This window comes from Cibotium barometz, chromosome 12 (genome assembly GCF_041138505.1).
Source record: "Cibotium barometz isolate CiBa-2024 chromosome 12, ASM4113850v1, whole genome shotgun sequence".
Taxonomy (NCBI): domain Eukaryota; kingdom Viridiplantae; phylum Streptophyta; class Polypodiopsida; order Cyatheales; family Cibotiaceae; genus Cibotium; species Cibotium barometz.
Window position 1 is genome coordinate 12,057,454 of NC_141057.1, and position 137,780 is coordinate 12,195,233.

A 137,780-nucleotide genomic window follows, 5' to 3' on the forward strand; every position below is an offset into this window, starting at 1 on the left:
ATGGGAAAGTGCAGCAGAACAACTATGCATCCTCAAGCAGAAACAATGAGGATAATGAAAGGTTGTTTGTTATGCAGCATGTCCAGGGATTTCATTAACGTCTTCACAATTTCGTGATCACGTTAACAAAACCTATTGTTAACATAAAAATTCTTGTGATCACAATGTATATTCACGGGCATTTTTTATGACCTGCAAAAACCTTCTCTGCCAGTAATCCCGCCGGGAAAATGTATTCCTCGGCGGGCCCGCCGGGAAAACCCATTTTCCCGGCGGGCAAATTAAAAAAATAAAAAAATAAAAAAAATAAAAAAAATAAAAAAATAAAAAAATCATGTTCACAGTCATTCTTACCATTTTTGGGCCTTCTGGACTCATTTATGATGTCAAAAGTTCAAAATTATTGGCACAAAAAAAGTTTTGTATAATTTGTTGGCCTTAAGTTCAATTGACACACCAATTAAATCTAACTATACTTACATCAATTGACTCAATTGTCCATGACATCATTGCACTCAATTGAGCCCAATTGGACTCAATTACACTTGATTTACACTCAATTGATATTAATTGGGTGTCAATTGATGTCAATTGTGCCTAATTCGACGCAATTGAGCCCAATTTATACCAAATTTGTAAAAATTGGGTGTAAACTAAGTATCAATTGAGTCGAATTGGACTCAATTGATAATAATTGGATGTTAATTGATATTAATTAAGCCCAATTGACTTCAATTGGGTGTTAATTTATTACAATTAATGTCAATTAAGCTCAATTGAGCTCAGTTGACATCAATTGGTGTCAATTGAGCTCAGTTGACATCAATTGGGTGTCAATTGATATCAATTAAGCTCAATTGAGCTCAGTTGACATCAATTGGGTGTCAATTGATATCAATTGAGCTCAATTGGGCTCAATTGCACTCAATTGACACTCAATTGGGTGTTAATTGCATCCTATTGTGCTCAATTGAGCCCAATAGGATGCAATTAACATCAATCGGGTGTCAATTGATCACAATTGATATCAATTGGGCTCAATTGCACTCAATTGTGTGATTGATTGTATGTCAATTAATGTCAATTGAGCCTAATATGATACAATTGAGCTCAATTCACGCCCAATTGGATGTAAATTGAGTGTCAATTGAGCCGAATTAGACTCAATTGATAGCAATTGGGTGTTAATTGATATCAATTAATATCCAATTAACACAATTGAAGTCAATTAAGTCTAATTGACTTCAATTGGATAATTTGGGTGTCAATTGAGCTCAATTGGACGTAAATGACATCAATTGGGGGTCAATTAACATCAATTGAACCTTATTGACATCAATTGGGTGCCAATTAACATCAATTGGACTCAATTGACATCAGTTAGGTTTCAATTGAGCCAAATTGGATGCAACTGACATCAATTGGGTGTCAATTGATTACAACTGAGCTGAATTGGGCTCAATTGCACTCAATTGATATTAATTGGGTGTCAGTTAAACCTAATTCCATGCAATTGAGCTCAATTGACATCAATTGACATCAATTGCTCTCAATTGATATTAATTGGGTATCAATCGATGTCAATTGAGCCTAATTCGATGCAATTGAGCTCAATTCACATCAGTTCATATCAATTGGGTGTCAATTGATGTCAATTGAGTAAAATTGAGTCTAATTGGGTATCAATTGAGTCAAATTGAGTATAATTGGGTGTCAATTGATATCAATTGAGTCAAATTGAGTATAATTGGGTATCAATTGAGTCAAATTGAGTATAATTGGGTGTCAATTGATATCAATTGAGTCAAATTGAGTCTAATTGAGTCCAATTAGACTTAATTAAGCTAAATTGAGTCTGATTGGGTGTCAATTGATGTCAATTGAGCCAAATTGAGTCTAATTGGGTGTCAATGGAGCCTAATTGACATCAATTGGGTGTCAATTGATGTCAATTGAGCCCAATTGAAGCTAATTGTGTATCAATTGACACACAATTGATGTCAATTGGGCTCAATTGACATCAATTGGATTCAATTGACACACAATTGATGTCACATGGGCTCAATTGACATCAATTAACACCTAATTGATGTCAATTAATATCAATTAGGTGTCAATTGATTATAATTGATGCTAAATTGAATGAATTGAGTCTAATTGACATCAATTAAGTCTAATTGGATATTAATTGATCAATTGGACTCAATTGATATCAATTGACACCTAATTGGACTCAATTGACATCAATTGGACTCAAAAGGGTGTTAACTGATGTTAATTGAGCCCAATTGATATCAATTGGGTGTTAATTGAGCTCAATTGGACACAATTAACAATAATTGGGTATGAATTGAACTCAATTGACATCAATTAGGTGTCAATTGAGCCTAATTGCATCCAATTGAACTCAATTGATATCAATTGGACAAATTGCATCCAATTTAATTCAATTGACATCAATTAAGCTTAATTGCATCCAATTTAACCCAATTAGACTCAATTGAATCCAATTGGACTCAATTGACATCAGTTAGGTGTCAATTGAGCCTAATTGTATCTATTTAGACTTAATTGACATCAATTGGGTGTCAATTAAACCCAATTGGAGTCAATTGATATCAATTGGGTGTTTATTGATATTAATTGAGTTTAATTGATATCAATTGGGTGTTTATTGATGTCAATCGAGTCCAATTAGATGCAATTGGACTCAATTGGGTATGAATTAGACTCAATTAATATCAATTGGGCTCAATTGATATCAATTAGGTGTGAATTGATGTCAATTGAGCCCAATTCGATGCAATTGATATCACTTGGGTGTCAATTAGACTCAATTGGCACCCAATTGATGTCAATTGAGTCCAAGTGGATGTCAATTGATATCAATTGAGCCCAATTGATCAATTGATACCCAATTAGACTTAATTGATATCAATTTGACTCAATTAGGTGTTAATTGATATCAATTAGACTCAATTAGATACTAATTGATATTAATTGAGCTCAATTAGACTCAATTGACATCAATTAGATGCTAATTGAGTGTAATTGATGTCCATTAAGCTCAATTTGGCTTAATTGACATCAATTGGGTATCAATTGACTATAATTGATGTCAATTGAGCTCAATTGACATCAATTGGGTGTTAATTAATGTCAATCGAGTCCAATTAATATCAATTAGGTATCAATTAAGCCAAATTGATATCAATTGGGTGTCAATTGAGCCCAATTGGGTGTAAATTGAACCTAATTGGACTCAATTAACATCAATTAGGTGTGAATTGATGTCAATTGACCCCACTTGGATGCAATTGATATCAATTTGGTATCAATTGGACTCAATTGGCACCCAATTGATGTCAATTGAGTCCACTTGGATGTCAATTGATATCAATTGAGCCCAATTGATCAATTGACACCCAATTAGACTTAATTGATATCAATTTGACTCAATTGGGTATTAATTGATGTCAATTGAACTCAATTGGATGTTAATTGATGTTAATTGAGTCTCAATTGACATCAATTGGGTGCCAATTGAGTACAATTGATGTCAATTAAGCCTAATTGGGTATTAATTGATGTCAATTGAACTCAATTGGGTATTAAGTGGCTCAATTGGATATTAATTGATGTTAATTGAACTCAATTGAATGTTAATTGATGTTAATTGAGTCTCAATTGACATCAATTGGGTACCAATTGAGTACAATTGATGTCAATTAAGCCCAATTTGGCTCAATTAACATCAATTGGGTATCAATTAACTACGATTGATGTCAATTGAGCTGAATTGATATCAATTGGGTGTTAATTGATATTAATTGAGTTTAATTGACATCAATTGGGTGTTAATTGATGTCACTTGAGTCCAATTAGATGTAATTAGACTCAATTGGGTTTGAATTAGACTCAATTGATATCAATTGGGCTGAGTTAATTGGGTGTCAATTGAGCCCAATTGACATCAATTGGGTGTGAATTGAACGTGATTGGACTCAATTGACATTAATTAGGTGTGAATTGATGTCAATTGAGCCCAATTGGATGCAATGGATATCAATTGGGTATCACTTGGACTCAATTGGCACCCAATTGATGTCAATTGAGTCCAATTGGATGTCAATTGGTACCAATTGAGCCCAATTGATCAATTGACATCCAATTAGACTTAATTGATATCAATTTGACTCAATTAGGTATTAATTGATATCAATTAGACTTAATTCGGTGTTAATTGATATTAATTGAGTCTAATCGGACTCAATTGATATCAATTGGGTGCCAATTGAGTGTAATTAATATCAATTAAGCTCAATTCGGCTCAATTGGCATCAATTGGGTGTCAATTGACTACGATTGATGTCAATTGAGCTTAATTGACATCAATTGGGTGTTAATTGATGTCAATTGAGTCTAATTAACATCAATTGGATGTCAATTGAGCCCAATTGGGTGTGAATTGAACTAGATTAGACTCAATTGATATCAATTAGGTGTAAATTGATGTCAATTAAGCCCAATTGGATGCAATTGATATCAATTGGGTGTCACTTGGACTCAATTGGCACCCAATTGATGTCAATTAAGTCCAATTGGATGCAATTGATATCAATTGGGTGTCACTTGGACTCAATTGGCACCCAATTGATGTCAATTGAGTCCAATTGGATATCAATTGATATCAGTTGAGTCGAATTGATTAATTGACACCCAATTATACTTAATTGATATCAATTTGACTCAATTGGGTATTAGTTGATGTCAATTGGACTCAATTGGGTGTTAATTGATGTTAATTGAGGACTCAATTGACATCAATTGGGTACCAATTGAGTGCAATTGGTGTCAATTCGGCTCAATTGGCATCAATTGGATATCAATTGACTAGGATTGATGTCAATTGAGCTCAATTGATATCAATTGGGTGTTAATCGATGTCAATTGAGTCCAATTAAGCCCAGTTGTGTCCAATTGGGTGTCAATTGATTGAATCCAATTAAGTTCAATTAAGCCCAATTGAGTCCAATGGGGTGTCAATTGATGTCAATTGAGCCCAATCGATCAATTGACACCCAATTAGACTTAATTGATACCAATTGGACTCAATTGGATATTAATTGATGTCAATTAGACTCAATTGAAAGTATAATAAGATCTAATTGATGGTAATCGAGCTTAAGGTTATAAATTTAGAGATAACTTTTTTTTTGTACAAAGAATTTTGAACTTTTGACATCATAAATGAGTCCAGAAGGGCCAAAAATGGTAGGAATGACTGTGAACATGAATATATTTTGACCATTTTTTTTAACTTTTTTTCCCACCGGGAAAACAAAAAGCCCGGCGGGCTTCGGCAGGTTACCAGGTCACTGATAACCTGCTATTTTGAGAACATGAAAACATGTGAACATGTTAATAACATGTTCACAAGTGTTATTAACAAAAAAAATCTTGTGATCACGTGAATATAAAATCCCTGAGCATGTCGTGAATGCCATGTCTGAAAATGTTGAAGCAGCACAAAAAGATGATGTAAGGTATGTGGATTCAGGTGCTTCGAACCACATGACAAGTCATGGTGGGGAGTGGTTCAAGGAGATGAAAAACCTTGAAAGACTAGGTTTTGTGGAAACAGGGGATGACACTGCTCATCCAATTACCCATGTTAGAGATGTGCCATTGTCTATGCAGGATGGCAAAGTGAAGTACCTTGCAGATGTACTTCACATTCCAAACATAACAAAGAATCTGGTTTCATTTGGCCAGATGATTGAGCAGGGTTTGCAGGTTCGATTTAACCCTGATGGTTGTTATGTTGAAGACTTTAAAGACAAGTGTAGGTTGGTTGCAAAAGGCAACAGAGTGGGCAGAATGTTTACGTTAAATGTAGACATGCCTAAAGTGAGTGCTACGATGTTTGCGAATGGTTCAGGAATTGTTGCAGACATAGACATTTGGTATAAAAGAATTGGACATGTGAATGCCCAGAGAATGAAGTCTATGCAGAGACTAAAGGAATTGTGACAGGGCTACCAAAATTTAAAGTGGAAAGTATGCAGAGAATATGTGAAGCATGCCAATTTGGAAAGCAAACTAAGCATGTATTTCCACGTAACAGATATGTGAGCAGAAATGCACTAGATGTTGTGCATTCAGATGTATAGGGTCCTACGAAGACCATGTCTATGGGAGGCTGCAGGTATTATGTGACATTCATTGATGACCACACAAGGAAAGTGTGGGTATATTTCATGAAGGAGAAGAGTGAGGTGTTCACTCACTTTCAGAATTTCAGAGTTTTGGTTAAAAAGCAAACAAGGAAATATGTAAAGTGCCTAAGGTCAGATGGAGGGGGAGAGTACTTCTCCAATGAGTTCTCTGAATTTTTGAAGAAGAATGGTATTCGGGACAGTTTACATGTAGATACACTCCGCAGCAAAATGGAGTTGTTGAGCAGAAAAACAGGCACATTGCTGAGATTACGCGAGCATTAATGGAAGAGAAGAATATGCCGCATAGCTATTGGACTGAGGCTGTTTCTACAGCAGTATACATCATGAACAGGACTCCAACTGCAGCCATACATGATGTAACTCTAGAGGAGAGGTTTACTGGCAGAAAACCTGATTTGTCTCATCTGAAAGTCTTTGGATGCATTGCATATGTGCATGTGCTAGATGAGCTGAGAACTAAGCTGGATCCAAAAGCTGAAAAATGTGTGTTTATTGGATATTCCCTTGAGCAAAAGGGATACAGGTGTTATAACCCTGCTACACGTGAGTTGAGGGTAAGCAGGGATGTTGTTTTTGATGAGATGAGCAGTTGGTATGCTGTTGAAAAAGAAGCTATTGGGGCTGATGTGAGTGGAAGTGTGGTTGCACAGAATGCAGGTCAGCAATCACAGTCTTTGAGTGGACCAGGAGAGTCCTCATCTACTAGGTCTGTTGATAGACCATGGAGTGGCAGGCTGCGTCATAATACCAGTCCTACAAATGTGATTAGTACATCATGTAAAGGAAAAGAGAAAGTGGTTAAGCCCCTTGGTATGCCTGACATTTCTGCAGGGCATTCTCATGTTGATGGAGAGTCTAGTGGCTCAGAGATGAGCCTTGATGAGGAGCTTAGGATCCCAGCTATGAGAACACTTGGTGTAAAGAAGGCTATGGAAGCCATGAATGAAAAGCTGCGAAGATCTGGAAGAGTTAAAAACCCTGTGTAGAGGTTTACCTATGATGGTTATGTGGCACATCACTATGCATATATGGCAAAGGTTGTGCAGGTTGTTGAGCCCACATGTATTGATGAGGCTGTTGGAAATGTGTGTTGGGAGAAAGCTATGGATGAGGAGATGAATGCACTATATGGAAATGAAACTTGGGACTTAGTGCAATTGCCTAAAGGCAAGAAAGCCATTGGATGCAAGTGGATGTACAAAGTAAAACATAACAGTGATGGAGCATAAACAGGTATAAGGCTAGGTTGGTAGCCAAAGGATATTCGCAGACATATGGAATTGATTATGAGGAAACTTTCAGCCTAGTTGCCAAGATGGCAACAGTGAGAGTTGTGATAGTAGTGGCTGCGTCAAAGCAATGGTCTTTACATCAAATGGATGTAAAGAATGCATTCTTGCATGTATATGTTGCAGCCACTTGGTTATGAGAATGTGGGTCACCCCGAGCATGTTTGCAGGTTGAAGAAAGCCTTGTATGGCTTAAAACAAGCACCAAGAGCATGGTCTGACAAGATTTCTGAATATCTTGTCACTATTGGCTTTCATGTAGCCAATGCAGATTTCTCGCTGTATGTGAGACATGGTGATAGAGGGGTTGTGCTTATTGTCATCTATGTAGATGACTTGATCATTACGGGGGACCATGATGTAGAGATCTTTGATGTAAAGATCTTGCTTAGACGGAAGTTTGAGATGAAGGATCTAGGGGAGCTCAGATATTTCTTGGGCATTGAGGTGATTAGGTCACCACATGGTATTGGATTACTGTAGAGACAGTATGGCTTGGACATGTTGTCCAAGTATGGTATGACAGGCTATAAGCCTATTTCCGTGCCATTGGATCAAAATGGAAAGTTGAGTGCAGATTCAGGAGAGATTTTGGAGGATCCTACTATGTATAGGCGCATGGTAGGAAGCTTGATCTATATGACAATCACCAGACCAGATTTGAGCTATGCTATTGGGTTGGTGAGTCAGTTCATGCAGGTTCCACGGAAACCGCATTTGGATGCATTGAGATGCATATTGAGGTATGTGAGGTCTACTTTGCATTGTGGACTATTCTATGAGACTGGGACAGAGATATGTGTACATGGGCAGCACATAGGGAGAGGCCCAAGCTTGGAGAAACTAAACGAACAGTGCTCTACAAGCCCTACCCAAGTAGTCCGAATAGTTAATGAGGCAACTAAAGGAACACCCATGTACAGGACCCATGTACAGGACCCATGTACAGGGCGCCCACCCCTCTCACTGGTGACAGAGAGAGGGCACGTCACAAGAGACTATCAAGGGTGGTAATTTATATTGATGATGAGGCCACGCATCGACCAGCGTACAACACACATGTAAGATATCGCAAGTATTCTAGGAGGCCACGGAAAATCAATTTCAAAGAACATGATACAAGAAAAACTTCAAAAAGAACTACAGAAGTCACAGAGGGCAATGTCATTGAACACAAGGTGAATGAAACAATGTGGGCAATCCGAAGGACGTGCATTGGCAGCAAGGTCACATGCAATGGAACGCCTCGTGGGGGTAAGAGGTGTGGGCAGCACATAGTCAGATCTGCTAAGGGTGTGCTTGCACCTTCCTTTTAGGGCTATTGCAAGCAAAAATGGTCTCATTAGACAATGGCCCTGGTTTTTCCCTGAACACATGCTTCATTACTATATAGTGGACAACAACATAGACCCAAATCCCAGTCCACCACCCAAGATATGGCCAGTTGTTGCTATAGGAACGAACCTCACAAACAAGGAGGTATATCATTTTGGGAAGGTGGATACTAGGTGGAGTGCAAGAATGTAGAATGTGTTGTGTCCACCCCATCGTGGCAGCATGTGAGGTAGCTTGGTTGAGAAAGCTACTTGCAGATTTGGGTCTATCAGTGGATAGACAAGTTGTCATTTTTTGTGACAACATTAGCAGTATACAGTTGGCCAGGAACCCAGTTTTTCATGCTCGCACGAAGCATATAGAGGTCCACTACTATTTCGTCAGAGAGAAGGTCTTGGTAGGAGACCTTGACCTTGTTTATGTCAGCATAGAGGATCAGGTAGCTGACATCTTCACCAAAGCATTGGGTACAGAGAAGCTCCGCAGATTCAGGGCTTCGCTTGGTGTACATGAGCTGGAGTTGAGCTCGAGGGTGAGTGTTGAGATATCGAGCTTGTCTAGTGAGGCGGTGGACACTGATGACCCGCCTCCTGGGGGATAGGCCCCACACTTACACCACTGGCATGGTTGGTGAGATCATGGGTGATATGCGGCCAGTGGGATGACAGGCTGTGTGACAGCCATTTTAGAGACTGGCATAGTTATAGCGCCAGCTCATTTAGTTGGGTTCACACTATAGAGAACCCGTGTATGTATTGGTTGAGTACCTTTCCTATTATGTGTACTCTTATCTTGTATGTGGTGTGTGTTGAGTGTTGAGTGAAGAAGAAGAATATTTTCAGCCTCTCACCTTGTGTGTTCTCTATTAGGGTTTTGTGAGTGTGTGGGTGCTTGTTGCAAGAGCTCAAGCTCTCTTCCCCCTTCCATCTTTTCAATATTTCATGTGCATATCAATGCATCAAACTTTGCTATTGGATGCGTACTAGCATAGCCCGATGAGTTCAAATTGGACTATCCAATCTGCTTTGCTAGTCGTCAATTGAATGATGCAGAAATGAATTACACCACCACAGAGTGAGAAGGGTTGGCCATGGTTTATGCAGTCAAGAAGTATTGACATTACCTATTGGCCAACAAATTCATATTCTTCGTGGACCATCAGGCCTTATTATATTTGTTGAACAAGCCTTGCACCACAGGAAGAATCACACGCTGGTTGCTATTACTATTGGAATTCAACTTTACAGTTACGGTAAGAAAGGGGAGACATCATGTAATGGTCAATCATATGTCAAGAATTCCAAATGGGGAACCAACAACTGGTGTTGATGATGACCTCCCTGATGCTTGTTTGTTCAAACTGGACATGGTGCCCGAATGGAGTGAGGAGATATCGGATTATCTAGCTTATGCTTTTCCGCAACAAGAAACACCCTTGAGCAAAGATAAAATGCAGAGGCTTATCAAGCTTACTACACCTTATCGATTAATTGTGGGAGAATTATATAATCTAGGCAATGATAATGTCCTGAGAAGATGTGAGAGAAGATGAGTTCGTCTCATCACTCACGATATTGGATGAAGCTCATTCATCAGGGATAGCCGGAGGGCATTTTGTTGGAGAGATTACGGGTCACAAGGTACTTCAAGCAGGACTATGGTGGCCTATGTTGTTTGGGGACACCATAGAGTTTGTCAAAAGGTACAAGGAATGTCAGGGATTTGCTATCCCCCAACAAAGGGACAGGATGCTGCTATTAGTATATGTTCAATGCCCGCCTCTCAGCATGTATCTCACATTGATGTGTGGTGCACATTTGTACGGACTCCATTATGAGGAGAAGCCATTGGTGCACATATCTTTAGTGGGAACCCTAGCTTAGATGCTGGAAGGGATCATAGTTATGATGACTGTTGATGGTTAGGAGATGATGAGGGGTATGAGCGTTAGCTAGAATATTCCCTCGGGAACTAAGTTCATCATTAGGGGGCAGTGGTGGTCGATAGGGACGCATTATGGATACGCGGGCGGGAAGCCGCGTCAATGCCACATAGCCGCCCACGTCTTGGACGCGTCCATCGCACTACTTGTAGCACTATAAATGGACATAGTTGGCATAAGCAAAGGTATCCAATGCTTGTGAGCATATATTCCCTATATTCTCAGTATGCCCTCCATCTAGAGTGTGTCTAGATCGCCATCTAAGCTCTACACTAGAGTGCACGGTGGACAGCACCATCATATTGTACCTATCTCTTGTTTGGTATAATCAAAATTTTAAAATTCTCTCTATTGCATTATCTAGTGTACTTTCTCTTGCTGTATCTATTTTCGTTGTGCCATATTCTTACACGATATCAGAGCACTAGGTGCTCTTAGCAACAAAAGTACACAAAGTCTAGTCTTTCTTTGCATAGAAGTAGTTTGGAGTGATGTCTACTTCAGGGTCCGGTGATGCTACTACTGCTATTCCAGTGCTACGCATCCATCCACCTGCCTTCACTGAAGGAAAATTAGATGGGACAAATTACACTCTTTGGAAGTTCAAAATCAATGCCATCCTTGATTCCTATGAGCTGTGGAGACCATTTTGGGAACGGACCAAGGACCAATTGGAAACCATTGACCCCAACGATAACACAAGAATGATTCCACCAGATGCTGCTCTTCTTTGGGCATGGAAGCGGCGCAATGCAGATGCACTTTGCACCATTGTTACCAGTGTAAGTGATTCTGTTCTTACTCTGATTCAACACACAACCAAGGCATCCATGGCTTGGACCATACTAAGAAATCAGTATGAGACCCCAAATCAAACTAGGATTCAAAACCTAGAGAATCAGCTTGTTGCTAAAAAGTTTTCTGAAGGAGCTATAGAAGTGTTTATCTGTCGGATCAAAAATCTGCGAGACCAAATGGCTGTTGTGGGAATCATAAAGACTAGCAAGGAGTTAGCTCGGAGATGCATTTGAATTCTACCGCGCTGAAGTATGATAGCTTGGTTACAGAACTAAATACCCAAGTTAGAGTACCGCCTCTTTCTTTTGAAGAATTTAGTGCTATGCTATTTGAGGAGGAGATGCGGTTCAAGACCCGTGATGGTGGTGACACCACATTTACATCCGCATGCAAAATGCAAAGGTGGGGCAACTGCTGAAGACAAGAAGAAAAAGCCCAAGAAGAAGAAGAAGTTTTTTGGTACGTGCTATTACTGTGACAAGAAGGGTCACGCCGTCAAAGACTGCAAACAGAAAGAAGCATGCTGATGAGAAGAATGGCACCATGAAGACTTCATGGAAGGGAAAGGAGTCAGCAAACAACGCTCAAACTGAGTTGGAACTCTAGGTTGCCATAGAAGAGGTATGCTCATCTGCTCAGGCTCCACTTGTTAACTGTTTATGGGTTTTGGATAGTGGGGCATCCCGACATATGACCAGCTAAAAAGGACTGGTATAGTTCCTGGTAGCCTTTACACGAATCCATAATAATGCTAAATGTTCAGCCGAAGGGTCTGGAACCATCTCATTTATGGCAACTATACAGGTGAAGAAAAGAATCTATCTACTGTGCTCTATGTGCCTCAAATAAAGAGAAACCTGCTCTCAGTTGCTACAATAACAGATCGTGGCCTTGAAGTACACTTCAAGAAAATAGGAGAAGAGATTCTAGATACTGAGGGGAAGACAATTTTGGCAAAGCTGTGAGGAAAACAATTTGTACGAGTTGAGTGCTCTTTTAGCTATTGCAGACAAGGGCACAAGCAAACTTTGGCATGAGTGATTTGGTCACATCGGATTTGCTGTGCTAAAGGAGATGCAAAAAATGGGGATGGTGGAAAATTTACCTGCATTTGTAGAATTGCAAGAACCATGTGAGGCTTATATGATGGGCAAGCAACAACGGAAGGCATTTCCACAAGACAACAACAATCGGGCAAAGTTTCCTCTAAAGCTGGTACATGCTGATCTTTGTGGTGGTAAGATGTCTACTATTGCATTGGGAGGATCTTCTTACTTCATGTTGTTAGTCAATGATTACAGTAGGAAGATGTGGGTTTATTTCCTCCGTGATAAGACTGAAGCTTTTGGTAAGTTTAAACAGTGGCTTAAGTTTGTGGAGAATGAGACAGGACATAAGGTGAAGAAGTTCCGAACGGATCGAGGAGGAGAAATCACTTCAAGTGAATTCAATACTGCAAGGAGCATGGCATCAAGCGCCAACTCCACTGCTGCACATAGGCCTCAAAAAAATGGAGTTGTGGAATGCCGCAACCGCACAGTCATGGAAATGGCAAGGTGCATGATGAAAGGGAAAGGGTTACCAGACTCTTTCTGGGCTGAAGTAATCAACACTCTACAGTTTACATTCTCAACAAATCCTACACAAAGACGCTCAAAGGAATCACACCATATGAGGCCTATTCGGGTAAGAAGCCTTCATGTTCTCGTTTTCGAACATTCGGTTGTGAATGTTACATGCATATACCAGATGCAAATAGAACTAAGCTTGCTGCCAAAAGCAAGAAATGTATCTTCCTTGGATATAGTACAGAGTCGAAGGCTTATCGACTATTTGATCCAGAGGCTAAGAAGATAATGGTTAGCCGAGATGTGGTGTTTGTGGAGCATCCACATTCACTCAGTATGGAGAGGATAGGGATCCATCCACTTTATCATCAAATGGAGAAATAATCCACCATGTGCCCAACCCAAGTATCAAAAAACTAAAGGAGGAGGAGTTTTCAGATGATGAAGACTCTCAGAAATCACACCAACCTGCCCCTGCACCTAAAGAACAGCCACTTCCTACCTGAGTAAGGCAGCTCTTTGATGATCGCAACGCCCAACCTAATGTTGTAGAAACTTCAGCATATGGCTTACGCAGATCAAAGAGAACAGAGAAGCAAAGAAGGTCTTTGAACGCATTGTCAATATGGACTTGATGGCTGAGATAACGGATTAAGTGAAGGAGCCCACAAATGTAGAAGAAGCTTTGGCAGATCCAAAGTGGAAGGCAGCAATGCAGTCAGAGTATGACAGCATCATCAAAAATAACACTTGGGAGTTCGTAGCTTGGCCACCAAAAGGAAAGGTAATTGGCCACCAAGTGGGTGTGGAAAGCTAAGTATAAATATGATGGTTCATTAGAGAAATACAAAGCTAGGCTGATTGCACAAGGTTTTGATGTTAGTGAAACCTTTGCCCCACAACAGCTCGAATGACCACTATTCGCATAGTACTTGCCTTGGCTGCTAATAAGAAGTGGCCAGTTTTTCAAATGGATGTAAAATCGTCTTTTTTGAATGGACATCTCAAGGAGGAGGTGTATGTTGCTCAGCCACCAGGGTTTAAGCTGCCCAAATCAAAAAAATAAGGTTTGTAGGGGTTGAAGAAGGCTTTATACGAGGTGAAACAAGCCCCAAGGGCTGGTACCAAACGAATAGATACGTTTTTCAAAAATATTGGGTTTTTTAGAAGTGCATCTGATACTAACTTGTATGTACTTAGAAAGGACGACAAATATGTGATAGTTGTTCTCTATGTGGATGACTTGATTATCACTAGCAGCCACATGAAGACTTGATTCAGCAAACACGAGAAAGTTTTGGCTCTGAGTTTGAGATGACATACTTGGGGCTCTTACATTATTGTTTGGGGATCGAGGTTTGGCAGGAGTCTGACAAGGTCTTCATTTCTCAACAGTAAAAGTATGCAAGAGAGATCTTGAAGGCATTTGGTATGATAGACTACAAGCCAATAAGTACACCAATGGAGGTAAACTTTAGGCTTTCTTCTGAGGACACACCTTTGGTTGAGATCAAGATGTATAGGAAGCTTGTTGGGAGTTTGATTTTCTTGTACAATACTAGACCAGACATTTGCTATGTAGTTGGTGTGTTGAGAAGATTCTCCAACAAACCAAGGGAATGTCATTGGAATGTAGCAATGCGTGTGCTCAGGTACATTAAAGATACTCTTGAATATGGAATTACATACATATCTGGTGACTCCTTAGTGGGATATTGTGACTCCGATTGGGCTGGAGATTGTGACACCAAAAAGTCAGCTTCTGGATATTGCTTCTCACTTGGATCCGGTGTGTTCTCTTGGATTAATAAGAAGCAATCCGCAGTGGCACTTTCTTCAAAATTGAAGCAGAGTACAAGGCCGCTTGTTTTGCTGCTCTTGTGAGGCAGTATGGTTGAGGAGGATTCTAGCAGATATGGGAGTTCCAGTGAGATCAGCCCCCCACGACCTTACGATGCTAGAATCAGAGTTGCATGGCCATTACAAAGAACCTTGTGTTTCATGCTTGCACAAAGCACATTGAGATTCAGTATCATTATGTGCAAGAGTTGATTGAGGATGAGATTGTGGAGTTAGAGTACTATTCTACGAAGTAGAATTGCGCCGACATCTTCACCAAAGCTCTTGGGAAGGACCAGCTCACTTGACATCTTCATGGACTTGGCATTGGGCCAAGAAACCCTTAGTTCATCTTCGGCGGACATTGAGGGGGGGTGTTAGTATATGTTCAATGCCCGCCTCTCAGCATGTATCTCACATTGATGTGTGGTGCACATTTGTACGGCCCCCATTATGTGAGGAGAAGCCATTGGTGCACATATCTTTAGTGGAAACCCCAGCTTAGATGCTGGAAGGGGTCGTAGTTGTGAGCGTTGATGGTTAGGAGATGATGAGGGGTACGAGCATTAGCTGGAATATTTCCTCGGGAACTAAGTTCATCATTAGTAGGTGGTGTTGGTGGGGACACGTTATGAATACACGGACGGTGAGCCGCGTTAATGCAGCGTAGCTGCCCTCGTCTTGCATCACCGCACTACCTCTAACAGCGTAGCTGCCCTTGTCTTGCATCACCGCACTACCTCTAGCACTATAAATGGACATAGTTGGCACAAGCAAAGGTATCCAAGGCTTGTGAGAATATATTCCTATACTCTCAGTACGCCTTCCATCTAGAGTCTGTCTAGATCACCATCTAAGCTCTACACTAGAGCGCACAGGTGGACATCACCATCATATTGTACCTATCTCTTGTTTGGTATAATCAGAATTTTAAAATTCTCTCCATTCTCTCTATTGCATTGTCTAGTGTACTTTCTCTTGTTGTATCTATTTCCGTTGTGCCATATTCTTACAGCCACTCACCCCTTTATTGTAAGACAACACTAAATGAGCACAAGCCACAGCCTAGCAGCGAGCTGATACACGAACAACAGCAAAATTCTTATATGAGCAAATTATCTCAAGATTCGACTCCTCGTTAGAATTAGTTAGTGATCGTGGTTCACATTGCATTAATGAGGTGATTGATCATTTACTTGATGGATTCTTAGTAGTCCACCGAAAATCATCACCTTATTATTCATAGGCTAATGGTCAAGCAGAGAGTACAAACAAAATTTGGAAGCAAGTCGAATGGACTAGGAGCATAAACTAATAGCAGCCTTATGGGCATACCGAACATCATATAAGGTAGCGACGGGGTACACTCCCTTCCGTCTAGCTTATGATGTTGAGGTAGTAATGCCTATGGAATACCTAGTTCTGAGCTTAAGGATTGCAGTGCAAGAACGTCTGATGGAGAATGCATTAGCTAAAAGGCTAATTGATTTAGAGAAGCTTGATGAGACCATACTAATTGCATCGCACGGACTCATGGTCGAAAAACTATGAAGAAAACATTGGTTCGATAAAAACTTTTTTTTTTAAAGAACTGGAAACAGGGGACCTTGTCCTCATGTATGGTGTAGGAAGCACCAGCAAAAAGAAACTCAAGTATAGAGGCCTAGGACCCTTCTGAGTGTCTAAGATCACACCTTAGGGGTCGGTTAGAATTGAGACAATTGAGGGCGTACAAATGGAGGGTTACGTCAATGGGGGCAAACTTAAAAAATATTTTGGACCACTGACCCAAGAGATGCTCTTGCAATAACATCTCTTAAAACAACAAAAACAACTCGCAAAGGAAAAAATCCAGCAAGCTCAAGAAGAGGCTAAGGCAAGGGAGGTCAAAGCCAAGCAGATACTCTAAAAGAGAATGTTGCATGTAAACATGGCTTCACTAACTCTTCTCGACAAGGAGGAACTGAACATTGCGCTAGCACGACTTAGTGAAACTCTCTACGGCATGTAACGAGCATTGCATTGATAAATACGGGATCAAGTCATAACCTGATCTCATATGAGACATGGGTGGCCTTAGATAAACCACACATTGAAACCACCAACACACAAGTACGCAGTGTGCACTTGACAACTACAAAAGCTGAGGGATTTTTAAGTGTTAACATTTCCATTAGAAATAATTCCTTGGTTGGGAAGGTGTTTGTCATGCCTGCAGGTTCCATGGAAGAGGAAATGATCCTAGGATGATCCTAGATTTGTGTCAGCAGCAGCAGCAGCAAATGTAATATCCAATGGGAGAAGAGGACAGCAGTGCTGAACAAGGGAAACAATGTCATATTTGTACCCTTATGGAGCCGAATAAACACAGGGAGGCAGGCCACCATGATTGAAGAGATAGAAACACCAAGCACAGTGACATCAACTCATGAAGCAAAAAAGGCAGCAATTCCACAATCCCTATGCAAACAGCATCCCAAGTCATAGGGTACATAGCATTGGGTGCCTAAGGTTCAACTTCGGAACAGTTACAAGACAATCAAAGATTGGCTTTCTGCTGAAGAATTCAAAGAATCAAAGAAGCTTGGGAAAGGGAGGCTACCACCAGACGTGCACAAGAGGAAGCAACAAGGCACTTCAAGGAGTTGGATGCTGCACGGATGGTCCGAGAAACAGCCATATCAAACCTCCTCAACACCAATGACTCCCGTGTTCAAGAATTGGAACGACAACTGGCCATATAGGACCGAAGTCAAAGACAAGAGCCTATAGATGAAATGCTCCTACTCCTTGAGCGAGCCTCGGAGATAGGTCAGTTCAGTAACTCCTCGAGCCCCTCCTCAAACTCTTACTCTTTTTTTGTCTACACTAACCCTCTCATTCCTTCAATATGATATAAATCTATCAGAGGACCTAAGCCTGGGAGAACTAACCCTCATTAAGCAAAACATTGAGTGTGGTGATGATCCCACGATCATTATGGGAATTTCGCAGGGGGGGATGTAGCATTAACTAATCCACATGATATTTACTTTTATCCATTGCACCCTATTATGCTAAACCTTCGTAATTGGTGTCGGGTACTCCAAAACTCTAAAATCCTGGACAATAATGACGAGAAATCAGACCTGTTTGTTCTAGATGATATTCCCAAAACACTGGCCAACTACGAGGTGGTAGCACAAAGTTATCAATGGATTATAAGCCATGGGACTTATGTGAGTCTTCTTTATATCACTACCCTTTTGGTATTCTAAAACTCTACCATAATATATACATACATTTAGAATCCATGTTAACCAGTGTCCTCTACACTTTTGATAAATCACATATCGAATATCCTAACATAAGTTCTGAGGACATCATTGAGCTCCAAGATTTTATGAAACTCCACAAGCCTAGCCACTTAGCCCCCAGCTCAAGCCATGGTCAGGAAGAGACACCAACTTCATCATCCAACCCTACTTACCCAGTGTAATCTAATGTAGCTAGTAAACTACTTAATCCATATCCTAATGCACCGCCTACTAAGCCGACTGCATTTTTTCTACTCTCCCGTCTCAACATGTAGAATTTCCCACTAACCCTCTCGCCCCCAAAGGAGGTACCGGCTCCTGACTCGTCTCCCCCACAACAAACTCAAGAGGTAAGACATACTCTCCCCCAAGACAATATTGAAGCTTTTACTGATGATATTATGTTGGAGTCATTGTCTGGTGTAGAGTATGAACGCTTCATATACGAGCTGGCAATCCACTACTAAAGTCAAAGCTAAGGTTCAAGGTGTTAATGCAAATAACACCATTTCAGTTATTGCTTCCGCAAGTGGAGGAAAGCTCACCCAGTCCACATAAGTGGGGGCTATGCCACAATCATCACAGATGATGCACACCCCAAGTTGGAAGATTTTGGTATACAGCCAGCAAACTAGAGAAAGGAATTCATAACAATTCCAGAATACAGCCATGTATATATGTGTGCGCCACCAACTCAACGAGTTGATCCCTTGTACATGCCACTAAAGAGGAGATGGACACCTTTGGAACTTCAAGAGGCCAAGCAGCGAGATTCGCATGTCTGTTATAACTTCCCAATCTTCATGCCACCTACATTTACAAACATAAGGGAACAAAGAAAACAGATGCTGACTTGGATATAGGCATGGCGCTATATTCCGGACCCAGTAATAGTGGCCAGTGTTAGATTCTTAAAATTGCTCGTGGTCCTAATCGATCAACCCAAGGAACCATATGATGGGTATGAAGCTGACCAACTGCAATTTGACATGAATCAAGGTCCGTCTAACAAAGGCATGATGATGTACTATCATCGCCTAAGGTGTCTTTCTACCTGCATGCATGTCACATTCGGGGATATGGTAGACACAGGGTTCTGGAGATCACACTCAACATTTCGAAGAACCCTCAAAAAGGTCTTCTGACCTCGGTAACATGTTCTTAGGATAAAACCTACATCAGGTAGGGGGGGATATTAATCCCATTTTGTATTAACAAGTATGCTCCTCCAATTGAGGATAATAAGTGTAATGTAAAGGCACTATAAAAGTTATACATTATGAGATATTGGCCGCCCAAGGCCTTAGTTAAGTAAGTTTTGGATGCCCAAGTAAGAATAAGGGACAAATATATATAACGCATTTTCTCATATAATGAAAGGACACAATCCTCCTTTGTGCTATTGAGAGCTCTTCTTTGTGTCTTGAGAGAGATTGAGAGAGAGCATTCTAGCACTTGTGCCTCTTCTATGCTTGTACGTTTCATGCTTGTGTGGGAGAGTGAGAGAGAGAGAGAGTGATTGCATTATGCGATGGTGCGAGCGACTCTACGGTGACAGCATGGAGGTGGAGCTTGGAGGTTTGGAGCTTAACAAGTGAGTTTGGAGGCCTCAAGGCACTCAAGCTCGAAGCATTAGTAAGTGCCCTATGACAATTGTGTTCTGTACTCTTCCTTTAGGTGAATGCATTGAGTTCCCTCTTGGAGGTGTGGTAGCCCATAACAGCAACTAAAAAATTTGGATACTTACAAAGTAATGTCCAACGAAGGAATAATCATATGATTTGAATGTATGATGATGACAAAGATTGTTATCAACAAATCCTTGCACAAAAAGAAGATATATGTTAGGAGTATTGTCAATTGACATCAATTATAAACAACATACAAAAGTTCAATGCTCTCTTTGTAATGTGTGTGAGAGGAGGAGTATAAAGTGTAATGCTTGCACACAAAAAAAAAAAGATATAAGTTACATGTGTTACTCGCATCAAAGTCGCATGTGGCCAGAAAGTATTAACATCCGTGTGCCAGTGCACAAAAAAATTATTTTTTCAACCCTTAAAATTAAAGGTAATGCTTAGGCTTAACTAGGATTTAGACTTGAAAATCACTAGAAATCATACAAATGCCGAGATTTATAGCTGAAATGTACAAATTTCATCCCTTAAAATTAAAGGCAACATCAAATTCCAACGAGGATTTTTAAATTTCAACCAAAAAAATTAACTACAAACCGAGCATTGTCGTGTGGTATAGCCAACTATGCATCAATGCTTTGTGAAGCTACTAAGCTACAAGTGAGTTAAGGAGAGTTATTGAAAAACTATATAAAAGAGAACTATAGCTTTATAATTAGTTCTAAAAGATCGTTACAAAGTCATCCCAGGTCAATGTGTGCATGCATGATATAGAGAGTATTTAATGTGATACAAAGAGTATTTATATAGAATATTTGCTTGTCAATGAGCAATCTGCTTTAAGCTTCTTCTTTTCCACATCGCGAACATCTGCACTAGTGTCATAAAAAAATCCCGGCTCGAATTGAGAAAAAGCGATTGTAATTTTGCCAAGCCTTGAATTGAAAGACTCAAATTGTTAAAATTCTAGTTTTAACCTATGCGTTGTTTTCAATAGAAACAGGCTGAGCTTCAGGGTCATCCTATTTTTCATTTTTTCACTCTGGTTGAAAAGAAAAAGTTTATTTCTTGCTTTACTTCCCCTATTTTGAGAGCAACAAATATTTGGCAACTGCTACAGGTGACTAGATTGAATAGGGCTAGGCCCTCCTTGAGTTGATTGGGTGGGGTAGTGCCCATGCTGATGTGGTTGTCTTTGCCATGTACATGCATCCTGAAGTGTATTTCAACCAAGACAATTCTTAAATCTATTCGGTTTTTGTTCTCAAAATCTCATCTATATGCCAGCTTTATAACTAAAATATATAAAAAATCATATAAAACTAAAATATATGAAAACTCATTCCTTTTAAATAATGGCTATTTTTATTTTAAAAAAAATCTGACGGGGACAAATACACTAGAATGCAGTGTACTGCCTGTGCCTTTGGTGTCTTTTGGGGGCGCCTCTTTGTTTGAGATCTGAGAGGTTCTATCTCTGTCGTCTACTTCGGGGAGACATAGGTTTCTTGCTTCTCTTTGATTCAACACGATTTCCTCTTTAAGTTCACTATCAAGAATCTCTTTCTGTATTGCAGGCAGGCAGAAGGCTGCTTTGTGATCATGGCCTGCTTCTGGTGTGGTTTCATCTTCTTTGTGTGCTGATCTTTGAGTTCTTCTTTGTCTGATTTGTCATCGGTGTGGCTTCATCTTCATTTCTTTCAGTGTTTTTACTTGCTCTGATGAGGACTTCAAATACAGACACAGAGGACATCGTTGCAACATTTATCTTAAAAGAGAACATTCTCAGACCCAAAACCGCATGTCTAGGAGTTGCACCATGAAACCCAAGCTTTACATGTAGGCCTTCCATGTGATGAAAAGCCCCTTCCTTGAGTCTTTTAGTGGATGGCTCAACCTCTGCTCTCACATAAGTTTTGACTTCAGTTGGAACCCACTAATTGAGCCAACATCTCTCTCCTAATATTTTGTTTTATTAAGATGTAATCTGTTCTGGCAGTCTTAGCTGAGGTGTTACATGTAATGTGTCTTCTCTCTCTCTTTCTCTCTCTCACCGTTGGTCGTATATGCCCTCGTGTTGCATTCTACCAACGTTAATACCTCTCTCTCTCTTTCCCCATCACATGTGGATCGGGGTTTTCTTAGTAGTTGGCGCGGCAGCACACGTAGCTATTTTTATGGTAAGGGATTATGAAAAGACCACTCAATATAACAATATATATTTCATATTCTCTCTATAAAATTGTTGTTGTTTTGAAGTATTTCAAAAATTAGTATTTCATACATGTGTGTGTGTGCAAACGTGTGTGTGTGTGTGTGTGTTTTGAAGAAGATAGCAATTACTAGAGTTGAGAGAGCGTCCATCTTGACATTTGCTCATTTGCATGTAGGGATGCTAGATAAGATAGAGAGTTCGACTTTACGTTTTCAAGCTGCATGTGTATTCTTAAAATATGTATGATATGTTAATTTTTCAGTTTTGAGATCTTCTAACTCTTTTAGGAGATCGCTTGTCAGGTTGGATTGCAAGTAGCATGGGAGCCCGAGTTGAAGGCAAAGGCAGATACAATAGTTAAGAGCTTTTTCTGCAAAAATGCCATAAGCTTCAATGCAGCCCGCACATCATCGTACAGAGATATTGTTGAAGCTATCAAGGCTGTTGGCCCTTCTTACACACCTCCAGGATATAATGCAATCAGAGAAAGACTCTTGACTGAAGAGAAGGCTAATATTGATGCAAGAATGTTGCGTATTTTTGGGGTATCTCTTATGGCATATGGTTGGAGTGATGTACACAAACACTCCATACAAGGCATACTAGGGTATTCACGTGGTAGGATATACTTTGTGAAGGCTATCGACAATTCTGAAGGTGGTAAGTCAGCTGTGAGGTTGTTTTGAGTTGTGGAATAAAGCAGTGCAATTTGCAAGGGAGAAGAATGTTTTACAGCTTGTTTGTAGATGGGGAGGCTTCAAACAAAGGAGTAGGAAAGGTACTTATGAAGAAGTATCCAAGTATTTTTTTTGTTCCATGTGTGGCACACTATATCAATAATTTGCTTAAGAACATAGCAAAGTTGCAATGGGTAGCACCTTTGGTAGCTAAGAAAAAGAGATTTGCCCTTTTATTTTTAATCATCATTATATATTTGCATTGTTTACGAAGCTATGTTTAAAAGAGTTGTTGAAATATTCGGACACAAGATTTGCATTCAACTTTCTTATGCTTCAAAGATTGCATAAGCAAAGCATGCATTGACCCAGTTGGTTCCTTCGGAGGAGTGACAAAATGGCTTCTACATACGTCATTAGGTGTTGAATTTGTTACGAGTCACTTTTTGGTTCAAAAGTTTTGGGTTAAAGTCGACTATAATGTAAAGGTGACAAAACATATGGTGAAGATGATGGGGCTTGTTAATGGGGAAGAGCCTTGCTATGGCAAGGTTTATGAAGGCGTGGACAAGATGTTAGAGAGAGTGATGCAGATGGAAACATTGAAAGAGCATTAAGACATAAAATCATATGGTAAATATATATTTATTACATAATAAAAATAAAAATAATGTGTATATATGTGTGTAGGGATGGGTGTGTGTGTGTATATATACATATGTATGCATATTTAACATAAAAAATTTATATGTTTATGACAAATAAATAAAAATTTATATTAAAGTTTTTAATTATTTTAAAATTTTAAAAACAAATATTTTTACTTATTATATAATAAATCTATAATAAATATATACTTATAAATATATATATTTATAGTATGTAAATAAAAAACTTTTTAAATCAATGTATATAACATCTATTTATTTACATAATAAACATCTATTTACATATTATACATATATATACATATATATATATATATATATATATATATATATATATATAGCAGATTTATAATAAGTATATATAAATATGTATTAAGAATTTGGATTTGGAGGTCTCAAATGATGTGCAAAGCATGGGTCCGTCCACTAGTGAATACAAATTTAACTATTACCATTGTCCATATCTTTAACTATCGAGACGACTAGAGGGGACATATTTGGATTGATTTAAATGTGAATGTGGATAAAAAAATCAGCCATATAGCCACACATCATATACTCTCTTTGAGAACTTCAAGGTGAAAACCAAGTTTTTGCTGCCTTATCAAAGGACACATTCACTCTCTTCTCACTCTCCCCTATCCTCTCATTGTGTGGCACTTGCATTCTTGCCATCTCCTCTCCCCTCTACCTACACCTCTACCCAAACCCAAGGACATTATTATTATAAAAGAAAAGACCTTGTTTGAAGTGATCAACAGAAGAGGCAATAACATTATTGTGGGTTGACCCACTAAGCAACGCATCTTATCCATTGTTTCCGAATCATCCTTAGCCTATGTTAGTACTCAGTTCTTCCAGCAAGGTGTGTTGAAACTTGCACGATGCCTCTTATCATGGGTGTAGTGCAACATAAGCAAATGAAGGCCAGAAGTCTTATGGCAAAGACTCAGAACAAAGGCTGAAAAATATGGTTGAACGCGGAAGCCACTTATGTCACCCAAATGGAGCTGCAAGTCAAAGTGGTGGGTAAAGCTGATTTTGAACTTTTGTCCAATGCAAATGAGGATGCTCATGGTAATAATGGGGCACCAGAAGTTAATGCCATAACTTGAAGTGGTTGGTAGATTCATGCAGAAGTTCAGGAAAGATCTAAGCTCCTTGAGGAAAATCCTTAGCTCAAAAACACACATGGATGTAAGAATTCCAAATTCCAATGTAAGGGTAATCAAGAAGGCTGACTTGATTCCATTCACCATCAAACCACCGGCTAGGACTTTCGGAGGCAGTGCTGTATGGGGAGCTGCAAGAACACACAAGAGTCTGCATTTTATTTTTTCCGAGGAAAAGCCATGCAGGATTCTCTTCTTTGGACTACAAGGAAGCCTCACAAGTGAAAGCAGACACCAAAATGGACAGGTTAATAGGTGACCAAGTTCCATCCAGGATCAAAGCTTACAAAATTTATGTCCAAACGATGAAACATAAGGTTTCCAAACAAAATAGTCATTATTTTGAAAAATCATTGATACCCCAGCAATACAATCTAGGTTGAGACCAAAAGAAAACCCTTGTGGAAAAGGATGGATATGTGTCTACATCATCTGGATTGCATCATTTCCATGGTAGGTACAAAATATTTTCTGCAGGTTTAAAAGGGACGCCGAAGCACTTGGCTTATAATCGCTCTCAGAAAGAATATGCACTAAAATCTGTCTAAAAATGGCAAGAATTCTTTAAATACATGTCGTGGTGGTACATCATCTTTAGATGTTAAACAAGGCTTGTTTGGTCAGCCTTGCTTTCTAGCCTTGAAAACGAATTCCAAGTACAAATTCTTCACAGCTATCAAGAGAGTGATGCTTAAGGGCCCCATGATTGCTCTCTGGAAGAAACACAGAAATGCAAAAAGGGATTCCATTAGCAAGTTGGCAAAAAAGACCTGTTTTCTATTAAGAAAGCCACACATGCAGATTACCTACAATGTGCATAAGGAAAAGACAACGAGAGATAGAGGACCATCCTACCCCACTCATAAACCTTCTAGTTATTCTTGAGGGATTCTCGCGTACACAATTCAGGCATTGATGGCATTTGGGGCCTTGGGCATGAGATGTGAGGCATGTCACCACTCGAAGTGAAATTTAGTTTGGACGTTCTATGTGGCACCATTTTGGGCCCATTCTTGGCCTTTCCCATACTTTTTGTTGACGTATAGGACCCCTATCGAACTACAGTAGTTTGTTCTTCTAAAACATGAATTAGTACTCGAGCAGAAGGAATAATCTCACTGCTCACACCAACTTCATGCACTCTGCTCCAAAAAGGACACTTGCTGAGGCTCCCTAACCACTTCCTTTGATAGCTTTTAAGCCTAACCACACTAGAGAATCATAAATAAACCATTGAGTGACAGGCGTAGCATACCCATTGGGCTAGAAAGCATGCCAATAAGTCATGACTGGGAATGACATCTTGAAGAAAAGACGTATGACTGTGCACGATCAGGAATAAAAGAAGAAAAACAAGCAGCCAACAAGCGTGGAGTCAGATAAGCCATGATGCTGAGGGTTGTGATTGTAACACTAATAAAACATTGGCTATTCGTTTAATGCTGCAAATACACAAATAGACCAGAGAATAGACCCAATCTACTGTATATTGCCAAAACATGAATATATACAATGCTGAACTTGGATCTATATCTGGACTCCTGCATGCTAGGGTTAAGCTACATGCATGAACAAAAGGTTACTGCTGTCCAAAGAGTTGTGCATGGCTGAAATCCGTACATTGGAGCTGCCTTCTTGCTGATCCAAGCACTGCACATGGCTTTGACTTAGCACATCTCACACTGAATCCTTGAATATCTTCATCTGCCCCTGAGCCACCTATTTATATGCATCTGTAGGGCTCGTCAACTGGTGTAGTGTGGTCAGTCCCTGGTCGGCCAGCACACAGCCCAATAAAGGTACTTTCCAACTGGTCAACCACCAATTGTGCCAGCTGGCTCCACACTTGGCATCTGCCTTGGGTACCTTTCTTGCTGCCCAAAAGGCGCCCATTCTCTCTGTGAACCTGCCGTTAATCCTGCTAATTGTTGGGATTGTGTCCACGTGACAATCATGAATGTGATTCGTGTGGCATCCCCTCCTGCTATTCTTCCATCGCACACTCCATCAGAACTACTGCCATGGAAGTGAGTTTGAGGTTCCACACTAGAGGCAAGCCACTCTTGGAGGCTCCATTGGAGCAAATGTGGCCTCTCTAGGGGATAGCCATTATACGCAACTGTTGACCTCGCCTGCGAGCTCCGCTTCTCTCCTCTCCCCTCCCCCCACCCCCCCCCCCCCCCCCCCCCCCCCCGCTGCTTCTCGCCATCGCGCCCCACTCTCCCCCCCGCCAGTCCTCCGCTGTCTCCTCCGCCCTCTCCCCCGCCTTCTTCATCGCGCCCCTGTTCGCCATCTCTCCACCGCCTTCTGACTCGCGTACTCCCCCGCCTTCACTCCCCCGCCTCCCTCCTCTTTTCCGCTTTCTTCCCCCCCGCCTTCTCTTCCTTCGCCACCTTCCTCGCTGCCTTCCCCGCCACTCCCCCCGCCGTTTGCTTCCTTCCCCCATCCTTTTTTCCTCCGCCTCTCTAACCACCTTCGCCTCCCTCTCCCCCGCCTCTCTTCTCTCCCCTGCCACCTCTCCCCCCTCCGCCTTCTCTCTCCTCCCTTCCGTCTCGCCCCTCCGCCCACCGCTAACTCCTCCCCGCCTCAGCTCCCCCCCCCCCCCCCCCCGCCCCCGCGACCCTGTAGCCCTCCGCCTCTCTTTTTTCCTCGCAGGGCTGTGTCCCTCCCGTTGGTGACCCCGGTTTCTGGCTTTTTCCCTCTGGAGGACTCCATGGAAGCCGCTCCGACTAACCCTGCCGATTCCGGTCTCCGTCTGGAGTTCACAGCCGAAGATCTTCAGTTGTTTGTTTCCACAGTTTCCGCTCTTGAAGCCTCCTCCTTGGTCTGCAAGATAGTGGGTAGCCGTCCGATGCGGAGAGAGCTTCGCGACCTTCTGCAAGGCAGCCTTGTTGGCGTGCCCGCCAAGATCATCAGCGTAGATTTTTTGGGACGTGACTACTATCAGGTGGATTTCGAGTCCCCACAGGCAGCTCAGATGGTGCTGGCTCGGAGCCCCATTGCCCTCCGCTCATCCTGGGCGTTCCTGGCGCGATGGACTCATGGTTTCGACCCCGCTTCTGACCCGCTAGCAGGTGCGACAGGTTTCCCCGTCACTATCTGTTTTCCTGGACTCCGTAGGGAGTACTTGCCCCTCTTGTCATCCATTGGCAAGGCGTTCGGGCAGGTGGTGGAGACGCCTCAGACAGCGGCTTCAGTGATTGCCCGGGCAGCAGGACTCCCGGCCATTCGGGTTGTGGTTCCGTCACCGGAGTCCCTCCCGAAGACGATCCTTCTCCCTTGTCTTTCTGGAGGACATATGATACAGCGCGTGGAGTATTCGGGCCTCCCTGGCCAGTGTTACATATGTCGGGAGATGGGCCATCTCGCACGCGCCTGTCCCCGCAAGGGGGCTCATCCTTCACGCTATGCCGCCTCCGGACCCCCTGCAGGAGACCCGAGGGGTGGCCATCCACTTCAGAGACCGGACATCCCTGGCTCGTCACAGCAGGCGCCATCTTCTGACGAGCAGGCCCCGGCGGAGGATGTCGTGCAGTCCCAGGAGGCTGGAGGATGGCAGGAGGTTCGCCGGCGGAAACGCCCGGCCCGCAGGGACCGTCGTCGCAGACGCCAGCAAGCAGCACAGGCTGGCGGACAGGCGACTCCGGCTGGCGTGCAGGCACCTATCCACACTTATGCTGTTGTCAGGGATAGGCGGCCAGCAGGTCCCACCCCGATGGATGAGGATTCAGACTCAGTGCCCGTTGAGGCCGCTGGTGGAGCCTCCCACGTGGAGACCCCGCTCCCACCTCACCCCGCGGGGGGCCCCGCCCCCTCCTTGGAGCAGATTCCTGAGGATCCTGGGCCGCACTCTTCGACCCCCGGCTCCCCTTCCCCTCACCCGGAGAGCACTCCTTCCACCCTCCCCTCTCCCCCCCCAGCCCCCCCCCTCCCGCCTCCCCCGGCGGCCCCCCCTGACACCTATCCTCTGGCAGATGCCTCTCCATCCTCTCCTCGCTCTCCCCCCTCCTCGCCACGAGCCCCCATCCCTCCCTCGGCCTCTCCAGGATACTTCGCCAGACCACCCACTGCCCCGGGGCAGCGCAGCTGGGTAGGCCAGAGCTCAGTCCAGCGGCTGTTCCACCGCCACGCCGGGCCGGTGGAGATGGCGATCCTCGCTTCGCCCGCCACAGAGTTCTCTCCAGCCTCCCCTGGGGGGGCCCCGCGAGTGATGGGGCTACCAGTGGATTACGGTTTTTTCAGGTGCCTCCAGCTGGACGCTGGCCCGTTCGAGACACTGGTCGCGCCCCTGCGAGTTTGCGTGGTGTGCCATCCCTCTCGTTCTCCCTCAGTGGTGAGCAGCATGGTGGCTTTCTCCTTTCCTCTCAGTGTTGCCCCAGACACAGCATGGGATTGCAACTCTGTAGAGGAAGTTTTGCGTGATCAGATACTGGAGTTTTCTCACCACTTCAGTGACTTGGGGCTCACGGACCTACTGCAGACCCGATTACACTCAGCTCGCATGAGCTTGTTTGGTATAGGAGACTGGCAGGCGGATCCGGTCCATACCTCAGTTGAGGCGGTGCTTCTGATTCTCCTCCATGCCGCCCCGAGGGTGCAGCCTACCTTTAGATACATATATGCAGAGGATTGGTCTCACGCCTATGCCCTGGACAGGGCGAAGGCGGAGTGGGGCTGGACACAGAGACAGGTCACCCTCTTTTTGGAGAGACTCCACACCCGGACAGACAGTGATTATTCTCCCTCCAAGCCGGCGCCCAAGACTCACAGAGTGGAGGGCAGATCATCCGGGCCGGCTGAGGGGGGTGAGCCAGTGGAGGCTGCTTGACTTGCCATAGCTCATCCATGAGGATCCTCTCATGGAACATCCAGGGTCTCGGTGGACATGGCTGCTACATTGGTCGGGGCAGACTTCGCCAAGAGATCCAGAGGGCTCTCGTTGGAGGACCCATAGATATCCTTTTCATCCAGGAGCACCACCTTTCTGCCGGGCGTACCCGCACCTGCGGGAAGATCTTGCCAGGCAGGAGTCACACTTTTTGGTCACCGGCATATGGCTCCCAGGGGAACCAGGGTGGACTATGCATCTCAGTCAGCGAGCAGCTTCTATCCGAGGTTGTGGACTCTGGCATTCTGGTCCAGGGTCGTGCGCAGTGGATCATCCTTCGGGTTGGGGAAGACCGCATTGGCTTCCTCAACTTCTACGCCCCAAATGGGGCGACCGGGAGAGCCGAGTTCTGGAGCACCATTAGGCAGTCCCTCCCCTTGGCAGACCACTGGTGCCTCGGAGGGAATTGCAACATGCTGGAGGATGCAGAGGACAGGATGGGGGGCAGCCAGGAGACCATTCATGGGTCGGAGCTCGCTGCCTGGGAGGAACTAGTGCTTCAGGTGAGAGGCCAGGATCCGTGGACTCTCCCGGAGTTTGGCAGGTTGCAGGGGAGTCTATCTTTCTCGCGCTCGGATAGACGGGCCACAGGAGTTAACCTATCCCGCATCGACAGGTTTTACATTGATGAGTGGGCCTGTGATAGAGGTGGCACAGTGGGCATACTTGCAGGCTCCTCGTTTTCAGACCACTATCCAGTGCTTCTCCAGATCGAGGACCCCACGAGAGGAGAGCAGGGCCAGAGCGTCCGGATTCCAGACTGTCTCATAGAGGAGCCCGAGATTGCGATCAGAGTTGAGCAGGTCTGGCAGGAGCTGCAGTTCAGGAGAGGATCGGCAGCCAGCGATCTTGCCAGTGGCTTGCAGGAGATCAGCCAGATGCTCAGACAGGCTGCCTTGGACCGGCTGGAGGCCTTCAGAGAGCAGGAGAGGAGCCTACGGAGGAGTCTAGCGTCCCTCCAGAGACTCCAGGAGAGGGATCCTACGAGCCCTTGGATCTCAGAGCAGATGGAGTCAGCTCGCACGGAGATCAGATCCATCGAGGAGAGGAGGGTGGAGTTCCGATTCCATGCTCGGGCTTCTTTTTGGACACAGGCTGGAGACAGAGTGACTCGAGATTTCTTTGAGGCGACAGGGCCTCGCTTCAGACGAGAGGGTCTCAGGCGTCTTCGGCAGGCTGATGGCCAGGTTGTGGTGGATCCCCCCAGGGTGCGGGCTATAGCCACAGATTTTTACAGGGACCTTCTCTCTGCTGAGCCAGCAGATGACAGGGTGAGAGAGGCTCTGGAGGCAGTTTGGAGCTTCACGAGACCGGTTGTGCCGGCCCATTTGCAGCACTCCCTTCTCTCCCCCTTCTCGGATACGGAACTGGAGGAGGCTCTTCAGGCATTACCTCGGGGCAAATGCCCAGGAGAGGACGGTCTTTCGGTGGCTTTCTTCCAGAGGTACTGGGGCCTCTTACACAGGGGCTTCAGATTGGCATTCCAGGAGATTATGGAGTCAGGAGTCATGCCGGACAGCATGGCAGAGGGGTTGATCCACTTGATCCCCAAAGAGGGAGGAGACAGACTGGAGATTAGACAGTGGAGACCGATCACCTTGCTAGGCACGGCCTACAAGGTCCTAGCTAAGGCGATCAGCAGGCGGCTTCAGCCTCACCTTCCGGACATCATCCACTCCACGCAGACTGGCTTCATCCAGGATAGGAGCATTCTGGATAACATTTTCTCTTTCTGGGAGGCTACGGCTCTTGCTAGATTTCGACAGGAGGATCTGGCAGTGCTCCTTCTCGACTTCGAGAAGGCATATGATCGAGTGGACTGGGCCTTCTTGGAAGGCACTATGGAGAGGATGGGCTTCCCCCCTCAGTGGATCCGTGGGGTCTCTGCACTCTACACATCGGCTCATAGCCAGGTGCTGATACAGGGCGTGCGCGGAGAGAGGTTCCAGCTCTCGCGCTCGGTGCGGCAGGGGTGCCCCTTGACGCCCTTTCTTTTTCTTTTTGTGGCGGAGGCCATGAGCACTTTTTTGATGGCACAAGATACAGGTTTGCGGGGCCTCCAGCTTCCCATCCGCACCTCGGAGGAGCTCCTAGACTCGGAGTTTGCGGATGACACTGCTGTCTATCTTCAGGGAGGTGAGGAGAACCTCCGCCGCTTCGCCTTAGCCATGGACAGGTTTTGCAGATCTTCGGGCGCTTTGATCAACTGGCACGAGTCGTGTGGGCTGTGGGTCAGCTCTATGCCCCCCCCGACTTGGAGGCCAGTTGACGGTTTTCAGTGGCTGCCCCCCGGCACTACAGTGCGTTATTTGGGATGCTATGTGGGCATTGACATATCTCCGGAGCAGCAGATAGCCCCCCTTCTTCTGAGCATTCGGAAGAAGCTTCCGTATTGGAGTACCGCTCGTTTATCTCTGGCTGGCCGAGTAGTTGTGGCCAACCAGGTTCTGCTTGCTACTATGTGGTACATCACTTCTTGCTGGGCCTTCTCTCGGGCATGCATTGGCCAGGTGCAGAGGCTCATCAGGAACTTTCTTTGGTCCGGTGGCGACGGGCGGCCCACCAGGGCCAAGGTGGCATGGGCGGTGATCACTCAGCCGAGGGAGAGAGGCGGCCTAGGCATTGTTGATCCTATCTGCCAAAGCCGAGCATTGCTTGGCAAGTTGGTAGTTCGTGGCCTCCTGCCAGGCGCTGAGCCGTGGAAGGAGTTTCTTGTTTCCAGGATGCTCAGCCGCACCCCTTCTCTTAGCGGCCCCTGGACCCCCAGCATCAGGTGGATCTTTACAGAGCAGCGATCCAGAGGAGTGGGCCTTGGCTTCGAGGAGCGTTTTGCAGCTAGCCTTCTGAGGGCCTGGTCGCATCTGAGGCCGTCACTCTTCCAGACTCCCCCGGGCACCGATGAGGAGCGCCTGAGGCAGCCTTTGATCTGGAACCCCTTGATTCGTCTCCCCAGTGGCCATATGGTTGGATCGCGGTCTCACGTGTCGTGGGGCCCGCTGAGCTCAGGCCCAGCCCAGTCCCTAGACGACTGGATAGGTTTTCAGCAGCTGCCTCTAGAGGCTCAGGAGAGGAGACTCAGTGGGATGAGGGGCAGAGAGTTGATGAGACAGGACATTGAGGCGGCCATCCCCAGGGAGTGGCGGACCCCAGTACAGGACCCTCCACCTCCACAGTGGATGGGTGTCTTTACTCGGCATGAGATCCTTCTAGCGGTCTGCGGCACTGCGGAGAGAGTCGCCCCACTCACTTTTGAGGTGGGAGAGGGTGGCCAGCTTCAGAGGACACGACTAGATTTGGATGGGCTCCAGGGATGTATTCTTCAGAGGGTGCGGGTGGTCGGCTTTCATCAGAGACAGTGGCATGTAGACCCCTCACCGGCCTCGATAGGGGAGGACTGTTCTTGGAGATTATGGGCTTGGGACAGCAGGCCTCTTATTCGCCTTCAGTGGGATCCAGGTGAGTGGTTTTGGCGAGATCCCTACTTGGCCCACACCAGCCCAGGCATCCCCTTTTTTCAGTACACAGCGAGGCTGGGGCGGCGGATTCAGAGACACAGGATAGCGAGCACCCCGGCGGCGGCCGAGGATTGGCGGCGACAGGGGCTCTCCCCTGCCTTTCTTCGGGACTTCTGGCAGCGCCTTTGGGCCAACTTCCGGCCCCGGAAGGTGACGCTGTTTCTCTGGCTCACAGCGCATAGAGGACTGGCTGTGGGGGCTTGGCTAGCTTTCGGCAATCACCCAGCGTCCTGCCCTCGGTGCGGCCATGCACAGGAGTCGCAGCGGCACTGCTTATGGGATTGCCCACAGGCACAGCAGGTCTGGCAGCGCGCTCTCAGGATGGTTTTTGCAGGCTCACCAGGTGAGATGCTGGTGACGTGGGGTGCGGTGGCTTGGGCCACGGACAGCGGCCCGGCCCTTGGATATGAGGACGTCCCTGGCAGTGCGACCATCCAGGTCTCTGACAGGGTGATGGCGGTGGTTCCGACGCCAGACTTCTCTTCGGCAGCCCCTCAGGAGGGGGTCGGGCACAGATGGGAGTTGATCAGCAGCATGACGGCTTGGCACATTTGGAGAGCCCGATGCAGGGAGGCCATTGACCGCCAGGCGACTCCACCGGCGGAGGTCATACAGGCCCTCTGGGTGGACATCATTCACACCTTGAGAGGACACTGGGGGAAACTCCAGGGCGACTCGGATCGCATGAGAGGGCGCCGCAAGGCTTTCCTCCGCACTTGGCAGCCTGGCCCTTTCCTCACCGCGAGGGGCGAGGATGTCACTTGGCACTACAGGCCTCCAGTTTGGCTTTTCTCACCTCCCACATGTACTACTAGGTAGCCCCCCCCAGAGAGCGGCCAGCCACGGGGGTGGAGCTCAGGGGTTCACTGTGTTTTTATCCCTCCTTGCGAGGCGAGCTTTGTAGCCTTATGGCGTTTTCTCATTAACTAATATAAGGATCTTTTTTCCGGGGGGGGGGGAAAAGAACTACTGCCATGGGCCAATGAGGTGATAGCTCAAGTGGTAGAGAAGTTTGTGTAGGACCAAGATTCAAAATCCCACATGGTGCTTCCTCAGCGGCATTGCTTACTGGCGGATAAAAAGAACCTACAAGCAGTGAAAAATGGTAACTACGGGAGGATCTTGGGCAAAAGGCCAGTCAGAAGAAAAAAAAAAGAACTACTGCCATGGCAACCACTATAGAACTCTCCTCATTTCCCAATAAAGTGACCTCAGAAAATAAAAATTGATGAACCTCAACAATTGGTGTTGGCACCAACTCTGAGGTCTGCCAGATCTCAGAAATTGGTTCCAAAACTTGCATCGACCCTACAGAAACTGACGACAACACCTGGACATCTTGAAGCTCTCCATCTTGTGAGGAGACCCCTTCGTGGACAACTTCCACTCTGACTGCTTGGAAACTCACTCTTGCTGAGTTTCAACCATCGGTGAACTTAACAATGTTGCGCTTTTGTCAACTGCATCTGATTTTGCTCACACTTGCATTCTTTTATTTTTTCCATTTGGACCGATATCATCCATACCCTTTGCGGTCAATGAGGGAAGATGCAGGGTGATTTGTATTGCATGTGTAGGCGGCAAGAGGCTTTTCCACACACATGGCGCTCAGTCCCTTTCTCTCTGATCAAGACGGCGAGATCAATTGGCAACACAGGCCGCCTCTGTGTCTTTTCTCCCCCCCCCCCCCCCCCCCCCCCCTTTGTATGAGGTAGTTTCCCTCTGAGAGCGGCCAGGCAACCACCCTCCCCAGTTTTTTACTTGACCTCTTTCAAGGGTTCTGAGCATGTACAAGTAGCTTATGGCTGTTTGTTTTTTTAACTAATAGAAGAATCTCTTCCCACAAAAAAAATAAAAAAGGATGGACTCAGCTTGGGGGGGGAGGGGAGCACGTGAAAGTGCCCTCAATGGCCTCACTGCAATAGGCCCACCATATGTGCCAGCAAGCAATACTACTCATAATCTCCCATCTCTGACTAGTGCCTAAAGACCAGGTCTTTGTGGATAAGTCAGGAGTGGGAACTATCTCTATCCTGCACAACGAAAGTCGGAGAGCTTGCCCCTCTGCAGCCTCCTCATAGAAATGGGCCGTGCCTGCCTCTATCGCCCAGGCTACTGCTCACCATGTGATAATGCACGGAGTAGCCCGCACCAACATGTAAAGGCGGATAATCCAGGCTGAAGGGGTCCCCAAAGTATACATCAAAGATCGGCTTTCCCAAAGCCAGAGCCACCAAGAGCTGTCACGCGGAAAAGGGGAAAAGGGGGAGGGGGGGCGCTTGGCCTTCGTTGTGTCAATGATGATCATGGAAGCCAAGAATCCCCACCCTCTGAAGAGAGCTGCCAGTGAAGTCCTTGGAGGCGAAAAGAGTCAGTCAACCTTGAGGCCAACTGAGAAAATGAGTGTACGCCCCCCATTGGCGCCGAGGACTACAAGGAGGATGTCATGGCAGGTGAAGTCTCTGAGTCATGGTGGGGAGGAAGGATCTTGAAGAGGAGTCTGTGAGTCTAGGGGGGTGGCTACGTCGATGGCAAGAGGAAGCTGCTCTCCACCTCGGATCCCAGCTAGGCCTCTGACCTGCGTCTCTCGGGGGAGCCTCCTAGAGCTGGCCCACTCTCGCGGATCAAGCCGGACCAATGGAGAGGGCTCCCCAAGCAATGTAAAGAGCAAGCGCCCAGGGGGTGGCCACTGGGCATCCTGAAGAGTGGGTTCCAAATCAAGGACTAACACAGTCTCTCCTTACCTGCAATCGGAGGCAGCTGGATGAGTGTTGGCTTGAGATAACCCCAAGCTCTGATCAAACTTGCTGCAAAGTGGCCCTCGAAGGAGGAACTACAGCTGCAAGAACGGGCCTACCTGAAGATCCACTGCACACTAGGGGTCCAAGGGTCACCGAGAGAGGGGGTGCGAATGTGAAGGATCACCTAATACACAAGCATAAACAAGATTAGAGAAACCAAATAAAAGGGGTGCAGGCAAGCTCACCACTGTCACAAATAGCGGAAGACTCGGAACAAGATGACAAAACACCTCTATCTTTCAAACAGGAAAAAAACACAGCAAAAGATGGCACAAACACTATAAATAGACACTGCGCTGAGCCAGAACGGCCGGCCCCCTGTAGGTATTGCTTTTATTCAGAAAGAAGCTTTTCTATTACAAAGCACACCAAGGTGTGGGTGCTTTCACCGGATCTTTCCCACAGAACTTCGGCAAGGGAACTCCAGTCCACGTTCCGCAAGAACTCCCAAAAACTGACCAAGACAGTCCAAAAACAGTCCTCAAAGCTGTCCTCAAAAACTGGCCCAAAACCGCCCTCAAAACTGGCCGGTTAAGTTTCACATGTGTGAGCTGTCCCTGTAGCAGATGCATTGCCAATCCATAATATTTCATAATTTCGGCATTAAAGCCACAAATCCAGATCCATGATCCCAAGTCAAATACGGGCACAAGAAACAAATTGTATCCATATCCTTGACTCAACAACTCTGATAATAACCAAACACAGGCACAAGAGCCAACTGTGTCCCAAATATCCATAAATCCATAAGTAGCTTTAAGTACCAGCAAAAGAAAAGTGAGCAAAATACTAAGGGCACCACCACTATGATCCATACACATGCCCAAGCCAAACGGCCTTTCTTATTGACCCCATTCACTTCAAAGCAACTGGCGGAGGCGGTGATAGCATTACCCAGAGGCAAATGTCCGGGGGCGGATGGGCTTCCTTTTTCTTTCTTTCTTCGCCATTGGGACCTCATGAAAGGTGGCCTTCGTGCTACCTTCAATGAGATTATGCTCACAGGTGCCATGCCAGAGAGGCTCACAGAGGGCTTGATACACTTGATTCCCAAGGAGGGTGGTTCTATCATGGCCCTGTGAAAATGGAACAGCACAAGTGTGGGCATGGTGGTTGCTGAGCAAAAATATTAAAATATTCGCATTTGGGGTGCCCGGACAAATGAGAATGATGTGTGGACACTTCAGATGTGAAAGGGGACAAAAACATTAATGTTTTTAATGTTTTATTGAAGGTTGCCCCTGGGCCTTAGTGGCCCCTAGGGAACTTTAATGATTATTAAAGTTGGGGCCCTAGGATAAGTTTGGAGAGGGGGCAACTCCACTTTTGGAGTGCATGCCTCTCTCACAACACTCTCTCTCTTGCTTTTGGGAGTCGTGTCGGCTCAAGCGTGGAGAAGGAAAGGAGAAGCAACGTCGACTGCTGGTGGTGGATTTTTGCTGCTGTTTTCTGTGCAAACCTGCCCGTACAATCCACATGTACATGTGTACGGCTGCTGCAGGACAGGCGGATGTTTTCTCTGCTGCAGATTCTTCTGCTGGTACAAGCGGCGCTGACAGGCTGAGCAGGTACAGGTGCTGTGAGTTCTGATAGAAGGTGTACAGCAGGTACAATCGTACGGACAGCAGGTACAGGTGGCTGTACGACTGCTGTCAGGCGGCTGTGCTGTAGGTACAGAACTGTACAGCAGGTGCACTCGGGTACAGCAGGCTGGTTTAAGCAACTGCAGTACAATCCGTACAGCTCTGTACGGACAGGTACAGTCAGTCTCTCCTGTGCTGTACGGACAGGTACAGGCCAGCGTTGACCTGTTAGTTCTGGACAGTAAAACGGTGCATCTCCAGCTACACGTGGGATTCTATTAGAGCTTATTTGGGTGCAACAGTCACGTGGTTGCAAGGGAAAGAGTACAGACAGTCGTTGTCAAGTGCAGACTGGTACGAACTGTCCCACGAGTGCAAAACCACGAGCTGATTTGGTAAGTTCTGAACTTGTTCATCTGTCTTTCTTTCCATTGGCTTATGTCTGCTGAGTTGTGCTATTTGGCTCCTTGTGAGAGGAGGGGTATGGCAGATTGAAACGGGTGGAATCAGAGATTGGGACAGTGAATGTATGTTTGTGCTGAGTTGTGGAATCATGTGCATGAGATATGCCAGATGTATGCTCAAGGTTGTCCTGCTGAATGGTCTTGGCTGATCAGAGGGAAGCACAGAGTGTTGCTTTGAGACAGATCTGTGTGTGTGAATCCTCTGTGCTAAGAGGTATTGTGGGCTGCCAGATTGGACATACAGGTGTATTCTCTTGGCTGGTTTTGTTGTACTCAGCCTTTCATATTTTTTAAATTGAATAAAGAAATACCGCAAGGGGCGCCAAGCTTTGGGGCCAACAAGTGTCGTTCTATTTTCAGATTTGGGGCACTCTAGCTCCAATCCTTTTTGTTTTCATATCTAGACTACAAGTGGAAGGGTGACTGCTAGTCTACCGCACTTTGGTTTTTACCAGAGGCCGGTTTCAAGGTTCCGTTGCCGGGACCAATCATCAACTTTCTTAAGGGGGTGAGCTCGTGGTTGACTCGAGGAAAGTCATCGCTGAAAAATTCAGCAACATGTCTGATACAGAGGATGAGTACTTTGATCATGAAGAGGAAGAGCAAGAGACCTCTCCTGAGAGGAATGCATCTGAGGATATTTTTGCAGGAGAACAGGCTGCAGATGATGAGCATTATGAGGATGTAACACAGCCAGAAGATGTGCTTGGTAAAGAGGATGATGATGCTTGGTTTGAAGATCGTTTGGCTGGTGTTATGGATGTGTTTATGCTGCTCACACAAAGTGAGAAGTTTGCTGAATTTATGAGATCCCGTACAGAGCCCGAAAAGAAGAAGAAGAAGGTTCGTTCTAAGAACCTTCCTCAAGGTCATAGTGGTGCCATCCCACAGGATCCATCTTTTGGACAGTTTCTGAATATGCAGCATGCTTATGGTGCTAACTCTCAGAGTTCCTTCTTTGGACAGCCATCTATTCCTCAGCAGACTATGCATCCAGGTCATTTTGGTGGTGGCTCGGTGTTCCAATCTATGACGGGGGGTTATCCTCAGGAAGGCATGGGTATGCCAGGGCCTTTTGGAGCAAATTTTCAGCCTGGTATGCAGGGGAATATGTATGGTGGTATGCAGTCCGGTATGCAAGGAAATATGTTTGGGGGCATGCAACCTGGAATGCAAGCAAATATGTATGGTGGTATGCAGCCAGGTATGCATAATGGTATGTTTGGAAACATGGCTGGAATGTATGGCATGCCAGGTGTGGGAATGGGAAATGTTGACCCTATGATGGGCATGAATGTTGGAGGCAGCAATCTTGCGAAGCCACTTCCATATGATAATCTAACGCCTATGGGAAAGGCGAAGGATTATAAGGAAGGGGGAGCTGCTGTGAAGTTTGATACATTCAGTGGAGCCAAAGATAAATTAAAAGCACTTACCTTTTTACAGCAGTTTGATGCTGCTTTTTCTGGTGGGAATTACACAGAGTCCTCTAAGGTGAGGAAAGCTGCCACTTTTCTCAAAGGCAATGCTTTGCAGTGGTGGTCTACTCTTCTTTTGCAGGGCAGAGCACCCACTACTTGGGTACAATTTAAACAGGTTTTCTCTTCCGTATGGCTCACATCTACATTTGAGGTGGATGTTATGACTGCATGGCACAAGTTGGATGCTTCAAAATGTGAAAATTTGGAAGATTATAACAAGAAGGTTTGGGAAGCTTTACTCCCAGTGACTTCTTACCGTGCAGTGCCTTTGTCTAAGCAGGTAGAGAAGTATTGTTGTGGGCTGCCCAAAGAGGTGCAAGATTATTGTATCAAGGCTCGAGTAACGAACATGTCACAGATGATAGAAAATGCTATGACAGCTAATGCATTACTCACTGGTGGAGGATCATCTGGGTTTAAAGGCAGTAAGAACTTGAGCAAGAAAGCTGAAAAATCTGGGCATGCTTCTCGTGATGCTAAAGGGTCTTCAGAGACGAGGTATAAGAAGTTGCCAATGCCCAAGAGAACTTTTGAGGAAAGACAGGCTTTGAGAGATGCTCGGAAATGTTTTTACTGTACTGAAGAGGGACATATGTCATTCAATTGTCCCAAGAGAAAGTCCCAAAAGGATTCTGACAATAAAGGAGAGCCCAAGTCAAAGAAACTAAAACCTTCTGCAGGGTTAGTTCCTGATCTTGTGGGGGAACAGCCAGGTGGTGAGGAGACAGAGTTGTGCAGGGCATGGGGCAAAGTGAGAGATCAGAATGCCTTGATATTCTTTGACACAGGTGCTAGAGCCAACTTCATTTCACCAGATTTGGCTGGCCGATTGGGGATTCGCGCAGAGGAGATGGGGCCGTTAAATGAGGCTAACATGGCTTGTCCAGGGTATGCAGAACCCGTCACTCCTATCATTGGGAAGCTTAGGCTTCATTTGCAGGGTTATGTGGACAGTGAAGAGTTTTTCATCATGCCTCTTGATGGCTGTGATGTTTTGTTGGGTATGCCATGGTGCCACAGAGTACATGCGGTGGTGGACACATACAATAGGAAGATCACTCTGACTCATAGAGGGAAAGAACATGTATTGGATGTGAAACTTAAAGGGGAATCTGTTCCTATTGTATCCGCTTCGGTAATTTCATCAGTAATGAAAAAGCATCTTTCTGCGTACTTGATTTATGTAAAGGATGCACAAGATGATGAGTCTAAGTCTAATTTGTCTATGTTAGATAAGGACAGGACTGATTTCTTATGTGGGTTCCAAGATTGTTTTTCCAAGTCATTGCCAGGATAACTTCCTCCTGAGAGGCCAGAAGATCATGCCATTGATCTAATTCCTAGTAGTACTCCACCAAATAGACCGCCATACCGTGTTAGTGCAGCCGAACAGGAAGAAATTATGAGTCAGGTGCAGGAGCTTTTGAATAAAGGGTTGATACAGCCTAGCTCATCACCCTTTTGCTCACCTATACTCTTGGTGCAAAAGAAGGATGGTTCTTGGCGCATGTGTATTGATTACAGGGCGCTGAACAAGAACACCATAAAGAATCGATTCCCCATTCCGAGGATCGATGACATTTTGGACCGCTTACAGGGCTCCACAGTCTTTAGTCACATTGATTTGAAAAGCGGGTATCATCAGATATGTATTAGACCCGAGGATGTGCATAAGACAGCATTTCGAACCACGTTTGGGTTGTATGAGTTTTTGGTTATGCCCTTTGGTTTGACAAATGCACCTCCCACATTTAACAGAATGATGGACAGGATTTTCCGGCCTCATAGAGCGTTTGTGGGCACATTCTTTGATGATATGATTGGGCATTCACAAACTGAGGAAGAGCATAGAAGGCATTTGGCCATTGTGTTTGCAGAACTCAGGAACCATAGGCTGGTTGTTAATGGCAAGAAGAGTGAGTTTTTCTTGCAAGAGATACATTTCTTGGGGCATATTGTATCTAAGCATGGAGTCCGTATGGATCCAGCGAAGGTGGAAGCAATTCTTAATTGGCCAAATTTGAGGACCATGCATGATATACGTAGCTTTCTAGGATTGTGTTCCTATTACAGGCGGTACATACGGTATTTTGCTGAAATTGCTTCGCCTCTTCATGCCTTGACAAAGAAGGCAACTCCGTTTAGATGGGCTGATCGAGAAATTACAACATTCAAAAAGCTCAAAGAAAAGCTTACTTTGGATCCAGTATTGGTGTTACCGAACCTCCGAAAGGCTTTTGTTGTCCAATGTGATGCATGCGGAAGTAGCATTGGGGCAGTTCTCATGCAAGAAGGACATGTGATAGCCTATGAGAGTAGAATATTGCAAGATGCCGAGAAGCATTTATAGGTTTATGAGAAAGAGATGTTGGCTGTAATTCACGCTCTTTCTACATGGAAACACTATTTGCTTGGGGCTGATTTCACTGTGCAGACAGATCATCAGACCTTGCGTTATTTCCTCACGCAAACTAAGCTTTCAGAGAAGCATATGCGTTGGGCAAACTTTTTGTCTATGTTTCACTTCCAGATTGTGCATGTGGAAGGCAAAAAGAATGTAGTGGCAGATGCTTTGTCACGCAAGCCACAGGTCTCTGCAGTTTCACTTGCTTATCATCATGAGCTTGATGAAATGAAAGAGCAGTATGCCCATGATGAGGACTTTGAAAGGTTGTATGATGATCTGAGGGTCAGCGGCATGAGCACTGTACTCTCAGAGATGGATTTTTATTGATGCATGGCAGACAGTGTGTTACCATGCCATTGCGGCTCAAGGTTATGATTGAAAGTCATGCTCCACCATATGCAGGTCATAGAGGTATTGACGCCACGGTAAAAGCAGTGGAGACTTTCTTTTATTGGCCAACCTTGAGAAGAGATGTTGATGCCTTTGTGAGGCAATGCATCGTATGTCATAAGGTAAAGTTTGACCGTCAAAAGACACCAGGATTACTACAGCCTTTACCTATTCCAGATAGACCTTGGGAGAGCATTGCCATGGATTTTATATTTGATCTTCCACGGACACAAACGGGCAATGATGGCATTTGGACTATCATATGCAGGTTCAGTAAAAGCAGGCTCATTTCATTCCCGTGCGTAAGACGATCAAAGTGGCTCATATAGTGAAGTTGTTCATGGCGAACATCTTCAAGTATCATGGCTTGCCTACGTCTATCAATGGTGACCGTGATCCACGACTGACGAGTTTGTTCTAGAGAGGGTTGCTTGACAACATGGATACAACTCTCAAGTTTTCATCGTCATTTCATCCACAAACAGATGGTCAGTCAGAAGAGGCTAACTCTACAGTGTTGGATCTTCTTAAGTGTTATGTGTCAGAGCACAAGCAACAATGGGAAAAGTATCTTCCTTTGGTGGAGTTTGCATATAACAACACTGTTCATACCTCGACAGGCAAGGCGCCTTTGAGATTGTGGAAGGATGGAAGAAGGTACCACCCATTTTGCATACAAAGGATAAGATCTTTGAGGCTGATCAGTATGTGGAAAACATGGATGGAGCTTATCGGAGAGTTAAGTTGGCACTCCAGAAAACTCAGCAGAAGCAAAAGAAAGCCGCAGACCGACACAGATGTGCTTTAGAGTTTGCATTGGGTGATTGGGTTCTTTTGCACTTTGAAAAGACTAGACTCAAGAAGATGAAGGGTAAAGAGCGCTAATTTCCTAAGTTGAGCATGCGTTATTATGGGCCTTTTCAGGTATTGGAAAAGATTGGTGAGGTAGCCTATCGTTTGAAGCTACCAGATCACTAGAGGATTCACAATGCTTTTCACGTGAGTCTCCTTAGACCTTTCCGTGGGGATGTGCCTGAGGATGTATTAGATGAGGCTCGGCCGGAAGTTGAGGAACTTGATGAGGTTCTGATTCCAGAGCAGATACTGGCACATAAGGAAAAAAAGGTACGAGGTAAAGTTTCCCGTCGCTATCTTGTGAAGTTCAAGAACTATTCACCGATGGATGCGAAGTGGATGGAGGAAGGTGACTTAACAGATTCACCTCACGTTTTGCAGCTTTATCTCGATGCCTTTGAGGTAGAGCCGACTCTTGTTGTGGCTCATTCAGGTTCAGCAGAGCATGGGTCTGGAGCATTACCTGATGCTCAAGAGGGGGGTAGCACCTCCACTCCCTTGATACAGACAGGCTCAGATGACATCTAGAGATCGCTTGGTGCAGTTTTTATCTCACCCGAAGGTACCGATGGCTGACAATACATCTGTTTATGGGACTTCTATGATATATGTGTACTAGTCACATGGGATATTGTGGTTGTGTATGGTTCACAGTGGTATACAACTTGGACTACTACTACGCCATTGGTTTGCAGTGAATGTTGATACATGTGCATGGCTTAGAGAGATTGGGACGCTGATCTTGCCATATTGTATATTTCACTTTGGATATTTTGCTGTATCATCAGAATGCAATCGAGGACGCTTGCCATTTTTCAAGAGGGGGGTATGTCATGGCCCTGTGAAAACGGAACAGCACAAGTGTGGGCATGGTGGTTGCTGAGTAAAAATATTAAAATATTCGCTTTTGGGGTGCCCGGACAAATGAGAATGATGTGTGGACACTTCAGATGTGAAAGGGGGACAAAAACATTAATGTTTTTAATGTTTTATTGACGGTTGCCCCTAGGCCTTAGTGGCCCCTAGGGAACTTTAATGATTATTAAAGTTGGGGCCCTAGGATAAGTTTGAAGAGGGGGCAACTCCACTTTTGGAGTGCATGCCTCTCTCACAACACTCTCTCTCTTGCTTTTGGGAGTCGTGTAGGCTCAAGCGTGGAGAAGGAAAGGAGAAGCAACGTCGACTGCTGGTGATGGATTTTTGCTGCTGTTTTCTATGCAAACCTGCCCGTACAGTCCACGTGTACATGTGTACGGCTGCTGCAGGACAGGCGGCTGTTTTCTCTGCTGCAGATTCTTCTGCTGGTACAGACGGCGCTGACAAGCTGAGCAGGTACAATTGCTGTGGGTTCTGACAGAAGGTGTACAGCAGGTACAATCGTACGGACAGCAGGTGCAGGTGGCTGTACGACTGCTGTCAGGCGGCTGCGCTGTAGGTACAGAACTGTACAGCAGGTACAGTCGGCTACAGCAGGCTGGTTTAAGCAACTGCAGTACATTCCGTACAGCTCTGTACGGTGGGTCTCCACTGTCGGATCTCCAATCTATCACCACCCTCCTTGGGAATCAAGTGTATCAAGCCCTCTGTGAGCCTCTCTGATCACACCAATCTTGGACTACATTTGAACATCCAATGGAGCCGAGCGGCCATAACTTAGGAAAAAAATCATCTAGCTCCATTGCTGGACCTACACCAAATTTGTTATGTTCTTGATAACTCTTTGATAGTTATCTCAATACCTTCAGACTTTGTTTATCAATGGACTATGTCAATCTATCCTTAAATGCAAAAAGGAGTGGGAGAAGAGCATGTAAGAAGAAATGGACTCATGGAGTCTCAGGACTTTATTCAGCATCACACAGCCAAGTTCTCATTTAGGGAGCCCAAGGTGATATATTCCCCCTTTCTCGCTCAGTTCAATAGGTATCCTCTGGCGCCGTATCTCTTACTATTTGTCACTGAGGCCATGTGTCACGTGCATCGTGCACTTGGATGCCACGTAGACATATCTGTACAGAAGGTGCAGAACCTGGGGTGGAAAACCGGTCCCATGTGAGCCCAGACCGGGACGAGTCGGCCAGGGCCCCACTCCAGTCATCCGAGGTCAGGTGTGCATTGTCATGCACATGTGTCCAAGGTCAGGTGTGCATTGTCCTGCACATGAAACAATGCCAGTCCGCACTCTGAGTCTCCCTCTGGAATGATGTCAGTGGTTATGTGTATCTGGTATGATACTGGATGACAAACCACTATGTAGACAGTTAGGGTTTGCATATAGGAAAGGGGCCAGCCCATAGGGCTACCCCAAGGACAGATATGTGGGCATGGGGGAGGTGTAGAACCACCCCCATAGGGGCCAGGAAGGCCTTGACTGTGCCCACCAGCCATGGAAGGGCTGTAGGCCAGCCCTAGGGCTCCTGGACAGGCAGCCGACAGGGTAACCAGCCCTGAGAGGGCTGTAGGCCAGGTGTGGGGCAGCCCACACAGGCTGCCCAGCAGCCAGAAACTCATGCGCGTGGTGGCCAGCACCTATTTGTGTGATGCGCAAGCTTTTTTAGCATTAAATGCTATTTATTCAGGTCATGAGGTTTATTATAAACAGCCGCCTGGTTTTAGACAGCCGACCAGCACCCTGGAGGGGTATAAATACCCATGGCATATATTCAAGTCATTCATCTTATATTTCAGCAAGTGCTGAAGCTGATCAAAGGGCCAAGACAGCCAAGGATAAGCTAACGAAGAAGGGGTGAAGGATTGAAGGTCAAGGGCAGAGGATTCTCCTCAACGAAGAAGGTTCAGGTTCAGTCTTTTATTTTAGTTTTGCATCATTCTAATAAAAGCAAATACACCATCCGTGGTGGGGGCCCTACAAAGGGTATTCGGGACCCAATACTGTGTCCTCTTCCTCCCTCTCTCTCTCTCTCTCTTTTTGCACATCTACATTCAGTTTTGTGCGTTAATTTCGTCGCGTGCTGATTTCTAAGCATTGAAGTTAACGATCTTCCCCCGAAGCTTCCGCATGTTACAGTGGTATCAGAGCCTACTTTCAGCAAGAAACCAGAAATTTTTTCTCGCTCGTGTGGTTGGTTTTCCGACTCCGGTGGACTACCCCTTTCGGAGTGACTCCTGTCCCTTGAATGATGGTTGGTTTTCAGACTTCGGAAGTCTCCTACACACATAGTCGATGGTCAGATTGCGCTCCGGAAAGAAGGTGCGTTTTCCTACTATGGCGAGCTTCAACGACGAGAGAGACCAAGAGCCTTGGGACCAAAGTGCACCAGGTAGCCCAGCTAGGGCATCACGCATGAGTGTTACAGAGCTGTTCCGACAGATGATGCAAGCAATCCACAGACCACAGTACCAAGTTGGAAGAGCAGAAGGCGCAGATACTGGCTCTGGAAGAGCGCACCCGTTCTCTAGCGCCGCGTTTTCCATCTCCTCCTCCCTCTCCTTCCGTATCCCAGATTCCAAATCCTCTACACAGGGACCCTCTCGACGGGTCACGATCGCAGCCGAGTTCGATGCTTGAGTTGCAGATGCATGCATTGGAGATCCGACAACGCGAAGACGAAGCCATGCGACGCGTGGAACATGAGCGTTACCTTGCGGCTTTGGACGCAAGATTGACACCAGCGGCTTCCTCGAATCATTTTCCCAAGAAAATGAACTTCAATAAGTATAATGGTAAACTCGACCCCACAACTCTTTTTTCATGGTTGCAACAGTTTGAAGTTTACTTTGCCGCAGTTAGAAAGAATGATACTGACAGAGTGATCTTAGCCAGTTGGTACTTGGAAGGTGAGGCCATTCCTTGGTGGACCCAGTGGGCTCATGCCCACACCAAATTAGGTATGGCAGCTTATGTTTGCGATGAGTTTGTCCGCAACCTTAAGCAGCGGTTTCTACCGCCCCATTACCTTGAGCGACTCGAAGACGAGTTCAAGGGAGCGCGTCAGAATGCGCAACCTGTCCTTCAGTTTGCCAATAGAATTTCGAACTTATGTTTGCAATTAGGCTTATCTGATATGGACAAGAAAGGGCAATTTTTGTATGGCCTTGACACGCAAATCCAGTGGGAGGTGCGTATGTTTAGGCCAGTCACCTTCGAACACGCACTCTCACTTGCGCAGAAAGCTGAAATGAAGCACAATGGTGGCAAGCCCAAGACTTCCCAGCCGACTACTCCCAAGGCTACCGCCTCGGGGGAAAAAGGCCAGGACCAAATGGAGTCTTCCCTAGGACAGAGCACGGGCGCCTCTGGCTCCAAGACCTCGAACAATGCGTCCAAGCTTACTCCAGACCAGAAAGCAGAGGCAGGCAAGATAGGTGTTGCTCACTACAAGGAGGAGGGTAGGTGTTTCTTTTGTCATACAAAAGGACACACTTCTCGGGAGTGTCCTAAGAAGACTACCGCTCCAAAGACCGCCGCCTCAGCCTCCACCACTTCCGTGGTGAGCCCAGCTCCCACACAGACCCCAGTGGCTGCCCCTAGTTCTTCAAATCCCAATACTTCGGTTGGAGCGATCATTACCCGGGAGCTCGAAGATAAGCAGAAGGGCGCCCATGACCAGGAGCACGAGCGCAACGAATTGCTCAAGACCTTTGGCTACATAGGTTGCCAGAGAGTCGTTGTCTTGTTTGACAGCGGCAGCACGGAGGACGTGGTCACGGAACAAGCCGCTCAGCGTGCCCGTTTCGTCCTGACTTTGGTGGACAAGCAAGTTGAGGGTTTTAGCACAGGCATGACAACAAGCGTCAAGTATGAAGCTCTAGGTGCTAAATTAGTTATTCAAGGCATAGAATTTGTGCGTGATTTTATGGTTTCCCCTCTTTTAGGAGCAGACATAATTTTGGACATTCAATAGTTTCACAAGTTTCTTCCTGATGTCAAGTGGGACAAACACACTTTCCAGATTAATCGGAATGTGTCAAACGCCCCAGTGACCATTAAGTGTGAGTGAGCCAGGAATTCCGAACTTTCCGCTCATAAGCCACTTGCAGGCTAAACAAGCAATCAGGAAAGGTGCACATTGTGCGATGACATACATCCAAACTGCCCAGACGGTGGCTAGTGCTTCCGAGAAGTATTTGGCTCTTCATGAAAAGTTCCAGAAGATTTTTCTTCGGGACAATCTCCCTCCCCAGCTCCCCCCATCTAGACCGGAGGACCACAAGATCGATCTCCTCCTAGGCTCGGAACCCCCGAGCAAGTTTCCATATCGCCTTTTCAAGGCAATGGAATCAGAGTTGGACCGCCAACTCCAAGAATTGTTGCAATCTGGCTTCATCCGCCCCAACGTGTCGCCATTTGCAGCACCGATCCTGTTTGTCAAGAAGAAAGATGGGTCTTCTCGTTTGTGTCGATTATCGTACACTCAATAAGCTGAACCTCAAGGTGGCTTTATCAAAAGCGTCTTATTTAGCACTTGCCTCGTGGGATGAGCCATCTCAGGTGATCACCGATGCGAGTAACATCCCAATTGGGGTGTATTACAGCAGAATGGTCATCCAGTAGCTTACATGTCTCGTAAGCTACTACCTGCAAAAAAGAATTACTCAGTCTACATTGTGAACTCCTCACAGTTATACATGCCTTGAAACATTGAAAACATTTTCTTTATGGCCATGACTTTGAGGTTCGCATTGACCATCAGGCATTACACTAGATTCAGACAATGCCAAGTGCACACTGGTGTGACCGACAACACCGCTGGAGCTAAATATTCAAGCAATTTGGTGGTATGATTGAGTACCTTCCAGGAAAGGCCAATCCACTGGCTGATGCTTTGAGCAAGAATGGACAAGTAACTTTGATTCAGACCGCTAGACTCAACCTTGTTGGTACGGGACTAGACGACATGAAGCACACGTACGCAGATTCCGAGGAATTTGGTTCACAATGGAAACAAGCATTGGATGCCACAGGACCATGCCACTTCTACAAAGGCCGACTATGTGTCATGAAGTCGTTCAGGGCAACTCTTCTCTATGACGTCCATTACTGGTGGTCATAGGGACATGAATTCGACTTCGGAGAAATTGGAACGCATTATTATTGGCCAAAGATGAGGCGACATGTGTTTTCATATGTACAACACTGTGATATTTGTCAAAAGGTGAAAGCTTCTCGTGGGAAGAAGATAGGGTTGTTACAGCCCTTGCCAATTCCTGAGGGACCTTTCCAAGATATTTCGATGGATTTTGTCACTATCTGCCTCCCAGTCCGGTTAAGCGTAATACTCTATGCTTAACTATAGTGAATAGATTTAGCAAATTTGTTATGCTTATTCCATGCACGGCCAATGTGACCGCCAAGGATGTTGCCCAGTTTTTCATTCGGCATTGGTACCCGACTGGCGGGATTCCTAGAACCATAGTGTCAGACCGAGATGCCAAGTTTACCAGTCATTTTTGGAGGGCATTGTTTAATAACTTTGGTACTAAATTGAATTTTTCCAGTGCATTTCACCCACAGACGGATGGCCAGACAAAAATCTACAACCAGTTGATCTTTGATATGCTGAAGTGTTATGTCCATGATCAGCAAGGTAAGTGGGAATCATATCTGCCTTTAGTGTAAGCTGTTTTGAATGATTCTTTTTCTTCAACTATTGGCAGGACTCCATATAAGGCAGCGTTTGGAAGACCATTCCAGTCGCTATTGACCACGACCTCGTCTTCAATACCTGAAGACGAAGTGAATAGATTGACTGAGTCCTACTAGGAGATTTTGGAGTCACTAAAGGACAGGTTGGCTAAAGCACAAGAGGCCTACACTCGACAGGCCAATAAAAACCAAAGGGATATGAAGTCTTCGGAAGGGGATTGGGTTTTATCTTCGGATTATGAAGCAAAGGTTGAAACAGGTGGGCAAGCGATGCCCAAAGTTCTCTTTCAGGAGCTTCGGACCTTTTTCCCATCCAGAGAAAGATTAACGAGGTTTCAATGAAGTTGAAGCTACCTCCAAGTTGGACTATGCACGATGTGTTCCACATCAGTTGGTTAAAACCATATGCAGGTCCGATCCCTTCAAAAGTAAAAGACGAGGCGGAACCAGATATCATTGATGAAGCTGAAGTTATGGTTCCAAAATAGATCCTTTTGCACTGCTTCAAGCACAGCTCAGGAGAAAGACAAAGACAGTTCCTCACAAAGTTTCAAGACCGAGGGACCCATGAAGCGGTATGGCTTGACAACGAGTTTTTTGACGACTATCCGACGTTAATAACAAATTATTTGGAGGCTATGCAGCTTCCGTCAAGTTAAGCAGAAGGGCATGTCACGTGCATCCCGCACTTGGATGCCACGTAGACATATCTGTACGGAAGGTGCAAGACCTGGGGTGGAAAATTGGTCCCATGTGAGCCCAGTCCGGGACGAGTCAGCCAGGGTCCCACTTCAATCGTCCGAGGTCAGGTGTGCATTGTCCTGCACATGCATCCAAGGTCAGGTGTGCATTATCCTGCACATGAAATAGTGCCAGTCCGTGCTGTGAGTCTCCCTCTGGAATGATGTCAGTGGTTCTGTGCATCTGGTATGATACTGGATGACAGACCACTATGTAGACAGTTAGGGTTTGCATATAGGAAAGGGACCAGCCCATAGGGCTACCCCAAGGACACATATGTGGGCATGGGGGAGGTGTAGAACCACCCCCATAGGGACCGGGAAGGCCTTGACTGTGCCCACCAGCCATGGAAGGGCTGTAGGCCAGTCCGCGCTGTGAGTCTCCCTCTCGAATGATGTCAGTGGTTCTGTGCATCTGGTATGATACTGGATGACAGACCACTATGTAGACAGTTAGGGTTTGCATATAGGAAAGGGGCCAGCCCATAGGGCTACCCCAAGGACAGATATGTGGGCATGGGGGAGGTGTAGAACCACCCCCATAGGGACCGGGAAGGCCTTGACTGTGCCCACCAGCCATGGAAGGGCTGTAGGCCAGCCCTAGGGCTCCTAGACAGGCAGCCGACAGGGTAACCAGCCCTAAGAGGGCTGTGGGCCGACTGTGGGGCAGCCCACACAGGCTTCCCAGCAGCCAGAAACTCATGCGCATGGTGTCCAGCACCTATTTGTGTGATGTGCAAGCTTTTTTAGCATTAAATGCTATTTATTCAGGTCGTGAGGTTTATTATAAACATCCGCTTGGTTTTAGACAGCCGACCAGCACCCTGGAGGTATATAAATACCCATGGGTCATTCATCTCATATTTCACCAAGTGATGAACCTGATCAAAGGGCCTGGACAGCGAAGGATAAGCTAACGCAGAAGGGGTGAAGGATTGAAGGTCAAGGGCAGAAAATTCTCCTCAGCCAAGAAGGTTCAGGTTCAGTCTTTTATTTCAATTTTGCATCATTCTAATAAAAGCAAATACACCATCCGTGGTGGGGGCCCTACAGAGGGTATTCGGGACCCAATACTATGTCCTCTTCTCCCTCTCTCTCTCTCTATTTTTCTCCACATCTACATTCAGTTTTGTGCGTGAATTTCGTCGCGACAAGTGTGCTGATTTCTAAGCATTGAAGTTACCGATCTCCCCCGAAGCTTCCGCATGTTACACTATCAGTGTTAGAATTTGTGCATCTCTGTGTTTTGGGGCTTTACCATTTATTTGGTTACTGGTATTTTACACATTTTCTCCTATTTATTTGTCCAAGGCCATTCAGCCAGCCCTAGAGGCAGTCGGCCAAGTCCCTATAGCACTATATAAGGAGTTCCCCATTATTCACTTATTCATCCACTTCCCTTGCACATAGTTCAACACTCAATTGCTAGCTATTGCCATTGTAAAGCTTTACTGCTGTTATAAAAGGTGATCTTGTCCAACTCTCTCAATCTCCTTTGCAATCTTTCATATGTTTACTGTTTATGCTTCCGCCTGTGCTATTTCCTTCATTGTCATGTGCATGAAAGATGCCATGGACATTCTCAGATGCTAGTCCAGAAGAGGCAGCCAGATAAAGAGTACGAGAACCAAGTAGAACCACGATGATGGAGCACAAATAAAGAGTATGAGAACCAGGTAGAACCAGGATGATGGAGCACAGAGCACTTTTGGCAGTATGGACTTGGAGATTGGTGGAAGGATGCCCTGTCAGTTGCGTTGGATTGAAGGCGGGACACTCGGCTGCAGATTGTTGTCGGTTGTACCAGATTAGAGGTTTGTTGGTGGTGTTCCACAAAGCCAAAGGGGATGGCAGTTCTGTGAGCCAGATAGGTTCTCCCGCAACGGTCCCAAGGGAGGTTTATCCTCCAAGGGTGATGTGAGAGTGCCAAACTCATTTCTCAAGAATGAAGACCAAGACAGTGTTCAGAGTCAGGGCAGGAATGGATTGTGGACAAGATGGAACAGATGCATAGATCTTATTCTGAGACAGAGTGGTTTTGGAGAATGGGTCGGGCTTTTAGAGAAAAGGGTTTGCCAGGGATGGATGGATGACAGAGGAACTTTGGGTAAAGATTGGGATGACGACAGTCATCCAAGAACAGGTTAGAATCCCGTCATCGAGTTTAGAAGCGGGGATGTCATGTGCATGAAAGATGCCATGGACTTTCTCAAATGCTGGTCCAGAAGAGGCGGCCAAATAAAGAGTATGAGAACCAAGTAGAACCAAGATGATGGAGCACAGAGCACTTTTGGCAGTATGGACTTGGAGATAGGTGGAAGGATGCCCTGTCAGTTGCGTTGGATTGAAGGCGGGACAGTCGGCTGCAGATTGTTGTCGGCTGTACCAGATTCTGAGGCGGCGGCTGCACTTCAAGAGGAGGCGGTTGTACTTAAGAGGGTGCAGGTGCATTAGTGCACAAGAGGAAAGGCCCAGTCGGGCAGTACAATGGGCATTTAATGAATTATTGTCTGGCCGACCAGCAGTCAGCCAGTTTACCAAGTCTAGTGGAAGGCCTATAAATAGGCACAAGGGTTCCTCATTCTAGTCATTCAGTCCTCTACGGATTGGATCAGTAGGGTCCAGCTTTAGGACCAGAATTTTGGTGTTTATCACCCTTTTTATGAAGACAGCCTAGGGCTGTAGAAGAGTACCTTTTTGTACTATATAAATATACTGAATTTCCAGCATATCTCTCTCTCTCTACTCTCTCTCCATATCTGCGTTTTGCATCAGCATGATTCCAGGAGTGTTTAGGGTTGAAAGAAGACCCTTAGAGCTTTCGCGTGTTACATTCATGGTATCATACCCTTAGGTCCAGGCTGCTCCAAACCCTGCAAATCTGCCCACTTCTGCTATGCGTTTTGCCTCCATCACTTCTCCGGCTCGCAGATCAATCCATACAGTTGCTGCGTTTTTCAATACCTTGCTGCATTTCTGGTCCAGGCCTCTTCTGGTTGTTGTCGGCCAGCCCTACAGGCTGTGTTTTGCTCTTCTGCGGCAGATCTTGAAGTGTTTTGGCTGCGTTTTCTCCTACAGAGGCTATCTAGCCAGTTTTGGTGGATGCGTTTTCTTCTACAAAGGCAAACGGTGGAGTTGTGGCTGTGTTTTCTGCACCGGCATCAGATTTGGTGAGTTCTCTTGCATGTGGAGTTTCCAGACAAGTGGCTGTACATTTTCTTCTTCCTCCACGAGTCCCTGCCCTTCCGGTAGGAGGTTCCCTGTCAAATCCCCATAGAATCTCCTCGTAGAACGCTCCTGGTACAAGACTCGAAACCTGCAAACAAACCAAACAAACATGACGGGGGTGCAGGCCTGACTCACCTCCCAACCTTGACAGCCATGGATAAGCCCACAAGTCTTGGTTGTCCCCACCGAGCCACAAGCTGAGCTAACTACATGGACATACCGACCAATCTCTACCTCGTGACGTCCCATACCGCCACGAAGCTGCCCTCGCACGCCTCAAGACTGTTGCCGGCCTCGACTGCATAAAGCACGTGCACATCTGCACTAGATTCAGGCTCCTGACCATAGAGCTCTCACAAAGAAACGCGAGACTCTATGAACTAATGACTAACCTTGGCCACCCTTTTATAGGCTCTTGGCCGGTCATCGGGCGTCCACACTTGGGCGCCCGCCCGTCCATACTTGGGTGCCCGCCCGTTAGTCTATCCCTAACTCAGCTCGCCAATCAGCCTGCCTAGCTCCAAGCTTTCCCAAACCTCGAAGCTAGTCTTGTGTGCGTGTAGCACACAGTAGATACACACTGTGCACATGACACTCCCCTTCCTCTAAGAGCTCACTCCTGAGCTCACTAAAAGCCAAGGTAATTCCTCTGAAGGGTAGTCAATGTCTCCCATGTAGCGTCCTCCTCAACACGATCCTTCCACTTGATCTTGTATTCCGTGATAAGAGTATTACACAATAGTCTTTCACGAAATCCAAGAATCTTTTCAGGTTCGTATGGAACAAATGTCATGTCCTTGACATCTATATTTTCTTGAGGAGTAACTAAGTGATCTGTTCCACCCAGTACTTCCTTAAGTCTACTGACATGAAATACAGGATGAACTTTCACACGAGAAGGCAAATCCAATTCATATGCGACTGAACCAATCCGTCGTGTAATACGAAATGGTCCACAGTATCTAGGGGATAATTTCGGAGATCGACCTGTCCGTAAAGTCTCGGAATCTTTGGGAACTCGCAAATACACCATCGTTCCTTCAGAGAACTCTCCGGGTGAACGATGTCTATTCGAGTAAAATCTGTCTCTGTCTTGAGCACTTCTAATAGATTCTTTCGCAACTTGTAACATTTCTTGCATATCTTGCAAAAAATTACGTGCTGCATCATGTTGCAGTCCTGAAAATCCCACTCTAACAGGTGATCGAGGTTGAAAACCATACATAAGCATGAAAGGACTAAAACCTGTACTCGTATTCTTAGTACTATTATATGCAAATTAACATAGGAAGATAATCCTCCCATGAACTCTATCTTTTGGAGACATATGCATGAAGCATATCTTCCAAAATCTGATTAACTCTTTCAGTCTGGCCATCAGATTAAGGATGATCTAAGGAACTCAAATTCAAAGTTGTTTCCAACTTCTCAAAAACAAGTCTCCAAAAGTCACTTGTAAACTTAGAGTCCCTATCACTGACTATGTCCTGCAGCTCGTACAGTCTAAACAATTGCTCGATAAACTGCCTTGCTAATTGCGTAGCTGTAATGGTCTCCCGGGTCGGTAAAAATCTAGCCATTTTTGTCAAGCGATCTACCACAACCCAAATAGAATCGTGGCCTTGACTTGTTCTTGGCAATCTGGTAATAAAATCCATGGAAATACTTTCCTATTTATTACCTGGGATTTGCAAAGGATGCAACAACCCAGCCTGTCTAAAGCGTTCAGCTTTATTTGCTTAACAAACTTGACACTTGAGAACATAATCTTCTACATACCCTTTCATCTTTGGCCAATAAAAAGTGTGTTTCACTAACGATAATGTCTTGTGTACCCTAGGGTGTCCAGCGGAAGGAGCGTCGTGACACTCCTTAAGAATTTTGGACCTAATGTCCGGGATCTGTGGTACACAAATTTTGTCATTACGGAATAGTAAACCATTCCGAATCATCCACTGGCCTCCTGCAGCCTGAATGGTAGACTGCTCAGTCATTGAGTCTTGGTCAATCAATGTCCTAGATCTTCTGCCAAAATGGACCAAAATAACTATCAGTCCTGCAAAGCCCTCTCAATGACTGAAATAAGTCAGTAGAAATCTCGGTGAACGACAAAGTATTCACCTCTCTAATTCGACTAAGCGCATCTGCGACACTATTCATAGACCCCTTTCGATAACGAATTTCAAATCAAAATCTTGCATTAATTCACTCCATCGAGCTTTCCTTCCTCTCAAATCATCGGAGGGTGGTCTTTTGTATTATTAGAGACATTTCTATATATAAGACCATTAATCTTCACACTCACTTAAGTGTGCCTACCATCACACACATACTTGATTGACTGATGATAAGTCAATACCACAAACTTGGAGCCATATAAATAATGTCTCCAAACCTTGAGAGCGTGAATCACAGCATAAAGCTCCTTCTCAAGGGTTGGCCAACAAAATTGAGTGTCGTCTAGCTTTTTACTCTCGAAAGCAACAGGTCTACCATCTTGAAATAGAGCAGAGCCCGATTGCATAGTCACTGGCATCAATTTCAAGAACATAAGGCCGACTAGGATCGGGTAATGCTAAGATAAGTGCTTCCTTGACTTTATCTTTCAAAAGTCTGAAGGCCATATCCAGATCGTTATTCCAAGTAATAGGCTGATTCGACTTACGTATGACCTTTCAACAAGTCAGTCATCGGCAGTGTGAGCTGAGAGTACTCCCGCACAGATTTCCGAAGAAAAACAACAAAACCAAGAAAATAACGAAGTTGTTTCACTGTCTGCGGTATAGGCCAGGCCAGAACCTTCTGGACTCGGTCATAGTCAATGCTCAATCCATCTCTATTGATCTTGTGTCCCAAGTAAATGATGTCGGTCACATGAAAAACTCGCATTTACTTAATTTAGCATATAGTCAATTCTGTCTTAAAATAGTTAATACAATCGTGAGATGTCTAACGTGATTCTCAAGAGTACGACTATATATCAAAATATCATTCAAGAACACAACCACAAATTTTTCCAAATGTTCACGAAAAAGATCGTTCATCATTTACTGGAAAGTGACTGGAGCATTGGTTAATCCAAAAGGTAATGCGAGAAACTCATAATGGCCATACCTAGTCCGAAAGGCAGTTTTTTCGACATGCCTTTCATGAATACGTATCTGGTGATAGCAGTACGTAAATCTATCTTTGTGAAATACTTCGCTCCGGCTAACCGGTCAATCAGGTCATCTGATCTAGGGAGAGGATGACGTTTCTTAATTGTCAGCTTGTTCAATGTCTTGTAATCTATACACATTCTCCAGGTGTTGTCCTTCTTTCTTCTGAGTAACACAGGTGCACCCCAAGGTGATTTACTTCAACGGATCTGACCCATCCTCAAATAATTTGCGAGTTGTTTGGCCAACTCATCTTCCTCAGCTTGGCTCATCCTGTAAGGAGGAATACTAACAGGGTGAGCACTAAGGACTAGGTCAATACGATGATCTACTGCCCTTTCAGGTGGTAAGCCTTATGGCAGTTCCTTAGGAAATACATCTTAAAACAAATCAAGTATCTTCTTTAATTCTTTGCTTTCAAACACACTTAATTCATTGACATCCATAGTAGGTATGAGAAATGAAGAAAGTGGAATCAAGACACATTGGAGAGCAAGAAAGAATCCATTATATTTCCAAAATCAATTGTATTTACAAGAGATCCCTAAGAGGGATGTATACAATCACCTAAGATACTATACTAGGTGTTCCTATGTTCAAAAGAAAAAGTATGACTAGACCAATCTATCTGGACTTGAAGAGTCTTAAACCACTCAATCCCTAATATCAAGTCTACATGCTCTAGATGCATAATATAGTATTCCAAAGTATCTTCGTAGTCCTGAATCCGGATCGGTAGTGTCTCCACCTTCCGATCCCATACTTGCCGACCCGCAAAACAAGTAGGCGTACCTCATAGGTATGATCGCTGGGTGTTGTGTCAAGACCCAATTTCTGCACAAGTTTGTAATTAACAAAATTATGTGAGCTGCCAAGGTCTAGAAGAATGTGGATTCTATGGCCATTCACTTCTCCATAAACTCGCAGAAGATCATGCAAGCCAAAAACTTTAGAGTTGAAGAGACAATCAAAACATGAACTAGGGCGAGAAAGTACAGTAACTGACGTACCTGTCAAAGACAACTAGTTAGCTGCCTTTGGCTTGGGTCCTGCGTTGGTCTTTGCACCCTTTTGCTTTGGGCACTCATTACGTATATGTTCTTTTTCTTCACAGATGAAGCAACGTCCCTCCTCCTTGAGCTTCAAAGCCTTAAGGAGACGTTTTTTCTTTGCTGGGGTCGAAGTAGAAGTTGGTCCGAAGACTTTCTTTCTGTCGTGCTAGCCATCGGTGCGAAGAACTTCCTTTTGTGCTTGTTTCCTTGCTCGGTCACGGGTTTAGACTTGGAAGAGACCATTGTATCATCATAGATACAAGCGGAATGAATGGCCTCGTCCAAAGTTTTGCATTTGTTGTATTTAACATGTAAATGGTACGAGTCAGGTAAACCGGCTGCGAAGAAACCCAAAAGAGTGGTGGAATCCATCTTCGTAGCTTTCATCTGCAAGTCACTAAATTTCTGGAGATAGACCTCATAACTGAGGTTCTGCAAGGTCATGGTCAAAGTAACAAACCAAGCAACAATATCATAGTCATCCTCTTTCTTGAGGAATTCTTTCTTGAAGACTTCTTCGAATTGTGTCCAAGTCGTTGATTTAGGGTTGTGTTCTTTCCACCAAAGCAAAGCTTTGCCTGAGAGGAAACCTGCTGCTAATTGGATCTTTTTGCCATCGTCATATGGAAGAAACTAAAAATGGACCTACCACTTATGTAGCCAAGTGTCCACTATCTCCTTGGTACGCTACTTTTGCTCGCCCCCAAACTGTTCCGGAGTAATATTGGGACCTAAAGCAGATGCCAAAGTATCCATACCCGAAAGAGTAGATAGGGTAGTGGTCAACTAAGAAATGGAGTTCTGTAAAGCCTGCAGCTGCGCAACAACCTGTGCTTGACGTTCCGAGGAAGAAGCTTTGAGAGCAACTTTAAACTCTTGGAAATCTGATTTTGAAACAAAATCGTCAAAAAGATCGCCATCGGTGGCATCCGTAGCCGACAGGTCTTCACATTCGAGAATGGGCTCCAACTCGGATTCTTCGGTCAACATCTTGAAGAGGGCTAGATGAGAGAAAAGTTTTATCTTGCACAAGGAAGAGTGCTAGAGAGCTTGAGAGCTTGAGAGATGTCTGGCAAGAAGCCTCCTTAAGGGGAATTTATAGGCTTCCCCAAAAGCAAGCTTAGCTGTGGGGTTTTTTTTGGTTATATATATATATATTTATATTTATTTATTTATTTTATTTTTCTTTTAAAAAAAACACTTATAAAGCAATACTTGGGTTTTTTTTAAAAACACGCTGGTAATTAGATGGGTCTTGTAAACCCTCTAACGGGCTCAAAAACAAAAGCAACGCATGTATTTTATTTTTTTTTACAAAAGCCAAAAATATCGCAAGCTTTTTTTCACCCGGCGACTGCTTTTCTCTACAAGAATCTTAGCACCACCCATCGACTGCTCTTTGTGCTCACTTGCAAGCGCTGACTGGAGTGCCTGGAGTGCCGTTGTGCGCATACCTGCCTGTCTGTGTGCGCCACCTGCTTGCCTATGTGTACCACCTGACAGCATGAACCAGCCCGCCTGCCTGAAACTGGTGTAAAGCTCAGACGGCTAGCGTCTTCGCTCACAAGGGCTGCGCAGCCACTTATGTGCCACACAGCTATAGCCAAACAGTCCTCATAACCACAGGCGCTACTCTCTCTTACAAAAATAGCCGACTGGCTTTTACCACTTCTCACTCTCCTCAAACTGTTTACACAGTTGAAACACCTATATGGCCATTCTTCTTGCAAAGCAAGCAACCCATACAAGACCACAACCCCATCATGGGTTCTTACAATGCAAAAGCAACATTCTGAATTTGAAAAAACAGCAGTATGACCAGAAAAACAGCAAGCTTCTCGAACTCATACCTTTTCTTTAACCTCTTTTTCTCTACCTACCGACTTGCTCATTCTCGAGGTTTGCTCTGATACCACTGTCAAATCCCCATAGGATCTCCTTGTAGAACGCTCCTCGTACAAGACTCGAAACCTGCAAACAAACCAAACAAACATGAAGGGGGTGCAGGCCTGACTCACTCCCAACCTTGACAGCCATGGGCAAGCCCACAAGTCTTGGCTGTCCCCACCGAGCCACGAGCTGAGCTAACTAGATGGACGTACCGACCAATCTCTACCTCGTGACGTCCCATACCGCCACGAAGCTACCCTCGTGGGCCTTGAGACTGCTGCCGGCCTCGGCTGCATAAAGCAGGTGCAAGTCTGCACTAGATCCAGGCTCCTGACCACTAGAGCTCTCACAAAGACACGCGAGACTCTATGAACTAATGACTAACCTTGGCCACCCTTTTATAGGTTCTTGGCCGCTCATCAAGCGTCCACACTTGGACGCCCGCCCGTCCATACTTGGGTGCCCGCCCGTTAGTCTAACCCTAACTCAGTTCGCCAATCAGCCTGCCTAGCTCCAAGCTTCCCCAAACCTCGAAGCTAGTTTTGTGTGCGTGTAGCACACGGTAGATACACATTGTGCACATGACATTCCCGGTGGATCTTGGACTGTTTTGCTGCTATCCCGTCTCTTTCTCTCTACGGTTTAAGAGGGGACTGATTGTTCTTGGTGCCTCGCTTCGTTGGAAAGCACTTGAGAGAAGAGAAGCGTTTGAGAGCTGAGATTTGTTCTTTGCTGCTGTGGATACGTTGTTCTTGCTACTGTGGATACGAACAAAGATGACAAGTTGAAAGCACCCAACCACGCTCATTGGAAGCTTCAGATGCAGGTCTGGTTCATCCACAAGGGTTTGTGGGACATTGTTCAGGGCACTTAAAGGAAGCCCGAGCGTCCTCAAAACTCTAGGTTGACTCAAGATCAGGAGGATGAATTTGTTGTGGAATTACAAGACTAGGAGAATTGAGACTCGAAGGCTCATTCTATGCTTGTGCGGACCATCACCGAGGAGGTCTCACCGGCAGTGCAAACTCTCACCACTGCTCATCAGGTATGGTCAAAATCGGAGGATCTCTTTGCACGAAATTCATTGATGAGTGCAGCTACCTTGCATGGGCAGCTCTACAGCTTGCTATTTCCTGAAGGCAATTCCATGCAGTCTTTTCTCATGAAGACCAAGGTTATCCATGACCAGTTACTGCCTATGGGTGCTGCTTTGTCCTCTTCTCAGCTGGCTGCTCTTATCCTCACCAAGCTTCCTCCGGACTATGATGTTATTTCTCGATCTTTGCGGTGCCAGATCACTTCCACTCAGTTGGATTTTGATGATCTTAGCTCCCTACTTTTGGAGGAGGAGTCAGTTCTCATCTCACAGGGTAAGTTGAAGGTGTCAGTCAACAGTTCTGACCAGGCACTTTCCTCAGTTCAAAAGAAAGGTCGGAGTCCCTTCTTCTCTTGCGGGAAAAGAGGACATCTATCCAAGGATTGTTTATCCAAGAAGAAGGACAAGACCAAGGGCAAGGCTTCATCTCAGAGAAAAGGCAAAGACACAACCCAAGATAGTGATATGAATGGGAGAGAGAATTAGGGTTAGAGTTTCATGTGGGAGACATACACACAGAGAGAAGAAGGGAGAGAGAGAGTTGTGGGGATAAGTCAACTCACCAAGTGTGAGTGTGTGACTCCCCTATCACACATGTATATTACACTAGTACACATAGTGCACTTAGTACATTAAAAGTACTAAGTGTACTATGTACTATAACTTATGGGCTTGTACACACTACAAGGGTGGGCATAATGCCTTTACCCCAACAACCTCCCACTTAAAGGCAAAGTGTCCTTAAGTAAAGGAAAAGAAAAAATCAGCATGTACATGATAATATACAAGGCCATATCAAGGCTGAAACTGGCCTCATCCAATGCCCATCAAGTGTCTGCAATGAGCAAACCGCTCCGGAGGCAAACTCTTTGTCAACAAATCAGCCGGGTTGTCATCCGTATGAATCTTAACAAGCTGAATTTGCTTGTTCTCTATCACCTCTCTGATGAAGTGATACTTCACATCCACATGCTTCGTCTTTGCATGAAAGACAGGGTTCTTTGCCAACTGGATGGCACTCTGACTGTCACAATACAACAATGGAATATCCCCTGTATAGCCCAAATCAACCACTAACCGAGATAGCCATAATGCCTCCTTGCAAGCCTCTGTGGCTGCAATATACTCGGCCTCTGTAGTAGATAAGGCTGTGCACTTCTACATCCTGGATATCCATGACACAGCACCTCCTGTGAATGTAAACACATAACCGGTAGTAGACTTCCGGTTATTTGGATGACCGGCATAATCCGAATCCGTGTAACCATGCACTAATGCATCTTGTTTGCCAAAGCATATGCACATATCCTGTGCGCCCTTCAAGTATCTCATGACACCTTTCACTGCTTCCCAATGCTTCTTGCCAGGTTTTGCCATGTATCTAGAAACCACTCCCACTGCAAATGCAATGTCCGGCCTAGTAGCAACCATGGCATACATGAGACTGCCACAAGCTGAAGCATACGGAATCTTGGCCATATCAGCCCTGTCACTATCCGACTGTGGGCTGTCCATAGCACTGAGCTTCACATATGGAGGCAAAGGAGTACTAGTTTTCTTCCCCCCATCCATATTGAACCTCTGCAAAACTTTGCCAATAAATTCCTTCTGAGACAAATACAACACATGCTGATTTCTGTCCCGAAGTATCCGCATATCCAAAATGTGATTTGCGTCACCCAAATCCTTCATATCAAAGGTTTGATGCAACCTCTTCTTCAAGGCATCCATCTCGTTACGAGATTTCCCGGCAATCAACATATCATCAACATACAAGATGAGGATCAATAGACTGCCATCCAAAGCTTTCTGCAGGTTCTTCTTGATCTCAGGCACATGCCTGACATCATGGAGCATAAGCTGTGAGCCATCTGAAAACACAAGCCTCACATCACCTCTGCCAAGAATCTTGCATGCATGGTTATCACCCAAATAAACTACTTCTTCATTGCCAGTAGTATACCTGACAAACAAGTCTCTGCAACCTGTGACATGAAAGGAGGCACCTGAATCAATGATCCATGAGTGCATACCATGACCATCTCCTGTAAGAAGTGAATGGGCATCAAGTGAAGACGTGCATATCGATCATATTTTTAGCATATCCTGTGACATTGAATTTGAGAGTTTTACAGTTGATCTAGGTATTTCCTTAGATCAGGTACTATTGGAGATGTATCTATCATGGGATTTAGGTCATATAGGGACACCACTGATGGAGTTGGTCTATACCTTTGAGGATGAACTTAGTGACCTTGGAGATCCCATTGACAGTGAGTTGGCTGATATCACTTTTACCTCTTGTGTAGACACTTGGTGAGTGCTTAGTGATGACGATCTTTATGATGATCCAGCTTTTGTTTTAGAGGGTCGCATACATATAGAGTGTCATACACATGGAGATATTGTGCATGGGTCGGATTATATTCATACATACATAGATATGGTAGTCCTTTTTGGAGCGGGACTTGCTCCTTCCCCGTTCTTGGCTTTTACCCCTTTGCTGGGATCTCCCACGTGCATTCATTGCATTGGACTTTCCAACAGAATTGTTCTTCCTGTTCATCTCTTCTTGAAGAAGAGCACCCTCCACATCTGCATATGACAGCATAGCATTCGAATTGCTAGTGGCTGTCCTGAATGTGTCCCAACTCTCTGGCAAAGTGCATAAGAGAAAAGCGGCTTTGAACTCATCGTCCATTGCCAACTTTTGATTAATGACTTGGCTGACAATACCATTAAACTCATTTAGATGGGCTGCCATAGACGCCCCTTCCTTCATTTGAAGACCTATGAGTTTCTTCAACCAATACACTTTGCTTGAGGCACTTTGCTGGGCATACAAGTCCTGCAATCTCTGCCACATTCCCCAAGCTGTCTTCTCTTCAGAATGTTGAAAAGTAAAGAGTCTGACACAGACAACATGATAGTAGATCTTGCCAGCTCATCCATATCTTCCCACTCTTCAGCAGTAAGAGAAGCGGGCATTACACCCCTTTCTTTGATGGGCTTGTGCTGCTTCTTCTGGAGCAACACATTATAGCACTGGGTTTGCCAAATATCATAATTATGCGAGCCTTCAAGCTTCTTGATGTGAAGCAATGAAGAGCTCTCACCTGTGGTTGCCATAGCAATATGCAACCTGTCAATGCCTGACTCCCTGCAAAATGTGCAAACACTGAACCAAAAGCACACAAAGTGCTCACAGTTGTTCTTCCAAAGTTTATCTCCCACTGCGGAAGTACAAATGCAACTCTACTCCCACTGTATGTGATGAAATCATTAAAATCTGGTTGCTGCAGATTTAGGACAGCACCTTAAATGTGCTCTGTTGCCCTTCCAAAGTACTGTACAACAGTACCAAGTGCTCACCAATGATGTACCAAACCTGTACCGGCAAGTACAGCAGCTGAAATTGAGCCTTTTGGTCACTCAAACCAATGTGCAGCCATGCCAAAACTTGTACAAAGCTGTACCAAATCTGTACCAACAGGTATAGTAGCAATAAATGCTCTCCTGGCTGTCCAAATGGGTGAAAATCAGACTTTTACAGTCCCGAACACTGCATACAATAGTCCCGAACAGAAATTGGGCAAAAGCCCCTTGACTGCAATCTGATTTCTGAGGAATCAAGGCAGAAAAGTCTTGCCTGCTGCTTTGCCAAGCTCAACAAGCATAAAATCTTGAAAAGCCCCTTGATTTAAGATCAATTGCTGATCATACATGGTACATTGACGCACATGAAGGCATCCAGAGTCTTCACAGTGCTTCCCCTTGGCCACATATACATCCAGTACATAAAAGCCCCTTGATTTACAGGCACATTGAGTGCTTGACAGGCATCAACACATTGCCCAAAGCATCAAATGCGAGTGCCTGCATGCAAATCAATCCAATCGGCACAAAAGCCCCTTGATTTGCACTGCAATTTGCTGCAATTTTGCCCGAATGTGAGATTTCTCACATCATACAGCATGTATGAGTGCCCAATTGCACAATTACATCAAAAGCCCCAAATTTCGACATCCAATTTCTTGCAAATTGAACCTGATTGTGACCAATGTCACCCAATTTTGCCAATTTTGCTCAAAAATTGAGCAATTTGGCACCTGTACCTGCTCAATTGATGATTGTACCTGCTGAATTGCAAATCCCAAAAAAAAATTGAAGCATGTACCTCTGAAATTTGTGATTTATGTTGCAGAAAGGGGGTGTCGAATTTGCTGCTGCTGTATACATGTTGTAGTCGGACAGGTGCAGGCGTACAAGGCTTCTCCTAGCTGGCTATTTTAACCCTAAGATTCGGCGGCAAGAACTTTGGCATCCTCTTTGACTACAGCTGGCTTGGAGTTTTTAGTCTTGAAGTCCTTCACTGCCTGCCTGTTCTCCCTCTCTGATTTCTAAATCAGCCGCTACTCTGATCAAGCAAGTAGCCATGCGTCGTACGCTGGGCACCATCGCTGGCCGGGCCTTGGGGACGGCGTGAGGCGGCGGTTCTGTGCCTTCCTCATCAGCCATGATGGTCCATCGCGCTTGCTACCACGAAAATGTGGTGGATCACTACAACCACCCTCGCAACGTGGGCTCCTTCGACAAGAACGACCCCAACGTGGGAACTGGCCGGGTGGGGGCTCCCGCCTGTGGAGACGTGATGAAGCTGCAGATCAAGGTCGACCCTGACACCGGGAAGATCGTGGACTCATGTTTCAAGACCTTCGGCTGCGGCTCCGCCATCGCTTCCTCCTCCGTAGCCACCGAATGGATTAAAAGGCAAGCCCATGGAAGAAGTGCTGACCATAAAGAACAGTAATATTGCAAAGCACTTGTCCCTGCCGCCCGTCAAGCTCCACTGTTCTATGCTGGCCGAAGATGCTATCAAGGCTGTAAATCGTCGAAGAGAGAGAAGCTTCTTTCTATGAGGAGAAAGTCTTCCGAGCTATCATAAGAAGAGGGAGGGGATCAAGAATGCTCTGATACCAGTTGAATGGGAGAGAGAATTAGGGTTAGAGTTTCATGTGGGAGACATACACACAGAGAGAAGAAGGGAGAGAGAGAGTTGTGGGGATAAGTCAACTCACCAAGTGTGAGTGTGTGAATCCCCTATCACACATGTATATTGCACTAGTACACAGTGTGCACTTAGTACATTAAAGGTACTAAGTGTACTATGTACTATAACTTATGGGCTTGTACACACTACAAGGGTGGGCATAATGCCTTTACCCCAACATGATACAGATTCTAGTACCACTTCTAGGGCTCCCAGGGCGCTTCGGTTCAGGAGACCTCAGATGGTGTGCTTCTCTAGTACACATGCAGTTTCCCCCCATGTGCTTCCAACCAAAAGAGGCTTGTGGGCGGGAGTGGGGGCTGATTACAACTCCACCTATTGGTGCATGGGGACCGTGATTCGGAGTTCCAAGCATTAGACATCTAGCAGGACATGGTTATCTTTGATATAGCAGAGGTTATGAACTGGATCTGTTCCAAGTTCATTGTTCGAGGCTTTTGGGACATGATGTGTTCCGTCCACTGTTGGGGATTATGGGCTCCGTATGTCCAACAGCTCATCATCTATTCTTGGAGTTCACTGCACACTTGTGTCTGAATTCGTGGCCAAGCAAAGTTCCTTGCTGTTCATGGTGGCATTTTGTTTCAAGAAAACACGTTGGTGGATGCTCTCTCCAAGGTGATTCCAGTATTCGCGGTGTTGGAGAGTCTGAAAGAAGAATACCAATGTAACGTGCGGAAGCTCTGGGTAGTCTTCTTTCAGCCCTAAACACTCTTGAAGACCTTCTGATGCAAAAACGCACCATCTGATGCAAAAACGCAGGTAGAGAGAGAGTAGAGAGAGAGAGAGTGAGAAGTGCTGGAATTTCAGTATATCTATTGTACAAAAAGGGTACATGTCTTTGCAGCCCTTGGCTGCCTTCATAAAAAGGTGATTAAACCTAAATTCTGTCCCCTTTGGGACCTCTAGTGACCCAATCCCCTAGTGGGAGAGAGTGCTTACAATGAGGAGCACCCTTGGCCTTTTATACCTGCTCTTGGACTTCTAGGACTGCTGGGAAACTGGCCGACTGCTGGTCGGCCAGTCATAAATGAGTTAAATGCCATTTATATCAGCCGACTGGTCCTTTTTGGTACTGCCCGACTGCTGGTCATTGTCATTGATGCGCCTGCTGCCCACCATTCCTGCTGACGTCAGCCGATAGCCAACATCCTCCTTTCCTTGCAGCCGACAGCCCTAGTCTGGGTTCATGTGCTTCAGCCGACTGCTTCCCTCCATGACCCCACTTGTCCTGCTCCATGCTCACCTCAGATGCTACACCTGAAGCTCCTATTTTCTGGATCTACTGGTTCATAGTCTTTTCTGCTTGCCTCTTCTGGATCTAGCCCTGGAAATGTCCATGGCATCTGTGATGCACATGACATACTCAGCCCTTTGTGGCTGTTTTTTCTTTAACTAATTGAAGGATCTTTTTCCCGTTAAAAAAAATATCAAGGAGAAAACCAAAGTCCACAACACCCAAAATAGTGTCTAAGTTTCCTCCGAAACTTCGTTCTTTTTGTGACAGGAACAGACTCCCAAAGCAATCGGGCTTGGAACAACCCATTGGTCCATCTTCCACCAAAGGAACTTGCATCTTCTGTTCAATGTGCCCCTTCCGAGACATCTTACAGGCCATCGCCTCCTTGAAAGAATGCATGTCCCCACTTCGAACAATAGGTAGTTTTGGAAAAGAGCCATCATTCTATTTCGGGAAGAATATCTGGAAGCTTCCTCTACCACCAATGACAGGTAAGGGTTCAGCCAACCCCAAATCCGGCTTTACCTGATACTTGCCCCGTGCATCAAGGACAATATCTCCTTCCTGAAGAAGATAGTGAAAAGCCAACTTTCTAGGATTTATTTCCAGCATTGATGTGATATGCAGCAGAAGTCTTTGTATTGGAAGATCCTGTCACACAAATGCTCACACCGTCTTTTGTATCCTGAGTTTCGTGAGTTTAGCAATCCACTTTAATACTTCAAACTTTAAAAAGATATGAGAGAGAGATATGAGAACTGTACACCAGATTGGGTCCCGAATTACCCACTGAAGGGCCCCCTATCCCGATAACGAGATAGTATTTGCTTTATTTCTTTAGAGAGAATGACTGTGGACTATAGATAAGCCAAACGCAAGATCTTGGAGGATCAGAAGCCTGGCTGAACTTTACACGGCTGTAGAAACACCTCGATGAACTGATCTCGAGCCTATGCACTCTTCCCAAGGGCATGAGGAAGGGCTGCACACCTGAGGCTGAGAAAAGAAGGCGGTGGACTGTTCTAAGCTATGTTAGAATGCTGTAAATGCTTATGAATGCTATGTTACCTTCACCAGAGGGTTGTAGCATGTATGGATGATGCATATAGGCTGAGAACTACTATAGACTGAAAACGCAAGGTAGGACTGCTGTGGAACTGTAAACGCAGGGCTGTCCTGATGCTGGACAGAAAACGCAAGGCTGTTTGCTGTTTTGGGGACTGTGGAGGACTGTACGGCTGCGTCTGTATGCTGTCCTACAGAATTGCTAAGTTATGACTGCTGAATGGCTGCGTTAGTACTGCTGAATTGCTGCGCTTATGGCTGTAGGAACTGCTGAATTGCTACGCGTATGGCTGTAGGAATTGCTGAACTGCATGCGTTGGAGAACCAGGGCTGGCTGAAGCAAACTCAAGCACTCCAAGGACTGGATGAGACTAGTCTAGTGCTGAAGACAAGGGAACTCCTAGGGTTGAGGAGGAAAGCTCTTAGCACACTGAAGACTGAATGAGAAACTAAGCCCTATGCAAGCCTATTTATACTAACTAGAGGCTGGTCAAGTTGGCTGGTCATTTATTTAATAAATTTTATATTTATAAATGACAATAAATGCTAAATAAATACCAAAAAATATGGAAAAAATACCAGATAAATCCTAGTAAATTCCCTAAGGCTTCTGGGATGTTCTAAATGATGCACAAGCATATGCATGCATATTATGCAGGATACAGAGTGCTTTCTGATGCAAACCCTAAGGCTTCTACTGACTCTGCATGCATGAATGATTCTCTCCACGTGGGTTAAGAGACTTGACTGACTGACTGACCCGCTAAGGCTGAGGAATGACCTACGTAGCTCGTGCCTGAGGACTTATCCTGGACTGAGGATGTACAATGGGGTCACGGCATACAACAAATATCATCCTACTGGGTTCTAATACTGTACAACTGTTGCACTGCTGATGATGAGCCAGTTTGCCACCATGCACTGAGTGCAGAGTGCATGTGACATTCCCTCCTGCTTAGCTTGGCGATAGGTTCATGGCTTCCAAGTAGTCCGCCAACAACTGGGGGTACTCCTGGAAGAACTCCTCGTCTAGCCATACGGCTTCGTGGGTGCCTCGATCTCGGAATTTTGTATAGAACTGACGTATCCGTCGACCGAAACCATGCTTCCATCGATGAAGAAGGATCTGCTCGGGCTCAATAACTTCTGCTTCGTCTACCACGTCTGGCTGCTGTTCATCTGAAACATCAAACACTTATGGACCAACGTATGGTTTTAGCCAAGAAACATGGAAAACATCATGCATTGTCCAACTGGTAGGCAACTTTAACTTCATGGAGACATCACTTAACTTCTTAACTATTGGAAAAGGGCCAAAACTATGGAATGAAAGCTTGGGACAACGTTTGCCCACTTGTTTCAATCTCTGTTTCATAATACGCAAATAGACCCAATCCCCTTCCTTGAAGTGGACATCTCGTCTAGACTTATTTGCATGTCTGCTATATGCTTCCTGAGCTTTGGTCAAGCAGCCCTTGACTGACTCAATGATCTCGGAAAATGCTTCAGTGGTTTTATTAGCCTCTAAAGATGGAGACACCATTCTTGACAAAAGAGAAGAAAAACGGCGACCAAAGGCTGCTTCATATGGAGTCCATCCGACACTAGATGAATGAGTGTCGTTCAAGATAGCTTGGATCAATGGAAGATAATGTTTCCATTTGGACTGTTGGTCATGACAGTATGACTTGAGAACATCAAAGGCCAACTGGTTATAAATTTCTGTTGGCCATCTGTCTACGGATGGAATGCACTAGACAACTGCAACTTAGTTCCGAAGTTTTCAAATAATGCGCTCCAGAAATGCGAGGTGAACTTGGAATCTCTATCTGATGTTATGGTGCTAGACAAACCACAAACTGGATACCAATGCTTGAGAAACAGACGGGCTACGTTCTCGGCTATGGCCGTATGCTTGCATGGGATGAGCATGCAGAATTTACTAAAGCGATCCACAATGGTAAAACACTGGGTGTTACGGGATCCAGTGAATGCTGGTAGAGACCCTACAAAGTCCATAGATATGTCGATGAAAGGTCCGTCGGGAATGGGCAAAGGTTGAAGTAAACCTACCTTCTTTGTATGGGGAACCTTGACTTTTTGACAAATCTTACAGGCTTGTACATGTGCATAGACATCACGCCTCATCTTTGGCCAATAAAAGGACCGTTCTAATTTCTCGAGGGTACTCTTGATACCCCTATGTCCTCCAACTAAGGAGGACATAGGGGTACTGTTGATACCCCTATGTCCTCCAACTAAGGAGTCATGGGCATCATGGAGAAGAGCGGAACGCTTTTCCCGAGTAACATAGAGACGGTTCTTGTAGAACAACCAACCGTTATGTACTGAATAGTGGCCAGGCTCAGAATTGAGGGCCAAACTGTACTGAGTACCAGACTCAGGGGAGTCCACATATTGGTCCTTCATACTATCTAAGTCCTTCATACTATCTAAGTCCTTCCCCGTGATTTCGAGAATGGTAGATTCGTGGACTGCCTGGGTGCTAGACTTTCGACTAAGAGCATCTGCTACTGGGTTATGCTTACCAGGAATGTATTCAATCATACCTCCAAACTGTTGGAAGATTTGACTCCACCTGGCCTGGCGATCACTCCACTGGGCACTTGGCATAGTCTGAAAATACTAAGTGCTTGGTGGTCTATTTTCACTGTGAAAGCCTGTCCATAAAGAAAAGGCTTCCAATGTTCGAGCGATATGATCACACCCAAAAGCTCTTTGTCATATACCGAATAATTCTTTTCAGCGACGTCCAACTTTCTACTATAATATGCCACGAGTCGATTGTCCTGCTAGAGGACTGCACCTATGGCTACATTGCTGGCATCGGTGATGACCTCGAAAGGTTCATCCCATGATGCTAACTTTAATACAGGTGCTTTTGAGGCAGCTTTCTGGAGTGCACGGAATGCATCAAGCGCCTTGCCTATAACTGAGACTTTCTGCTTGCGAGTCTTCACTACTTTGAGCAAGTAGGTAAGAGGTGCTGCAAGGTTGAAAAACTGATGGACATGGGTACTATAGGCCTGACAAAGACCTACGAATGAACGGATTTCTTGGGCGGCCTTAGGAATGTCCTAATCTAAGATCTCCTGAACCTTTGATGGATCCAGTCTAATCCCATCGGAACCGATGATGTAGCCCAAATACTCAACTTCCTTAACACCAAAGACAGACTTTTTGGCGTTTATGTAGAGCTCATTATCTCACAAAAGTTACAAGACTTTCTCCACATCTTTCTCATGTTGCTCCGCAGTGGCTGAGAAGACTAGTATGTCATCAAGGAATATGAAAACACACTTCCCAATGTGGACTGCGAAAATCCTAGATATCATCTTACTGAAGGTTGCGGGTGCATTTGTAAGCCCAAAAGGCATGACTACGAACTCAAAGTGACCATGCTCTGTCCCAAAAGCTGTTTTTGGAATGTCAGCTTCAAAAATGCGGACCTGATGGTAACCACTCTTGAGGTCGATCTTAGTGAAAAACTTAGCACCATCTAAACACTCCAAAATGTACTCTATCCTTGGCATAGGAAACTTATTCTTGATAATGAGTTTGTTTAATGCCCTGTAGTCTACACAAAGGCGTGCAGACTTGTCCTTCTTTTGGACAAATAGGATAGGTGCAGCAAATGGGAAGGAAGAAGGCCAAATGAATCCGGCTCGGAGAAGCTCAGATAACTGCTTTTCTAACTCGCCCTCTAAAGTCTTGGAAAGACGATAGGGAAACCTGCTAGGAGGATCTGATCCAGGGACCAAATCAATGTGATGGTCCTCAGGGCGAGAGGGTGGGAGACTGGGCGGGAGATCGTCCCTAAGCATAATGTCCTGGTGTCTGGATAGGAGGCCTGCTAACTGAGGGACTGAAGATGTAACGGATGCTACTAATGAGGGAGGGGCTGTTTGAGCACGAACATAAAGGAGTGCTCCTTCTGCTCCCTTGCGGATAGCTTGTCTGGCCTGGAGATGCGAAATCAATGGGATGCCAAGAATGCTTCTATCCCCACGAATCATGACAGGCTCAGGAAAACCTTTACAAATAGTAAAAGTGTCCTACTCCCAAACGGGAATAGGCTCATACTGACGGAACCACTGAATTCCTAAGATCATGTCACACCCCAACAGAGGTGAGACGATGAAATCTCGTTGAAATGAGGCCTTCTGAACTTCAAAGGCAAATTGCTGTGCCTTCTGGGAAATGTGGGTGCGAAGACCAAGTGTAAACCCGTCCACATCCAGATGATATGGGACTAATGTGCAGTTCAATTTATTAGCCAACTCGGGAGAGATGGCGTCTTCAGAACTACCCATATCGAAAAGGACTACAAACTGTCGGCCCTGGGCAGAGCCATAAGCTCGAATGAGGCTTTTCTGAGCAGCATCGCTCTCACCCTCCTGCTTAGCATCAAATACCACGGATGGCATAGGATGCATGGAAGGTAAAAGTTGAACTGCATTTGAGGTAGTAGGCGGGGCTGGAGGAGCTGGGGAGGCTGTGGCAACTGTGGCAAAAGGAGCTTTGGCGGCTTGTGCCGCTTGCCATTTGTGGCAATCCTTCTTACCATGCCCTATAATATGACAGAAAAAACATCTATTTTTTGACTGGTACTTCCTTTGCTTCTCTGGAGGAAGATAGCCTCCAGTAATGCCTGCTTTAGCCTTTTTATCACGGGTTTTCCTAGGTTCTTTATCTTTCTTACCCCCTAAACTGGAGCTATTACTGTTGTCCTTCTTAGCATCTTTAGAAGACGCGTTACCTTTCCCTGTCTGTGTAGCTGATTGCTGCTGCTGGGGTTTGGTACTGGACTGAGATGACTGCTTGGGCTTGCCCTCATCAAGCTTCATTTCTTCATTCTCAACGAGAGTCAAAGCCCGGTCATATGTACTTGGTTCAAAGTTACGAGCTGTGAACCGGATGAGTCCAATCCACAAATGAATTGCTCCATCTTAGCCTGCTCAGATAATCCTAACTGTCGTGCTAAAGTAATAACCTTACCGGAAAACTGAAGCACTGGGGATCCGTTCTGTCTGAGTCCATAGAACTCGTCTTTCAAACCGGTCATGTACTGGGGCGGGAGAAATCTGGTCTTCAGGTCATGGACAAAGATGTTCCAGTCAAAGGCTGTGACACCTGTGGCCTGGTCTGTATGAATACTAGACCAATGCTGCCACCAAGTGACTGCCTCACCAGTGAGATGGGAAGCCGCTAAGTGGACTTCGTCTTGAGGATCTGTGATCCTAGCTAAAGGAAAATGAGCATTAAACTGATGAATAAATTGATTAACTGATGAATGATCACACTTACCATCATACTTACTGAAGTTTGGTTGACTGCGAATGATGGTAGTTGATGTTGCTACGGACTGCTGGCTGGTGATACCTATGACTGGGGAGACTGAGGAGAGCTGCTGACACCTCAAGCATATGGCCTCCTTTTCCCGTTGGTGCTCGAGTAACATACGTTCTCGATCAAGCTCACGTTGGTGTTCCCGAGCGGCGAGTTCAGCCTGACGTCGGTCTTCGTCGATCCTGCGTTGGGCTTCCTCATAGTCCCGTCTTTCTGCTTTTTCTCTTTTCCTTCGGGCCTCATCCTCTCTCCTTTGTTGTTCCATCTGAGAGAAGAGGGAGATGTAGTCGGGTGCTGCTGGAGGTGTAGAAGGACGTGTTGTTGCTGCCTCCGAGAGTTGGAGACGCTCCATGAGCAGCTGGTTCTGAGCTCTAAGAAGAGCTATGGTGTTTGCTGTAGGCGGAAGAACATGGTCTCCTTCGGGGGAGACGTCTTCCGGCTGATGAGTACTCTCTTCTATAGACATGATGCTGAAGTCGGTGGTCGTGCCGAAACGCAATCTAACCATCCAAGGATGCCCCCACGCTAGGATACAGTGTGTGTGGACAATCTGAATCTGATACCAATGTGATATGTAGCGGAAGTCTTTGTATTGAAAGATCCTATCACACAAATGCTCACACCGTCTTCTGTATCCTGAGTTTCGTGAGTTTAGCAATCCACTTTAATACTTCAAACTTTAAAGAGATATGAGAGAGAGATATGAGAACTGTACACCAGATTGGGTCCCGAATTACCCACTGAAGGGCCCCCTATCCCGATAACGAGATAGTATTTGCTTTATTTATTTAGAGAGAATGACTGTGGACTATAGATAAGCCAAACGCAAGATCTCGGAGGATCGGAAGCCTGGCTGAACTTTACACGGCTGTAGAAACACCTCGATGAACTGATCTCGAGCCTATGCACTCTTCCCAAGGGCATGAGGAAGGGCTGCACACCTGAGGCTGAGAAAAGAAGGCGGTGGACTGTTCTAAGCTATGTTAGAATGCTGTAAATGCTTATGAATGCTATGTTACCTTCACCAGAGGGTTGTAGCATGTATGGATGATGCATATAGGCTGAGAACTACTATAGACTGAAAACGCAAGGTAGGACTGCTGTGGAACTGTAAACGCAGGGCTGTCCTGATGCTGGACAGAAAACGCAAGGCTGTTTGCTGTTTTGGGGACTGTGGAGGACTGTACGGCTGCGCCTGTATGCTGTCCTACTGAATTGCTAAGTTATGACTGCTGAATGGCTGCGTTAGTACTGCTGAATGGCTGCGCTTATGGCTGTAGGAACTGCTGAATTGCTACGCTTATGGCTGTAGGAATTGCTGAACTGCATGCGTTGGAGAACCACGGCTGGCTGAAGCAAACTCAAGCACTCCAAGGGCTGGATGAGACTAGTCTAGTGCTGAAGACAAGGGAACTCCTAGGGCTGAGGAGGAAAGCTCTTAGCACACTGAAGACTGAATGAGAAACTAAGCCCTATGCAAGCCTATTTATACTAACTAGAGGCTGGTCAAGTTGGCTGGTCATTTATTTAATAAAGTTTATATTTATAAATGACAATAAATGCTAAATAAATACCAAAAAATATGAAAAAAAATACCAGATAAATCCTAGTAAATTCCCTAAGGCTTTTGGGATGTTCTAAATGATGCACAGGGATATGCATGCAGGATACAGAGTGCTTTCTGATGCAAACCCTAAGGCTTCTACTGACTCTGCATGCATGAATGATTCTCTCCAAGTGGGTTAAGAGACTTGACTAACTGACTGACCTGCTAAGGCTGAGGAATGACCTACGTAGCTCGTGCCTGACTTATCCTGGACTGAGGATGTACAATGGGGTCATGGCGTACGACAAATATCATCCTACTGGGTTCTAATACTGTACAACTGTTGCACTGCTGATGATGAGCTAGTTTGTCACCATGCACTGAGTGCAGAGTGCATGTGACAATTGATACAGTATCTAGAAAAACATCTGTAGCACTGGTCCCCATAACCCTTTTGCTTTCCGTAACTGTCCTCACATGAGGATCTTCTTGGTACATCTTCAGATTTGCATCCTTTTTCTGAAGCTCTTGTCAAAGCTGCCTTGTCAAAGAGTTATGACGGTCAAGTTGTGCATCGATGATGCTAATGTATTGTTCCACCATGTGCTCGAGAGTTCTAATCTTCTCCTTGTGTTCCTCACAACTCTAGGTCCAATCCATAGCCATAGGATCATCTGCCTAGATAGAATAGGCAAGAAACTGTGCACTAATACCACTATCACAAATAGCGGAAGACTTGGAACAAGTTGACAAAACACCTCTCTCTCTCAAACAGGAAAAACACACAACAAAAGATGACACAAACACTACAAATAGATGCTACACTGAGCCGGAACGGCTGGCCCCCTGTAGGTATTGCTTTTATTCAGAAAAAAACTTTTCTGTTACAAAGAACACCAAGCTGCGGGTGCTTTCACCGGATCTTTCCCACAGAACTTCGGCAAGGCAACTCGAGTCCACGTTCGGCAAGAACTCTCAAAAACTGTCCAAGACAGTCCAAAAACAGTCCTCAAAGCTGTCCTCAAAATCTTGGCGGTTAATGTTCTAGCTTTCTTCGGTGGAAAGATCCCCCTTCACACCTTAGTTCCACCTAGTGTATAAAACACTAGTCGAGACGGGTGAGGGAACCAAATGGTGACATCCCCTCGGTCTTATAAGACAGTTGTCCGCAACTGTATGAACAGTAGAACTCAGTCAGCTGTCCAGGCTGTACGGCCAACGAAAACAAATCCCAACAGCCCCTACTAAGTACTTGCAGCATACGGACCAGAGAGAAGAAGAGGGAGAGACCTGACAACAGTACGGCAGTTTTCTTCAGGTGTTGACAGCTGTTGTACGGATGGTTCAGCGTAGAAGAGAGAGGGAGAGCTGGTCGCTTGCTGAAGATGTGTGTGCATGCCCAAAGAGAGAGAGAAGCAGCCCTTTTTATGAGTTTTGGCCGTCTATTTTTGCAATGCTTTTCCCCTTTAAGCCATATGTGGCTGTGCTTCCATAAATAGCTACTTTATGCTTTTCTCCCAAACTTGCTACCCAAGCTAGCGTTAGGCACCTTGTTTTGTCCACATAGACTTGTCAAAAGTAATAATATGTCCACCCCTTTGTTAATAGGGTGTGAAAACACCATCTCTTCTCTTTAATGATGAAAATCCCATGGTACTTTTTCCCAAATGCCATCTTTCAGGCCAAAATCTTGCCGGTTAATGTTCCCGCTTTCTTCTATGGAAAGATCCATGTTCACACCTTGGTTCCACCTAGTGTATAAAACACTAGTCGAGACGGGTGAGGGAACCAAATGGTGACAACCACCCAACCGTAAGTTCGTGTTCGCAAACCTCCTGCGACCCAAGGACTAAGGTTCCACTCCCATGAGTCCATGCCAGTCAGCCCTAGCGTCCTATACCACCAATGCTTGCCCATAGGGGCCCTCGGCTAATAGGGTGTGAAAACACCATCTCTTCTCTTTAATGATGACAATCCCATGGTACTTTTTCCCAGATGCCATCTTTCAGGCCAAAATCTTGCCAGTTAATGTTCCCGCTTTCTTTTGTGGAAAGATCCATGTTCACACCTTGGTTCCACCTAGTGTATAAAACAATAGTCGAGATGGGTGAGGGAACCAAATGGTGACAACCACCCAACCGTAAGTTCATGTTCGCAAACCTCCCCAGACCCAAGGACTAAGGTTCCACTCCCATGAGTCCATGCCAGTCAACCCTAGCGTCCTATGTCAGAATACGCATGTATCCACACTTAAGTGGCCATTACCAGACTGCCACTCATCACAAACCTGAGGACCTGGGAGAGAGAGTGCTGAAAGCTTGTAAACTCCATTCTCCACTCCGCCTTCCCAAACTACCTGGCCTGTTGCTTTGTCCCGGAGAGCAACAAAGTGCTCATCAAACTCCACCCGTACGTCAGTCTTGCAAAGCTGATGCACTGACAACAGATGAAAACCAAGTGACGGAACATACAACACCTAGGAAGAATGCTTCCCTCCTCTGCCATCGGGAACTATCTCCAAACCTGCCCTCACTGTGAACTAGGATAGTGGATGTATCCCCAGTAAAAATGTGACCATAAAACCTGCAAAGATCCTATAAACCGGAACGGGAAGGAGTCCTGTGCCTGGAAGCACCACTATCTAGAATCCACTCCCGAGTATCTGTTGCAAAGAGTCCTCCAATCTCCTCCCTGCCTGAAGAAAATGAAACATCGGTGTCCACCACCTCCAGGTGCACAAAAGTCGGAGTCTTCATGATTGCTGCCGAGAAATCTTCACCCTTCTCGGTCTTCCGCTTGGGACACTGCCTCCAATAGTGGCCTTTCTCGCCACAATCATTACAGGTCCTCCCTGCCTTTAGTTTCTCGCAGTCAGTAACGGACTTCTTCTCAGAAGACTTCTCCGACGAAGCCTTCCCTTTGCCCGTGTTACGACCTTTCGACCGTTGGCCAGTTAAGGCCTCCGAACCTCCACCCTGAGGAGGGTTCGTGAATCGTTCCTCCTGGTCCAAGACCATGGGCACAAGCTCCTCCCACGTGATGGTGCTGAGCCTGCCACCACTGGTAATCAAAGACGAGTAAAATGCTGAGTACTGAGAGGGCAAGTGTGACAGCAACGTTATGGCCATGTCCTCTGACGATATATCCTTCCCAGCCTGAAGAACTTCCTGCTGAAGAGCTTGCAGCTTGTTAATATGCTCCCGCATCGTCAACGACTTTGCAAGGCTTATAACCCGCATCTGTACTTCCAAGAAAATCCTCTTCATGGGCGATACCCTGTTGTAAAGAGAAGCCAAATGCTGCCATATACCTCTGGCCAGCGTCATATGCTTTACATGATTGATTACCTGCGGTGTGCAGTTGAGAAAGATAAACGAACGGACCCTGGCGTTGACACGATTTCATATCTGTGCCTGTGCCTCCCGGTCCTTTCGGATCGACGGTAACTCCCCTTCCTCTACTTCCGGCCGTGGAACCCCAACAATGACGAAATTAGCGAGGTCGTAAGACTCCAGAGCAGATTTCATCATAACCTTCCATATGCCGTAGTTGTTCCCGTCCAACTGACGGTCCACTGGGAACGTGGGGAGTGTCAGGATCTTCACATGCTTCTCAGCCATCTCTAACAAATCTGCCATCGCGGGGATGTAACTGAAAAATGGTGGGTGGGTGGGAAAAAAAACTCTAAACCTGCAAGTGGCTGTCCAAGCCCGCCTTCCTCTTGCAACTTCTCTTCCTGAACAGTCCACCAATTAGCAACACAAGAGTCCCCCTCTTGCTCACACAAATCCCAAGAACTATCTAGAGCCTAGGCTCTGATACCATGTCAGAATACGCAGCGGAGATGATGACCAAATCTGGGAACACGAGCAAAACGCATGCAGAAAAATAACAACACAAGAGATAGAGTGGTAGAGGCGTGTAACTCTGCTCTATATACACAAGAAGATCCCGGGAATGATACAATGGTGACAAGGGGGCTGGGGGCCATTTTATATGGCCCCCCAACAGCAGTCGGCCTGCTATAGGGCAGCTGACAGCGGCATGTCCACCACGACTGGTTATAAACCAATCGGCCAGTACAGTGTACAGTCGGCCAACACCAACAAGGTGTCCACACAGTCGGCCAACATTAGTACACGACGCAAACAGCTGTAGTCGGCTACAGACAAGGACATCCTGCCACCCCGAGGCTGCCTCCCATGCCACAAAAAAATAGGAAAAAATGGGAAAAATGGGAGAAAAATGGGGAGAGGGGAAAAATGAGAAAACACCTCATAAGGGCAGGCACACCCACAACAAAGGCCCTGGTGTATAAAAATAGACAAGAGAGGTGTCCACACAGTCGGCCAACATCAGTACACGCAAACAGCTGTAGTCGGCTACAGACAAGGACATCCTGCCACCCCGGGGCTGCCTCCCATGCCACAAAAAAATAGGAAAAAATGGGTAAAATGGGGAAAAAATACGGAGAGGGGAAAAATGAGAAAACACCTCATAAGGGCGGGCACACCCACAACAAAGGCCCTGGTGTATAAAAAAAGACAGGAGATGACTTCTAACATCCTATACCACCAATGCTTGCCCATGGGGGCCCTCAGCATTTTATGATTATTTGTCCTGACAAGCAAGCCGACTGGCTGACTACTGGCCGACTGGACCCTCATCAAAGTATATAAGCAATAAATCATATTCAGCATAACAGCAAGTCATAGTTCAGTTCATAATTCATCATTCAGTCATGTACAAGCACCTTTTTGTACCATAGTAATACAAGAAAACCTGAACACTAATCTCTCTCTTCTTCTCTCCTCTGTGTCTTAATCATATGATAATTAGCATCAATGTTCTTAAGTATGCTTAGGGTTGTGAATCAGTACAGCAAGGCTTCCGCGCACGCAACAATCCATGGCAAGACTAAGCCTCTTGGTCCAAGTCCAGGCCATAATGAATCAATAATAACCCAAGACTCACTTACATAGTGCTTATTATTACTATAAATAACAGTCTAGTCATAAATAACCTTGGATTTATTCAATCTGAACCTTAGCCACCTGAGTCTGCCTGCTTTTCCTAATCCCACAGCTCTCCTAACCTTGCTCGATTAGTCCCTAATCCCAAGGGTTAGTGTTAGGTACGTAACAATGAGCCAAAATCCATGAGAGAAGAAAGGCCTTCCAAGGCTCTCCACCTACCTAAACGACCAGCTTGCCGACCAGGGCTCTGGTATGAATAGCTAAGTCAATGATGTCCAATACACCAAGATGACGAGACAAGATAATCACCCTCCAAGCCACCTTGACCCGCGCTCGCAAACCATCACTTCCAACCCAAAGAAAATTATGGATCAGCCTCTATACCTTCCAGAGACATGCCCTAGAGAATGCCCAACAAAAAGTAATGTATCACATGATAGCCAAGAGTATCTGGTTGGCCACCACCACGTCAACAACAGCCTTGTAGAAACAAATGATGATATTGTACATCCCATTGCACATGTTGTTAAAGTGTCATTGTCTATGCAGGATGGCAAAATGAAGTACCTGGTAGATGTATTTCATGTTCCTAATATTAGGAACAACAGGGTTTCTATTCGACAAATGATTGAGCAGGGTTTGCAAGTAAGGTTCAAACCTCAAGAGTGCTTTGAGAAAGACTTTAAAAATTAATGCCACTTGGTTGCAAGGGGTAACAAAAATGGCAGGATGTTTAATTTGGATGTTAACATGCCTAAGGTGACAGCCATGTTCGTACATGGAATAGGTGTCATTGCAAATATTGACATATGGCACAAGCGCATTGGTCATGTGAATATACATCGGTTATGCAAGCCCAAAATATTAATACAGATTTGTCGAAGTTTAAGGTTGATGGTATGCAAAAAGTATATTACACATGCCAGCTTAGTAAGTTTAGGATTGATGGTATATACAAAGTATGTGAAGCGTGCCAGCTTAGTAAGCAAGCCAAACATGCTTTCCCGCATAAAAAGCACGTCACTGTGCAAGGCCATCGGATGTTATACATTCTGATGTATGGGGACTGACCAAGATTGCAACAATTGCAGGTTACAAGTACTGTGTTACATTCATTGATGATCACACTAGGAAAGTGTGGGTTTACTTCATGAGGGAGAAAACCGAGGTGTTTACTTACTTTTAGAGATTTAAAGCCTTGGTTGAGAAAGAAAAAGGTATGCGAATCAAATGCCTAAGATCGGATGGTGGGAGATGTTAGAATTTTGTGCATCTCTTGCGTTGTGGGAACTTGGTCTTTTATTGGCACACTTGTATTTTCTCATTTTATGCTAGTCATAGGCTGATTTAATTAGTGCTGTTGGCCAGCTTCATGGGGGCAATCAGCCAGTTACATTGCTCCTTTATAAAGGCCTCCTCTCATCACTTGTAATCAATCCATCCACAAGGCATATGCTCTACACCTATCTTCCATCTACACGACCTGTCCAGCCTCTAGCCTGCCCACGCTGCCCAGACCACTGCCCACACTGATGGCTTGCCTGCGCACAAATCCGGCACTGCTATCCTCTGCATGTGCTGCCATCAGACATACTCAATGTGCCCTACAGGCCACGCTTCTGTGTGTAGGGGCTGGCTGCGCCTTCACATGAACACCAAGGCCTAGTCATCCTGTGCATGAACTGGCCAAGGCTGTCCACGTGTGCACCTGTCATGGTTGCACTGCCCTGCAATGCCTGATGGCCTGATCAGCCCTCTATGCAGGCCTGCTGAAGCGCCACACGTGGCTGCTTCAACTGTCACATGGCCATTCCCTAAGCTGTCCAGCCTGATGTAATCCAAGGATAATCCCGTTCTAGCTGCTGACATACCCAATCTCTAGCCCACACATGAGCCATGTTTGGCCTCATAGAGGTTATTTTTTGGTTCAAAAGACTCCATAAGTATCTTGACTTTCATGCAAGTGGTTGTAAAACCTTCCAATCTATTCTAGCCATAACAATCGGACGACTTAACAGCTTCAAGCATGGCCCTAAAACTTCATTAACTTGACTAATTAAGACCACCTCATCAAGCTTTCAAAATTACAGAGAACCAGGAAGTTGTAAAGAAGAAGAGGCATTCATAAATCGTGTGTACCTCCTACAAAATATAAGATATTGACCTAGAAAAATGTTAAAGTCAAAGTATTCAAGGCTACTTCTTCAGAAAATCTCACAAGCATAGCCAATGAGATGATAGCCCAAGTGGTGAAGGTGTTTGCCTAGGACCAGGAGGTCCTAGGTTCAAACCCCCACAAGGTGCTTCCTCAGTGGCATCACCCACGGGCAGGTGGAAGCGCCTACGGGGGGTGAAAAACAGTAACTACGGGAGGATCTTGGACCTAAGGCTAGTTGGAAAAAAAAAATCTCACAAGAAAAAAGTAAAGACTAAGATGCAGTACTTTGGCCAAGGCACAAGGTCTGTGGGAGGCACAGTCAGCATAAGGTTTACACAAATGAAATGCAATAACAAGGATGTGTATCAGAGAAGCACAACGGCAAGGCATAGTTGGCCTTTAAATCCCTGGCCCCTATCCTCCTCTGCACAATGAGTCAATTACCTTGCATTGCCTTGTCAATTACGGCTGAGTAGAAAGCCACACTGCAGCAGGAGACAGTCAGTCATATATTTCAGGTTCAGGGGTGCACCATGGTAAAAAGATGAGAAAAAAAAAACCATATGGTTATATTGAGTAGCCATCTATTGCCTTACTGCTGAATATGTAGCTTTTCCTGCATCATTGCCAGCCACTTAGGTATGTAAAAAAGTATTTGCTTTGTTTCTAGATGCACTACATTAGTGTGGTGCAGCCTATGATATATATTTAGGGGGATTCACAAGAGTCTACCCCGACACCATCCCTTGGTTGCACATGGTGAACGTTAATGGGTTGTTCACTGGGCTTTGTATTCACATGGTCCACAGACAGCTGAAGCCTGGACCCACCCATCATGCCTAGTCACAAATGCTAAAGTGCAAAATCGTGCCCAGCATGGACAAGCTCTATGCAAAGTGGACATGGTGGAACCAGGAAAATGGGCCCCAACTAGATCCAAACTTAAGATCTCAACTTATGCCTTAACCACATGGCTCTTTTCAGCTTGTTGAAATTACAGAAAAAGCCCACACTTTATATAAGGATGTCCATCTGTTCCTTGTGCCATACATCAATTCACTACAGCAGCTCCACCTGGTTATCAAGGCTCCACTCATGCTAAGTAGTAAGGGCACTTAACAGCATCAGTGACCTGCACTCTAATTTGGACAGCCTCAAGTGATTATACTACTGTTTTGAACAATTGATTCAAGCAGATAACTAACATTTTGCATCACAAGGGAGCTCTTACACTAAACTTTTTTCATGTACAGTCAGCCAAAGCATCCCCTACCCATGGTCTGCAGACTTTCAAGTCATATTTTTTGTGCTCCCTATTAACGAATGACTGTAGGAAAAAGATATGCAAACCATCAAAGCATACAGTGATAAACATAGCACCCAGTATCTGATAACATACCTCTGGAGAATGCCAGAAAAGCACCACCCCCACAGCAAGGCTGAGCCCTGCAAAGTGGCAAGGGCTACCCTTGTGGATCTTCGATACTCCATAACGAACCACTCCCATGTGCACGACCATGAGAAGAACCGACCGAACATATCTTCCTTCCAGTGCGAGTTGAACCCCTCCCAAAAGGGAAGATGCTTGGAACCAGCACGGTAGTGACAATAGGGCACTGAGAAGAGCTAGAAGTGTTGACATGTACAAGAAGTGGATATTGAAGAAGCGAAATAAAAGCCAAGTGAAAGCAGCCTGAAAAAGTGCTGCCTTGGCTGTGGACAGAAGGACGTTGCTTACAGTATCCTCCAGAACAGTGGCACATCGACTCCTTGTAGATTCAGAGAGTGGCACAATGCTCAGCACCTGTTTCATCACCCCACCTGTCTCTGATATAATGAGGTAATAAAGCACAGAGAAGAAAACTAAAGCCTGCATCAAGAAATGAACAACTCCAGCTGCTCCGGATGCAATTGAGTATCCAACAGAAACCAACAAGTATATGCTTCCGGCTAGCAGAGTTGAACTGCTTGCCACCACCTGCTTTCCAATGTCCAGCCACCGTTTCCCCAACTGCTTAATTTTATCTATGAGATCCTCTTTTGAGATGTGAAAGTGCTCCAATAGGACCAGTCCTGCTTGCTCAAGCTCATAGTAAACGCCCTTGAAATCATAATCACCAAATTTGGACCTTGCATTCTGCAATTTCTCTAGAAGCAAAGGGGGAGGCCCTACTTGAAAAGACATTTCAGAGACGTTTTCACCAGTATCTTGGCGCCTTGCAAGCCTAAGTATATACTTTTTCCCTGCCTTGACCAAGTCGGTCAAGTTGTACTGTGCAGCAAAGACGTCTATCTGATCTGATATGGTGTCATAAGCTCTGCCTGCATGTGTCTCTATGACATCCGGAACCATATTTTCCTCAATCCACTGCTTCAAACCAACGCGTTCTGCATAGTTACTTCTTTGAATATGAGCTTTGAGGGCAACCACTGCATCCTTTCCTTCCACTCCGACCTTGTAGGAGAAAAGAATCAGGCCAGCTAGAGACCCAATGATCATCATTGAGATGAGTAAGACCGCTATGACAAAGTTCAAGCTTCCAAGAAAGCTACTGGTCAGCCTGGTATTGACGAGGTCAAAGAACCGAGCAATGGGCCGGAGGGTCCGTCCTTCTCCCAGCTTATTGTGTTTGACAGATAGCATAGACCAAGTGGCTTGAACATCAAGGTGCCCAGATAGGGGTGCAATGATACCAAGGCTGACACCTGCAGCATACACAAGCATACCCACAAAGGCAGCAGTAACAAGGGGAGCAGGCCCCAAGAACTCATACCCTAGAGTGAAGAAGGCAAAGGAGAAAAGCCATTGCATGAGAGTTGAGAATCCTACCTTTCTTCTCTGCTTGACTGAACTGCACCCTTGCAGATAATGGAGGCCGATCCTTGCATCCATTATGGTCCCGATTAAAGCTTTGAACAGAGCAGCAGGTATTGCCCACATGGTCTGCACCATCCCCTGCTTGAGGGGCTTCTCCCAAAATTCCACCAAAGCCCTCTGAATCTCCCTCAAGGGCATGGAACATAGAATCGCCCACTGGATTGGCTTCCTGTAGTCATCCAAAAGCATCCACACACCGTACAGGAGTAAAATGAGGATGCCGAGGATGCCATGAGCCATAGCCACATACATAGCTAGCTGAAAGTTCCCTGGATTCAATGTCCAGGTGCCCTTATCTTCATCAGGCTCCTCCATTTTAGAAGATTGGGCATCACTGAACTTGTTAGCCTTGCTTGGCTGAGGATAAGGTTTTTCTTCTGATTTGGATGGAAGGCTTTTGGGAAGATAGAAGGTGGTGGCAGCCGCTGTTTTTTCTTCTGATCTGGATGGAGGGTCTCTGAGATAGGAGAAAGAGCGGGATTTGGGTGCTTCCTCTTCACTGTGGTAAGTGGGATGGTGCAATCTGTGCAGAGAAAGTGAGTGGTCAGGCGGGAAGAAGTCGTCTTGGCTGAGAGATCTTGTCCTGCGGTGAGGGGCGGATTGCAGGTATTGAGGTATAGAGGCTGCACTCTTGTACATCTCCCGCCATGGTAGGTGATTGGAATCCCCACTGCACATATTTGAACGCCCAACAAAGCCTTACAGACTCTGGTTATTGCAGGATACCCGTGACCTTTGATCGACCAACAAAGCCTGGCAAACTGCGGTTGATTTGCTGCTGAGGAAGAAAATCCAGCATTTTCTCGATCAAAGAAAGTTCCATGCGACCCATCAACCCAGCAGACAAAACTGCACTTGTGATCTACTGCAGAACAAACCCATACCTCGAAATTCTAGCTGATGCAGAAGGCATTTAAACTTTCATTAGCTTGTGAGGGAAAACCCTACAAATAGAGTTCTGCACGTGTGATGAAGTACAAGGACCCAGTGCTGCTTCTTTTCAAAGTTCGGATTGGATTTGAGAAGCAAAAAAGACAAGATGGGTATTAAAAACACCATCCAATCCTTCACGAGGACAACATGAAGCAAAATATGGGCTGTGCAACGTTGATCTCATGGTAGGTTGGATAAGGAGAGCCTCCTGCATGCTAATCAGGTTGGTAGATTATTTTTTGGGTTTTAATACCTAATTACTAAACTAAGAAACCCATACAGACTGTCCCTTGCTGTTATATTATTTTAATGCTTTAAGACTTTGTCGTGACCAAGTAGCCTTACTCTTAGATTAATGTCAACTCTACCAAACCTCACATCTGCCTTTAGGATACGAAACAGAGACTCGAGTTCCAATCTAGACCAAGGGTTGAGTTAAAAAGGCTCTGTGAGTAAAATTCATTTAAAAAATTTACAAAAAATCCGATCTATCCAGGACCTTCCCATGCAGGCTACCATATCATGCATTCCATTTTCTCACATTACATGGATGAATGGACACACAATCATGTATGGGGTGCAGGATCTTCATAATTGAATGGGAAGTGGAAATCTTTGCTTTTTTTCTGGCTGTGTGGCTAGTCATGTGTCAAAGTTCTTTACTTCCTCCTACTAAGACATAGCATAGTGCCCTTGTCATCATGAAAAAGTTTTAGGTAGACACTTCAAGAATCAGGTACGACATGCTATTGGAAATTCCATCCAAAAAAGCTTTGCCAACATCCTTAAGTACAAATGATGTCATCGAGCATGGATTTAATTCTTTGATAATAAAAAAAAGATTTGAAAGGACAAGAACGAATGTTAGCCACATATACATACGATTTTTTTGTGTAATTTAAATGTTATATCTATTTCTATATATCTATCTAACTACATTTATAATATGTATACATAGATTCTATATATCTATAATAATACTACTAAGGAAACTAACAAAAGCCATGTGGCATTGCATGGCCTCTCTATGTGTCCATTCTATTGGGCCATATTTTGCATGGTGAGTGTTGTGTTGATCATGAGGTCGTTATTTGTGAGATGATGTGTCAAGCACTTGATGAAGTGTGGAAGAGTAGTGGATTTAACCTTAATATATGATTTGTTTGTGTGTTTGTTGCCCGCATAATTAAAAATATAAAAGTTATAACCTTCTTATACCTTAAATAAAATATATGGTAGAATTTAACCTTACAACATATCATAAAATGTAACAAAGCATATGCATTTATATGTTTTAGGAGTGGAAAGGACTTCCAAAGGGCCATGGAAGGAATGGCTTAGTGAGCTTCAGTGTTCACTGAAAACTTGCATACTATAGACAATGCACTTGTAACATTTTTGTGTTCACTTAAATTTTATTCTCTAAATTTTGAAAAATCTATAAAATTCAAGGCATTTTAGTTCTATCTTAGCTCAAAAATAACTCTCAATAAAAATCTTAAAAATACTAAGGGTCCAAGTTTTATGATTTATTGAGAAAAATGCTATCTAGGAACAATGGTGAACTTAGAAATATTATTAAAGTCTTAAAAAGAGGAAGGTCCTTCTCAAAAAGCAAATCTCTCTCATTTACCTTATCCTTTTACATTTTTGTCCTTTGAGGCTAGTACTCCCTACTTTGTCTCATCTTCCAAGGAGGGAGTCCTTGGAGGCTAGTACTCCCTACTTTGTCTCATCCTCCTCCCTCCTACTTTTACTTTTTAAGCCCCCTACATTTTCTAATCACACATATGGTGGGTTGGCCCTTCCCTTCTTTTATAGAATTACGCTCATTTTCAAATTAAAAATTTCCTTCTTTATTTTTAAATTTGAAAGTTATTTTACTTCCTTTTTAAAAATTTAAATCCCCCCTCTTTCCCTCTCTCTTGCTTCTCACACCTTCTTTTCTTTTAAAAATATATCTTTTTCTAGCCTCCTCTCTACTCTAACATTTTTTCTCTCTTAATTCTTTTTTTAAAATCTCTTTCCAACAGTCTCTTCAACCTCTATGTCCAACCTCAATCCTCTATGTCCAACCTCAATCCTCTATCTCCAATTTTGTATCCCATCCTCCTCCTTAATGCTTATAACTTACTCCACTCTCCTATTGTGTTGTTACATAAGCCCCCACGAGTGTTGTTGTAGACCCCCCCCCCCCCCAAAAAGTTTTATAGAGGCCCCACACATGTATTAAAAGGATCCCCTCAAGTTTTGGAGTTCTACAAAGGCCTTCATAGATGCTATAAATGTCCCCTTGAGTTCTCGAATTCCAGAGAGGCCTTCATAGGTGTTATAAAAGCCTCATAGTTATAAAGGTTCCCTCAACTACTATAGAGGTTTATAAGTGCTATTACGTGCTATAAATACCCTTACACATGTAGAGACATGTTAACCACTTTGGTTAACATTACCCTTGACACATGATCTTGTGCATTTTTATATCACCTTTTTGTAACCATGCAATGTGCTTCATGTAAACAATTTTGGCATATCACCGAGCTTATGACTTTTGTGCTACCAGTTAATCATTAATTTATCCATGTTACGATTTGTGTAATGTCAATGATCTATACATAGCCTATTTACTAGCTTTTAGGCCACGAGACATTCCTTGGGTAGTCAAGCACTGTACATATGTATGAGGCTTTATATATAAGGCATTCTAAGTAATGAGAAAACACATTATCTTATGGTCTTGTGGTGATAGTTTGTGCGCTTGCTCACTTGCTTTCTCTTTGATTCTTGAATGCTTGTGGATTGTATAGATGCTTGCTTGCTTGCTTTCTCTTTGATGCTTGCATGCTTGTGGATTGTGTATGCTCTTGCAGTGATGATTGCTCGCTTCTCTCTTTCTTCCTCTCCTTTTGTGTCCCCAACTCTCCCTTGTTCCTTGCATATGTGAATACATTGAGGTTGAGGTTTACATATGTGAATGCATTCAAGTTGAGGTTGATGTTGAGCTTCCCATAGCTCTCTCCCTCATTAGTCCTTACCCATTTGCTTGATAGAGAACCTTAGCTTCTCCATAAGAGAGGATTGTCTACTCTTAACTTGCAAAGACCCTTGCATTCCTTCCCTTCTTCCCCCTATACAAGGCTCAAGTGTTCACAATTTGGTGAACATCTTTGGAGCCACTACCGAGGAGACACCCTCACTAGTCCTTACCCATTTGCATAGCTCCTAATAGAGGCAAGATAGAGGACTATAGATTCTCCATGAGAGAGGATTGTCTACTCTTGGAAAACTAAGGGTACATACTGGCAAAGACCCTTACATTCCTTCCCTTCTTCCCCCCATGTGCAAGGCTTAAGTGTTCCCAATTTGGTGAACATCTTTGGAGCCATTATCTAGGAGGCCCCCTATCCTTGCTTTACTATTATGAATGGTTTTTGAAAACTAGCCTATTTGGAATGTAAATCCACCAGTATGTTTTAGGTAAAACTAAATTTTATTAGTTTTTTATTGTGTTAGTGCCTTGGAGACATAAAGCATGCTTGGAGTATGGAGGATGAAGCTACAAGTACTGTTAAACCACAATGGTTAGCATTACTCTCTCGACACCATGAGGCCATAACTTTTTTGCCACATTCTTTGTATTTGTGCATTGTATCCATGCAATGTGCTTCATGTAATCATTTTGGGATATCACGGAGCTTACAACTATGTGTGATGCTAGTTAATACATAATTAGCGACATGTGTAACTCCAACATAGCTTGGAAAATTAGCTCGTTCTAGTTTTTGGACCCCGAACATTACTTGGGCATAGTCGAGCACTATAAGGCATGTATATAACTAAAATGAGAAGACACCTAATCCTAATGTCACAATTGAGTCTTATAGTCTTGTGCTCTCATGGTGACGAGGCTTGCTTAAAGAGAATGCGGTGGGAGAGGGAGAGCTTGAGTTCCTTGTAAGTAAAAAAACACACACACAAGAGAGAGATGTGGATAGTTGAATTTTCTTCTATCATCTTCTCTTCTTTACAACCATAAACTAAAGAGATAAGAGTACATACTATGAGGGAAATTACTCTCCTACTATAACGTACAATGGTTGGTCCATATTGTGAACTCGATTATATAAGCTAGTGCTATAACTCTAGTACTCCAAAGTGGTTATCTGTCCACCACCACTGGCAGCATATAAACTATAATCTCACCAACCATGCTAGTGGTAGAAGTGTAAAATTTATCACCTATGCGGGTCATTGATGTCCGCGGCACTAGTTGAGTTCGATATCTCAACATTCCTCCTCCAACTCAACTCTATACACTGTACTTCAAGTAGCTCCTAAACCTATGGAGCTTTTGTGTGCCTAATACCTTCATGAAGATGTCAGCCACCTGATCTTATGTGATACACTGGATTACTGGCCAACTGTATGATACTCATATTATCATAATAGATGATAACAGCCTTATCCATGGGCTTACCCATTTCACCAAGTAACTTTTGAAACCAAGCTACCTCACAAGTTGCCATAGCAACACCCATGTACTATGCTTCTATGCTCGACAAGGAAATTGTCAGTTGTTTCTTGCTACTCCAAGTCACAGTAGAAGATAATGTGTGTGTGTGTGTGTGTGTGTCTGTGTGTGTGTGTGTGTGTGTGTGTGTGTGTGTGTGTGTGTGTGTGTGAGAGAGAGAGAGAGAGAGAGAGAGAGAGAGAGAGATTAAATTCCTTGCAAAAAAACACATACATAAGAGAGTGCAAGACAGAAGAGAGAGATGGATGGCTATTTTCTTCTATCTTCTTCTCTTCTCTACAACCATATAACTGAAAGATAAGAGTACATACATAAAGGAAAATTACTCTCCTACAACAACATACAATGGTCGATCTATAGTGTGAATCCGACTATATGAGCTGGCTAACGCTATAACTATGCCATAACTCTAGTACTCCAAAGTGGTTGTCACATAGCCTGTTCCTTACTGGTGGCATATCAACCATAATCTCATTGACCATGCCAGTAGTATAAGTGCCGAAGCTATCATACAAGTGAGTCATTAGTGTCCGTTGTAGCACTAGTTGAGCTCGATATCTCAACACTCACCCTCGAGCTCAACTTCACACACTACACTCTCAGTAAGCTCCTAAACTTGTGAAGCTTCTATGTGCCCAATGCCTTTGTGAATATGCTAGCCACCTAATCCTCTATGGTGCTGACATATACCAAATCTACATCACCTACTAGAACCTTTATCCTCACAAAGTGATAATGTTGACCATGCTTTGGGTGCCTTCCTCAAGCCATACAAGGCTTTGTGCAACATGCACACAAAATCTGGGTGTACATCACTCTCATAACCTAGTGGCTGCATCATGTATACTTCCTCTTGCAAATCACCATGCAGGAAGGCATTCTTTACATCCATCTAATGTAAAGACCAACCCTTTACTCTGCTGCAACCATAGCAATGATAGCTCTCATAGTTTCCATTTCTTACAACACCATGCTAAAGGTCTTCTCATATTTAATGCCATAAGTTTGCGCATAGCCCTTGGCAACCTATCTTACCTTATACTTGACTAAACCATCAATGTTACGCTTGATCTTGTACACCCACTTACATCCAATTGTCTTCTTTTCCTTGGGCAAAGGCACTAGCTCCCATCTTGCATTTGCATCCAATGTTGCCATCTCCTCATTCATGGCATCTTCCCATTTCTTATTTCCAAGTGCCTGCTCAAAACAAGTGGGCTCCAACTCCTATATTTCTTTAAGCATGTAAGCATAATGATGGGCTATATATCCATCATATCTCAACCTGTCAATAGAGTACCTAACCCTTATAGACATGCATACACATGGATCACTGCCATGTGTCCTCAAAACAACCTTGGTTCTCCTTACACCAAGAGTAACCACAAACGGAATGCCAAGCTCCTCATCAAGGCTCTGCTCAGTAATGCTAGAGTCACGATCCACATATGAGTGACTTGCTGACAGATTAGGCACAAAAGGTTGATCTACCTTTTCCTTCCCTTTGCATGATACACATGTACCTACATCTGTCCTCAACTTGCCTAACCATGGGCTAACATTAGATCCACTGCTAGAGGACTCTCCAGATCCACTAAGCACCTGTGAGATTGCTACTCTACATGTGGTGCATTATCATCACTTCTTATATCTGCATCTTCTATTACCTTCATTGCTGGTGCATACCAGCTACTCATCTCATCAAAGACAACATATGCTTACTCGCATCTATAACCTTTTTACTCCATAGCATAACAATAAAGATGCACATATGAGTGACTTGCTGACAGATTAGGCACAAAAGGTTGATCTACCTTTTCCTTCCCTTTGCATGATACACATGTACCTACATCTGTCCTCAACTTGCCTAACCATGGGCTAACATTAGATCCACTGCTAGAGGACTCTCCAGATCCACTAAGCACCTGTGAGATTGCTACTCTACATGTGGTGCATTATCATCACTTCTTATATCTGCATCTTCTATTACCTTCATTGCTGGTGCATACCAGCTACTCATCTCATCAAAGACAACATATGCTTACTCGCATCTATAACCTTTTTACTCCATAGCATAACAATAAAGATGCATTTCTCTCCCTTTGGATCTAACTTTGTTCATACTTCATTAGCAACATGCACATATGCAATACACCCATACATTTTCAAGTGAGACACATCTGGTATTATGCCTATAAACTTTTGCTCAGGCGTCATACTATGAACAGATACAGTGGGTGTCCTGTTCATAATGTGCTACTACTTCTGACCAAAAATAATGTTGCATATTTTTTTCAGTCAAGGCATGTGCCACTTCTACAATGTGCCTATTTTTTCTTTCTGCAATACCATTTCTGCAGTGTACCTACATGTAAATTGTCTCTTGATTTCCTACTTTCTCATGAAATCACTAAACTAATTAGAGAAATATTCTCCCCCACCATCTGATCTTAGGCATTTTATTTACATGCCTTTTTCCTTCTCGACCAAGACTTTACATCTCTAAAAGTGAGCAAACACCTCACTTTTCTCCTTCATGAATGTTATGGCTCACCCAAACCCCTCTCGAAACACATCCAACAAGAAGATTACCTGGTGAACCAGAACTGTCGTGGGGATCTTTTCATTGGCCAAGCTCGTATCCCTTGAGGTTGGTGCCAAAAATATTATTGCTCACCCAAATCCCCTTTGAAACACATCCAACAAGAAGATTACTTGGAGAATCATAATTGTCATGGGGATGTTTCCATTGGCCGAGCTTGTAACCCTTAAGGTCTCCAAGCTCTATAACTCCTTGAGAGGCAATTCCATTGTGCCTCCCGCGAGCATTGTCACACTGTCGCGTGCACTACATGTACTCGTCCCTCCTCTCACCTCACTTCACTCACACACACTCACTAGCATAGATTAGAGAGAGATTAGCAAGAGAAAGGCTCTATTACACACTTAACAAACACTAAAAACTAGATTAAAACTAACAAAACAACACATTTAAGCTAAAAAAATCATTCTTTCAAAAAAAAATAGAGCTATTTCTCACAAAAATTGCACACAAATCTCCATCAAAACCACATCTTTTTCATGGGAAACCACTAATCCAGACAATAGGCAATGGGTTTACGTAGATTAGAGAGCAAACAATGGAAAAGGCCAAGGTATGGCTCCCTGGTAGCGGTGCCAAAAATGTTATGGCTCACCTAAACCCTCGTCAAAACACATCCACCAACAAGAAGATTACCTGGTGAACTGTAACTGTTGTGGGGATCTTTCCATTGGCCGAGCTCATAACCCTTAAGGTCTTCAAGCCCCCCAACTCCTTGAGAAGCAATTCCACTGTGACTCCCACGAGCGTTATCACATCGCCACATTACACTATGTGTACTCGTCCCTCGTCTCATCTCACTTCACTCACCCACACTCACTAGGATGGATTAGAGAGAGAGATTAGCAAGAGCAAGACTCTATTGCACAACGGGAGAGTTCTTTGTATTATGAGAGATATTCACTTATATACATGGCCATAAAGTATTCACACTCACTTAAATTGTGGCTGATCGGGCACTCTAGGCTCATAAGAGGCCTAATGCTATTATAATAATTTCTCTCATAATATATCCATAAAGTACATCACTTGGGACTTCATCCTAACTTACTACCACACGCTCTTGCAAAAATTGCCATAAGTATTCTATCGGACCATTACGGGCGCCCGTCCAAGTTGTAGATTTGGACACCATTACTTCATATCTTGAATGTACGACCTTTTGGTGTATCTACCTTGAATCCTTGATGTAAGATAATGGCAGCAGCTCTTGTTAACCCTAGACTAGGTTAACAATGAAGTAAACCCACACTTTCCTAGTGTCGTCAATATCGATGAATGTAACATAATACCTGCAATTGTTATAGTCTTGGTCGGTCCCCATACATCTGAATGTATAACGTCTAATGGCCTTAGATTGACATGCTTTTCATGTGGCAAAGCATGTTTGGCCTGCTTACCGAGCTGACATGCTTCACATACTTTATGCATACCATCAACCTTGAACTTTGGCAAACCTGCAATAATATTTTAGGCCTACATAGACTTCAGTGTCGTTGTATATTCACATGACCAATATGCTTGTGCCATATGTCAATATTTGTTACCTTGTGCAACTAAGCGATACTGATTTTTTAATTCTTTCACAAAACATCCTTGAGGATTAAACCTTACAGACCTTACTCAACCATATGTCCAATAGAAACCAGGTTCTTTGTAATATTGGAAACATGAAGTACATCTGCCAAGTATTTCATTTTGCCATCCTACATAGACAGTGGAACTTTACTAACATGCGCAATGGGATGCGCAATATCATCACCTGTTTCTACATAACTTGGTTTTTCCATTTTTTTTCATGTCTCTAAACCACTCACTTGTTGACAAGTTATGTGGTTAGAGGCACATAATCCATATACCATATATCTTGAGATTGTGACACATCTCCTATTGTGGAACTGAGCATGTGCTACATTAAAAATAGCAGCTCACTTCTGTCATCACCACCTTGTTTACTAGATAATGCATAGTTGCCTTGTTATAACTTTCCACTTTTAATATCATTCTATTTTTTATAGCAGTCCTTTGCCATGTGCCCTGATTTGCCATTATAATAGCATTCTATGCTATTTGCATTCTGATTTCTTTGCCAATCACCTCAGCCTCTTTGGATCCCCCTGCCTCTAAACTGACCTCTTCCACCTATGTATAATTGCTGCTTGTTCTGAATCATTGGACTGTTGTTTTCCAAAATTCTGATTTCTTTGTTGGCCACACCACCTTGGCTTTGACCATGATCTCTGACCATGATCTCTACCTCTGCCTCTACCTTAATTAGAGTAGAAGGCCTGTTCTGATGTGTTCTTACTTTGTGAAGAAGAGTCCTCGCCTAGAGACTTTTCTTCTATGACCAGCATATACACCAAGTCCCGAATGCTAGGAATATTCTCTCTGACTGTAATGGAGGTCTTGAATGGCTTGTACTCTTTGCCAAGCCCATTCAAACAGACACTCACCAAATCATCATCTTCCATTAATACATTGATAGACCCAAGGGATTCATCAATGCACTTGATCTTTAAAGCATACTCATTGATATACATGCTTTTCTTTCCCACAGTATGGAGCTCTTGTTTTAGCTACAATTTCCTTGCCTTTTTATTTGTTTGGAACATTCACACCAAGTTCTGCCATGCGACTGTTGGAGTGTTGGCGTCCTGTATATGTCATATTATTGTGTCTGTGACATTGATCGAAAGCCAATACATGACTTTTCTTGCACCCTGATTCCAATCCTTGAATGCCTTTATATTTGCTCGAGTGGCATTCTCTTTAGACAACTCTCTCGGCTCCTCATTGTCTCCTTCGACATAGTCCCAAAATCCTTTACCCACCATTAGGAAATTGGTCATTCTGAACTTCTAGGCCTGGAAGTTAATCTTGTCCATGTTTTCACTGACAATCTGATTGAGTTCATCAGACATGTTTTCTTGTAACACTAAAAAACCTGCAAAACAGATAATTTATGTATACAACCTTTCTGTAACATAGCAATATCTTCTAACTGCTGCCAGTAGTACTACTTCAGCACAATTTGTATATCACCAAATCTAACCAGAGTACATGTATATACACCCAATATCAACAATACATGTGCACACACTGTTGTTTGCACTCCCAAAATGCACTGCTGTACTTATAATAACCAGATTTTGACTAGAGACAGTTCTATACCACCAGAACTTCCCCAAATTATCAAAAATACCTTGTAGTGATAGAACGGAGCCCGAAACACACCCAAAATGTGATTTTGTCCACAAAACTGCAATATAAAGTACTATGTACCACATAGGCACCTCCAAGCCTACAAAGACATCTCCTCAATCGGAGATGTTTAGCTACCAGAGTTACCAAGGGGGTGTTGTATCTAAACCAAGAAGGGAAAAATAATGAATCTCTTACCCATGTATCGCTTCCTTCCTTACTTGTTCTTGCTTACCTCCACACGAACCAGAGCTTTAATACCATAAAGAGAATGCGAGAGAGAGAGAGAGAGAGAGAGAGAGAGAGAGAGAGAGAGAGAGAGAGAGCTTGATAAGAGTACATACATAAAGGGAAAGTACTCTCCTACAACAACAAACAAAGGTCGGTCTATAGTGTGAATTTGACTATATGAGCTGGCACTATAACTATGCCATAACTTTAGTACTCCAAAGTGGTTATTGCACAGCCTATTATCCTGGTGGCATATCAACCATAATGTCACTAACCATGCCAATGGTATAAGTGTGGAAGCTATCACCCAAGTGGGTCATCAATGTCCGTTCACAGTAGTAGTTAAGCTCAATATCTCAACAAGTAGCACTCCCAAAAAAGAAAACATAAAGCCCCTGGTAGATCTCCTATTCGTGACATTACCAGACCAATTAGCATCTGTATACCCATGTAGATGTATCTCTATGCTAGCCTCATAGAAAATTTCATAATCAACTGTGGACTTTATGTACCTGAGAATTCATCTAGCCACATCCAAGTGTGGCTTCTTGGGGACTCGTAGAAAATGACTCACAAGTCCAACAACATAGCTCAAGTCTAGCCTAGTATAATGGTCATGTAGATCAAGCTACCCTCCACCAAAAGCTCACATGTATCTACAAAAAGCTTTGTGTTCTGCTCTAATGGCATTGAAATAGGCTTACAGCCTATCATACCATACTTGGACATCTATTTATCTTTTTTACATAAAGTGAATAATTTACCTTGGATATCTGAAATCCAATGGTGAGAAGATACTCCCCGATCTTGTTTGACCATGCTCTAGGTGCCTACTTCAAGCTATATAAGGCTTTGCGTAACTTGCACACAAAATTTGGGTGTGCATCACTCTCATAACCTGGTGGCTCATCATGTATACTTCTTCTTACAAATTGCCATGCAAGAAAGCATTCTTTACATCCATCTAATGTAAAGACCAACCCTTCATTAGCCATAGCAATGATAGCTCTCATAGTTGTCATTCTCGTAAAAATTAGGCTAAATGTCTCCTCATAGTCAATGCCATGTTTGGCCCAATGCCTAATCATGAGCAAAGATCTACCCATGCAACAAATTTTTACCCAAACACTAAGCCTCATCGGCTATTATAAGCCCAAGGCAGAATTCTATGATTGAACCCATTTGTTTTGGTCCTAAAAGAACCTCATCGTCTACAAAAACCTTGAAGCCAATAAAGATTCAAGATTGCCTCAATACCAAGTACCACCTTAGAAATTGATGCTTTGTTGCATCCTGATAAAATTGCTAGAAGTACAAGGATTCTTCCATTGTTTTTGCAGCTTTTGCTTCTGTCGCGCTCGAGGACGTGCGCAAAATAGGAAGGGGGAGTGTTGCGTGACGAGTCAAGATCAATGCAAGGATGCAACAAAAAGATGCAAGCAGGAAAACAAGTGACATTCTTATTTAGGGCTCTTGTAAAGAGTTCCAAGTTGTAGATGAGTGTGGGAGTGGGCTTGACAATAATCCCACATGGAAACTTTTGGGAGTTTAGAGTTTTTGTATAAAAAGTGGCTCATTTGAGAGCTTAGACACATTGGGCTAAACTCATGTTTGAGCTCTCTTGAGACTAGCTCTCCCTCTTTTTCCATAGAGGTGCAAGCTCTTCTCTCTCCCCATCTACATTATTGTATGAGCAATGTTCTTTTTTTAATTCAATGCAATGAGTTAATGTTTGTCTCTCTTCTCATGTCTATTCTCTAGTGTGCATGTTTCTTTGTTGATAGCTTCAAGGTTTGTGTGCATGCTAGGGAAGTAAGTGCTTGAGAATGAAGAATGCTTTGAGCTTGTGTATGCAATAGTTTAGCTTTCTTCTTGTATTGGATGCATGAATGAGTGTGAGTTGATGTTTGTCTCTCTTCTCATGTCTATTCTCTAGTGTGCATGTTTCTTTGTTGATAGCTTCAAGGTTTATGTGCATGCTAGGGAAGTAAGTGCTTGAGAATGAAGAATGCTTTGAGCTTGTGTATGCAATAGCTTAGCTTTCTTCTTGTATTGGATGCATGAATAAGTGGGATGATGAGTGAGTGAGCAATGGCAAGATTGAGCTTGTGTGTGTGTTAAGTCTATGTCAATGGTAGTAGTATTCTTAGCATTCTCTCCATTTGTGGATAAGCTTTTGTGCACCGGTGTACGGGTTGAATCCCTAGCTCCGAAAGGGATGCAAATCCCATTGGATTGAGCTACACGTGGATCATGCTACTCTTGCTACAAGTGAGAGAGTTTTCCGTCTCTCCATTGGTGCCGCTGCCGGGGACGTGCGCAAAATAGGAAGGGGGGAGTGTTGCGTGACGAGTCAAGATCAATGCAAGGATGCAACAAAAAGATGCAAGCAGGAAAACAAGTGACATTCTTATTTAGGGCTCTTGTAAAGAGTTCCAAGTTGTAGATGAGTGTGGGAGTGGGCTTGACAATAATCCCACATGGAAACCTTTGGGAGTTTAGAGTTTTTGTATAAAAAGTGGCTCATTTGAGAGCTTAGACACATTGGGCTTGTTTGAGCTCTCTTGAGACTAGCTCTCCCTCTTTTTCCATAGAGGTGCAAGCTCTTCTCTCTCCCCATCTATATTATTGTATGAGCAATGTTCTTTTTTTAATTCAATGCAATGAGTTTTTATTGAAAAAAAACTAGCAATGACAATCTCACACGTGAGCATACAAGTGAAAGGCTGATTAGAGTTTTAAAGAGTGCTAAAAGAGGTGAGTAAAGACTAGTCAAAGTGAGACTAAGTGGTAGATAGTGCTATGCAAAGGCAAGTGTGCTTGCACACCATAGGTTATGACCGCAGTCTCAATGTCCTACAAGTATTTAAGTTATTCCTAAGTGGCAAACCTACTCCTAAATATGAGCAATGGTGATTGGACCTCTTCTTCTTTTCTCTTTTTTTGTTTTGTTTTTTTTTTGTCGCGTGTGTAAAAGATGATAAAGAGGAAGGTTCCATCCCAATGGCCAAGAGACCTCCGCCAAGAGAATCTAAAGGCGGCTAACTCAAGGGCGATATACCCTTTTCTTTCTTTTTGTCATAAGGAGTATCCCCTGAAGATGAGGGCATCGGTCTCGAGGACCCATAATGTACCCCAAAATCCTACCAACATCTATCAAGGCGATAGAGTCCCTGAAGGTCTTTTTCTGAATCTTTTAAACGTCAGTGTTCACCCCATGGAAACCAAGGCATCGGCCCCAAGGTGCTAAGACAACCCCAGGTCATACCAAGCATTCCACATGGTTGTAGACACGTCATGTCTCGATTCACTTGTATATATTTTTTAGGGCATATTTTTCATAAATTTTTTATTAATCCTAGCACCTAGCCCATACCTAAGAGGTAGCTACCACTAGGGATAACTAATATACTTCGAGAGCATAAGAAATTGGCATACTCCATTGGTATATATCCTACACTGTCTTCAAATAGAAATACCTTCTACTAAGTCCTCTAAGAATCTAGAAATCACTCACCACATTTTAACAACTAATTTAAAACTTAAACCAGCCAACTGTGTGTGAACATGCAAATAATATATCCAAAAGTTAAAAGCACATAAAGAACAAAAGATTATGATTTGAATACACCTGTTGTAGTGCTCGTTGATGTTGTTCGTTTGCATTGATGCATTGCTAATGTTGTGCAGATTGCTTCTCTTTGCTCTTTGTAGGCATTGCATGTCTCCCCCCTTCCTAATTTGTGTGCACGGTAGATGGACTATTGGGGTGTGGTTGTATGCTCTTGTTTAGCTGAGATCTCTGCAAAATGCTTATTAACAAACAAGAAAAGAAAAGAAAGGAATAAAATTTGTTATTGTGCCAATCACCGAATATAGCCGAGGGGAAAAACCCAGTGGGAGAAAAGTGCCCTGGCTTGTTGATCTTATTGTGGAGTCAATGAGCTTACCCTTGCACTGGTGGTGGATCCGTGTCCACTTCTGCTAGAAAGATGGTATCAATGACCTCAGGATACAAGGACAACCCTGTACAAAAACCGGCCTCTGGAGAAGGTGGTAGAGGAAGGAGTGCTTCCTCGTTAAAATATGGCATTGGTTCTATGGGAAGGTTAAGCAGACAATTTCGATTTTGGAACTGCTCAATATAGGTACTCATAGTGATCCAAAATTGACATGTTGAGGCTTGGGGAAGGAGGGCTTGCAAGACAAGATAGGTGGTTGCAAGTCATTTATGCATGTATCTCTCCATTGTTGTGCTTGAACCTCCTCAGGTAATCTACATTGATTTGGTCCTCTCTCTGGTATTCTCACATTAAGAAGGTTATGGCATTGGGGTGTAATTCCCACAATTTGTTTTATTAAGCCAGTGCCATATCGTCTAAAGTAAGAGTGGCATATCCAACAAATGTGTGAAGCTTCTCCTAATACGAGTCGTGCACACTCTTGACAATGTGGAAATGGGTGATGCTGTTGATAGAATAAAGTGACAAAGTGATGCCCACAGCAATTTTCACCTAAGGGAGCATAAAAATACCTAGAATGAGTTTGTAAAGGAGGAGCACTATAACCCTCGCGATGTTCCGATTGAGTACTATCAGGGTCAATGCATGGTGGACATGTATCTCGCCAAGTATCCATCTTAAGAGGTGAAAAGGTTAGCAATTGTTGAGGAATTTGAGCAAGATAAGAGGATTTAGGCATTGAAGTGCTAGAATCTATGCTCAAAGGAGACTCATGTAAAGTTGGACTTGTCTTAGGTACACAAGTTGATAGTGGAATTATGTAACCAGGAGAAATTGGGACAACTGGTGATTCAATACATGTTTTGGGAAGATCAACACAAGGAGATTTGTAGGTGCTATCACAACCACCTATCCTATCTTGAAGAGGTTGTGTTGATTTCCTTTGCACCCACTAATATGAAAAACCAAGGGTGGCTTTTGGAAGCTTACTGATACACTCTTTTACCTCTAGCAAACCATGGTATTTGGGAAGCCAAAGTGCTGTTGCACCCTCATAATAGCCTTGTGCTTTAAGAACATGCTTTGGGACCCAACGAGTAACAATCTGAGGTTTAGGCTTTGAAAAGATGTGCTTTTTAGGAGGCTTAGCAACTAGGATAGATGGTACAAGTTTGTACACATCTTTGGGTAGCCAAATTGATAATTCCTTCTTGCCTGGCCTTCTTTGAGCAGTGACTAGAGTAGTTGGAACATGCCAGCCATGGCCCTCACTTGAGGACTCATCGATTATCCACATCATTTGTGTTGGAGCTTCAAGAGCAGATTTTGAAAGTGGGTTGTGTAAGGTAGAAACACCACCCTTTTGACATGATAAAGCTTGTGGAGTAGCAGATCCCAAGATGCAATCAGAATCAATTTGCAATTTGTATTGTCTATTCTTCTAATCTAATGAACAATTGGTAACACTTAACCATGATCGACCGAGAACAGCCTCTACCACTGCCTTGGACTTTGCCACATAAAAGGGAACAGATATCTGGTGATCCTGAATGGACATCATAATGACACATTTTCCCTCTATAGGGTTATCTTTACCTGAGAAGCTTCGTAAGTCAATAGGAATGTGCACAAGTGTTGGTCGTCCCAAGGCTATCCATGTGTCAAACAAGAGAACATTATAGTCTGCACCAAAGTCAATTAAGGCAGAGACAAAGTAGGTAGTCTCATGAAGATGAAGACACACTTGAATATTGAAAGAATCGACATATTGTTCATCAGTAGCCAATTGTAACGCCATCATAGAAGCCTTGCGATGCTCCTTGGCTTTTGTAACTCTAACTTTAGCCTCTTCTTGAGCCTGACGTTTAAGTAGGTTGTGCTTCTTTCCGTGTGTGTGCAGCATGCATTTGTTGAAGCATGGCTTCAGTTAATGGTTCATTGTATTTCTTGAGATGACTTCCATTAATGAAGTTAGGCATTTGCTCACCTTCTAGTGTCTCTAAATGCACTGCACCGCTTGGAGTAAGCTCATTAATCACAAACGGTCCTAGGCCACGTTTCTTGAGCTTTCTCTTATGCTTCTTAAGTGTGTACAAGAGCACAAGGTTCCCTTTTTTGAATCGGCCAGTTGTTACATTTCTATCATACCATTGCTTTTCTCTCCTCTTCTCGGCATACATCCCCATTACCACCAATAAGCGGGTCTCATCAAGCTTTTCCAATTCATCAATGCGCTGTGAAAGCTCATGACCAGTCCAGTCCAATTGTTTAGCTACTCATAGAGTAAGTATAAGAAATTCAATGGAAAGAATTGCATCTAGCCCAAAAGCTCAAATGGGGTTGTGTCCACAGATGTTTTATAGGCTGTCCTATATGCCCAAAGAACTGAGTGCAACTTTTGCTCCCAATCAGTCCTATGTCCCTCAACAATCTCTGTGAGTGCTCTGCAGAGAATCTTGTTAGTACTCTCAGCTTGTCCATTGGTCTCTGGGGATGATAGGGTGCAGAACGCTTGTGAATTACCATAAATTCTTGAAGCAAAAACTCTATGACCTCATTCACAAAGTGCACACCTTGATCACTAACGATTTCAATAGGTAAGCCATAGCGTGTAAACACGTACTCATACAAGAACTTGGCTATGGTTCTGGCACCATTTTTAACTGTAGCCTTTGCCTCTACCCATTTGGTCAGATAGTCAGTTGCGACTATAATATATTCGGCATGCGTGTGACGAGCTGGAGGTTTAATGGGACCGACAAAATCAATACCCCATTTTGCAAAAGCACGTGTGCTTAACATAGGCCGCAATGGCATATTGTCCTTTGTGATGGAAGGTTTGGTCCTTTGACAATCGTCACAACATTTCACATATTCTTCGGCATCCATTTGTAAGGTTGGCCACCAAAGCCCAGACCACCTAATCAGCTTAGCTGTGGTATTGCCCGAAAAGTGTCCACCCCCAACACCTGCATGTGCATGAGTCAAGATTTTCAAGTAGTCAGCTTCACATACACACATGTGTAAGTTGCCATCCTTGCCCCTCTTGTAGAGTTGGCCCTCTATCAGCATATAGTTTGCCGCTTCAACTTCAATAGCATGCTTTTGATATTTAGGAATTTTTTGATCAGTATGACCATGCTGAAGATAGTCCACAATATACTTACTCCAACTTGGTGTAGTTGAAATTTGGAATAATGTGACATTATGAATTGGCTGCTGTTGAATATGACATGAAGCACAGTTACGAACAAATTTTTCAGCATCCGCATGCATGGTAGGCCACCATTGCCCATCCTGAGATATACGTCGCACACAAGTAGTAGCTGATGCATGGATTCCACCGATACCTGCATGTGCCCATTCCAAGATCTCCTCATATTGGTCAGGGTTAGGTATAAGCCGCAACACTCCATCATTACCCTGACGATATAATCTCCTCATATTGGTCAGGGTTAGGTATAAGCCGCAACACTCCATCATTACCCTGACGATACCTGCATGTGCCCATTCCAAGATCTCCTCATATTGGTCAGGGTTAGGTATAAGGCGTAACACTCCATCATTACCCATTGCCCATCCTGAGATATACGTCGCACACAAGTAGTAGCTGATGCATGGATTCCACCGATACCTGCATGTGCCCATTCCAAGATCTCTTCATATTGGTCAGGGTTAGGTATAAGCCGCAACACTCCATCATTACCCTGACGATATAATCTCCCTGAGATCCACATTAGGACCTGCTAGTTGTATCTGCCCACTTGTCAAAATTTCTAAGATGGATTCAGACCATTTAGGAGCTGTCTCTACAAGGAAAAGTGTTGAATCTAACATATCATCATCCACACCCACAGGAGCTTCGCCAGAGGTGATTCGAGACAAATGATGAGTTGTTCCTTTTCGGACTGCCACTTCAAAATCAAACTCAAGAAGGATGATAAACCATCTCACAATCCTTCCAGTTGCACAAGGCTTATTCACCAAATATAGCAATGCTTGATGGTCCACAAAAAATATAAATTTGTTTGCCAAAAGGTAATGGCAAAACTTTTTCACTGCATATATCATGGACAAACCTTCTCTTTCTGTTTTGGTATAATTCTTCTCAGCATTGTTCAACTGTCGACTAGCATATGAGATTGGGAAATCCTTATTATGTTCTCCCGATTGAGCCAAAATACATCCAATTGCAAAGTTTGAAGCATCAATATGGACATGAAAGATTTGGTTCCAATCTGGTGCCTGTAAGATGGGTGCAGTCACTAATGCTTGCTTCAACTTTTCAAAGGATTCCTCACACTCATCACTTTACAAGAAGAGCATATAATGGTCTGCTGGCTAGGACAGCGTACATGTAGATGAATCGACGATAATAGCCACAATGTCCCATGAATGTTTGTACCCCTTTAGGGTTGATAGGCCGAGGTAATGAGACAATGACATCAATTTTATCCATATCTATTGAAATCCCATTGCGAGAAACAATATGGTCCAAAATTTTCCCTTGTCTTACCATGAATTTGCACTTGTCAGGATTCAAGCATATACGATAAACTTGACACTTTTGAAACACAAGTCTGAGGTGTTCTATATGATCATCACGCTCTTGTGAGTGAACACATAAATCATCCATGAAGATCTCAAGAAATTGCCTCAAGTACTCCTTGAATACATGACTCATTAACCGCTGAAAGGTTACTGGTGCATTTGTTAGACCAAATGGCATAACACGATAGGCAAAGATGCCATCTTCAGTAGCAGCAAAGGCTATCTTGTGTTGATCCTTTGGATCAATTGACACTTGATTGTAACCGGAGAATCCATCCAAGAAACTATATGCCTTTTTCCCTCCAACTCGTTCTAGAACATGATCAGTGATTGGAAGTGGGTAATGATCGCGTACAGTAGCTGCATTTACCTTCTTGAGGTTTACACATACTCGAAGTTTTTCATTTTTCTTGGGAACCACTACAATAGGGGAGACCCATTCAGTGTGTTCAATCTCATAGATAAATTCTGCCTCTAAGAGCTTGTCTATTTCTTCTTTTATCTTTCATGCAAAATTCTCATTGTAAGTATAAGGACATTGCTTGGAAGGCTTTACATCCTCTCGCAATGGAATTGTATGCTGACATATGCTTGGATCAACTCCTTTGAGGTCTTTATAACTCCAAGAAAAAACATCACGATACTCCTTTATTATTTGAATTAAGAACTTCTCCTCATCTAAGGACAAGTCTGTGGCAATCCACACATAGCGAGGCTCTTCTCCTGGCTTAGCGATATCAAATTTTTTTACATCTTCTGGACCATCATATGAAACCCCTGGCATGCTTGGCTTTTGTCACATGGGCTGTTGAAGAACAATCTTCTGATCTTGAAGAGTGTACTGTGTGAAGTTGGGGGAAACATTGAGACCTTGTTCTTGTCCACTTGAGTCGTCACTCATTGAAGACCATGCGGTTTTGAACTCTCTTTTGCACGGCATTTCGTGTCTGTGATCTAGTCATGACTCTAAGTGGCACGACATCCTCATTCTTTGATGAAGGTGGTGATGGAACTGCCCCTACAAAGTTGAGTGAGACCTTGGGTTGAGAGGTGCCTTCCTCATGTGGTTTCAGCAAACAATCCTTTGGAAAGTGTTCTACACAACACCCTAGACAATATCTTTCAATTGGTGGAAACTGTGGTACTATTGTATTGGATCTAGCTGCTTGCCTTGAGCGATGTGGAAAATCATGAACCCAATGGGGTTCTCCGCACTCATAACAGGGGCCCATTAGTTTGGCTTCTACTTTCCTTTGCTGCCATTGACCTGAGGGGCCTGGAGTCCTAGGTTGGTAGCCGCCTAGCAACATCAAAGAATTTTGTTCCCCTGGTTGACCAGTGCTTGGCTTGGATATGCGGGACTTTCAAAGAGATTTTCCTTGGATGAATATGATGCATATTCCTCCTCCACATAGCCTGGGTTTACCAAGTCTCTACACATATTTGAATTGTCGTAGTCAACAACCCTCACAGGAGCAGTCCGAGGAGCAGGAGGTTGAGCTCCAAGAACAGGTCGTGCTTGCTCTTGTGCCATTGGTGGCTTATGTTCAAAATTAGTATACTGTTGATGCATTTGTGCAGTCACTCCACCCCTTTGCTGCTCACGCTCCTGTCTCATTCTTGCAATGCGAGTACATTTCTGTGTGGTGTGGGTAAAGTTCCAAGCACAGGCCTGGCACCACTTCTTTGTGGTGGGTTGGTTTGTGACTAGAGGAGAAAAGGTATTACATTCTTCGGTTTTATGGTTACCACCACATGCTCCACAAAGATGAGGACCTGTAGGTAGTACACTCCTCATTCACTGCTGCTGTTGTTGTGGCTGCATGGGTGGGCGATAGGTTTGTCCCAATCTCCTTAGTACTAGGTTAGCTATCTGGTCTGGATTTACTAGTGCACTAGACCTTGAACTTTGGTCATCACCCCACTGATCTCTAGGTTTCACCTCAGGGCGGCCAGAACCATCTTGGAATTCGAAGTTATCGGTGAAATCCATAGCATCATGGCAACACTCATTGAGATTTGTATGCTTCTTTGCATAGAGATGTGTATGCAGTGTTGAATTTTTGAGTCCTTTTAAGAAGAGAGAAATTAATCGACTCTGGGTGGGCTTCTCATCTTCTGGGCAACGATTAATGTACTGCTTCATCCTATTTACACAATCTCTAACACTCTCAGTCTCGCCTTGCTTGAAAGAGTAGATGTTTGCTACCGTGTCATGTTGAATCCCCATCAAGGAAAAAGCAGCAATGAATCTCTCTTCCAGAACTCGTAAAGAAGATTTGTCTGAAGCCTCTAGTGCCTGAAACCGAGCAAGGGCCTTTCCCTCAAGAGTGAGCCCGGGCATTGGATGGTCCAAGCATGTCCGGCTCAATGAGCCAATCATCTCTAGACTCCCTTGCTCTGGAAAGCTTTGATAAGTCTAAGAACTCGCTTTTAGAGAGCTCCCCTGATTTGTCTACATTCTCTGGATAATAGGTGACTTCGTAGAGCGAACACCATCTCCACCCATGTACATGTTACCCTGGTCATTGACTAGAGGTGCTCTATCAAGTTCTGAGAAAAAGTCTGCGATCTTAACAAGATACCGTTGTTGTGGATCCCTAAAGATCTCAGCTCCTTGAGCATTCGTGTAGACATATTGAAGTCTCACATTGAGTGGTAACCCCATGGTGTCGGCTTCAAATGGATTAAAAGATCTTGTGGGTGTCCTATTTGGGGCTAAGGGATGACTATTTGACGGCCCTAGATTGTCCATGGACAATGAGCTAGTTGTTCTGGAAAGGGTATCAGATTGGGATTCGGAAAAGGTTTCAGCACTATCTACCAAATTTCTTACTGCTTGGGTCCCACTTTCCTGCGTAGGTACTCTAGAAGGTGCCCTAGGCCCTATGGCAGTGTCTATGTGACGTCCCGACCGCAAGTGCATAAGGTTAATTTTTTTTTGTTTATTTATTTATTTATTATTTTTGGTTATATATATATATATATATATATATATATATATATTTAAACCCTACCTAACCGCTAAATGCAACTAACATGATTATGTGTGTAACTATCTTTCCTAAAAAAATTATTTTTTTATATTTTTTTAATTACACAAAAATATGAATTACGCTAAAAAAATCCTAATTATGCACAAAATTACAAAAATTTTAAAAAAAAAATGCAAGTTACACTAATTATGCCAAAAAATTATAGAAATTTTAAAAAAATACAAATTATGCAAAAAAATATGGACTCAAAATAAAACACAAAATTTTTTTATTAATTTTTTCTTTCTTTCTTTCTTTCTTTCTTTCTTTCTTTCTTTTCTTCTTTTCTTATTTTTTTATTTTTATTTTTATTTTTTATTATTTTTTAAAAAAATATAAAAAACATGAAAATAAAAAAATAAAAAATTTAAAATTTAAAATTTAAAAAAATACTAACCTTTAAAGCCTTATCACGTCCGGGGATTCCTCTGCTCCACGTTCACTGGCAACCTTATCCTCCACGCCTGTTGAGGGTGCGCCTTCAATGCTTCACCTTTGCGCCCCTCTCACTCCAGCTGCTCGTCGGCTCCACCACCTCGTCAGCTTTCTTCAGCTTTCTTCACCCCCCAACTGCAAGCGTCTGCTTCTCCTTCCACACCGGGCCCTTGTCGCCTTCTCGCTTCCTTCACGTGCCTGGCTCTTCTTCGCTACCTTCGCGTGCATCTATCACCGCCTTCTCGCTTGCCTTCATAGCAGTGCAGCCCGTCCTCTTTCTTCTTCGCCGGCCACCACTGCCTTCGCACCCGCCAACAACCGCCTACGTTGGCCACTTCGCTTCCATGCCGGCCACTCTCCAAGCCACCAGCCAGTCTCCACGCTGGCCACTCTCCACGCGGCTGCCCTTCACCGTCTGCTTGCGCTCTTCGCTAGCCAGCAGCCGACAGCCACACGGCTCGCCTTCTGCTTCTTTTTTAAAAAAAATCTAGCGCCTCTCTCCCGGCCTTCACTCTGCCGCCCGTCTGCCTGCTACAGCCGACTTCTTGACTCCAAGCACCCCGCTTGCTTCCGCTTGTGACCCGGACAACTGAACCAGATAGAGCGGAGTCCGCACTCCTCCAACGAGACTCCGCCAGCGCACATGCTACACCCAACGAGACCGACTTGTTAAAGCTGGAAAGAGGAAAAACTCTACCGCTTTCTTAACTAAAGCCAGGTGGTGCTCTCGACGTTGGCTACTATAGCCTTCGCAGCCAGAACTTCCGTGCGGCCACCCCACAGCCTCAAGCCTCACCCTCACCAGCCTTCACAGCGAGCTAGCCAACAGCCGCCTTCCCTCCTTTTATTATTTTTTACTAATTACATGTTAGCGAAAAGCATGAAAGCATGAAATGACAAAAAACAATGAAGGTAAGTATAATGAATGGTACTTGAAAAAGCATAAAAGCAATAAAACATAAAAAAAACAATGTGGGAGAAACCTCAACCGCTCAATGGGTTTTTCTTATCCTAACCTTATCCACTCACACCGGGATCACACACCCGAACTTAACCTAATCACTCAATGGTTTTGCAACCAAAAGAGGAAATAGTGGTGGTTTCCACACACTCTCAACCGGATTTGAGTCTTCTCCCCGGCAGCAGCGGTGCCAATGGAGAGACCAAAAACTCTCTCACTTGTAGTAAGAGTAGCATGATCCATGTATAGCTCAATCCAATGGGATTTGCATCCCTTTCGGAGCTAGGGATTCAACCCATACCGGTGCACAAAAGCTTATCCACAAATGGAGAGAATGCTAAGAATACTACTACCATTGACATAGACTTAACATAAACACAAGCTCAATCTTGCCATTGCTCACTCACTCATCATCCCACTCATTCATGCATCCAATACAAGAAGAAAGCTAAGCTATTACATACACAAGCTCAAAGCATTCTTCATTCTCAAGCACTTACTTCCCTAGCATGCACACAAACCTTGAAGCTATCAACAAAGAAACATGCACACTAGAGAATAGACATGAGAAGAGAGACAAACATCAACTCATTGCATTGAATTAAAAAAAGAACATTGCTCATACAATAATGTAGATGGGGAGAGAGAAGAGCTTGCACCTCTATGGAAAAAGAGGGAGAGCTAGTCTCAAGAGAGCTCAAACATGAGTTTAGCCCAATGTGTCTAAGCTCTCAAATGAGCCACTTTTTATACAAAAACTCTAAAACTCCCAAAAGCTTCCATGTGGGATTATTGTCAAGCCCACTCCCACACTCATCTACAACTTGGAACTCTTTACAAGAGCCCTAAATAAGAATGTCACTTGTTTTCCTGCTTGCATCTTTTTGTTGCATCCTTGTATTGATCTTGACTTATCACGCAACAACATCCAAAAAGAGATTACTTGGTGAACCGTAACTTTTGTGAGGATCTTTCCAATGGCCGAGCTCGTAACCCTTGAGGTCTCCAAGATCTACAACTCCTTGAGAAGCAATTCCACCACGTCTCCCATGAGCGTTGTCACACCGTCGCGTTGCACTACGGGTCCTTGTCCCTCCTCTCACCTCACTTCACTCACACACACTCACTAGCATGCATTAGGGAGAGAGATTAGTAAGAGCAAGACTCAATTTCACAATGGGAGAGTCTGTTGTATTATGAGAGAAATTCACTTATATACATGGCCATATGATAGAAAATCTAATTTTAAGCTTAAATCTAAACTATGATTTCAAATCATAATTTTAACCATAATCATAAACTTAATTATGATTATCTCACTAGATTAAGCTAATTCCATTATTCCTCTTTTTTCAAATTGATAGGATAATCTATTTCTCATTTAGAATCAATCAAAGTAGTTTTTAACTACTTATAAATAATCTAAAAGAAATAACCATTATTTTGTTAACACAAAATCATAAAAATACCATTTTCTTAATCTCTAGCTTATCAAGCCTAGAGTTTGGTTTTGAAATAAGAAATTATCAAAGAGAAGCATTCTTTTGCTAAAGAATTAGTCATAGAAATGACTTTTCTTTTTGAGAGAGAGAAATACATAAGAAAGCATTCAAAATAAGCATAATGATTAATTTTCTCTTAATTGAACATTATGATTCTTAGGGAAATCTTGATTTGAATTAAAACAACCATTTAGAAAACTTCTCAAGCTGGAAAGGGGTTAAGAGGAGAAGTCATTTGAGAAAATTAATAAAAAACCATAAAATTTATTCTTACCTCAAGGATTAGCTTGTTTCTTTTTCTACTAGAAGCGAAGCCCTCAGCCAATCGATTGGTTTAGCAAGAGGAGAAGAGAGCTCCAAGAGTTATTGAAGAGAGAGAGAAGCACCAAGCTCCCCAAAGTAGAGGAAAATTTAAGGGATAATAGAAAATATAATTATTTTAATGTAATACTGGCATGGTATAGCTCACAGATGAGAATACAAAAGAATGAGGGTCTATTTATAGGTGAGGGAGGCCACTAACTAAGTCCAACTGGGTTCTAGAATTTTCCAGCTTCAGTTTGACTCAATTTGGACAAGATTTGGACCAGTTTGGTTCCCTTCTTGATCCAGTTTGATCCAGGAGAGAGGAGAGATAAAAATATCATAATTTTTTGAATTAAAAAACCCTTCCACACATGTGAAAAAGGTGCCTACCTCAAAGGTCCCCCTCTCCTTACCAAGGTGTCAAAAATTCATCATTTCTATAAAATATCTCATTTTTTTAGTAATATCTCTTAATTTTTAACTAATAAACCTTGTACTCAGTCAACTCTTCATCTTATGTGAGCATTTACTCATTTTTGGGTATTTTTTTTATTCATTGGATTTATCTCATCCCAACACTTGGATTAATCCTATTGGCCTATTAGAACCTTAATTGGACCATAATCCTGAAATTTCTGAAAATCTAGACTCTTAGGCGGCTAAGGTTCCTTATATCATTTTTAATTGATTTCTAATGCACCTTGGAGAATTTATTTTGAACTTCTGTTTCAGGAAAATATATTTTAGATATTAGGATAAATTTTATATCTAAAAATATCTCAATATTGAATTACCTCTCTCTAAAAATTTTCTTCTCTCTAGGCAAAAACAAGGAAAAATAATATTTTCTTGCATTATGAAATAGGGAATGATTATAGGGGATTTAAGTAAAAGCTTATTCATTAGTCATGCTGAGGAGGAATCTTACACTAAGTAGTTTCTACCCTTTGGACTCTTTCTGTTTGGTGCACGACGGGAGGTTTTGAGTCCATTGTGGATGAAACGGGACACTTTTTAGTATCATGGTCAAAGGTTTTACAATATATGCAGTATAGAAGAACAGGTGCCTTGTATACACAATGAGGATTGGGATGGTCATAGTGATTGCACTCAACACAAGGCATCTCACTCCTTACTTTTAGAGGCATTAAGGATGTCTGGTTTTGAAGGTTTTCATTCTCTCTTAGAGATGTTTTCTGTAATGTTTTAAGCAAGGCTGCATAAAATTCGGGGAATGTTAATTCCGAGATCGATCTTTCTTTTACCATTGCTTCACTTGGTTTAGATGAGGAATACCTCGTAACATGCTCATCTTCTAGCATGTTGTCATCTAAATGTATTGCTTCTTTGCAACATTAATCGAATGTTTTCGGATTGGATACAATGATCAAGTTGTGTAAGCTGTTATTCTTCAAGCCCATCATGAAATATCTCCTCAATTGAACATCATTTAATTTTTCCCATGACTCACAACATGAGTCCAAGAGTTTTATCCGAAGGATAAAATCTCTAATGGATTCATTGGGTTGACGATCAATTGAATAGAGTTCTGTTACTGCACTCCATTGATCACCTTTTTTGGAAAAGCCATGTATAAAGGCTGATTTCAAGGTTTTGAAGTTGGTCTTGATCGCCGGCATCAATGCAATAAACCATTGACTAGCTTTTCCCTCTAAGCATAAGTTCAATGCATGTACCTTAGTGGGGCAGTAGGGATTTCCAAAGGCTTCACATCTCTGTTCAAACATTTGAATGAATTGAATAGGGTTTATTGTTCCATCATATTTGCCTATAATTTTAGAAATTGTAAGGCCATATTTTTATATGAGTCATTGAGGTCGTATGTGAGTGCTCTTGTTGGAAGAGACTCATCCTTGGGCCACCCCCCTTCCTAGATTAGTCAGTATATCCAAGGTGTGGGCATTCAGGAAAGGGTTGGTACTTATAGGATTTGCGAGAATGTTAGGCAAGGGGCCAAAGCTCGGCCGATGGAATCGAAGTGATAGGGGGTGTAAAACCCGATGACATGCTTGTTATAGGCATGGCCAATGGCATTGGGAGGTGAATTTGTGGCATAAATCTCAATGGCTCGAAGATGTCAGCCATTGGGTTTAGTCCTTGTGTAATCCCTTGCAATCCCTCTATCGTGGCCATGTTAGAGTGCTTAAATGCTTCTTAATGAGCAATCACAGTTTCTTTGTTTTTTGTTTTTTTTTCACGGCCTGCACTTTTATGGCCAGACCTTTTCATGGCCTGCACTTTCACAGCAAACCATTTCACGTGAATCCTTTCACGACCTAAGCCTTTCACGAGACGGATCGTTTCACAGCCTGCACTTTCACGGTCAGAATTTTTATTCATGGACAGACGGCCAGATTTTTGTTTCACATACGGACTTTTTTCCGTTCACCACGGGGCGACCAGATTTCCATTTCAAAGATGAACTATTTTTCGTTCACGGTCAGATTTCCGTTTCACAGACGGACCTTTTTCCATTCACAGTAGGATTTCTGTTTCACGGACGGACTTTTTTCCGTTCAACGGCCGGATTTCCGTTTCACAGACGGACTTTTTTTCGTTCACGATCGGATTTCCGTTTCACGAACGGACTTTTTTTCGTTCTCACAGTCGGGTTTTTTTCCCTTTTTTAAAAAAAGTCTAGTGGAGAATACGAATTTCCCTTTTTGGGGGGAGGGGATATTTTTTAATTTAAAATGAAAGGGATATGGGAATTTTTCCAAAAAGGTAAGTGGGAATCAAAAAAGTCAACCTTTTAATGACACCCCTTACACCCTTTATAAATGACCCCCAAAATGGACAAATTGACAACTCATGAGCATCTACCCATTGAATGCTCATTAGCCTTAATGAGTTATGTAAAAAAGTGATTAAAGATTAAAAAGTGATTAAAGATTAATCCAAGATTAATTCTTTCACTAATCTTTCCCTCTTTTACACTAATCAACGACTCTAACTAACTATTAATCTCTAATTAATTCACACAATTGAGCACATCATTGGATAGAGCAAGGAAAAACTAATCCTTGTGCATCAACAATTGTGTAAATTAATTTAAATTAGAGAATTAATTAGACTATTAATTTTAGTCTCCTCTTTAAGGCAAATTAAGCAAAGAGAGTCAAATTTCTCCAATTGATCAAAAAATTGATGTGATTAGGTGTTTTGATGCATCTAGATGCTCTCACAAAACACTTAAAAACCTCAATTTTGACTATTGATATGATCTAATTAGATCCCAATTACACATTTTTTAATTTTTTGGCCTCTTGAACAAGATTAATCACCCTTAATGACAAAAACCAGTCCATTAAGAAATTAGTCAAATTCAAAGGTTTTTTTATGGTTTTATATTTTTTTTGAAAGATTAAGCTACTCCTAATGCTTGCTAACACTCTAATCCAAACAATTTCAACAAAAAACACATAATTAAATGCAAATTAATGATCTTAGATCTATGCTTAAACTAAAGAGAGCTAACATTCACTAAGAATTGCATTCTCTTGCATTGTTTGATGCAATGGATGCAAACTAAGCCTAATACAACTATGTGCAAGCCCTAAGAACATGAAGAACTACAAAACCAACAAATTAATCTAAAAATTAAGCAAAAAATATTCTTTTCAAAAACAAAAAAGAGAGCTATTCTACACCAAATCTTTTTCATGGGGAACTATTAATCATAATGGGCAATGGGTTATGCATAGATTAGAGGCAAAACAATGGAAAAAGCCAAGGGATGGCTCCCCGACAGCAACGGTGCCAAAAATGTTATGGCTCACCCTAACCCTTCTTGAAACACATCCAAAAAGAGATTACCTGGTAAACTGCAATTGTTGTGAGGATCTTTCCAATGGCCGAGCTCGTAACCCTTGAGGTCTCCAAGCTCTACAACTCCTTAAGAAGCAATTCCACCGTGTCTCCTGCGAGCGTTGTCACACCGCCGCATTGCACTATGGTGGGTCCTCATCCCTCCTCTCACCTCACTTCACTCACATACACTCACTAGCATGCATTAGGGAGAGAGATTAGCAAGAGGATTAGTAAGAGCAAAACTCAATTGCATAATGGGAGATTCTGTTGTATTATGTGAGAAATTCACTTATATACATGGCCATAAGTGTTCACACTCACTTACAATGATTACTCTCATAATATATCCATGAAGTACATCACTTAGGACTTCATCCTAACTTACTACCACACGCTCTTGAAGCGAGAATCGCCATAAATACTTTGTCACACCATTACGGGCGCATGTCCAAGTTGTAAGTGTTCACACTCACTTACAATGATTACTCTCATAATATATCCATGAAGTACATCACTTAGGACTTCATCCTAACTTACTACCTCTATCAATGAGTATGCTTTAAATATCAAGGGCATTGTTGAATCCCTTGGTCTGTCAATGTAATGGTGGAAGATAAGCCATTTAAGACCTCCATTGTAGTCAGAGAGAATGTTCCCAACTTTTGAGACTTAGTGTCTATAATGATCATAGAAGAAAAATCTCTCAGTGATTGAGGACTCTTCTTCACAAAGAAAGAACACATCTGAACATGCCTTCTACTCCAATTTAGACAGAGGTAGAGGTCGTGGGGTCGAGGCCAAGGTGGTGGCTTACATGAAAACTAAAATTATGAACAGCAATAGTCCAATGAGTCGCAACAACAACAACAATCATACACAGGTGGAAGAGACCAGTTTAGAGACAAGGGGGGGACAAAGGGGCCGAGGTGGTTGGCAACGAAATTGAGTGCAAATAGCATAGAGTTCTATTATTATTGCAAACCATGGCACATGGTAAAGGACTGCTTTAAAAAACAAATGACATTAAAAGTGGAAAGTTGCAAACCATGGCACATGGTAAAGGACTGCTTTAAAAAACAAACGACAGTAAAAGTGAAAAGTTGCAACAAGGCAACTATGCATCATCTAGCAAACGGGGTGGTGATGGTAGAAGTGAGCTGCTTGTGATGTAGCACATGCTCAGTTCCACAAGAAGAGATGTGTCAAAATCTAAAGATATATGGTATGTGGATTCTTGTACCTATAACCACATGACTAGTCATAGTAAGTGGTTTAAAGACATGAAAAAAATGAAAAGGCTAGGTTATGTAGAAATAGGTGATGATACTGTACGTCCCATTGTGCATGTTGATAAAGTGCCATTGTCTATGTAGGATGGAAAAATGAAGTACTTGATAGATGTACTTCATGTTCCAAATATTACAAACAATCTGATTTTTATTGGATAGATGATTGAGCAGGGTCTACAAGTGAGGCTTAATCCTCAAGGATGTTTTGTGGAAGACTTTAAAAATCAATGTTGCTTAGTTACAAAGGGTAACAAAAGTGGTAGGATGTTTACTTTGGATGTGAACATGCCAAAGGTAAAGGCATCCATGTTTGCTCATGGAACGATGTCATTTACAGATATTGATATATGGCACAAGCGTATTGGTGGTGTCATGTGAATAAGTCTATTTAGGCCCGAAATATTGTTGCACGTTTACCAAAGTTTAAGGTTGATGGTATGCATAAAGTATGTGAAGCATGCCAGCCTGGCAAGCAGGCCAAATATGCTTTCCCTCATAAAAAGCATGTCAGTGCAAGGCCATCAGATGTTATACATTCAGATGTATGGAACCAACCAAGACTACAACAATTGCAGGTTACAAGTATTATGTTACATTTATTAACGTTTACACTAGGAAAGTTTTATTTCATGAAGGAGAAAAGTGGGGTGCTTGCTTACTTTCATAGATTTAAAGTCTTGGTCGAGAAGAAAAAAAACATTCAAATAAAATGTCTGAGATCAGATGGTGGGGGAGAGTATTTCTCTAATGAGTTTAGTGACTTCTTGAGAAAGAAGGAAATCAAGAGATAGTTTACATGTAGGTACACTCTGTAATAGAATGGTGTTACAGAAATAAAAATTAGGCACATTGTTGAAGTGGCACGTGCCTTGATGTCTAAAAATAATATGCCACATTATTTTTGACAGAAGAAGTAGAAACTATTGTGCACATTAAGGACACTGTAGCAGATGTTCATGGCATGATGCCTCAACATAAGTTTACAGGCATAAAATCGAATGTGTCTCACTTGAAAGGGTTTGGGTTTATTGCATAGGTGCACGTTCTCGCGACGGTGAGAACAAAGTTGTGTCTAAAGGCAGAGAAATACATCTTCATTAGGGGAGCAGAAAGGTTATAGATGTTATAACCCTACCACTCATGAGATGCAAGTAACTAGAGATGTCTTTGATGAGATGAGTAGCTGATATTGACCAATAGTGAAGACAATAAAAGATACAGATGTAAGAAGTATTGATGTTACACCACATGTAGAGCAGCAAATCACAAGTGCTTAGTGGACCTAGAGAGTCCTCTAGTAGCGAATCTTGTGTAGGTAGGTTGAGGAAAGATATAAGTACACATGTATCATGTGAAGAGAAGAAAAAGGTAAATCAACCTTTTGTGCCTGATTTGTGAGCAAGTTACTCATATGTGGATGGTGACTTTAGTGGCTCTGAATGAGCCTTGATGAGGAGCTTGGCATTTCGTGTGTGGTTACTCTTGGTGTCTAGAGAACCAAGGCTGTTTTGAGGAGACCTAGTAGTGATTCAGATGTACATAGGTCTAAGAGGGTTAGGTACCCTGTTACTCGGTTCAGATATGATAGATATACAACCCATCATTATTCTTACATGGTTAAAGCAATACATGAGTTGGAGCCCACTTATTTTGAGCGAGCACTTGGAAATAAAAAATGGAAAGATGCCATGAATGAGGAGATGGCAGCATTGGATGCAAATGCAACATGGGAGTTAGTGACATTGCCTAAGGAAAAGAAGGCAATTAGATGTAAGTGGGTGTATAAGGAGTATAAAGAAGATGGTTCAGTGAGAAATTATAAGGTGTGATTGGTTACCAAGGGCTATGCATAGACCTATGGCATTTACTACAAGGAGACATTCAGCCCAGAATGGCAACTGTGAAAGCTATGCGTAGACCTATGGCATTTACTACAAGGAGACATCCAGCTACAAGAATGGCAACTGTGAAAGCTATCATTCCTATGGCTGCAGTAGAGCAAAGGGTTGGTCTTTACATCAAATGGATGAAAAGAATGCCTTCTTACATGGTTATTTGCAAGAAGAAGTATACATGATGCAACCACCAGGTTATGAGAGTGATGCACACCCAAATTTTGTGTGCAGGTTACACAAAGCCTTGTATAACTTGAAGTAAGCACCGAGAGCATGGTCAAACATGATCGGGGAGTATCTTGTTACCATTAGATTTCAAATATCTAATACAAATTTTTTCACTTTTATGTGAAAAAGAAAGATAGAGGGATCATGCTATTAGTCATTTAAGTGGATGACTTGATTATCAATGGTAATAGTGATGCTGACATACATGATGTCAATATGCTTTTGAAGCAGAAGTTTAGATGAAGGATTTGGATGAGCTACGGTATTTCTCTAACATAGGGGTGGTGAGATCACCTCATGGCATTTTGTTATTACAGAAGTAGTATAGCTTGGACATGTTGTCCAAGTATGTATGATGAGATGTAAGCCTGTTTTAATGCCATTGGAGTAGAACACAAAGCTTTTGGAAGATACATGTGACCTTTTGGAGGACCCCACTACTTGTACAAGTGCATAGTGGGTAGCTTGATCTACATGACCATTACTAGGCTAGACTTAAGCTATGTTGTTGGAATTGTGAGTCAGTTTATGCAGGCCCCTAGAAAGTCACACTTGGATGTGGCTAGACGAATTCTCAGGTACATAAGTTCCACAATTGATTATAGAGTTTTCTATGAGGCTAATATAGAGATACAACTACATGGGTACATAGATGTTGTTTGGGCGGGTAGTGTTGAAGGCAGGAGGTCTACTAGTGGCTTTATGTTTTTGTTTGGGAGTGCTGTTGTGAGTAAGAGCAGTAAGAAATATCCAACACATGCTTTCTCGAGTATAGAGGCAGAGTATAGGGGTGCTGCTATGAGGTACCTTGGTTTCAAAAGCTACTTGGTGATATAGGTAAGCCTGTGTGGTGGCAGTTGTCATTTATTGTGACAACATGAGTAGTATACAATTGGCCAATAACCCAGTATACCATGCTAGAACAAAGCACATTGAGGTGCATTATCACTTTGTGAGGGAGAAGTTATTTCAATGGCAGTCTCTAGTTTAAGTCTCTAGTTCAACCTATACCATTCTTATAAGCTCTCAGGCTTATTTTAATCACTCTCTCTCCAACAACAAGATTGGTGTACTCTTTTGTTTCTTGGGGTACTCTTTCAATTTCTTAGGGAGGTTAGCTTAGTCAATGGGTTTCTTCTCCTCATGAAAAGCTAGCTTTTCATGGTAGATTGCCTATCGTTCACCCAAGGGAGACAACGTTTGGAGCTCTCATCCATACCACTCTCAAGGTCACAACATTGTTGTCTTTTGACAACAATTGATCGTGTGTTATGATTTTGCATGCTCTTCCACGTCTTCTCCTTTTGGACCTATATTTCCTAGTCCTTTAGCCTTTTCAGTGGCTACCATAGCCTTTATGACTTGCTATTGTGGCTCACTCTATCTCTCTTGAGAACTCTCTACTCTCTCTTATTCATTGAGATTCATTAAGAGAAAACAAGAACAAGATAACACATGTAGTGGGGAACTTACCAATGTGTTGCAATGGATGCAACCCTCTCTTCTTTCAGAGAGCTCTATGTTGTTGTACTCCTTCTAATCCGTTATCATGCTTGCTCAATTTTTGCCCTTGGGTAGCCACACACTCCTCTCTCTGAGACACAACTACGGTAGCCACATACTGTATAGCCACATAAGCATGAGGATAGAGTAGAGATGCAAGAGGAAGACTTGATTGCATAATGGGTTAGTGTGATGCATTATTGTTGAGAATGTGGTACCTTGTGCACACACTAGATGGTAGGGAGTGAGTATGAGATGAGATAGCTTAGCATCAAGCCATGTGGCATCTTCTACATTGTCCCATAAAGTATGTGAAAACCTAGCTCCATGGATGTACCCAACTCCTATATGAGGAGCTCATTTCAAGCAATGATGCACTTATCTCAAGTTTCTCTATGTGTCCAAGCTAATGTATCTTGGAGTCTAATTAACGTAAGTGCAATTTAGTTAACCTACACACTCTCATTTAGCATGTCGAATGCTAAATGTATCTTGGAGTCTAATTAACTTAAGTGCAATTTAGTTAACCTACACACTCTCATTTAGCATGTCGAATGCTTCACTCACACTTTCCCCCATAACTTCATCATCACCATAGCCATAGCTTTACCATATATTTTATCATGGTATCAGAGCTCCCCTATCTCCATGAACCCCTCATATTGCAAGTTTAGGTGATGCTCTTTACTCCCCACAAGCTCACACTCAATTCAATTAACACTATTCATGTTTATCAACTCATAATCATCACTTATCCACAAGCTTATCTACTAAGTTCATTTGTGGCTAAGCTTTTCCAACCACTCATTCTACTCAACCACCCAGCCATTGCCTAATCCCTTCTAGCTCCATATTCCATGCTCCAAGGCATCCAACTCCACCAAAGAATTACCAGAATTCACACCATGTTGCTTGGATTTTACGCTTCTTTGTCACTTGCTCATCTGCTCCATTAACATTATGTGCTCACAATTTGTTGAAGCCCTCCTAAGAGGTGTTTACACATAGCCTAAGGACTCTATAGTCTAAAGATCAACTCAAACCATCAATTGTGCATGCCCGAAGAGCTACAAAACTGGCAGACATTTTTTTGCTTCAGTCCAACATTTTAAACTTTAAATCCGATGCTTTTCGTGCTTGGGGATCTTCATTTTATCAAGGGAAATTTCATCCTTGAGGTAAAAGACCCTTCAATTGGGGCTCCTATGAGCTTAATTTGAGCCTCCAAATTTGGTTGATAAGCTTTTCTTGATTTCTACTTAATGATAGTGATTAAGTGCTTAAAACAATGATTAGCATCTTCTCTCTCTTCTTTCTTACCATTTCTTGAGGGCTTCTTGTTCTTCGAGCTTACAACCTACATTTTCTCTCTCTCTCTCTCTCTCTCTCTCTCTCTCTCTCTCTCTCTCTCTCATTTTCTTCACCCTTTTTTGAGAGATCTCGTGCTTGGAACCTGTAACCTACTACTTTTCCTCTCTCATCTTTCTTAACCAACCTTAGAGCTCATTTTAAATGAAAAGCTCAATATCAAGATCTAGAAGTACCCCTAAATCTATATTTTATATAATATTAGAGAGGAAGATGTGTGGAGGGCCTTGTTCTTCAAAATCTAAATGATTGGATCATAATGTAACCCTCATGTAAAGGCCCTCATAGGGTGAAGAGGCAAAGAAGAGGCTTAGTACAATACCATTGGAAAGAAAATTTAAAGTTCAAAACAAGTCGTGATGGGTGGTGTTAATCCCATTTAGATTAACACCATGATCCTCAATTGAGGACATTAATAAGTGTTATGTAAAGGCACTATAAAGGTTGTACATTATGAGACATTGGCCACCCAAGGCCTAGTTAGTAAGTTTTGGGTACCCAAGTGTGAATAAGAGCCAATTGTATATAAAGTATTTTCTCATAATGAAAGGACACAATCCCCTTTGTGCTATTGAGAACTCTTCCCTTATACATGTGAGAGAGTGAGGAGTGAGAGCATTCTAGCATTGTGCCTCTTCCATGCTTGTGTGTTATGCTTGTATGAGAGAGTGAGAGAGAGTGTGATTGGCCTATGTGATGGTATGAGCAACACCACGATGACAGTGTGGAGGTGGAGCTTGGAGTTTGGAGCATACATGCGAGCTTGTACGCTCAAGAGACGTGAGCTCGAAGCATTGGTAAGCACCCCATGACGGTTGTGTTTCATTACTCATCCAGTAGATGAATGTGTAGAGTTCCCTCTTGGAGGTGTGGTTTAGCATAACATTTTTGGCACCGCTACCGAGGAAACACCTTTGTTTCTTCCATACTCTTTGAGTTTCAGCTCCCATTGCATAGTATTCATTGTTGCCTTTGCATTTTGGTAATGCATTGTATGGAAAATGGAAGGATAAGGTGTGTGTGGTTAAAAAAATATATAGTTTTGATGTTGTGAATGTTGTGGGAAGAAGTAGTTTAGGAAAGGATTCATTGGTTACTCTTGCTAAGTTTGATGTTAGCAGCACAAAAAAACACCAACGTGAAGAAGCAGGTTGTAAGTTGTTTTCTTCTTTTTTCAAAAATTAAAAAAATCAAAAATATAAGGGACCATTGATTGAGCCAGGAACTTGCATTTCATCCCCTGGCATTGGCACAATCTAATTTTCATCCATTGGATAAGAATTATGCACCCAAGACTACAAATTACCGACGCAAAAAACTTCACGTGAAAGTGCAAGAAGTTGTTCACAATGTGAACCATTTTCCTGCAATTTCACACCGCAAGTCGCTCATGAAATCAGCGCCGAGATTTTAGCCGAAAATCACGAGATTATATTCCAAAAATAGAAACCCTTATCCTGACACCTCTGACACGATTCAGTCCACCAAAAATTGGATCACGTAAAGTGCAGTAGACTTTCACGACGTGAAACACTTTTGAAGTAGTTCACGGCATGAAACACTTTCGAAGTAGTTCACGGCATGAAGAAACACTTTCGAAGTAGTTCACGGCATGAAATACTTTTTGTTTCACGACGTGAACACAGTCCTGCTGTTTCACGAGAAGACCAAAACCAAGAAATTGACAAAACTAAGGCTGTGAGGGTCAGATAAAGAAGGAATTTAATCTTAAGGATAAAGATTGGATCACGTGAAAGTGCAGTAGACTTTCACGATGTGAACCATTTTCGAAGTAGTTCACGACGTGAAACACTTTGTTTCACGACGTGAACCATTTGTTCTACAATTTCACGACGTGAACTAAGTCCTGCTATTTCATAACACGAAATTGTCTTTGCTAATTCATGCCTCCTGAATAGAGCAATAAAACCAGGAATTGAATCAGTTTGGGTTGGATACTATCTTATCAAATCATACATACATGCACTTAAGATCTGGAAAACTCATCGAAGACAATCTTACACCTGATGACAGTGCATCAAATCATCCAGGAACTTCCTATCAAAGAAGTGTGGGATTGAGACAGTATGCAAGCACACACTTAAGTGTCTTGAGAAACCTGACCACCACAGAAACCAGTAATGAGGAATCCATGGAAGAAGGGCTGAGATACACTGGGTTTGGGGAAGGTGACAAACCACACTCTCCAACCAAGTCCAGTGGGATCATTGATATAGCCCGGTGATTTTTTGGTCTCCAAACCAGTCATGATGAAGAAGCGCAATTTGCGGGCATGGGTCCATCAACTAGCACTGGACTCGGTCCAAGATAAGAAGGGCCATTCCAGACCTTGAATTCTAGGCTATCAAATACTGGCATCCCTCGAATTAGACGAGATATGGAAAGTGCAGTTAGGATGGGTCAAATATTCTTTCCCACCACCGAGGAAATGGAATTGGACTTCCAACAACGAAGTGAGGTGGAACGACAACTCCCAGAATTGAGCTTAAGAAAATAAGAGCTTGATACTCGTAGGACAAGAGCTGAGAGAAAGGAGACAGATAATGTTAACCGTCTCCAATCACGAGGAAAGGAATCTGAAATTGCTACACGTAGAGGCGATGGGGATATTCCGAACTTGGAACCCATCAATGAGGAATCTAGAATGAAGGGGTTACAACCACAGAAGAAGAGGGTAACATAGTCAACTTGGCTGTAGAAGTTGAGGACCGGCCCTATACCAAGAAGTACATAGAGCTAATGATCAATCACCCTACATTCTTACAAGATATGGAGCTCTTAATTACACAAAGACGCACAGAGGCTATTATTGGGGAATCCCACCAGGATACCACAATCGGACAAGTCCACAAACTTGAGATACCAAGAAGAGCCAATATGGGTAGGGGACGAGGTCTAGGAAGGGGGGGAGCAGTTCCCCAGAGACCTAGAAACGATCCAACCATGGACCTTAATGGAGCCACAAGGACAGACTTGTTAAATATTGCAGCTGAGATGGATATGGGAATGGTCAGGGAGTTGGGTTCTACTTTAGAACCTCGACCTCCCAGATGAAATCCCATATCATCTCAAAACTTGTCAAAAAATTCTTTGAGGATGGAGATCCTATCGAGCATGTAGAGATATTTGAATCTACACATGGGAAACCTGCAGACCAGTCAGTGATGTGACCATGATACATGCTTTTTCGCTGACCTTAGAAGGAAAAGCTCATCAGCGGTTCAGAACCCTTAAGCCTGAGGACAAGGTTAACTTCACCAAGTTAAAAAATATTTTTGTGCCTAGCTTTGTGCCCAGCTTTGCACGTAGTGGTGACAGGTGGAGCCCTATGGCCCAACTACATAACATCAACAAATAGAAGGAAGATGAGTCTATGAGAGACTATGTTTCTCACCTGAAACACTTGAATTCAAGATGCAAAATTCAAGAAAGATTGACAGATGATCAATTGTTACCTTGTTTCAGGAGAGGGGTTAGAGATCATAATACTTGGTACTAGCCCGGCTAGCTACCCTTGATGCATGCTACAAATTAGTAATCGAATACGAAGATAACATGTTAGAATTGCCACAACCTAAGGATGTTAGAACATCGACAGCAACCACGACTTCGCGTGTCTCGAGTCATCAAGAAATTGGAACTCGAAGCAAACAAGTCGATATGACTGTGGATGAGCTCAACAATGCCATATTGGAGAAATTAAAGGTAAAGGAAGGAAGAGAGATGTTGGACCACGGGCATAGTCACCTTTACCCCCATAGGAACTGGTGTGGTGCTCCATGTGCAGACTAAACCATACCACCACTAAATGTTCACAGTTAAGGGCGCAAGACCATTACTGTATTATGCACATTGTGTAAAATTGGGCAATCATGACACATCATCGTGTAGATTTCCAAGGTTTCAAAATATAGCACAACTGCAAACTAATAGAGCCCCACTGGCTCTGCCGGCACCACCTGTGCAAACCACTGCCACCACTACTGTACAACCCAACCCTTCTTAATTACCTAGGGGGATGTTCCGGGTATAAGACGCTTCGCCCTTGCCACCACCAATTCTACCACCACAACCACCATAGGCCAAGATCAATTAAGTAGTGATTGAAGAGCCATCAGAAGATATTGAGCTGGCACGGGAACTATAATTTAGTGGGGAATACAATGAGGATATGGGTGATGTCACGCCAGAGTATTATGTCTTACAGAAAACAACAAGCCAGTACCTGTGTTTCAAACCACAGTACAGTGGAAGGGCAAGGAAATCAACTCAAATATGAGAAGAGGACCTTTACAATGCTATGGCAATGGTGGGCCACATCGAGTAGCCGAATGTCTAAATAAGAATATGACTCATACACACCACCCACAACTCAAGTGGTGACCACACCCAATGACATGCCATTGCTCACTTGCACTAAGTGTGGAATTGATCATCTGATCAAAGATTGTCCCTACCGAGCAAGCGGTTCAGCTTCTACTGCTAATCAGGCCACCATTCGTACCATTAGTGTACAGTCTGGGAAGATCACGCTGCTCAATGTCCTAACACGAGCTCAAGCTCAGGTAGGTGACAAAGGAAGGAACCAGGCAGATGCTACTATTTCCAAATCTGGTCGCAGGAGAAGAATGAAGAAATTAGGAAAGGAGGACACACGGGTTACAATCTAAGATGGATCCGAAGAAGATACAATTGATACCGGATCCACACAATCAAAGGAAGAGGGGGGTCAAGGGATCAATCTGGAAGGGTTAGACTTGGGAAAACAAGGAGAACAACCAGCAACCCCAAAGGGGGTTGGTGAATTTCCTAATGCTGACAAAGAAATAAGGAAGTTAGAAGATGCCAAGGCCCTAGTTGAAAAGTACCAACAAATTTATGAAACTAAGCCTAGGGCCAGCCGAGTAAGGGATACCATCTATCCACTGGATGTACCACCCCGCAATAGGACCTTGAACCTAGCCACCCCGATTCTGGAAGAAACTGAAGCAGACTCCCAAACAAATACAATGACTAGAATGTTTGGGGAAAATGAGTTGGGGGGGTCCATGCATTCTTTCCTCGTGGAAGAATACGAGACATCTCGATGGGAAGAACACTCTATATCTAAGGAACCCAGGGATATAGGAAGCCTAGCAGCTGTGTTATCCATGCCTGTCTAGATGCCCTTGGGTCAATTGTTACACAATTCACCCACCCTATGGACAAATGTAAAAGAATGGGTCGAAGCAGGTCTAAGGCCAGTGGAGAATACGGATGAGGCTCTACCACCCTTGGTAGAAAGACCCTTGAGGCATACAAAGGAAACGCGAGTGGTTAAGATACCAATTAACCAACTGGGATGCTACTATAAGAGTGACGACACGAACACTACCATTCTGATTCATCATAATGGATGCCATGCGTTAGCCATCGTGGATGGTGGGGTAAGTGTCAGCATCATTGCCAAACATTGCTGGGAAAATTGGGGGAAGCTAGATCTAAAAAGAGCAGATCTAATCGTTAAGATGGCTGATGGAACATCTTCGAGACCCATTGGGCTCTTGGAAAATGTGAAGTTCAGATTCTTTACGTTTCAATATCCCTTGCCAACTAGGATGGCCCTCAACAATCATTAGTTGTGCACATATGGGCACACACTTTGTGGATTGGTCCCTTCTCCCAGGCACATGGGTGTCCAGGAAATCACTTGGGTGGCTTTGCCGCCAGAGCAACTTAGTGCTTGAACCGAACTTGAGGTGTTTAGATTAGCTAGGCACACACACTCATTGAACACTCCGGGCACATATATCAATCATTAGTATCAATGCACAGTTTAATGCACCTCCATACAAACCTATAAATCTTAGTCCCATTATATGATGTTATATATTATGCAACAATGTGGATAAACTCGAAGACTAATAATTGATTTGTTGTTGTTATTAATCATTTGAAACTTAACCCTAAAACGAGTTTTGGATTTCCCTTGCTCACCAACCTGATACATATGACATAATATTGGGACGACCTTTCATGAGGGAATCCAAATTGGTGCATGATTGGGCTTTGGATCGTGTATATGTATGCAAGGACTCACAAACATTAAAGATTGATCTAAGATCATGGAAGGCACACCCCATGGAAGGGCAATTGTTCGATAACGACTCGGTCACAAACGAAGCAAACCACATCCCTACAGATATGCCAGCCCACAGAGAGGGAAACCAAGGATGAGGAGGATATAGAGATGTATGCATCACTACCTCCCTCAGATTTCTGTGAGAATTGGATGCATGTGTTGGCCATAATTGATGTGATGCAACCTAAGGGAACCCAGTATTTAGAATCTGGAAACATCCCTACGACTTCTATCTGCATGGTTGATTGGCAAACCATGGATGGGGAGTCAATGGAGGAGGTCAAGTACAAAAGGTACTGTGGCGCAAATTCGAACCAGTAGTCAGCGCATCATGCGATGGCTAAAACAAAAACGGTACCTAGCTCGACGAAACGCATTGCTGCACAAAGAAAACCAACGGATACTCAATGGTTGAGATACCTTGAGGCTACAAGGGTACAGAATGAATTCTCTAAGGATTGGAGCGAAGAGTTGAGTAAAATGTCGTTGGAAGGGAGGAATCTATAGACATTCACCCTTAAGGAAACCGATACACCCAAACTTACAAAAACGGAATGCCAAAAACGCAACAAAGCCTTGGTAGAGGCAGAACGTGAGGCCAAGAAAATCATGGAAAAAACAAAAAAAGACAATGAGGACAAAACGTTGGTGCCTAAACATTTCAAGAACTATGCAATTATGATCGAAGAGTGGCCCGGTTAACAGCCACTAGGGTAAAAGAGGAAGGGCTATCGACATCATACGATGGCCCGACAGAAGTCAAGGAGGTTGATATTGCGGAATCGGGGGAAGAAGTAAGGCCCGTATATATTGCCAAGGATTTGACCTCTACAAAAGGAAGTAGAGCTTATTGCTCTTCTTAAAGAATACAAGGATTGTTTCACCTGGAACTATAAGGAAATGAAAGGGGTACCGCTCGAGGTGGTACAACGTACGATTCCAATTATGGAAGGATCACAGCCTACCAGGCAGAAAACATACCAGATGAATCCAAAGTATGCAGCAATTGGAAATACGGATTGTTTATCACCCATTGTGATAGTGCCTAAAAAGAATGGAAAATTAAGAGTATGTGTCGATCTTAAGAAAGTAAATGCAACCACTCGAAGAGACCATTACCCATTATCGTATACCGAACATGTTCTGAAAAGAATGGCTGGAAGGGAAGCGTACAGCTTCTTGGATGGGTTTCAGGGTATAATCAGGTGTCCATAGCATCAGAAGACCAACATAAGACTGCCTTCAATACCATGTGGGGAAGATTTGTTTACAAGGTTATGCCGTTCGGTCTTACAAATGCCCTGGCAACCTTTCAAAGATTGATGTGTTGGAAGTGTTTATTACACATTCTCGATGGGAAGATCATTTGAACTGTTTGAGGAAGGTGTTTGAATGTTGCCAATTATATCGGATATCACTAAACCCTTTGAAGTGCCAGTTCTGGGTTAAGCATGGTGTGATACTAGGACACATAGTCTCAAAAAATGGCATATCCACTGATGATAGCAAGGTCAAGTTGATCTTGGAAATACCACCACCCACCAACTACAAAGGTGTACAAAGGTTTATGGGTCATGTGGGCTATTATCGATGCTTCATCATATTTTATGCAGAGATAGCCAGACCCTTGTATAAACTGCTCATTGTCTTTGAGTGGACCAAGGAGTGTCAAGAGGCTTATGTTCGTCTGAAGCAAGCCTTGGCAAGCGCACCCATTTTGCGACCCCCCAATTGGGATCTTATATTCCACACGTACACACCGATGCGTCAAATTTTGCAATTGTGTGCTAGCCCAACTTGGTGAATTTAAGTTGGACTATCCAGTTTGCTTTGCTATTCGTTAATTGAATGATGAGACGTGAACTACACCACTACTGAAAGAGAAGGATTGGCCATGGTCTACGTAGTCAAGAAGTACTGACATTATCTCTTGGCTAACAAATTCATATTTTTCGTGGACCATCCAGCTTTGCTATATCTAGTGAATAACCCTTGCACCACAAGAAGAATCACACGTTGGCTACTATTGTTGTTGGAATTTGACTTTACTGTCACGGTAAGGAAGGGAAAACAACATGTGTTGGCCGACCACCTGTCGAGAGTTCCAAATGGAGAATCAGCAGGTGTCGACGATGACCTCCATGATGCTTATCTATTCAAATTGGATATAGTACCGGAGTGGAGCGAAGAGATTTCAGAGTATTTGGCTTATGGCTTCCCTCAGAACGTACCCTTAAATAAGGATAAGATGCAAAGGCTTATCAAGCTTGCAGCACCATATCAATTGATTGCCAGAGAGTTGTACAGACTGGGCAAAGACAATGTGCTTAGACGATGCGTAAGGGAGGATGAATTCGTGACCATACTGGAAGAGTCTCATTCTGGATAGCAGGCGGGCATTTTGTCAGAGAAATTACAGCCCGGAAGGTGCTCCAAGGTGGACTCTGGTGGCCCACATTATTCGGGGACGCCAATGAGTTCGTCAAAAGATGCGAGGAGTGCCAATGTTTCGCGATCCCGCAAAAAAGAGATAAGATGCCACTAACCCCCATCATTGTCAGGAAACCATTTGAAAAATGGGGAATAGATTTTGTGGGGCCTATAAGTCCAACAACTCATCCATCACAAGCCTTACATAATCGTAGCCACTGATTATTTCACAAAGTGGGCGGAGGCCAGAACTTCAAAGAAAGCGGATGCGCGAACAACTACGAAATTTGTATATGAGTAAATCATATCATGATTCGGATGCCCATTGGGATTGGTGAGTGACCGTGGCTCACATTTCATTAATGAGGTGATTAATCAATTGCTTGCAGGATTCTTGGTAATCCATCGTAAATCGTCACCATAGGCAATAGGATATACTCCTTTCCATCTAGTATGGTGTTGAAGCAGTTATGCCCATAGAATACTTAGTCCCCAACTTAAGAATTGCTATACAAGAACGTCTAACTGAAAATGCATTAGTTGAAAGGGTAATTGACTTGGAAAAACTAGATGAAACCCGATTGATAGCATCACACGGACTCATGGTTGAAAATTTGCGTAGAAAACATTGGTTTGATAGAAACCTCAAGCAAAAAGAGTTAAAAACAGGGGACCTTGTCCTCATGTATGGTGTGGGAAGCGCCAGGAAAAAGAAACTGAAATACCGTGGTTTGGGACCATTCCGCATATCAGAAATCACACCTCAAGGGTCTGTTCAAATAAAGACAATTGATGGCATCCAAATGGAAGGCTATGTCAATGGGAGTAAACTAAAAAAATACTTTGGACCATTAACCCAGGAAATGCTCTTCCAAGAACACCTTTCAAAAAAACAGAAGCAATTAACAAAAGAAAAGATCCAGCAAGTGCAAGACAAGGCTAAAGCTAGGCAAGCAAAAGCTAAAATGTAGAAGGACCTGATTCATGTCAATATGGCATCCATAACCATGGTGGACGAAGAGGATCTAAACATTGAACCAGCAAGACTCAAAATGGGACTCACAACAAATAAGGGCATTGCAACAAGTGTTGCATTGATAGATACAGGATTGAGCCACAACCTAATCTCATATGATACTGGGATAGCCTTAGGGAGACCAAACCTGGAACACACGAATGCAAAAGTTTGTAGTGTGCACTTAACAACCACAAAGGCCATTGGGTATTTAAATGTTAACATTTTCATCAGTAATAATCCCTTGGTTGGAAAGGTGTTTGTAATGCCTACAGGTACAATGGAAGAGGAAATGATCTTAGGACGATCCTGGATTTGCGCCAACAAATGCAACATCCAATGGGAAGACAGAACAACATCGCTAACCATCGGTGCAAAAGTAATGTCCATACCATTATGGACCTCAGCAAATCAGGGCAAACAAATCGCTACAGAAGCAGTACTTCAAGAACCAGAATCTACACCCACCATGTTCAAATTGCCTACACAAAGCCCAACATACAAGAGTACATACAAATGGGTACCCAAGATTCACTCAAAGGGTCAACCTGAGAGGAAGGAACCAATGAATGATGAACGTTCGCATGAGAGAGCCCAATTCAAAAGTCAACCCTTGACACCACCTACAAAGTGGCAGAAGGTCAAGAACTTGCAGAAGCCTCATGACTGTTGTCAATAGTGGATCCAAAAGGACCTACTGCGAGCACAAGGCTACTATCAAGGCAATACAACAATATGGCTACCCAAAAGAAAATCTATGACAGACGCCACAACAGGTTTGAATCAATATACAAAAGAGGGTAAGAGCTTTCAGCATCAACTCCCCAAAAGGACAAACCCCCCACCTGCACTTGTGTGGAGAAGGAAGCAAATTCAGCAACCTGAGTTGAGAATGACTCAAGCAACAACAATACCCACAGTAAATAAAGAATTGAACAATATGTGTGAAGGAAAAAACAAGGGTGTCCCCAATATAAGCAATACACAACCAAACAACGCAACAAAAATATTTATTTGGGTGGAAGGAACACTAAAAATCTTCTAATTAGAATTAAAAAGATTTCCTCAAACAATGCCTAGAAGTACCAGAGAAAACCTTTGGTTTCCATGGTGAAATTAAAAGAAAAGGAAAATCAATGCATCATCATGTGCATGCGGGTGTGTTTGAGCACAAAAATTTGATTTTTTAAACTTCACGTGAAACAATAGAAAAATACTTCACGCCGTGAAGTAACCAAAATGTTTCATGACGTCAACTATTTTTGGTGTTTCATGCCGTGAAGAACCCCAAACTGTTCACGACGTGAACCTTTTTTAGTGTTTCATGAAGTGAAAAAGTACAAAGAAGTTCACACCGTGAAACAGTAAAAACTACGGAACCAATCACAAAATGACACGTGGATCGACCATTTAACATAGCTGCCCTGTTCAACGGCTACGCTATAAAATCGATTTGCCTTCTTGATTTCATCACTTTCACTGGTGATTTCGTGTTCCCTTTCGTCGATTCCATGCGCACTTTCAACTCCTTGCTCCCGACATCGCCTTCCCGACCTCTCAAGGTGGGAGCTATACCTTTCCTTTCCTTCTTTTTGTTCCTTATATTTTGTTGTTGTTTCTTTTGAATGTGTATAATTTTTGGATGGGTGTTGAAATTTCTCTTTCAATTATTATTACTGATTCATGAACTGATCAACAAATTAAAACGTAAAAATGCAAATGCAAAAACGTAAGATATCAACCTTCCAAGAAAAATTTGCATGAATACATAAGGTGTAGAAAACAAATAAAAACTAGCCTCATTGTCACGCAAAATTTATAAAAGTCTGCAACTTCACAGGAGACCTTCACGTCCCCGAACTTCACGTCCCTGAACTTCACGGGAGACCTTTACGTGAGAACTTCAAGTCCCCAAACTTCACGAGAGACCTTCACGTCCCAGAACTTCACAAGAGAACTTCATGTCCCCAAGTCTACAACCTCACGGAAACCTTTCATGCCTTCAAATTCACACATTTTACTATATGGGAAGGCCCTCACGAACCTTTCACTAACATACTAACACTAAAAAAAAGGTGGCTTCCACCAGTCATTTGACTGGTGGCTTCCACCAGTCATTTGACTGACAATAATGGTTGTACAAATGTCTATGTTAGAATTTGAGTCCCGGGAGCAACCACTTCCAACACAAGCTAGCAGCGCCACAGGGTCCCAGAGTGCCGGCAAGCTGAGGAGCAACTTCTTGGGCCCTTACGCCCAGTCCTTCCAAGGAACTCTTATCAGAAGACATGTCACTACACCACATGGGAAAATCACTTTGCAGTGCCACAGTAAGGAGTGCCTCCATCTATTGGAAGATGCGGAAGTAAAGGATAAGCTGGAAAAAGTTGGCCTCGGCAGAATGGCTACAGTGCTACCCAGAGGGATCGACACAAACCTCTGTGCAGAATATCTCCATACATATGACAAGCAAACAAAGAGAGGAAAAATTACAAAGGCAGATGGTACCACTGAAGAGCTGCTCATAACAAAAGACCTCATCAGAGACGCTTTTACAGCTCCCCGTCGACAGTCAAGGCCCACAGACACACAATAGATACAATGCCCATAAAGGAGATGCTAAAGAGAGATTCTTATAACTCCAATGGGGCAGAGTACGAGAATATCAAGGATGAAGCCACACAGAGAAAGCTTGCAGGGCAATGTCATTGATGATGCAAATCAAACCAGTTGACAAGTATAACACGGTCAGCCTTAACATGATTACCAAAGCTCATGGACGATTGGGCCTTTTTTATGCACAAAGAAATGGAAAATTATCTCAAGGCACATCAGTCCAAGGTTAGCAACCCATACCTGTTAACACAGATACTTAACCATGTGGCACAGTGGCCAGTGAAAGATGAACCAGAGGAAAACCTCTCGCTAGCCCTAATCCCCATTTAACATACCGAATCTATAGGAAGGGTGGATGAAGGACAAGTAGTGTTAATGGAGACAGAACAGCTCATAAGAAAGATCGAAAGAAGAAGACTGACAAAAGGATGAGAGGGCTACTAGTGGATGTCACCATAGAATCTCAGCAATTGGAAGCGGCTGTGGCATTACAGATCATGACATACCAAGAGGCTCTCCAAGAAAAACTACAAAGCCCTACTATGCAGGAACAACACCAACAACTCTCCCCTCCAACAAGCCCTGCACAACTCATATTCAAGGACCTATCCCTGCTCAAGGATTCACACATAGCAGAGATACACACAGAGGAAGTTGGGAACAAACACAGAATACGAGGAGGCATCAATTGCACAACAAGAATTAGAGAAGCCAGTAGAATTTAGTAAGAGGCCACACTCCCCAGAGACGTCCATGCCAAGATGCCCAAGAAATATCTAAGCTCCCCCAGATCCTTCATCTCAAACTTCTGTCTAAGCAAGATCTTTACATCAAAGATCTCTGCATCATGGTCCCCTGTAATGATTAGGTCATCTACATAGATGACAACAAGCACAGCCTCTCTATCACTGTGTCTCAGATACAGCGAGAAATCTGCATTGGCTACATGAAAGCCAATAGTGACAAGATATTCAGAAATCTTGTCAGACCATGCGCTTGGTGCTTGTTTTAAGCCATACAAGGCTTTCTTCAACCTGCAAACATGCTCGGGGTGACTCACATCCTCATAACCAGGTGGCTGCAACATATACACCTCTTCCTGCAAATCCCCATGCAAGAATGCATTCTTTACATCCATCTGATATGCTACACGACAGGAACGCCAACCTATGGAAGCAGCTAGAAGAAGCCAATGCCCAAACACAAAGTGTGAAAGATAACTTGGCGGCAGTAGAGGAAACTCATAAAGAGTTTACAGGCTACAGAAGAATAGGAAACAAGATACAACGCATTGGAGAGCAATAACTTGGTTTTGAGTCAAACCATTATACAAAAACTAAATGAGAATACTGACTTGAATGCAAGGCTGGAGCAAGCAAAGGAGCAGATACAAAAGGAGATAGCTCACACACAGAGCCTAACAACTAGGCATGCCAAGGAAATGCAGGGGTACCAGGAGAGCGCAAAGCATATTGAGGATATGCTTCGACAACAAATAGAGCTTCTCGCAGCCAACCTCAAAGAAGAACAAAAAAGAGTACAAGGATTGCAACAGGAACGAGAGTAGGTTAACAAAGCACATGCAAAAAAACTAAAGGCTCTCAATGAAATAATTATCACTAACCAAACAGCGGCGCAAAGAAGCCAAGAAACAATATCACAGCAACTAGAAAACCAATTACATGATGCACAAAGATTGGCAACACAACATGTATTTCAAATTACTGAAGCCAATCAAAGAGAAGCTACTGCCAGAAGAGCACAAGAAGTGGAAACAAGAAGTGCTGAACGGATGATCAGAGAAACAACCATTTCTACAGAGCTCAGCAAAGCTGATATCCGCATCATGCAAGAACTGGCCCGCCCACATAGGAAAGGAGTCAAAGGCCAGAGCCCACAGATGACTTATGTACCCTCCTCGAGCACGCCTCGAAATTGGGACAATTGCTAGTAACTCGTCATGCCCCTTCTCAATTTCTTACCTTGTTTTTGTCTACACTAACACTCTCATTACTTCAATATGACATTAACTTAGGTGAAGATAGAGGTTTAGGAGAATTAACCCTTATTAAACAAAATATCGAGCGAGATGCTGACCCAACCATCATTATGGGCATTTTGGTAGAAGAAAGGGATGCACAAAGGTGATATACTCAAGTGTAATGCTTGTATCAAGTCAATAGTAATATCATATCACATCTCTTGACAGACCCTATACATGGGTTTTGAGTATAGACGTGTTGGAAGAAGAGTAGAGGATGTGGGTTTTCGCTAGATTTAGAAGAAAGTTCTATACAATTTAAACTTAACATTCAAATGGGTCCTATAAATAACAAGAACATCTTTGTCCCTATAAAGCTCTATACAATTTAACATTAAAATGGGTCCTATAAATAACAAGAAACTCTTGGTCAATTCTAGATGGACCTTGAATGATGTACGTCAATCTCTTGAGTTGTTACTAGATGGCACACAAGATAACTCTAAATTTAGACTAAATGAAGGCATTGTAGATAGAAGGTCAAAAAGCATATTAAATTGTATCAAGCATCTTCTTCTGTTGTTATGTCATTTGAGGTTGAACTTAATCTATCTATTTGCTAATGTCTTTATGGGAAATTTGTGCCCCATGTTATTTTAATGATATTTCAAATTATTACTATCTTGGTATTAAAACTTACCAGAATGGGACATTACCCAAAAGAAAATTTCAAGTATTTAAGTCAAATGTCACTTTTATTCTATCATTTTACCCACTCACTTAGTCTTAGCTCTATAGCCTTGAGTGCTAGCCATTTTCTACCCCCCCAATATGGATGCATGTTGAGTGTATGATAATTTCATTAGTAGGAGCGATTTTGGTCATAGATCTGAAGAGTTATTTTAGATCTTCTTTGCCTATAAGATTGCTTATGACTACTAATAAGAATATATATTTCTAATTCGATTGGATTGACTATATGAATTTTCATGTTAGAAAACATACTTACCAGAGCTAGATGAGTCTAGCAAGGACTGGGTTTCTTATGACTTCCCTCCTTCATTTGTATGGTAATGATCCTAACTTTGAAAAGTGTGCCAATTGAAAGATAATGGCAAATCATTTCCAATGATTACCTTTCTATCCTACCACACTTTGCAAACACGTTGATGATGCAATCGTGAATGTCTGGATTGTCCACTTATCAAAACATGACCATATAAATATTAATAAAAGGGCTTCACCAACATTGACAAATTTCCTTTAATAACATCGTACAACTATGGAGTGCTATCTTGTAGAGAGCCTTACCTATGTCGATACTTCGACCACTCTACCCCTCTACATATATAGCTATCCACTTTTGTCCGTTCCTCAGCGTGTTTGTTTAGTGTGCTTATGACTATACTCCAGAGAGGTCGTAGTAGGCATTTACCATTTGTAAAAAATCCTCAATATAAAAATATAAAGATATATAATAGATAAGTATAAAATATATATAATAACAATATGTAAACACATAAATAAGTAAGGATATTAAATAGATATATATCTAAAATTTATACTAATATATTATAATATAATGTTATATAACAGCAACAACAACAACAACAATAATAATACATAAGTATATATAAGAATATTAAAGACATATACGTATATAGTAAAGACATAATAATATATTATAAATATGATAATTTAATATAAATATATATAAATATACATAATAATATATTATTAATAAATAAAATACTTAAAATAATATATATATATATATAGTGAATATATATATAGTAAATATATAATAATATAGTATAATAATGATATATGAATCAATATACATATACTAAATATATAATAATACTATATTAATACTATTATATATGAATAAATTCACACACATACTTACGCGTACACAATCACACACGTGCGTGTGGGGGAGTGTGTGTGTGTGTGTTGAGAGAGAGAGAGAGAGAGAGAGTTTTTATGTGTGTGAGAGTGTATATGCGAGACATGTGTGAGAAGAAAGAGAGAGAGAGAGAGAGAGTGCATGTGCATGTGTCTGAGAGAGGGTTGTGTCGCACATGACAAAGAT

General features: G+C 43.4%; 2 protein-coding genes across 5 annotated transcripts; one reads left to right on the top strand and one right to left on the bottom strand.

The window, feature by feature from the left end:
* Nucleotides 1–21,381: 21,381 nt before the first annotated feature.
* LOC147633061 (uncharacterized) lies at nt 21,382–23,107 on the top strand. The gene is made up of 2 exons (XM_086805786.1): nt 21,382–22,126; nt 22,464–23,107. The coding sequence occupies exons 1-2, from the start codon at nt 22,013–22,015 to the stop codon at nt 22,845–22,847; spliced, it is 498 nt and encodes a 165-aa protein (XP_086661912.1). The 5' UTR covers nt 21,382–22,012; the 3' UTR covers nt 22,848–23,107.
* A 1,155-nt stretch (nt 23,108–24,262) lies between these two features.
* LOC147633062 (uncharacterized) lies at nt 24,263–86,404 on the bottom strand. 4 transcript variants are annotated; one of them, XR_015267074.1, is made up of 3 exons: nt 83,659–86,404; nt 35,826–36,006; nt 24,970–25,391 (listed from the first exon to the last, which is right to left on the bottom strand). XR_015267074.1 is itself a non-coding variant. In XM_086806062.1 (3 exons), exons 1-3 carry the CDS (start codon nt 85,280–85,282, stop codon nt 25,299–25,301), a joined length of 1,593 nt encoding a protein of 530 aa, XP_086662188.1. In that variant the 5' UTR covers nt 85,283–85,425; the 3' UTR covers nt 24,970–25,298. The 4 variants fall into 4 exon arrangements, 3 of the variants coding, with proteins under 3 accessions (XP_086662187.1, XP_086662188.1, XP_086662185.1); XM_086806062.1 differs by lacking the exon at nt 35,826–36,006 and having other exon boundaries at nt 83,659–84,965; nt 85,090–85,425; XM_086806061.1 differs by lacking the exons at nt 24,970–25,391; nt 35,826–36,006 and adding an exon at nt 24,263–24,809.
* Nucleotides 86,405–137,780: the final 51,376 nt, after the last annotated feature.

What these genes read in the sequence shown, in the direction of transcription:
- LOC147633062 (XM_086806059.1), bottom strand. Translation starts at nt 85,815, where the DNA reads ATGTGCAGTGGGGATTCCAATCACCTACCATGGCGGGAGATGTACAAG. An exon ending in TTTTCTGGCATTCTCCAGAG is followed by an intron (nt 25,392 to 83,658) that starts GTATGTTATCAG and finishes TGTTTCTTCCAG; the next exon opens with AGAGCAATCATGGGGCCCTT.
- LOC147633061 (XM_086805786.1), top strand. Translation starts at nt 22,013, where the DNA reads ATGCCCTCGTGTTGCATTCTACCAACGTTAATACCTCTCTCTCTCTTT. An exon ending in CACACGTAGCTATTTTTATG is followed by an intron (nt 22,127 to 22,463) that starts GTAAGGGATTAT and finishes ATCGCTTGTCAG; the next exon opens with GTTGGATTGCAAGTAGCATG.